A 114,047-nucleotide genomic window follows, 5' to 3' on the forward strand; every position below is an offset into this window, starting at 1 on the left:
TAGGCTTGCAAATTGAACATTCCAAAGCGAAAGGGCGAAACTTTATCGTGATAATTAAAAAACTAGTATAAAGATGGTATTTAGTGTAGGATTTGTTTCATTTGTCGCTATTCAAAAATATGAGAGATTCTCCGTCTTTTATCATATAGTTTTAATTTAATTTATTTTTTGGTAGGGTATAAATTTAATATATGATATGTCAGGGGCGGATGGTTGGTCAAGAGATGATGACTTTGGGATATGATGCTGTTGCACATATTCTTTCCCACGTGGTCCAAGTGGTACTAAAGTGGGGTTTTCTCTCCCAATCTAATCTAAAAAAATCCCACCTTCATTTCAAATTTGAAACGCAGCCCTCCCTCTCCCTCTTCTATCATCACTCATCTTCTTTTATCTTATTAGTCACAGTGTGAGTGTGTGCGTGGTGGCTGCTGATCAATTACCCACCCCCAGCGACCTCTTTACTGTTCCATTATTCAATCATTGAGTACCACCTACCTTGTTCCTTGGCCTTTCAAATTCAAATTAATCTATTGCTTTGATCTCTAATAAAATACCCGAGTAAGCCTGAACCACCACCTACACATAATAAGACCAAAACCAAGGGAGAAGCCAACAAGAAAATTCCCAAATTTGAGGGGGTAGGGCCTTCACACTCTTTCTTCGTTTTACATATGTTCCAACGAGTAACTAGATTTCGGGGAAACTTGTGAAACCCATCCTGTCTATACGAAACCAGGCCAAAGCCGAAGTTCTTGGAATTCAACATGCATTTTCTTTCTCTCTTTTTTCTTCCCTCTTTTCTCCCTCCTTTTTGCAGTGTGGATAGTGATTTTGAGAAACAAGGGGCTGACATATGTAAGTTGATTTGGAAGCATGCATGCATGGTTGATTCAGAATCTGTGTCTCCCTTTTATTATTTTTTTTTCCTTTGGCAGTGAACTTTTACATAATCTACCTTCATACGTACTGAATAAAGGTATACATCAACTTACTCGAACCATACATGTAAATTGAGAGGAAAGTGATCTAACAAATGGTTGGTTTACAAATGCTCAAGAAAATCGGTCGGCCGTCTTCCCTACTGCCGTGAATTCGATGGGTATATGCATGCATGTCTTTGCCATCGCAATTAACATAAATGGTTGGTTTTCAGAAGTTCATAAGCTTCTATATATCATAATTATTATACATTTACACTAAGAGGGAGTGTTTGACACAAATAAAATAAAATAAAAATAAAAATTCTAATTATAAACTTTCATAATTTTATTTATTTTTATTGTATTTTGTTATTGAATCATTTTCACACTAAAATTTAATTTTAAATTTCCATTTTGAAAATTATATTTCAAAATTTAGATTTTCTTCCAAGTTTGTTCATTTAAGGTGTTCAAAGAAAAAAAAAAATCTTGTAAGGAATATAGGAATGGCAACAGGGCACGTTCGGGACGTCCCCATCCCAATCCCGTCCCGTTTAACTTTTTTAAAAAAAAAAAAAATTACTTTTAAATTTTTAATTACATTAAAATAAATATATTTTATAAATAATAAAATTGTTATATTTTTTATAACTTATTTTATTAAATTTTTTATTATTATCTATATATTAAAAATAGTAAAATAAAATTTTAAATTAAATTTAATTTAATTTTAAAATTAAATTTATATATAATCGGGATGGGATGGGGTAATACCCGAACCCGCCTCGGGTTTAAAAAAAAAATCACATATCCATCCCAAACTCATTTATTAAATTTAAATCTGGTTCCATTAGGGGCGGGGCGGGGCGGGTATTTGAAAAAACCCACCCCGTTGCCATCCCTAAAGGAATATATGTATTGGCAAAGATGAAAATAAAAACTTAAAGACCGATAAATCAATATAAACCAAATAAAATTAAGTTTTTTTTTTATGATTATAAAAAATGGTTTAGTTTGAGAATTTTGAAAATCTACTTCCTTAATTCTTGTCTTCCATAACTGATAAAAACAAAACTGAATCAAACTAATATTTTAAACTTTTTATCTTTTATGATTTATAATTATTCAATGTTTCATGAGCTATTTTAATACTATTAAGTAACTATTGCCTAATTAATTTCAAATTATATTCATTATATTTTGAACTAGAAATTTTAAATATATTTCAAACTTTAAAACTAAGTTAGTTTTAATTAATTTTAAAAATAAGTTGGACTTGACATTTAGTTTAATTTGCCTCCAACAAATCATCTAAATCTAATCCAAGAGTATAATAAAAAAAATTTAATAGGGGTTAGTTGGTCATGGGCCTACCTTTAACCTAACTTAATTAACTTAATTTTATTAGGCTTGTAAATGGATGGATGGTTTACCATACCTTCGTTCTCTCATTCCGAGTGATGGGGTGAAACATACGTTTCTTAATACGATCAACCCATGATGAAATGGCCCGAAAAACTTTTCCACAACTTGCTAATTAAAGAAGGAAAAAACGTGGAAAGAACTCACCAACGTATATTAAAATTTGAAAACTAGTTTAACGGTTTTAAAATGATTGGTATGGAAGTCGTGATTAGGCTTTTAGGCAAGGAGAAAAAAAGGGGGAAAAGTTGAAATTGACGTGTAGTGTTAACGTTGTAAAAGGGAGGGTGAGGTGGCAAAGGGGAAAGTGGAAATGTAGAAGAATAAATAAAGTGGGAATGGACTTAAGGAGACATAAGTGAAGTGCTTTTACATGAAAAAGCACCGGTTACAGAGACGAAAGCATGATGAGTCTCTCCATTTTAAGGGCGTGTTGACCACAGCTCATTGATTCTTCACTTGATGGCTAGGACCCATCTCCTTTTGGGCTGCTGCTGCTGCAGCAGTCTGAGCAACAACCACCACCACCACCACCACCACCACACTTCTCGTCCCCACCGTTCTAAAAGTTTTGTTCCGATCCCTAACCTATCTTGTACTACTCTTCACATGCTGACCATACATGCCCCCTTGAATCTTTGATCATGATGTAATGAGGACAATTGGACGGGACACTTGAAAATTGATGTCTATTTTGAAAGATTCCATTCAGTCTGTTAGAGATCCAAATCCCAATTGTATGATACCATTCATACTATACTTGATTTCTTTTATATATATATATAGTTTGACTAAATACCTACAAAAATATATAAATTGATTTTTAATTTGAGACAATAAACTTAAAGGATTCTTGTATTTTAAATAAAATTATTACTATTTTCTAATTTTAAAAATTGAAACAAATAAGGCTATCCAATAGCCGAAATCCTCGTTTTAAAAAACAATTTTTAATAACATTCTTTTTTAATGAGAGTAAATAAGACACAATATGAACAAAAAAAGTAAAAAGAAAAGGAAACATAATCGTATTCTTTTCTTTTACATATTTTATATATATTTTATTTATCTAAAAAATGGAGGAGTATATCTCTAGACAACTAGATATATAGACAAATTAATCCTGTGTTAGGAATGAGATTTGACTTGGTCTATGTCAATTAAAAATAAAAAGATAAAAGGGTATTGTATTACAAAACAAAATATTATTCAGGATCTGAAATTTTTTATGAAGTTTTATTTAGAATAGTTTTTTATTTTTTAATTAATTACAAACTGAATTAAAACTATATTGTATAAATCAAAATAGGGTTTATGTTGAAAGTAATATTTTTCTTAATTTCGCATTAAATAAAATTAATCAAACATAAAAACTCTTATTGAAAAAAAAAAAGTTGTTGGCTTCTCAAAGTTGAACCAAATGAGGCCAAATTTGAAATCTAAAGAAAAATAATTAATAATTTTATTTTTACTTTTTGAAATCAAACTACATGAAAAGACGGCATGTCAACTGCGATCCACGAAAAGAATAACTGCAACAATGGCGGCCCATGAGCCCCAAACCGTACCATGAGATATGGTAAAGTTTGAATCAAAGCTTTATCCATCATAATCACAACCAGTGAAAGCTATAAATTTGGGCATCTGCTGTCCAAATTAAAGTCCTAAAAAGCATTACGAAAATATTGCTGATACATGGAGTCATGCCCGTTGGGAAAATCAAAATCACACCGAACGAAAAACCAAGGGCCCCTAGACGATCAATAATGCAGTTTCAGTTTAGGCGGAAGGAGACAACACTTAAACTAAAAGCGTGGTTTCATTAGTGGGTATTCAGTGTGTGATTAGACCATTAATTCTGAGGGATTGGACCCCCAAAACATGATGATTTGTGTCTCCACTTCCATGCCATGAATCAAAAGCAACTTTAGAATTCAATTTTGGTTGAGTGGATGAGGATTGATTGATCTGAAACTGAATATGTCTGATGCCCTTGACTCTCAGGTATGGTATTTCACTGTGTGAAATTTTACCAGAACTGGGCTTCCAAAGGGATGTCATGATGATAGGGGTGTTTGAACCTGAATGGCACAGACCTGTAAAAGACCATCACAACTGTTACATGTGTCCTACTATTAAAGGGATGGACGGTACGTTTGTACCTACCAATTTATGGTCAGTTTCTTTACCAACTGTGTTCATAAGACTCCAACCATACACCACTTCTAGGTCAATTATGTAAAGGGTAGACCACTTCTGCTGCTTATTGATTAAAAAAAAAAACAACAAACAAAACAAAACAAAAAAACATGCTTCACAATCATAAAGAAGTTTTTTTTTTCCCTTCAAATTAGAATACAAATTATTTCAAATAATATATTTAAATTTATTTTCACTTATTTAATAAAATATATATATAAATAAATAAATTACTATATTTAAAAACATAAAAAATATTTTGAATTCTTTTACAAAATTTTTGTTTTATAAAATATTAAAGAGCAACATTAAGAAATAGTAATTAAAAACTGTTTTCAAAAACACCTTTTAAATAAATTTTTAGAGTCATATTTGATTTTGAGAATTTAAAACATTTTTTAAGTTTAATAAGAATTTCTATGCTTAAAAAGGGCCAAAAAAAAAAAGGAAAATTACATGCAGCAGAGAAGATTGCAGGCTTACAGCTCAGCTGGTGAAGTCAATTCTTCGAGCGTGAACCACTTTTCCAAGGACACTGGCGGGGTGTGATGGACCTTTGGGGCTCTGAGAGCTAACGTGTTTTTCTTCTCCCTTCCCACTTTACAAGTCTACAAGCTAGCCAGGAGGGCTAGCTAAGGCCACTACTCATTACTTCCTCAGAATTTCAACTATTTTTCAGTCTCTCTCCCTCGTGCTTCTGTTTTTCCAACTGCCCAAGTCGCCAGACTCGCCACCTCCTTCAGATATTTTGTCCGTACCGAATAAATATATACGGACTAATTTTTCAGAAGCCTGATAACTGGACTCGAGGGTAAAGCCAATAAGTGAAACCATTATTGGAGGCTTGATGGCCTTTTGGTTTGGGTCATGCCCACATAATTGGGCTGGATGTAAGAGCATATAAGGCCCATAATGAGGACCCAACCTTGTTGTTTACGGGCCAACAGAAACGCACTAAGTCTACTGTAGAAATGAAGTTTTTTATTCAAATGGGCCTTACTAGTGGGCCTGTTGCAAATTAACTTACAACTAGGGCCGGTATGGCCCACCTTTCATTTTGTTGGGCTGTATTCCATAGTTTGACAAGGAAGAGAAATTTTTTGCTTATAATTATTCACCTTTTACTTAATTTGTATATTAATTAAGTATGAATCAAAGTTCAACTAATTAATCATCTAATTTATATTCCATTTTAGAATATTGGAATGAATATCTGATGAGGGAGAACCATCCCCATCCAGATGACAGACCACCATTACCAGTAGAATCAATTATAGGGACTTTGAAGAAACCTATACTCAAAATCTATTTTCTTTGCATTATTAAAGGAAGAGAGAGTCCTGATTGGAGTGGAGGAAGAGGCCTAAAATTATTAGGCTAGGTCAGACAAAATGTTGACACATGGAGGCACCCTAGTGGGACGAGTGGACACGAGGTGGATCCTTGCAGTAGACTCATATGAGAAGTTTGTTTACTTGAAGCAGAAGAGGTGGCCCAAAATGGTAACAGAAAGAAACCCCACAGATGGGGTGCCTATCCTCAAAGCACAATAGAAACAAGAGTAAAAACACAAATGTGGCTTGAGGGATAAGGATACAAGGGAGGCAGAGAGAAAAAGGGGGTGGAAGAGCTTGAGGAAGTGTTAAAAGCAATGGTGATTGGTGGGTTGGGTCCTTGTGCTACAAGGGAAAAAGGTGTGACAGAGACATTGCACCAAGAGGAAATGTGATATGCATGATTGGCCTGCAAGGGAATTGAAACCGTACCAGGAACACTGATCTAAACTTCACCCTTGTCTAAGCAAACCTACTACTTCTCTCTCTTGCCCTCCACTCTATTTCCTCCCCATTCTCTTCCTAGCATGAGCCACACCCACTTCTCCAAATGGGGTGGCTCCAATCCCTCTTCTCTCCATTGAAGAAGCTCTGGTTTCGTCTGCACTCAGCTCAGAGGAAGAGTATGTCCTCAACTGCCCCTATCTCCATTTCCAATACTTTCTCCTCACTGCACGCTCTTTACTTCAAACCATAGATATTGAATTGGAGTATATAATTCTCATCCATTTCTTTCTTCTTCCCTTTTACTTGTGTGCATGACATGATTCTAATGAATTCAATCCTCATAACATGCCAGTTTCCCATTCATGCATGCATTTCCAATCTCATTTCAAACTGCCCTCTGCAAAAGCCTGAGGAGCTTACACCTAGGTTCTTTTTTTCTAAGATTTTTAGGTTCTATTTGATACCTGTTTTCGACCACACTTTTTTGTTATTCAAAACAAAAAAACAAGAAATCGCATTTGAAAATCAAAAAATAATTTTCTATTTTCTATTCTTAAAAATAGAAAATATTGTATTTTTATATAATATCAAAACTGTTTTTCAGAATTATTTTTGAAAACAGTTATCAAATAGAGTCTTAATCTTCTTACTGTATTTCTTTTAACTCTCCGCTATGTTCATACTCAACTGCATCTTCAATTTTGCAGGTAGAGGGATATACATTCTATATGAGGACGTCAAGTCCTGCCCATATGAAGATGTGCATGTACTATGGTCGATTCTGGTGGAATCACATTCACCTTCTCCGCCATCAAAACAATGAAGGTTCTCATGCACAGAGACATCCCAGGAATGAGAGATTTCCATTCTGATCATGTACATACGATATTTAAATGTTCTACACACTATGAAATGGTTTGTCCTCCTCCTTTACTTTCTTGTGATCCAAGCTAGGTTTCAGAATTTGAGTTTCCTAATCTTTATAGAAGGTTGGATCTGGGTTCAAGCGTCTGTGTAAACTATGACTTTATTTAAAGAAAATTCGGGATGAGTAATTCCCCTTCTCTTTATTTTGGCTTCAGTTTGTTGCTTTGTCCATTTTTAGAAGTTCAGTTGCTTTGTCCATTTTTAGAAGTTCAGTTGCTTTGTCTATTTTCAGCAGTTGAGATGGCAGTTTGATTCCTACCTTTTCACATCCTTTAGGAGAGGTATTGAAACTGACCTAAGAAAATTACAGAATGGATGGGACAACCAACATGATTTTCATGTCTTTAGAGTATGTACAAATGATTATGAACTTTTAAGCAATCTTAATTATGATGATAATGACACTTTATTCTAGAAAGCAGTAAAGAAATATGAAGCACAATGTCGGTATACTATGACATGAGTATCTCATACAAGTAAAACTTAGAGAATAAATCAATGGATGAATAAATTAAACAACAAAAATAAAAGAATAAAACAAATAAAGCCTGAAGAGAAATTGGAATAACAAACCACACAACATACAAAATTAGAAGAACGCTTTCCTCTTCATTTCAATTAAAACCAGACTTTGCTCCCTGAGAAGTAAAGTCTGTTTGTAGAAACATCTACAAAAGAAAAGTGACCTAGAGGTGAAAGTTCGAATATTTCAATAAATTTACTCAATCCATATACTTAGAAGATGGATGAAGAAAAACAGAGCACGCAAAATTTTAGACTAAGGATGCCAAGTATCATTCTATTTGGCGCATATGATGATCCTATTTCATTAACCTCCAATTTTTCAAAGCTGCAAAGTCAATATCATCTGCATTATCGTCACGTGTTTAGCCACCTTCCCAATCATATTTTTGACTTTCTTGTTAGCTTATAGTGTGTCCTAAGGTATGTGAAATGTTAGTACAACTCACATTTACAAATGTTTTGATGTCACTATCATCATTCCAGATGTTTTATGATAAAATTTTGCAGAATTTTAAGACAGATTTTCCAAAGCCTAGTGAAACACAGATTTCTGAGAAATTGAAATAATAATGTTATGAATAGAAAAGTCACCTGCTATTACTCTAGAAGGTTTGGCCGCATGGCAGAGTGATTTCATGTTTCCCAGGGCACTCTGCCATGGACCAGTGGAAGGGTTGGTTTAGCAACGAGCCACAAAATTAGGATAACATGGCATAATTTAGTTTCATAAGGAGAGAAAGAAATGTAGATGGGAAAATGCAGGAAGTATTGGTATCAAGAAACTACAACAAAAATGCTGTCAAGTCCTTTAAAAAGTCATGTTACTATAAGAGAAAGTTAATGTTATCCTTAATTTAAATATTAATATTTATCTATTTATTATATATTAATTTGAATTAGAATATAATATAGAATTTGAATTAGAGTAAAAGTTTATTATTAGTATGAATTAAAATAGGAGATAAAGTTTGAATTATAGTAAAACTTAAATGTATTTGTATATTACTATCCATCATCATGAATGAGAATGGTATACCATATGAATGAGAGCTAATTTAGGGTGCAAGGCTTAGGCCCTGCACACCTCTCCCTACCCGTACCGCAGCAAATGGTAGTGACCTTCTATATCTATGTATTGTCAATGCCTCATTCCCTATAACCTCCAATGCAATATCCTGGTTTCAATGCTTCTTTCCCTACAGTCTCTAATGCAATATTTTTCTGAAATACCTCTTCATAACTAGAAGCTCCAAATTTTCTTGATTCAAACCTACCATAATTTTTTTCTCCTTTGCTTCCTATCAGTATTGGTTCCCTTAATTTAACATATACTTTTTTATTACCTTCAACTCTATCTTTCTCTTTCTCTAAAAGCTTCCTCAAGGATTTGATTGCTTTCTTGCATATCTTGGTAAAACAAACATGCTCATGTCCCTCTACTTTACTTGAGATCTGCCTTATACTCTACCTTCTTCTTTGCCTCTTATATCATCTATTGCATTAGCTTCTAAAACACTATCTAGTTTGATGCAAAATAAGACTCTTAATCCTACTTTTCCTTCAACAAACTTATTTTCTACAAGTTCCTCAAAAACTTCAAAGTTTTTGGAAATCTGGCTTAGGAAGATCCCACTACTTTTGCCTAATTTTTAAACCACCAAGTCAAACCCACTTGCTCCCTAGACCCAGGGAGACCGCCCTCCACAGAAACAGGGAAATCGTCCTCCACAAAAACAGGGAGACCACCCTCCACAAAAACAGGGAGACAATTTATTTTCTTTCTCTTAAGACCAAGATGGGAATATGTGATTGGAGCTTCATCTTGTGGGGCATACCAGATAAAGTTAATGTTATCATTAATTATTAGTATTTATCCATTTATTATATGTTAATTTGAATTAGAGTAGGACATAGAGTTTGAATTATACTAAAACTTAAATGATTTGTATATCAATATCCATCATCATCATCAATGAGAATGGTATACCATATTTTTCTCTCAAATAGATGAATAGATGTCTAACAACCAAATTAAATTAGATTTTCCCACCACATTGAATGAGGTGTTCAACACAAGATTTTATTAATAGGAGTTTCAACTACATGATTACCCTTGCCATCATAAGGTGGGGGAATAGAGATATCATGTTGTATGAGAAATATGAAGAATGATTCAGCAATACTCGAGTTCAAAAGCCCTTTGGATCTCCTTAAATGCAAAAGCTCCTGAAGACAACATTTTCAGCCAAGAAAGGTGTGAGACTATTAGATGGCGATAGCACTAGTGATGCAAAAATACATAGAATTTTACTTGCAAGTCTAATCAAGGAATTTCAATGGCATAGAATGAATAAAAGGTTTTCCAGGCCCTAATATTTGACCTTTCAAATATAATTCATCACAAAGGGTGCCAATCCCAGCTATGACATTAAATAGAGCATCCATCCATAATCAACCTCATTTGCATATAAGACCTGTTCAACAAGAACCAAACAAGTGATATGTAGGATTTTTTCTTTTTCCATTTTTTTATAGTTGGAATTCCACAAATCAGTTTCCAAGATAATTTTTTGTCCCATTAAAAAAGAACTAAGATAAAGTTAGATCGCTACCACCATACCACATAATAAAAAGGTTTCTCTTATCTTGCATGCCAGGACAAAGGAGGGGACACAGAATTAGTGCATTGCAAGGAGGAACTAAACATAGCCTAAAAATGTTCTATGTAAGAGAAAAGGGAAAGAGGGTTGGAAGAGTAAATACGGAATAGCAAAACATAGAGTTGATTCTTGAATAAATGGAAGACTCTTTTTAAGCTCCACAGATCTCATCCAACAATTTAGCTAAAAAAACACAATCTCCCCTTCCCCAAAAAAGAAAAAGAAAAAGGAAAAGGAAAGAATACAATAAAAACCAAAAGTGAAAAGATCATACAAATAATAAAAGGATCACACTAGCTTAATCATTTTGGACTAGTCTTATGGTGACAAAGACTTTTGAAGGACACTTTCCCTAATAGCCTAAAAAGAAGGAAGTGGATCCGGGTCCCCACTTGCAGTCAGATGCCTATCCATGACCACTTTAGGCTTTAAAACTCGAGTTTTGGGTCAAAATGACCAATTTATACAAAAAAAAAAATATAAGTGCATGAAACTTATGTTCAAATTGGCCTATTTGGTGCCACATAGGAGTCATGTCATAGAAATATATATATTTTTTTCATAATTTTACTTAAAGCCTCAATTGGCAATTGAGATTTCATTTTTTAACTGAAGTCGCAATTACCAATTGAAAGTTCATTTTTTAACTGAAACCTTAATTGGCAATTGAGGCTTCATTTTTGAACTAAAATCTCAATTTCCAACTAAGACTTCAATTTTTTTTCAAAAAAATTTAAAATTTAATTAAAAACTATTAAATTATAATTTATTATTGAAATTAAAAATACATACTTTAATAATAAATTGGTCATCAGTCCATCACCTCGTTAATGTCAGCATCATTATAGCCCCCTACCTTTCTATCCCCACGATTAGTACAGTCACCCATCTCTTCAAACCTACCATCAATACAACCCATTACCTCTTCAGACCCACCATCAGTACAACCCCTTATTTCTTGAGACCTACCTTCAGTTCAGCCCCTACCTCTTCAAACCCATCATCAACACAACCCCCTACCTCTTCAGACCCACTATCAACACAACCCCCTACCTTTTCAGACCCAATATCAATACAACCCCCTGCCTCTTTAGACCTAACATCAGTACAACCCCCTACCTCTTCAGACCCACCATTAATGTAGCCCTCTACCTATTCAGACCAACTATCAGTACAACCACCTACCTCTTCAGATCCACTTTTAGTGCCTACTACCCCATATGTTGATCCCCTTTCATTGCACCTAGATGTTTCCTTAGCTACTCCACTAGGATCTGAATTTAGGACATCAGTTCTACCATCACCAGAGTCATCTATATTTGTCCATATGCCTATGCAGACTGACACATCTACTCAACTAGATTTACCCCCAACCATTCCGAGGGGTAGGTGTGACCTACGTCAACCCAAATTGCTACTTCCACCACCACCTCTATTTCTAACTCCAACTCCATCACAAACAGATGTTTTTCATGTGTCACATGCAGTACCTGCTATAGTTAGAGAGGAACGACAAAAAAGGAAGAGAGTATCGATTACACATAGGTTCTCTCCTTGTGGAGGCATGTGAGATTATATATGTTTTTTTTTTCCCACTATATAAATGTTTAGTTAGTATTTTTGTGACTTTGATGAAACTACTAAAAAATACATTTTGTAGTAGACTTTTTCCAATTAATTTCATTAACTAATTTTGTCAAAAAATCTATATATGGCAACTTAAGAGTATATTATTATTTCAATAAAGATAAATTTGTCATAATACAAATAAATTAATATCTTAAAAAACAAAAAATTAAATATATTAAAGTAATAAATTATACAATTTTATATCTTATTCATATGTTATATAAATTTATTATTTTAAGATTATTAATTTATTAATAAATAAAATATTCATTTATAATATCTTCTATTTATTAATTTATATTTGTTGACGTAATACTAGATTCTTAAGTTTAAATATAAATAATTTATTATTAAAGTATATATTTTTAATTTAAATAATAAATTGTAAGTTAAGAGTTTTTAATTAAATTTTAAATTAAAAAAAAATTAACTGAAACCTCAATTGGCAATTGAGGCTTTAGTTCAAAAATGAAGCCTCAGTTGTCAATTGAGGCTTCAATTAAAAAATGAAACCTCACTTAGCAACTGCAGCTTCAATTTAAAAACTAAAGCCTCAATTGATAACTGCGACTTCATTTTTTAATTAAAGCCGCAGTTGCCAACTAAGGTTTTAACTAAAATTATGAAATATATATATATATATATATATATATATATATACATGACTTATACATGGTACCAAAGAGGTCAATTTGAATATAAGTTTCATGAAATTAGATCTTATATTTTTTTTTTTTTATAAATGGGCCATTTTGAGCCAAAACTCTTTAAAACTCGCAGGTAACTGCAAAGGTATTTCATAAGAAGGCAATGCAACCCCTAATGCTAGACACTAGACTATCTCAAGATTGATACTCCTAGAATGGCGTGGGAGTTTTAGCTTAGCAGTAAAAGTGGAAACCTACTAAGGATAGGCTACTTTCTAGAACTGACCAAGGGCACTGCCCATGACCAGTCTTCAGCCTAGTTAGGGAGGGAAGTTCCAATGTATCCCAACGACTATTGCCCAATGTGTGGATCATGCTACCATCCAGTCTGCCCTCATTGACTCACTGACTTCACAAAGGCAAGTTCCACTGACCCAAGAAACAAAAATTTCCACAAACCCTGCAGTTGGCTTTGGGCCTGCAGCCCCATAATGGCCCATCAAAAACCCATTTAAGAAATGACACTTCCTTCAATTTCATATTCTGCATTGGAAATATTCCAAGATATGTCATATAATCACATAAGGTTAAAGAATATACATAAAAGAAACCACTGTTCCACATATATTGCAAAAAGTAATGCTGAGGCATCCCACTCAAGATTTCCAAAAAATGAGATAAACAGTTATACATTAAACCTTAGGATGAAGAGTTTCAAAAGGTTTTTTGATTTCAGTACGGATGAAGAACATGGAATAACTAAGAGTGCAAAAGAGAGCCTACAAGGTAAGAAGCTCATTTATAGGATTCCCCAAATCTTTTCTCTCAAGACAATGGCAGAGGAACAAATTGAGAACAAAACCAAAGAAATAATACAAGAATGATATGAGTGAAAATATGACAAACCAATTGATACGCATTAATGTAGAAAGACCCATAAGCAATATGGTATTCTGTTAGACAAGCCATATTTGCAAGAATTGTGTTCAGGAATATAAGTCAGTCCTTCAAGAATGCACAACCTAACTATCTTTCTCAGCTTTGGCATCCTTTTAAACAGAGTTCATCTAAATAAAAGTCAATCATCTCCACTCATGGAAGCATTGCAAAATATAGTCAGAGAGCTCTGCATTCTGAATAGATATATATACTTTCTTCATGTCTTCTTAAGACTTCCCTCCTTTCAGATCTGTCAAGACAGAACCTAAGTGCTAAATACCTCCTCCTTAAGGAAAATAAGGATCCATCTATATGACCAGGACTCCTCATTGGCAAGTGATTTGACATGATGAACACCTCTCTAACATGGAACCAACTAAACTATTGCATCAACAACACACTCATATGTAAACGATATTTGAAAAAAAAAACTAGCCACTGAAATATATTTACTAGAATCCATCTAGAGATGATAAAACCTAGAAACATGATATCAATTTTGAGAACTGATTATCAGGAAGAAAAACATGGAAGATCACAGCAACATCTTGTCAATTATTGGGGTCAACATATGGAGATCAACACACATGGATTTTTTTTTTTTTTTTTAATAGGCTTAAGTAATAGTAAGAGCTCACCCTATGTGGAAATTGAAGCTATGAGACCTCCACTAAAAGGAAACTTATAAACATAAGCAAAAGCTGTTGGTTTTTAAGCACAAGAGGGCACCTACAGCATTATAAGGCCGATGAAGAGGAGGATTCCAATACTCCTGGCACCAACGTTTTGAAGTAGGCCTGGCAATCAATGTCAGCAGGAGATAGGGCACCCAGTGGAGTGACAGTTATCTGAAATGATATCATAAGTACAGTGTTAACCACAGACAACCCTTTTCAGATCAGTATCATTAAGAAAAGAAAAAACACTCACATATCCTTCCAGAAGACATTGGTAGTCTGTATCATCCTCAAGAACTGGGGCTCCCCTTACCTAGAAAAATAGAAGCAATAAATCTATACATTACAAAATTATGTACAGGAAAATGAGAAACAAATGTCGCTAGAACAGAAACAGGAAGCTAGATAAATAAAGAGACCCCACTTCTCTCTTGAATAAAAGATGCTCCCCTGATCTAGGTGATGCATCCATTTCTGTACAAACTTCTGGATTCGCGTCCATTGTCATTGTTGATAATACTCTTCTGCCTTGTGTGTTGGAAGTAACTTGCCTCCATCCCATTTTGACCCTACTTTTTCCCTGCTTAGTCAATTTATACCCCTATTTGAGGCATAAGAAACACCCCATAACAGCATTAAATCACATCCTCAAAATTAATACGCTTTTCAGAATGAATGATATTACTAGTGACAAACACTAAATACTGTTATCATAAGAAACTGATTGGAGATGGTAAGCTAATTTCAGATAGCAACAACTGTGGGCCTTTTACTCAAAACTCTCTTCATTTATGAAGAAAGAAAGAAAGAAAAGAAAACTAGGGGAAATTTTCCTCTACTAAAGAATTTTAGAAGATCAGAAACAAAATGCAAGAGATTCTTCTCCTTCAACCTCATTGATATGCTTCTGTCTTTTATAATAATGATAGCATTGTCCATGTCTCCGTAAGGGTATAGCTTACTGCAGTCTACAAATTTTCACACAAAAAATAAGATAAAACGTTAAGCCATCAATTTAATTTTGGTTTCACAGCAAGAAACCTCCACAAACAAACAGATCAAAGTATGTACTTCCTTGCAGACTGATATCATCCCAAGGAAAACTAAAAGAGATCTGGACATACTTCCACTAGAAACCAAGAATAAAAGACAAGGGTCATTAACTAATAGTTCAATTATTTTCAAATGATTATCAGAAAGAAAGTTAAAAATCAATAGCTGAAATCAAGAAAAAGGCCCTGAATAAAAAGATGATAAGTAATGGTGGAATACTATTTGGTTTAAAAGTTTGCCAAACCATTAAGAAAGGAAGTGCATAAAAGAATCACATTTTTTGACGCAACTCTTCTCAGCATGCCACCCACAAACTTATATGAACAAGATGTAGACTAGCAAGAAATAAGCGAAAGAAAACACAAGTTATTTCTATGACTAGAAACAATATTTTTGGTCCAACATCACCTCTCTAGAAAAATATAAATAGGAAGAAACCTTTTAGCAAAAGTTACTACACAACATAACAAGATTCAAGAAAAGATATTCAACTAATACAGAATTAGGAGGAGTGATGAACCACTAAAAAGAAGTTCTTCAATAATGCCATTCTATGACCAAGAAACTCCTCAAATCCAACATAGGAATGGAGAAAAGCAGTTGGGCAAGAAGGGAGAAGTGAATCCTGACTATTTTTCATGGAAACAGATGAAGAATTATACAATTTTATGCTTCAATATTAGCACTTTCAATCTTCAAAATCCTAGCAGGAGAAGAATCCAGCTATGAAAAGAAATAAATAAATGTTCACATGGAATTTAGTGACATCCAAATACACAACCTTACTTGGTATTAAGGGCTTGTCTGCTCAAGGCAGGACAACAGCTTGTTTCATCGCAAAGACAGCCCATGCCTGGTGTGGATGACACACAGTTGTAATCCCAAATACCCATAGGAGAGAAAGAGAGATGATATCAACTTAAAAGTACTGTCAGCCTAAATGACCGAAACCCTTTTATGAGGGAAACAACCTCATAATATCCAAAAACACCATAAAAGTTGAGATGAAAGCCACATCTAAGTCAATAAGCTCCCCTCAGCATAAACAACATTGAAAGATAAATGACAAATATAGTGCTAGTTAAATTTTGATTCCCAAAACAAACCAAATCTAATTAGACACCTAAAAGATTTCCTAAGAAGTTAAAAACACAGGAAATTGGAAAGTCCGAAAAGGGTTCCATTCCATTGCTTTCTTCAGCACAATAGAATGGAGAGAAAGATGGCACCTTGAAGTACTGTGTGCTTAAATGATCAAAACCATTCTATGAGGGAAAGATAAAAATCGCATAAAGTTAAGATGAAAGCCACCACTAAATTGTGATTCCCAACACAAACCAAATCTAATCAGACACCTAAAAGAGTCCCTAAGAAATCAAAAGCACAGAAATTGGAGTCCAAAAGGGATTCCAGTCCATCACTTTCTTCCTCTTTTGGCATAACATAATGGTTAAAGAGAGAGAAAGGGGGTTGGCAACTTGGAGAAAGATAATTAGGGTGTTTAAAGTGAATTTCTGCAAAGATACAACACAATAAATAGGTTGCTAGTTGAATTTTGCTGACTCTGTGTTTACACCAATGAAGAAAGTATGTTGAAGCTAATCTAATTTCCAAAAATTCTTCCCAGCAGTGATCCCCCTTTTTACTAGTTAACCAATCAAGAAACCAAGAGAAAGAATGCTGAAGACATGGCTATATCAAAAACAGGGACATACAAGCAAGCTTGAAATTCACCTTATGGTTTACAACATCTGTAGGAAGGTCTATATTCAAAAAACATCTTTCAGGATATCTTTGATTCTTGATCTCAGACAGTACTGCACTTATCATGGGCAAGCAAGCCTCCGCAGCCAGTTTGAAGTCGTGAACGTTACTCTTACCTGCAACCCTGAAAGACAACCAAATTGACATTGAAGAGCATATCAATGGCCCTCCAGTAACTTTTTTTCTTAATGAGAAACAAACAATTTATTACCATTTTTTTTATAGGTGACAAGCATTTTATTACCATAAAATATTTAAATACAAAGAAAAATCCTTCCCTCAAACACAACGACACCAACGGTTCTTCTATTGATGTAACAAGGTAAGAAAAGATAAAAATATAAGACAACAAATAATAATAACAGTATGCACAAATGAAAACACATACATTTATAAGTATATATTTATGGACTAAGTGCATAAAATTTAAGCAGAAACTCAAGCTTGATCATCATAAATAATGTATTGAGTTCAATATTAGATTAGAGTCATATCCATATACCAATTGTATGATACAGAGACAGAAGGTATGCCATTAAGGAAGGCTTCTCGAGCACCAGCTACTGTCCCAGAGTAAACACTGCAATCCCATTATGGATCAAAGATTAGTGTCACAAGCACAGATTGGGTGTTCAGTAGTTTGCGCAACATATGAAATAGAATAAACTAAGGAGACAATAGCCAGAACAATAACTAATTCGGCAACTACAGTGGCTACAACAGAATCTGAAAGATGTCTCCTTCTATTTGTTTCTTCACAGCATTTAAAGATACCAATCCATACTTTTCAGCAGAACCTTCAGGGAGTTCAAACAATATAAGTGAGAACTCTGCTGGGAACCAAGATGATAACCCAATGGATGGTATAGAATAAGATGTGTGTAGAATTCCCCATTAATCATGAGGCTTTCATTAGGTTTCCTCGACTGGGAGTTGGATCACTCCTTGTTCCAAGGGAATCACAAGGGAGAGTTCAGTTAGATTTTTTGTTTCTTTTGCTCTTTTTTGTGGAGGGGTCTTTCCATCCCCTCACCTTATCCTTCCGTTTATAATAAAATGTCCATTTATCCCCAAAAAATAAAAAATAAAAAAGGAAATAAGGAGCAGGTAATACAGTTCAGAGAATGAAGCAATAACAAGAAAACTAATCAAAGAGATGGTAACACCAGGAGAATGATACTAACATGTGATAGCCACAGTTGCTACCCATGTTTATGCCACTGATTACCTGTGACCAGACAAGAGAAACACATTAGCAACAAGAAAAAATGTACAATAACTTTATGTGCCACTGTTGCATGTAACCAGGCCCAAACTTTTGTGACACAGTTACATGCATGATCTTAAATCTCCTTAAGAAGGTTGAGATCTCTCTTTCCCACTCCTGTGGACTTTAGCATGTCCTCTTAGTCAATATCTCTTTTCAGTCTTTCTCTATGTCAAGAAGCAATTATTAAGTTTTAGATACCCAACATAGCAGGAACTCTATGTGTACTGATCTGGTTGTATTACACTTCAAACATGTAAATGTGACATATTTGAACATGGTGTGATATTTAGAAGGGTAAATTATATGGTAGTATATATGTTGGATGCTTACTAACAATTCTTTTTCACCATATACCTCATATAGTTGTAATGCATGCATTTTCATTTATAATATTTTGAATTGAAATGGTGATTTTGTCAATATTTTCAAAGCTTATTTTGATATTAAGTTCAGGATATGAAAAACTTGTCAAGGTCTATTTCTAGGCCTACAATATCGTTGATGATATTGGAATTTTAAGACTGGCATTCGAAGATGTTTTCCATGGATGATTGTTGAACAAAGAGACCTCAAAGAAAAAAAATTAAATTAACACAAACAAATTGAGTTGCAGATCTGTTGTGCCGAGCTGCCACAAAACTTACTCGCATCCAAGAAAACGTGTCAAGCACAGTTGTTTTTCTTAAACAAAGGGTAACAAAACAGAAAACACTAGTAACACAGGCAGTCAGAATAGAGAAATGAGCAAGATGGAAGCACAATAGAAAAACGTATTATTAAGGTTTTAAGTGATCCTCTCTCGCAATGTAACCATTGACATGCTGGTAACATTGTATACAAGGACAGAGCACTACCAGATCAGGAATTGAAGGAAAGAGTGTGGTTGAGATTCCCAAAGAGGCAGAATCAGCTGGAGTTCCTGGACAACATACGTAATATTAAAATCATGTAAATTCGCTAATGCAATTTGAAACCATGCATTACTAGTAAACCTAAGAAGATTAAGAATGGTCTTTTCTCTTGAGCGAATAATCCCCACAAGGGTAACACACAAATGAAAGATGATAATTCAGACTCACTTTGTGTGCCACTAGAATGAAACAGAGGTAACACACACGAGGTTGTGAAGCAGAAAGATTGGAGATAACAAATTTTGATCAGCCAAATGGTTATTTCAAGAACAAATATGCATGCCTCAGTTCCTGATTTGTACCAGAACTTTGATCTGGGAAGTGTCATTACAAGTCACCAAGAATCAATGAAGCCCATTAAGTCTCCTCATCTCCAATGGAATATCAATTTTTAAAATTTGTTAATGTGTTCTAAGGTAAGGTCTCTGCTTACCAACAATAAATGATTGTAGGTTTTATGGAACTAACTGGGCTAGCACACAACAAGGTAGAAGATCAATTTCTAGATCTTGGACTTCTGTTGGCACTAATTGGGTAACTTGTAGAAGTAAAACAGACTATTATAATTGCAATTTGAAGTTGTGGTTCAGACAATAGAAGTGTGTTTGACTTCTTCCTGTGTACTTTGGTGTGTCCCTGTGATTTTTTTTTTTTTTTTAATTTGGTTTTATTTATCAAAAAAAAAAATAGAATGGAGTTTGATTTAAATCTTTCAGTGGTGGTTTATCCAATAATAGAATGGGTCAAACAATATTCTTTTCCTAAGAATTTGAGTATACAATAAATCTTAAGCAAGGCAAGCTTGACTGAAAAATGATGCACCAAATTAAGTTTAAGTTTTAAATAAGCTCTATTATTAGTGTAAATGCTATAGACATATGTGGTCATTTCGATAGATCCAATAGTTCAAAAATAGTATCTTTTCCATTCCTTATCCTTCCTTTAATAGCTTTTCTCTGAAACTTCCCCAATTCCAACTGCTTTGTGCTAATTATCTGAGGATGATTGGGAAAAAAAAAGACCGAATCTCTTTTTTCAAGAATAGAAGAACCCCTCCAGAAAATATTGCTTTCTACAAGCATCTAGAAGAATGACGATTGGCTCCATAGTGAGATTGTTCCCACTGGATTAACTACCAAAAGTTATGCATAATATGGAAAATACACCAAATTTAGTTTCGAGATCACATAGACAAAAACAAGAGTACAAAAAAAAAAAAAATGCATTGTACATATGATTTGAGCATCAGAGGACCCCCTAACCTTGTATCTGTCTTACCATAAGCTACATTGCAGATATCAACATCAGCATTATCTTTCCATTTCTATAGCAATGCTATGTTGCAAATTGAATCCCTCCATCCAAAGGCAAATACAATGTACAGGCAACTATTTTTCATATAATAAAGTTGTCCAAAAGTCCTAACCATGTAAGAGAATCCAACTAGGATAAAGCCCAGGAAAAACGCTTGCTCAAACCAGAAAGCAGGGGAAAATGTGAATAATTTAACAAACCAGAAACTGCATAAGCTGTTGCTCCCTCAATTTCTACTCGCTTCACAGCAAGAGCATGAATCCAAGTAATACTATGACTAACAGCCGACTTCTCCCTGAAAAAAGACGCAACAAGACGCAAGAAATAGCATGAGGACTATTTGTATAAGGCAGTTCTCGCAAACGCAACTCAACATCCATAAATGACAAATTTTCCAAATCAATGTCAACACGGAACCTCTCCAAATCCAAGATTATTCTCAAATTCAACGAATTCAGATAATCAGATGGAAACGAAAATGGCAGAGAACGTACGAATCAGGCGCGCAGACAAGAACCTCATACAGATTGGTGGAAACAAGAACCTGAACCAGCGCTCGCAATCCCGGCGCGTCGATCCCGTCGTCGTTGGTCACCATGATCTTCGGTCGATTTCCGGAGCTGACGAGACAATCCATGATCGGCGATCAGAGCAGAGCTTGAGAGAGTGAGCGGCGTTTGAAGGGCTCTTAAAGGTGAGTAGTGACCAATCTTTTTGGGCCAGCGGACCACTGTCTTTCGGTTCTTTGTAGAATATTCTTCGGAAGTTGCAATGCAATCAGGTGAGAGTACGAATATTAAAATAATCACACTTTAAGAAATTCACAAGTGCTTTAGTTTTACCAATTAAAGTTATTTTTTAATTAAAATAATCTATACCATCTTATGATTAAAGTCAATATTTTTAACTTTTTCTATTTTTTTAATAATATTATTCTTAAATTTATAAAATCCCAATTATTGTAGCTTTTGTACGGAATGAAAGATTCCACCCTTCAAGCTTTACTTGAACGCAAAAGATAAAAGAAGAATATTATACTAGATTTTTCTTTGAACAATTGTTCTCAAAAATTTTATTATATCTTTGTCCCCCATCAAACAAATTAATCTTATATTAGAAGGCTTTTTGATTTAAACCAAAAAATGATTTGTCAATGAAATGAATAATGTTTATTGGTAAAATTTTAATTTAATTGACTAAATTGTAAGGAAAAATAAAAGAAAAAAATAAAAATTTTAATTTTAAAAATATTTTTAAATATTTTTTTCTTGATATTTTTCAAGAATTAAACATAACTTTTACTTTTAATTGAAGTTTTGGGTTTATATTTGGTTTTCAAAAAATTTTAAGATTAAATTTGATTCTAAAAAAATAATAAGAAATAATAAGAAATAATAAGAAAATAAAAAAGAACTCTTTTAAGGAAAATAATTTGTTATTTAAAAAAATTAAAGAAAAGAAAAAAATATTTAGAAAGATATTAATGATGTTTGGTGTCTTAGATATGTTTTTGTAGACCCCATTGTTGGCAAGAAAATGGCAGGAGAATTTTCAACTAATAGTTATTACTCACAGTGAGGGTTTTGCTTAGCTAATTGGTCAACGTCAGCATGTGGAAAAATACTATAGAGTTGCAAAGGATGACCATCAGCAGAATTAATTGAAGCCCAGGAAAAATATTTTTTTTAAGGGAGTGGGTGAGAGTGGGTGAGATGGGAAGTGAGGGAGAGGACGGATGGGCGGAAGTCGTGGGATTTGAGGGGGTTTTGGGGGGGAAACATTTTTTTTTTTTTTTTCATTAGGCGAGAGAGCGGAGGGCAGACGACGGCTAAAAAGAAAAGGAGGAACAGAGAGAGAGGGTGATCTAGGGAAAAGGAGGTTACAGAGGGGGAAGAAGAAGTAGAGAATCTGGATACAGAAGTCTCTTTGGAAGGGAAGTTTTTTTTTCAGGTGCGCGTACTAGACTACATATTTATTGTGGTTGATTTCACTAGTATTATGGTGATTGTGATATGAATGAACGATGTTTTTTTCTTCATATGCTACTTGATTGAGAGTGATTTAATTCCTCATAGCTTTCCTATTTGCGTCTGAGTCACATTCTTGGATCTCGTTTTCATCTCATTCTTCCCACCCGTTCATTGGATGCTTTGTTTTATTTTTCCTTTTTATGCTTGCTCCCTTCTCGTTTATACTCTGTTCTCGATAGTCATTTGTATCCTCAAGGGGAAAGGGTTTTTGGAGACGGGCAGCAGTTGGGAGATTTGAGGGGGAAGAAATCTGGAAAAAGAGAAAAGGAAAGAGGGGAAGATTATTTTGAGGGCGTTTTGAGGCTGGCGTTCAAGGATTTGAGGTTTTGGAAAAGAAGGGATTTTTTCAGAGGAAGAGAGTGGAGGTCCGGATTTTTAGAAAGAAAAAAACCAAAGCTGAAAGGGGAGAGGGTGATATCTGGAGAGGAGAAAAACAAAGAAAAGGGAGATAGAGACAGTCTGAGGGAGACGAAAAAAAGGCTGTGCTTGGGAGGAGCCTTTCAGGTAAGATTTTTTTTGTAAACTTCACATCTCTTTTTCTCTCTTAGGTACAGTCTTCGATCTTCATGCTCACTGTGGGGATGAGGAATTCGTTGTTTTTTTGTAGAGAGAGAAAAGAATTGGGCGGCTGGGGGATTATAAGACAGTGGGATGCTTTTTAAAAGTTTTTAATTCAAATTGTTTTTTCTAGCAAGGCATTTGGGTTCGTGCCTATTTTTTTTACTTTGAGTAAAGCTCTCAAAGCCATTTATATATATTTTTTTATTATTCCTTTCTGGCATGGAAATCATAACATGGCAGAAGACTTTTTGGTGGGCTTGAATATTTATGTCCATTTTTCTTTCTTTTGCTTTTTGGCGAACACGTTTTCACAAATTGAATTCTCAAAACAACTTTCAAAATTTCAGTTTTTTTAATCACTTCAATCTTCAAATTAATTTTTCAAAAATTCTAATATCCAAATTTAATTTCTAAAATGTCATCTTAAAATAAATCTTTCAAACAAATTCTGATTTCCAAATTCGATTCTCAATTTCTAAAATTCTAATTTTTCAACTTTCAAATTTAATTTTCAATTTCCAAAATTTTAATATTCACATTCATTTATTTAATCATTACTATTTTTTGTTATGATTATTATTATTCTATTTACTTATTTATCTTAAAATTCCATTCTTAAACATTTTTTCTCAAAATTTCAATTTTTGAACTTAATTTTTAATTCCCAAAATTCCAATTTTTGAACTTAATTTCCGATTTTCAAAATTCTAATTTCTTTCAAATTTAATATCCAAAATTCCAATTATTAAATTTAATTCTCAAGGTTCCCGTCTTCAAATAATTTTCGAGACTTCAATTTCCAAATAATCAAAAATCTAATTTTCTCTCGAACAATTTTAATTTCACTCCGATTTTTAAATAATGTTATATTTCTTTTATTTTTTATACAAGCAAGAATGATGAATCTTCATAATTCCTAAATAATGGAATTTGTGATATTAATTCATGCAAGATTAATTAGGCTTTGGTGGGGGCCTCACATATATGATCTTATGATCTATCGATTGATTTGATTGATTGACTTGGTTATCATACATGATTTATTTATCTTGCTCTCCGACATGCATGCTATTATTTCTTAATTGTGCACTAACCTCTCTCTTGATAGCGCATGGTGGCTCGTCGCCCAGGTACGCACCTACTTTCACTCTAGTAATTATCCAAGCATATTTTGATTCTCACGTGTGCATGATTTATTCTGGGTACTCATTGATCTACTCGTCCACTGCCATGATTGCTTCATTTTATTAGTAGAGACCCGTTTTTAGGGACTTAGAAGGGTGCTACGGTTTTTACCGTACCTTCCTGATAAGTAACCTGACCCCCGAACCCGATCCGATTTTTCACAGACCACCTTTTCCAAAGTAAGGAGTCACATTTAGGGTTTTTCTTTCTTATTTTGTTTACCCTTTTAAAAAATAAAACAAAAATAAGTGGCGACTCCAAGTCATTTTCTTAATCAATAAAAATCAAATCATTTTCAAATCAAAATCGAGCTCGCCCATCGAGTGGGAAACGCATGAGCCGAAATGCGGGGTCCACAGTTTTACAAGTAGTAATGCAACTAAGTTTTACCCCTTAACCATTAAGCCTTATTAGTAAAGGGGAACAATTAGAATGGCCGAAGGGAATGCTAGAGACCTAGAACCGTAGCTCCTCAATCACAACAATTGTTTATTTGTCCCTTTAAAGGGGGCATCCTTAAGAATCGAACTTACGACCAAATCTTAAAGGTCCATTTATGTTCAATCCTGATACCATCTGAGTTTTTTGTTGGGATTAAACCTTATGAACCCACCATGGTTGAGCTTAGCACTTCCGAAGGGAAGGCCAGAGGCCTAGAACCATGGTCCCTTAATCACACCAATTGTTTATTTGTCCCTTTAAAGAGGGCTTCCTCAGGAATTGAACATAGGACCAAACCCTTAAGATCTACCTAAATGTCAATCTTGGTACCATTTGGGTTAGGGACGCCCCCTTTAAATTGACAAAAAAGTAATTAGTGTGATTGAGGGGCCACGGTCCCGAGCCACTGATCTTCCCTTCGGAAGTGCTAAGCGCCAACCATGGTGGGTCCATAGGTCTCAATCCCAACATTATATGGTTGCGATACATGTGAAGTATGAAATTGCACATGATCACGGGTTATTTGCAGGCTTTGTAACTAAGTGTCAAAGTGACAATTCAGTTTGTTAGGATGGTTTCTCTAATAGTCAAATCATATGTTTGACTTAACTTAGAGGTAGTGCACCATGGGGAACCTCTTATCGAAATGTTTGGTGGTGAACTAACCTCCTTTTTGCGGTATCTTTATGCTAGACTGACCCATTTCTAAGGCTATTTCATTTTAGTAGCATAACTATGGGCACACAAATGCTTTTGCACTGAGAGCCGCCGCCGGTTCACCATGACGAATGCGGTCTGCTTACTTCATGGTGTATATTTTCCGAGACGGTATCTAACTTGTTTTTAGGCCGCAATTTAAGCGTAATGTATTTACGTGTTAGGTTGACTGACTTACAGTTAAATTGCCCGCTGAAGCATGTGCGGTGGGTCAGCCAATAGCTAAGATTAGGGGTGACAGAAAAATATCCATAAGTTGCTGCAGCTGACATTTTCAGCTCAATCTCAACCCAAAAATAATTCTCCAATCAATCCTAACTTCAAGATTCTTTATTAGCTGCGCGGCAAGCCTGGATTTAGGTTTGGATCTATGTTTGCATTGCTTGTCTTTGTCCATCATAATGGGAGATTAATTGTCACACTTTCCCCATATGAGAGGTTAGAAAACACCTAAATCCGTGACATTATGTTGAGAAATTTAGCGAAATCTCATTCGAAGATAATAGATCTAGATCTTCTTGGGCCTATACATGGTGCTGGGTTTCCTTACGGCAATTGGGCCCTATAAGTTTCATATGTTCTATGCTACCATTTGACCACTTTTTTCTTGTGTAATAACTTAAAATCAATATAATTACTTGAAATTGAAATGCGCTGAAAAGGACGCCAAATAAATAATATCTTAAAGAGCACTCGGTCAAAATGCAGGAGATGACTTTAATTGTCTATTTCATATAGTAAGAGCCTTTCATTTTCTTGTTCCTTTCGCTTTAGTCTTTTAAACATGGTCTCAAATTCAAACCTCTTCTATTGAATATATACTTGTTGAACCAGTCCATTGATTTTTCTATATAGAGAATGTATTATTTATTTATTTTATTTTATTTTTGTTACATTAGGCTGATTTTTTATAGACGGGTTTCTTATTTAGCTTATTGATAACTAATGTATTAACTTGCTCATTGATTAGCATTTTGTATATGGTAACATGGATGAAAATAGGATGAGAATGAAGATAAAAAGAAAATGTTGTATATAAAAGAGGAACTAAAATTTTAAAGAAAGTAATATTTAAAGTTACAATCCAAACTTACCCTTTATCTTCGCTTAGTAGCATTATTTGTAACGGTTCGTTCTCAACTATATAAATATTGTATGTTTTGGATTTAAAGAGGCTCTCACGACTTTAAAACGTCTTTACAAGGTTACGAGGAATTCATACTTATATAACATTAAGAACTTTCCCCCCTATCCAATGTGGAATGTCACAAACACCCCCCATGCAAACACAACGTTCTCGTTGTGTCCCACGGGATTGTAAAACCAAACAGACAAACACCTTTATGGGGCCAAACAAACCCCACACCGAAATCGGGGGTCAATTCTAATACCATTCATAACGACCTGTTCACAACTGTGTAAATATTGTTTGCTTTGGACCCAAAGGGCCCTCACGACTTTAAAACATGTTTACAAGTTTACGAGAAGTTCATACTCATCAAGAATTTTCCCTCCTATCCGATGTGAAATGTCACAAACACCTCCCATGCAGACACAACGTTTTTGTTATGTTCCACAAGATTGTGAAGTTAAACAAACAAACAGTTTTATGGGGCCAAACAAACCCCACACCGAGGTCGAGGATCTACTCTGATACCATTTGTAACGACTCACTCCCAATCGTGTAGATATTGTCTGCTTTGAACCCAAAGGGGTCCTCACGGCTTTAAAACACGTCTATAAGGTTACAAGGAATTCATACTTACATAGTATTAAAAATTTTCTCTCCTATCCAATGTGAAATGTCACACTATTCTTCCTATAGGGCCGGTTCAAATACCCATTCCTCATCGTCTTTGCTTGGTAGCACTACTCTTCCCATAGGGTCGGTTCAGATGTTCATTCCTCGATGGGCTCTCCTTTCTATGGTTAGCTAGCCCCAAAAAAAGTAAATAAGGGCAAAGTGAATAAGGGTGCTTGGCATTCTGGATGTCACAATATACTCTGAAAATAAGTCTAAGATGAGAAGGGATGGTCAAAGCCTTAGCTAGGAGGTAATTTTATGCATAGCAGCATGCATACAAAAAGAGGAAAGTGATCCATTTTGGAATATTTAAAAAGAAAGAGACCAAAAAAAAAAAAAAAAACAAAAATAGATCGGTAAGTTTGATGTTCAAATGTAATATGCTGAGCATAATCCCACCAAGATCCCCAATTCGACCTTTCGAGTCACATTTTGTCTAGGCATGCTAATGAAAAAAAAAACCTCTATCTAATGTCGAAAACAAATATTTTAGTGTATTGTTTGAAGGTTTTGTTGCGGACCGCTACTTCTTCCTGATCCGTCCCGCAGTCTCCAAAGCCTCTTGTCCTAATCCAAGAAACAAAAATATTGCATTGATAGTTTAATATTCCCCCACTGGAGACTCTCTTGGCTATGTTTTTTCCCAGTAAAATATTTATCCTGCTGTGTTGGTCTGCATTTTGAATTTTCCTAGGTTTGCTGTCAGGATTAACCTTGAGACAATGCGGGCATGACACATGTCATGTGACACCTCGATTCCGCTGCCATCTTCGTTGTATAGTTTTCCTTTCTTTCAGAGGTTATATCTTGTTTGTTTAGTATGATCTGTTCGAGCAAACATAGCAAACAAACAAAGATCATTAAATCAGATCAGTCCATCTGATTTATATACTTATTTTAAGTTGGAAGTGATTTTTTTTATTTTTTTTTTATTTTAATGCAATAGAGTTAGGCTAAGTCGTCCATTTTCCAGGTATTGAGGATCTCCCAATTTGTTCTTCCTCATCAAGCTGCAGCCACACATATCGTAGGCCAAACATATAATAAAAAAGAAATATCCATAGGATAAAGCTCTTGTGGACGAAATGTATATTGAAAAAAGCATCATCCCGCCCATAATAGTTGACACAGGAGTGTGTAAAGCTGGATTGCACCACCGCCCTCGGTTGTCCAAAAACAGAGCTTGATGCCTTTAGATTGCATGCTTTCTGTGACATATAATGATAAGTTCATTCATGTGTGTTATAATTGGAATTGGTGGGTTCAAGGCTTCAAGTCTCGTCCTCTATGATTAAAGATATCACGTCGATTAGCACGGAACACGCACTTCAACCTCAATAATTTTGATTTGATCATCAATAGCTGAAAGCCTAACATGTCTCGATGGTGTTTTCTTTTTGGTGGGTGGGTAGGTGGCGGTCGTCGTGGTGGTGCTCGTCTCTAGCCATGAATTGGCGGTCCATGCCAAGTTGTAGAAATCGGAAAAGGGACCGCAATGCCAAGCTGCAAAAATGACCACATTTTTAGTTTTAAATGTGTCCAGGATTTGCACCGGGAGGTTACGCTCGTACCTATATTCATGCATTGGAGTTGAGGATATCGTGCAAAATTCTCTGATTTGCAGCCGTGAAATTGGGCAGAATTGAATGCACCCAACAGTTAGGCTTGTCATGGGGCCTGGAAGCTTTCAGCAGGCAGATGGTAGTGGGTGTCATACGGAACAAATCAGGCAGGCAGTAGTCATGCATTGTAACCTCCCCAACCACCTATAAATGACCATGAGAGGGTGACCTATTAGGCTATTACTGAATCACTTCACACTGGATGGCCGTGGATGTTTGCTAGCGGAAGATTAGCTGTAAAGTATTTTAATTCATCCGTGCCAAGCAAAGAAAATACGGTGAAGTCAAAACCTAAAGTTGGCGTTTTCGTGAAAGCCATTTTTTTTTAGACCCGCTGGTACACAAGGACGGTCATCAAGCACATGTTTGTAACCATTCTGTGGCCCTTTCTTGATTATTTAAATTATGAAATTATTATAAATTTATATAGAATATAATTTTTGAAAATATATTTTATATTTTTAATTATTATTTAAAATATTACAATCTATTTTTATACTAAATTATCAAAAAATCGAATTAAAAACAATTTTTTATTTGGAAAAGGATTTCCAAATAAGTCCAATATTTTCATGCTCCAACACGAGGATCCGAGGAGCTTGACAAGTGATTTGCCAATTTTTTTATTTTTTTTTTATTTCTTTCTGTTTTTGCTCTACCTTGTTCCATTTTCCATCAAGAGGAGCAAAGAACACAGAACAAGGAACAAGAGCCACAAACTTTGTCTCTCTACTCTGTACAAGGTCTAAATGGGAAAGCGACCTTGGGAGCTTATGGTGAGCCTCTTTGGGAACTATTCTAGAGTATTTTAGGTTTTTTCCAACAAAAAAAAAAAAAACGCAAAAAATATTTATTGTTTTTCAACAACATATTTTACTTGTTTTTAATTGTTTTCTAAAAATTATTTGAAAAAATAATTACATAATATATAGAATGATTAAAAATAAATAATTAAATATACAAATTATTTTTAAAACAAATTTAAAAAATATTTAAAATAAATTAAAAATATTTCAAGTTCTTGTTTTATTTTATAAAACATTAAAAAATAATTTTTTAAAAATATTCTCAAATATGGTTTTCTAGAATTGTTTTCAAAAACCGTTATCAAACTAGGTTTAAAGCTTTGGGTGATTTCAAATTTTGGTCTGTTTTTATTTCCATTTTAATTTTTTATTATATATCTTCAAAATTGCATTGAAATTAATACAAATATTTCAAGTAATCAAATTATATTTAATTATATTTATATTTAATTACGAATAGAAGAAAAAATAATAATTGGGTTGTCCTATTTTTCATTTATAAAAATGAAAATAAAAATAAAATATATAGTGGGAGGTAAATAAAATATCCTCCTAAGAGAAAATATCAAAAAAAGAATTAAATTATTTATTTACGTAACATTTTCAAAGTAAAAGTTAATTTTGAAATTTGAAATCTTTCCATTTTTTATATTTTAAAATATTATTTTGAAATGTCATCTATAATATTTTATTTTTAATTGTGTTTTATTTTTATACCATTATTTTTTAAAACAATCTAAAAAACTGTGGTCCAATGGAGTAACATGTGGTCTAATGGAGTAACAGGCAAAGGGGAGAATGAGTGTAATTAAAAATTATAATATAAGGATTAAGAATTAATAAGCTAATACAAGTAAAGTTTTTAGCCTAATTAAACTACAAGACATCAAGGATTAATGGAATATCCAAAATATTTTAAAAAGTAAATAAGCAAAATATTAAAAAAAAAAAAGAAAAAAAAAAGGTAAATAAGCCTGTAAGGATTAAGGAACAATAATAATAAGACTTAGCTAATTGTTTTACCCTAAAGACTTACTCTCAAATACTTACAACTCGATTTATATCCATAAGTCTAATCTTATCATCTGAATACTACTCAGTCTTGTTGAAGAAATGTAGGTCTTTCAACAATTGATCTAATTTTCAAATCATTCTTGAGAGGTTAGGAATAATAGATCAAACTAGGTTGGGTCAAAACTTAATGGAATTAGATTAGATTTAAATATCATATTTTACTAAAAAAAAAATTAAATACTTTAGAGTTTTAAAAAGATTTGAAATTTTTTTCTATTAAAAATTATTAATTTTAAATCTTAATTTAAAATTCCTTTTTAAATTATTTTTATTAGTTAAAAAGATTTTTCTTTTTAACTTCTCAATTTAAATTATTTTCAAGTAATTAAAATATTTTAAGAACTCGTTTGATAATAATTTTAAAAAATATTTCTAACATTTTTAATACTTAAAATTTTTTATCATTAAGTATTAAAAAAAGTCAGAAATATTTTCTAGAATTACTAGTAAATGCACTTTAAGTTAACTAAAACTTTCAATTCAACCCTAACAAAAAAAAAAAGTTAACTTGTCTTTACTCAACCATTTTAAAACTTATTACCTATAATTTTCTGATTGAATAAACATTAATCTTGAATCTTTTAAATCATTAAAGTTTTTCCTAAGCTAGAAAATAATTAAAACTAAATTGTTTAGTACACTCATAGTCCTAATACAAGATCTTTAAAATAAGTAAAAATAACTAAAAATATTAAAAAATAATTTTCAAAAATGTTTTTTTAAAATACCATATTTTTAGAACAAGTTCTTAAAAAACTGACTTTTTCCTTTTTTTTTTAAAAAAAAAAAGTTATAGTACGTGTTTGGAAAATAATTTTCAAGTCTACTCAAAATTTCTTAAATTATCCATTTCATTAAAATACCTATTTAACAAATAACTTAAAAAAATCTCCATATTTAATGTGCCCAAGTCTAAAAAGGACAAAATAATCAATTTTAAATATGAGGAATACAAAATTTATATTCGTCCCTCAAGCGAAGTGGAAAAAAAAATATAAAAAAGAGGTGACACAATTAATTTGAAGGGCAATTAAAAAATTATAAATATATATATATATATACCATAAATTTAGGCATATCCAAATTTATTCAAAATCTCTACAATATTCCTGAAATATGCACCAAATATTTTGACTTAATTTTTCGGACCAACCCAGACTCATCAAATATTATTTTGGTTAATTTCATTCCTTTTTTTTGGAAGTTTTGATTAAATCCTTGTGATTTTCATATGTTTAAAATTTTATCAAATATCTCGTAAATCTTTTTTATTTTCGGAGGTGAATCAAATTAATCCACTGTTACTAATGGATTCTTGTGAGGCCACCACCTCCAAGAAAAACGCCAAAGGCAAGAAAAGGAAAAGTAGCAGAGCATTGGGATCCACAAATTTTTCTCCGAATCAGAAAAAAAAAGGATTCATGAAATTTTCGTGAATAAAAATACTCTTTCCAAAAGATAAAATCCCACGCTCCCACTTGTGCCGCTGCACATATGGTTGGTCTTTATCTTACAAGCTGGTGCATGCCTGGGAAGAGAGATAGAGATGGAAATATAGAAACTGCGCCTGTGTCGGGTGTTTGGTTTTACAGCTCGTGATGAGATAGAAAGAGGAGAGAGAGAGAGAGAGGGGGGGTGGTGTTTTGTCAGCTTTTGTCAGGTGGGGTAGGGGTTACTAAGTAACAATTGAGAAATCTATGCCTTGTTGTTTCAATGAGTAGTTGGAACTTGGAAAAGCCTTGTCCTTTTGATGGACTCTCCAAGGTCTCTCTTCCTCTCTCTTCTCCTCTTCTCCTCTACTAGACCAAATCTTCATTTTTCTATTCGTTTTGGGTGACTGATTTCTCTCTTTTGTTATGCTGCAAAAGTGAGTGAGGAAAGATATAGAGGAGGGACAATCTCAATCTTCAAAAATAAAGAGGAGTTCATAAGAGAAACTTAGGCATGAATTGCGTTACAGAGCTTGAACCAGATTATTCTGAGTTTGTTGAAGTTGATCCTACCGGTAGATATGGAAGGGTAATCTTCTTGTTTTCCTTGGCTTTGTTGCTTTGTTTTCTTCATTTTCTATTGACTGTTTTTGGGCTGCTATTTTGCAGTACAATGAAATTCTTGGCAAAGGAGCTTCCAAGACAGTGTATGAGACTTTTCTGCATAACCTTCTCAAATTTTTGAAGAATCCTCTCTTTTGGAATTCTGTGGCTTTTTTTGAATGGGTATTCTCTAGCTCTCCATTTAAAGGGTTGTCTTTTTTTCTTCCTGTAATGATTTTTGCAGATACAGAGCCTTCGATGAGTATGAAGGGATTGAAGTAGCCTGGAACCAGGTGAAGCTTAATGATTTCCTGCAGAGTCCTGAAGAGCTGGAGAGGCTGTACTGTGAAATTCATCTGCTCAAGACCTTGAAACACAACAACATCATGAAATTCTACACTTCCTGGGTTGATCCTGCAAACAGGAACATTAATTTTGTGACAGAGATGTTCACCTCCGGTACTCTTAGACAGTAAGTATCATACAAGTTCCATGATTATGAATGCCTTTTTTTTTTTTTGTTCAATTTCTCTTGATTTTCTGATCTGGGCATGTTGAGAATTTGTGTAAATTCTGTGAGCAATTTTCATTTTCATTTATTTTGTGGTAGGTATAGGCTAAAACACAGGAGAGTTAACATCAGAGCTGTGAAGCATTGGTGCAGACAGATCTTAAGGGGGCTGCTCTACCTCCACAACCATAAACCCCCTGTTATCCACAGAGATCTCAAGTGTGACAACATTTTTGTCAATGGCAACCAAGGGGAAGTCAAGATTGGTGATCTGGGGCTGGCTGCAATTCTTCGGAAATCCCATGCAGCTCACTGTGTTGGTAAGTTTGTAGTGCTTCAAATTCCTTCAACTCTTATGAAGTGGACATGATGTACTAAGTGTTTCACCACACAAACAGAATCGAATAAATCCAGAGTGAGTTCATAGATCGTTTTTTTTTCCTTCTCGACTTTTTCCCTCTCAGGAACACCAGAGTTCATGGCCCCAGAAGTGTATGAAGAGGAGTACAATGAATTAGTTGACATCTATTCTTTTGGAATGTGCATCTTGGAAATGGTTACCTTTGAATATCCATACAGTGAATGCACCCACCCCGCTCAGATCTACAAGAAAGTTATCTCCGTAGGAACCCCTCAGTTTCTCTTTCCCATATCTAACTCTGTCTCTACGATTCCCCATTTACATATGTTTCCTTTGTCATGCAGGGTAAAAAACCAGATGCCCTTTACAAAGTGAAGGATCCTGAGGTGCGGCAATTTGTCGAAAAATGCTTAGCCACGGTGACTCTTAGGCTTTCTGCCAGGGAGCTTCTGAAGGACCCTTTTCTCCAAAGTGATGACTATGGGTCTGATTTGAGGCCAATAGAGTACCAGAGGGATTTGGGTGAAGTTGGCCCTCTCCCGAGACTACCTCACTATGGCATTCATCATAGTTACAGCTCTTTGAGGAACGAGTATTCGGGCTATCCCGACTTTGAACCAGAGAATGGCTTAGACTGCCACCCAGTTGAGTTTGAAAGAAATGAAATTGATCTCTTCACTTATCAAGAGGATGAGCATTTGGAAAATGTTGATATCTCCATCGAAGGGAGAAAGAGAGATGATCATGGAATCTTTCTAAGGCTCAGAATTTCAGATAAAGAAGGTTTGAGTCCTATCCTGTTTCTTGTTCCATGTGAATTTTGCATTGTCAAATGAGCATAGCAACCAAATTTCACACTACATTCTCTGTGCAGGTCGGGTTCGGAACATTTACTTCCCTTTTGATATGGAGACTGACACGGCACTGAGTGTTGCAATGGAAATGGTTTCTGAGCTGGATATTACCGACCAAGATGTGACTAAGATAGCAGATATGATAGATGATGAGATTGCTAGCCTGGTACCGGGTTGGAAGATGGGGCTTGGCATAGAGGAGAGCCAGAATTATGGCCATGATGCAAGTTTCTGTCACCATTGTGCTTCAAACGGTTCCCCTTTAGATTACGTGTCACCAAATAACCCGGGCACCAAAAATTTGCAAGTTCTTCAATGTTCAAGACAGGGATGTGCTGCTGTGCATGGCCGCTTTGAAGAGATCACTTACCGAGTTGAAGGGTCTGAACAATGTGTTACAGAAGGTGCCCCAGTTGTTTCTAGCCAATCTGATGGAATGCAGTATGCTGATATTTGGGCTCAACGAGAGGGACCTGAATTAAGTTCAGAGGGGTCCAGGGAGATCCAATCTGATGAAGAGCATGAATCATTAGACAAATCAATCTATGGAAAGGATGAGAGAGTCATAAATATCGATAACCAAAGTGAATCCAATGCAAAGAACTCTTTTGCTCCCCTGGACGATTATGAGAATGAGATCAGGCAGGAATTGAGATGGCTGAAAGCAAAGTACCAAATGCAGCTGAGGGAGCTTAGAGATCAACAGTTAGGAGCCAAACCAAAATGGCTGAGTCTAACCCCAAATTCAGATAGCATGGAACACAGTAGAGATAACAAGGTTTCACCTTCTTCACTCTCAACCCCACTGGAGGGAGAGGACAATGATCCTCCCTTGAAATCTTTTCCCTGTGGGAAGCATTTTAACTCATTTTTTCCTGTTGATACTGAAAGGGGATGTGCCAATTTAGCATATCGAAGGCCCCATAATCGTGAGCCAGTGAGCGAATCCTGCAGCCCTGAGGACATGGTAACTGCCAAGAGTTTCTTTACAGGGACTTTGCTACCACAATCTCTTCACAGGGCAACTTCTCTTCCAGTTGATGCTGTAGACTTTTGAAGCCTGCAAGGTTCTCTACGAAGCTTTAACCAAGTTTTCACCACACCGGCAAACTTATTAACAGGCTGCCTCTCTTTATTGATTGGAGAACTGTAGGTGAGGGGAAATATTATTTGTACTGAGCAATATGAAGCCCTCCAAGCGGGATCACTTGGGTTGAAATGAGTTTCATGTAAATTACCCACTAACTTCAATGTCAACAAGGGCACCCCACAATCCAATATCATCTCCCAAAACAAGGGAGAATCTCTTTATCTTCATTGGATGCCTTTGTGGGAGAGAGGTAACCCATTAAAGAATTGCATATGCCTGTAGTTTACTACAATATGTCAGTAAAGACTGGCTAATAAAAAGTTTTTGAGAGCATTTATCAACTTGTGAGTAGTACCACTTTACACATGAGGGTTAAAGTCAGAGTCTCCTTCAATTCCCACTTTCTCCTCGTGTTTCTTAGGGCAGCTACCCAACAGTTGGGTGTGGTTTAAAAACAGTAGAGAATGGCTGAGGACGTCTCAACGGTTGGGTGCTTCAACTTAGGTTTCATGGCCCCTATACCTAAGTTTATGATAACCCCATACAAGGGAACAATTTATCAGTCAGAATCTTAATTATATCACTAACATATAGTGAAGTTGAAGAAGTTTTTGGAAGTGGATGGTGGGGATGGAAAAGGAGGGAAAAGAGATTCTCATTTGAGTGACTCAGAAGCCGTTGCAAGTTTTATCATCTGAAATTATATATAGTAATGATTAATTGTGACTTTCTTTATTAGAAACTGATGTCTGCATCATGATCCGCCTATTAAGACGTGAAAGGGTGCTGCAATCACACGTAGACAGATTCCTTTATTACTCTCTTTTAAAAGGGTCTTTACATACCAAACTTCCCATGTTAGAATTCAACACCCAAAAGCAAGAGAAAAAGGTAAGGCCAACCGTACAAACAGCACAGCATATCACTTAGTACTAGCATTGAAAATCATGTTGCCCTGTCATCCTCACTCCCCTACCCCCCTCCTTTGTACTTGTACTACTGTGACTTCTGGCGTATGAATTAAGGCAGATTTTGGACCTTGCCGAAACCAAAAGCTTCCATTATGTTTCCAAACATTACCAGAGAGAACAAACCCCAATCCATGATCATGATGAGCCATAGTAGGAAGTGAAATACATGTAGAATTTCAAGAAATTTTCCCTTTAGCTTTTACCATAATTTGTCTTGATATCCCATGTTTACCTCCTCATTAACCCCTTCTGGATGGTTGTTCTTCAACTTCAAATACTACTCCAAACACAATGAAGAAATTTCATTTGCAATAATGATTTCATTTTTCTCTTCACATGATTTTCTCATCTTCTCAATCACAATCATGATACCTTGTTCTCTGGGTAAAACCTATTTAAGGTTAATGGTATGGATACCTTCCTTCATTTTAGCTTTTTTCTTCATGATGACTTTCCCACCCTTCCAACCACAATCATAACACCCTGTCCTCTGGGTAAACCCTATTTAGAGTTAATATTACCAAATCCCTTCTGAGGAGGACCCCCCATCTTCCCCCTTTTTTTTTTCTCCTAAAATTAGAAATAGGGGAAGAAAATATCTCAGGCATAGGCAAATTGGACCAACAAAATCCTCATAATCCAATGTATTGCATTGCATCATTCAGAATCTGCTGCTCTTGGGTTAGTAACCACAACGAGGTATCATCCCAAGGCCACAGACTCTTACATTCAACTAAGACTACCATGATGCTGTTTGAAGCTCCATCAATTGAAAATGTATTGTTTTAATGCAAGTGATAGTTCTACTGAAGTCTTAATAGATTAATCCATGCCTTAAAGAACTTAAGATCTTTATTCAGTCCATGTGGTGTGCTAAACACCAATTACGTTCTGTGTTCTTTAAGGATTCCCCCTTCTACATCTCATTCTACTATTCTCTTCTAACCTGAAATTTCATTTAAAATAAGCAATTCGATTTTATACACATAAAAGGAAATCAGTTAAAGGAAACATGATCAATTTATGTGACATCAAGAACCCATGACCTGTACTGTCTCCTGATTCTATCTTTCTAAGATACTTGTTCGTTATTTTTGTAGCCTGAATATAGACAAGATTCTATGATTCCATTGAGAGAAGCTTGAAGAATTTTTCTGCAATTTCAGTGCTCCACTACCCATCCACCTGCAAAGAAGGTTTACCAATACAAAATTTGGGTTCTGTATCAAAGGAGCTTAACTTGTGGTATGGGAATAAATCAGGCTATGACAAAAGCTCAAGCAAATCAGCATAAAGCATCTCAGCCATATACATCAACTTTTGCTTCCTGAAATTGAATTACTGGTACCAGTAGAATCCCCATCCACTAATGAAGTTAAAAAGTTTATCTTATTCTTCTTTGAAAAGTTTTCTTGGTGGCCAAACAAATGAGTAAAGTAGACTACTCTTGTCTTTCTACATTGCTACTGTTATAACCTGAACTGAATGAAGTCTCTTTTGTTTCATCCAAGTTAAGAAATTTTTCTTTGTTATGAAAAGGCATGCTAAAATGCAATTCAAAATGAATGTTATGTTTATGTAAACATTCTCAATGAAACAGTCGAAAGACCGATGTATGTTTCCTTTATGTTGTCTCACCTAGGATAATTCAAGAACATTGCATGAAATCCTTAATACAGCTGGGCTTTAAACCTTCACTCAAAAGCCTTACAGAGAATACTCATTCTCCTACTGTTGAAGCAAGGCCCTGTTGAGTTGAGTTGAGTTGCATTCCACTCCAGCATCTTCACCCATTGAAGAGTTTCTTGGGGGATTGATCAAAGAATATATGCTAACCAGTATAAACCATCAGCCAAATCTGAATGGAATTTCAAAGTGGGTCTTTTCTCCTTTACTTATTGGGTAAGCTTAAAACAAAGGCAAAATCCATTGTGTCATCTACCCATGCTTGTATAATGCTGAAGTCTCAAAAGAAAGAAAAAACAATTGAAGCTCCCCTGCAGCTTCCCTCAAAAACATTGGCTTGTCATGAATCATGTTTAATGTAAACATAGTAGCCTTGTTTCCTACTATCATTGGAAAGATTTTTTATTAAACATTTGCTACAGTGTTGCCCTCCTGGACCAGAAGTCCAAATTACATTATAGCATTTCAGATCTTTATTGATATAGTCTGCAAGAAAATTCCAAACCTTCCTCTGCCTAACATTCCAGCAAAATTCTCAATAAAATAGGGGCCAAACTCTCACCTACCGCCTGATCCACCGTTACTTTCCCATTTGGCCATTCCATACCCTGGTCTTTGAGTTTAAGACCAAAATAATATATTTGTAAAAAAAAATGATAAGAATAGTGTCCATTTGAAAATATTTGTCAAAGTAGTCTTCTTTATCCACGTAAGCATCCACATGGATTTTAAGTGTAAAGAACCACCGTTGGTGACTGTGGTTTTAGAACTTACAAAAATTTCCTTAAAACCATAGTTACAAACTGTGGTTTTACAATTTCTCTTAGAACCACAGTTGCTAACTGCGGTTTTAAAAGAAGTTTCCTTAAAACCACAGTTACAAACTGTGGTTTTACAATTTCCTAACTTTATAATTATTTTTAATTCGTTCCCATTTTAATGGTGTTATAATTTTAATATTATTTTTAAAATATTTTTTTTATCAAAACAATCATAAAACCATAGTTAGTAACTGTGGTTTTACTAATGGTGTTGTAATTCAAATTAGTGATGTTATGTTATTCATATGTTTCCTTGATAATTTAAACAAATAAAACTCAAATGCATCCTAAAGTCTAAATGAAAGAAATTCTAACTAAATAAATTATTACAACCATTACCTATTTTTCTTTCATATAATTAAAAAATTATACATTTTAACCAAGACATAAGTTCAAATCATACTTAATAATAAATAACCTAAAATCATAATCACTGGCATTAATTTTCATATGAAAAGATAAAATTTTAAAATAATATAAACAATTTCTTTAGTTATTTTAAAATTTAAAAATAATATGAATAAATAATTTTCTTTAGTTCATATGTGAAAATATTTGTAAAACAAATAAATATTTTATTTACTATAAATATATAAATTTTTATGGGAATGCATGTAGACCAAATTATTTTCTCAAATTTTCAAGGAAAATATGAAAAAATAAAGATAAAATATATATATATATATATATATATATATATATTTAAAACAATCGTAACAAAAAAATTTGTGAAAAGCAAAGTTCTAAAATCCCATACTTTTTTATACATGAGTCCCCTTAAAAATATTTGTGAAAATTACAACATAATTGTAATTTTGATAAAAAAATATTTTAAAAATAATATTAAAATTACAACACCATTAAAATATATGCGGATTGAAAATAACTGTAAAACCACAGTTACTAACTGTGGTTTTATGGGTATTTTGATAAAAAAATATTTTAAAAATAATATTAAAATTACAACATCATTAAAATAGATGTGGATTGAAAATAATTGTAAAACCACAGTTACTAACTGTGGTTTTATAGTTATTTTGATAAAAATTATTTTAAAAATAATATTAAAATTACAACACCATTAGTAAAACCACAGTTACTAACTGTGGTTTTATGGTTGTTTTGATAAAAAAAATATTTTAAAAATAATATTAAAATTATAACACCATTAAAATGAGGACGGATTAAAAATAATTGTAAAACCACAGTTAGTAACTGTGGTTTTAAGGGAAATTGTAAAACCACAGTTTGTAACTATGGTTTTAAGGAAACTTCTTTTAAAACCGCAGTTAGTAACTGTGGTTCTAAGAGAAATTGTAAAACCACAGTTTATAACTGTGGTTTTAAGGAAATTTTTGTAAGTACTAAAACCACAGTCACCAACGGTGGTTCTTTACACTTAAAATCCATGTGGATGTTTACGTGGATAAAGAAGACTACTTTGACAAATATTTTCAAATGGATACTATTCTTATCATTTTTTTTTACAAATATATTATTTTGGTCTTAAACTCCTGGTCTTTCCCTATAGATCATATCATGTTAATAATGTTTGTATCAGAAAATAGTTACTATAGTACCAATAGAACTATAGAAGTCATGCTGGGCCATAAAATTCATACACAAATTTTAAGAAATATGCACTGTTCCTCTGGCAATTGTGACTGTTCTCTATGGGCAGAGCAAGGCTAGAGAGTAGGGATGCTGCCAAGGCCAGGAAGAAGAAGTCAGATAATAGAGACTGTAAGCCATCCTTGTGCCTTAATGCAATAGCTAGCTATGCTCCCCACTTTCTTCCATTTATTATTTTAGCTTTTGAAATTTAGTGCAGCATTTATCCATTCGTCCTTTTCGCTTTTGAACTTCAATGCTGCAGTTATCTTTCACCATTGAGGTGTCATTTTCTAAAATTGAGGTTAGGTTAAGTTACTTATTTAAGTGTTATAGCAATAACTTATCATTTTCTTCGAGATGGTTTTCTGTATGTTTCATTATATACTAATCTTTATACTATAAGATTAGATTTGATTTATGGATAGGATAAGCTAATATATTAGGATATATGTATTGAGCAATAATAATATATGTATTATTTTATAATATATTTTAAGTTCTTTTTAACCACAAATTTAATTTCTTAATCAAAAATTTTTATTTTGTAAAATAAGTAATATAAAAAAAATTATAATATGTAGGATATGCATATCCTATATCTTTGCTTAGGATTAAAATATTATGTAAAACAAATATATATATATAAGTGGATAATATATCGTAGTAGAATCTTATTTCATATTTGGTTGAATATAAGATATGTTTAGTTGAGTGTAAGATAAAATAAATGATAGAATGACTTACCTTATCCGATTGCTAACCAAATATAAGATAAGATCTATTATCTCTTCTCTTATCATATCTCATGTTGTACTCAATTAATGAAATGGAACCTAAGGATAGGTTTGGTTGACGGGATAAGTTATATTTCATTAATTGGGTAGACATGATAAGAGAAGGGATAGTAGATCTTATGTCATATTTGGTTAGCAATTGGATAAGGTAAGTCATTCTATCGGGACAAAAATATACATCCTAAGATATTATATTCATTGGATAAGAAATACATACTTTAAAATATCATTTTAGATATGATACCCTAGATATATTATCTAATGGACATAAAACTCTAAGTTAGTATATGTAATTAGATATGTTATGTTAAGTTTATATTTTGTTTGCAAAATAAATAAATAAAAATGAAATAGAATAGATATCATTTTGGATATGAGACCTTGGATATTATATTCAATGGACACATGAAATCCTAAATTTTTTACATGCAATTATATATATTATGTTAATTTTATATTTAGTTTGCAAAACAAATAAAAAGAAGAAGAAGAAATGGAATAGATATTATCAATATTTGTTTAAAATAAAAATTGTATTACATTTCAATATTTGCTATATGAAATTTCTCTTATATTTAATAATATTCATGATTAAAATATTTAAAAATCATAAATAAAATTTTATTATATTATTCAATATATAAAAATAATTTATGTATATGTATAGTAAATAATGAATATATTAGTATTATTTTATAATATATTTTATAAGTATTGTTTTAGTTCTTTTTTTTAACCACAAAATTAATTTTGAATCAAAATTTTTATTTTATAAAATAAGTAATATAAAAATATATATAATAATAATAAAATAAATAAATTTATGATACAAGGGACATACATATCTTATATATTAACTTAAGATTAACGTATCACATATAAAAAGGATATAAAAAAATTATCCTATTTCATGTTAGGCTGGTGATAAGAAAAAATAAGTTATCCTGTTATTTATTTTTTATCTTATGTTTAACCATGTTGATGAGATAAGTGATAAGATATATTATATCCAACAAACCACGACCTAAGAGATTTGAACCTTATTCAAGTAATATAGAGAGAATTATTTTTAAAATGTAGAAAACATTGAATTAGTATGTTCTTTATCCCATAATCAACTTAGGTGCATACAATTCTCCCTAGGTTATCTAGATCCAAGACACAACAAAAAATATGCATTTAAAAACAATTCTAGGATTTAGAACATGATAATAAAGAACTTACCTAGATTTGGATGTTCCTAGATCTAATCCTTGTGGTGAAGATTGTCGTAGAATTATTCAAAAGTTGAATATGATCTCGTAGTCCTATGATCTTTCGCCCGATTACTCAACCTCAAAGCTTGGTACTCAAATGGTGGAAGTCTAGAAGATGGAGTTTGACTCTCTTTCTGAAATACAAGGAGAATGAAGGTGGAAGAAGACTAGAACCCTAATCCATAAGATGTGTTTATAAGGTTTCTATTAGACTTAAGTGATTTGAGTCTATCTTAGACTTAAACCGCTTAATCTAGCCCCAAAAAAGGTTCCAATTGATTAATTAACCTAACATGACTTCAATTAATCAATTAGTTCATTTCTATGTAACCTTGTGCAATTACTAAAATACCTTTGTGCAATTACCAAAATATCTTTATACAATTATCAAAATACCCTTATACACACAAGTACACAAAGAACTAAGGTAACCCTCATAACTTATGTCATCAAAGTATACGAGCTCAAGCGAGAGCCATTGGGATCCATAGAATAGTACTGGCTTTTTCAATATCCTATTTTGAAATTAACTCATCATCTCACTACAATGAGTCAACTACACTCAATACCCTTTGTATATATAATGAGACACTAAGTGCTCGAGTCCATGACTTATTATTTGTTGCATATAGTCTTCCTATGAACTAGAGTCCATAATCTAACAAAGTGAAAAGACTCCTACCATCCTAATATTCTAAGCTGCTTTAGGTCGATGGGTTAAAGATGAAAAGTGATGTAGAGGGTACAAGCTTAATGATCTAGGATGGAATGCACAATTCTTCCATGAAATCTTCTATCAAGGGGCCAATGTTGATTACTGCTCTGATACCATGTGAGATTTGTAAAAACAAAGAAAAAAAAGGAAAAAAAAATTAAGGTTTCATTAACTAAAGGCTTGAGAAAAAGATTACATAAAAAGTTTTATATAGATTAACAAGAATAGCTAAAAGACTATTTTGCCCTTATTGATATAATGAAATAACTAAGCTAAAATACCATCTAATAGGTACATGCCTAATGGTCTAGGCTGCTACATATTGTGTACAGGATAGGTTGGAGATGAAGAGTGCAAGCCTATGTTGAGTTTAGGATTATTAGCCCAAGGGTTCTCTTAGTTACATTTTGATGATAACAAATCATGGTTAGTATACTAATTGTTTAAAATTAAGATAAGTTTTAGGTTTTAATTAAGAAATTCAAATTTGAATGACAAAATACTCATTAGGAAATCAAATGATGCAAACTTAAGAAAATATGAAGACCGTTCAAGTTTAGGACTTATTTGTAAGGTGAATGCGTAGGTGCATTTAGGATTTTCATACCAAGTCATGCATCTTTAAAAACTCAATTTATGCATTAAAGTTAAATTTTCATTAAAACTCGAGTTTTCTCATACGAACCTTTGACAAACTGTTTTAAAAATGACATATTAATATACTTAAAAATCTTACCTACGTGTTAGAAGTGAAAGAAATACAAAAAGATAGGTTTTCGAGCCAAAATAGATTAATCGGTTAAGGGACTGGCCAATTGGCTCAACTAATCTAGGAACTGCTTGATCGGTTTAGTCTTCCCGATTGAATAGCGATTGAGAAATGCAAAATTCTTTTATATCTTCCAATAGCTATGCATTCTCTATTGAGGGTGAGACATTTCTTAGTTAAGGGATATGTTTTCTCAATCAAGGTTGGTAAAAGTGCAACAATCACCTACAGTGCATTTAATGTTTAACAGCTAGTCAACCGATCAAACTAGAGCTCGATCGATCAAGACCACTTTTTGGAATTTTTGGTGCTCGAGGTTAGAAACTTAAAAATTGAGAGTTTCACTTCATTTATGAGCAAAAAAACACTTGCAATCAATTGTCTACCTACCTATTCTTTATTCCAAGCTCTCATTTCTTTCATTTGGTGCATTAACTCTTCAATTACATACCATTTAGTGGACCTTGTCATTCATCCTAGCCTTCTTGTGTAATTAAGCTTTCATTGAGCAAAGTTGGGAGTTTCTTTCATTGTTAGTTAAGTGAGGTTGTGTGAATAGAAAACTTCAACTTGCTAGATACTTAAAGGATTATGTAAGAGTTCATTGGAGTTGGAATCCAAATGTAAAGACTTTGGAAACTTCAAAGATAGTGGAACATTCATTCAGTTAAGAGCTTGAGGGGAGTGGACGTAAGCAAAATGTGTCAAACCATTATAAAATTTGTGTTTGCTCTCTCTAACTCAATCTCTTTACATTTGTTCTTTATTTTACTTAAAATTGTTGTGCTTGAAAAAGTTTTTCAAAAACTCAATTCATCATTCCTTTGAGATGTTTTTCTTATTTAGATTAGTCTTATTTTCTCAAGGACATATAATAATTGATTAAAGAAACGGTAAATAACAATATTTAAATTATTTTAATAGAACAACATGGTAATTGACTCTTTCTTTTAGATAAAACCATTTTAATAGATTTTAATATAACAATATAATAATTTACTTACGTGCATTTAGCGTGCAAAATCCAAATCAATGATGAAGCAATTTGTATTGGATGTTAAAATGCTAAATAGATTGGTAAAGATATCGATGAACATTACTAATGAAGGACAAAAACCTTCTAATACCATGATGCAAGAAAAGATGAAAAGTTTAAGAATTGAAGAGTTGAAAAGATGAAGAAAAAGAATGGTAAATAACCGTATTTAAATATAAGTCTTTATCACCTCAACCTCTTTACTCTAGTGGATGAGTTGTATATGGTGAGCTCGAGAAAAAGCTAGCAAATGAAATATTGCATAAGAGATTCAAATGTTTGATAAATAATTTTATTAGAAAAAAAAGATAAAGAATAATCCTAAAAACTATTTAAGGAACTAAAAACCATTATAGGATTCTGAGTATCACTTGCAAATACCAAGTGAAAATCTTGTTAACTTGAGATCAACATGAAAATTACTTTGGTTGAGAAAAAGATACAAAATGACTCAAAAAAAAAAAAATCAAAGCTTGTCTTTGTACTGATAATAAGGTAATGATGCAAAGGCGGTGTTGTATCATCCTAATGTTATAGCTTGCTTTAAGTCGATGGGTTGGAAATGAAGAGTAGTGATGTAGAAAGTACAAGCCTAATATTTTAGGCAGCTCAAAGTTATTACTATGTACATAATATAATAGGTTGGAGTTAAAGAGTGATGCAAAGGGTGCAAGTCTAATGATCTATCTTGCTATATATTGTGTACGTGATAGGTTGGAAATGAGAAGTGTAGGCTTATGATGGGTTGAAGACATATAAAAATTAATTAGAAGAATGAAAAATAATAATATTCAAATTATTTTACTGAAACAATATGGTAATTGGCTCTTTCTTTTAGATAAAATCATTTTAATGGAACGATATAATAATTCACTCACATGCATCGTGCAAAGTCCAAACCAATGATGAAGTAATTTTTGAATTGGATGTTAGAATGCTAAACGGAAGAGTAAAGATATCCATGAACATTGTCAATGAAGAGCAAAATCCTTCTAATACCATGATGCGTGAAGAGATGATCAAAAGTTAAAGAAATGAAAAGTTGAAAAGAAAAAAAATGGTAAATATGAGTATTTAAATACATACTTTTATTGTCTTAACCTCTTCAATCTAGTGGGTGAGCTATAGATGGTGAGCTCGAGAAGAATCTAGCAAATGAAATATTGCATAAGAGATTCAAATGTTCAATAAAGAAAATTTTATTGGACAAAAAAGCTAGAGAGTAATCCTAAAAACTATTGAAAGAGTTAAAAACCATTGAAAGAGTTAAAAACCATTGAAAGATTTTGAGTCTCCGTTGCAAACACAATTGTAGGTTGAAATCTAGTTAAATTGAGATCAACATGAAAATTACTTTGATTGAGAAAAAGATACAAAATGACTCAAAAAAATCAAAGCTTGTCTATGTACCGATAATGATGTAAGGATTCAGAAGTAGGTGTTCTATCATCTTAATGTTATAAGCTACTTTAGGTTGATGGGTTAGAGATGAAGAGTGATGCAAAGGGTACAAGCCTACTGTTCTTTCATGTTTATTATGTAATTTTATGTTTAAAGGAAATAAAGAATATGGTTGAAAACATGTTGGGATGATTTTTTTATTTTTTTATTTTTTTTTGGAAACTAGGTTAAAAAAAATTTGAAAATATCAATTCAATGTTTTTCAAATATTTTAAGGAAATGTAAAAACTATTTCCTAAAAATATAACAAAAAATAAAATCAAATAAAAGGCATTGTGGAAAATACAAATATTACAAAAATATAATAAATATTAATTTGAATAAAATAATATTTCATATATATTTGAAATAGAATATGAATGTTTTCTTTATTTACTAGACTATATATTATTGTTGTAAGTGATATACTTTTGTAGTAGAATAATTTATTCAATTAATTATAAGTATATTAAAATATTTTATCATACTATTTAAAATAAAAAATATAGTAAATAAATAAATATAATATATACAAAATATACAATATATTACCATATAATCTTATACTATATATATTAAAAATATTTTTTTAATATTATATATTATACCTTGTGTGGATTCTCTAACTCTTATTCATATTTCTTTTTACCATTTTGTGGACCCCGCATTTCGGCTCAATGCGTTTCCCACTCGATGGCGAGCTCGATTTTTATTTGAAAAAAAAAAATGATTTTTATTGATTATTTGAAAATGACTTGGAGTCGCCACTTATTTTTGTTTTATTTTTAAAGGGTAAACAAAATAAGAAAGAAAAACCCTAAGTGTGGCTCCTTATTTTGGAAAAGGCGGTCTGTGAAAACCGGATCGGGTTCGGGGGTCAGGTTACTTATCGGGAAGGTACGATAAAGACCGTAGCACCCCTCTAAGTCCCTAAAGTCGGGTATCTACTACTAAAATGAAGCTGACATGGCAATCAATGAGAAAATCAATGAATACTCAAATCAATCATGCACATATGAGTATCAGAATATGCATAGAGAATAACCAAAGTGGAAGTGGATGCATACCTGATCAGGAAACGGCAACGCGCTATCACAAAAGGGGGGTTAGTGCATAGTAATGAACATAAAGCACGTCACTCATATCACCAAATAGGAAGAAACACCAATAGCACGCATGTCAACATTTCATTCAAATTCATTTTTATTTTGAAGAAAATTTATTTGATGTCGGGCCCCCACCAAAGCCCATTTATTTTTGCATGAATTAATTCCATAAATTTCATTATTAGGAATTACGGAATTTAATTCATACTTATTTCAAAACATTTTAAAACAAAAGAGATTTTGAAATTGTTTGCCAGAAGGAAAGATGGCAACCAAGTTTTATTAAAAATGGGATTCTTGGGTGATCCTAAAAAATCCTAAGGATGAAAGATGAGAAAATTGGAATTACTTGAAAATCAGAATTTTGAGAAAATGCTTGCAAAATGGGACTAGGAGCAATGGTTAAAAAAAATAGAGAATGAGGAAATAAAAGGTGAGGACTCATAGTCAAAAGCTGCATGTCTAGGGTGGCCATGCAAAAAGTGGTCATGCAAAGGGGAAATATGCAAGAGTGGGCCCAGTATGGGAGAGTACTTCTGTTGCCTTTACTCCAGGTCAGTTTTCTCCCCTTTCTCAATGGCTGAACCTAGAACTGCAGCGATAAGAGCCGCTTCAAACCCCTTGCTGTCTGGCAACAAGTCTGCCCACTTGTCCCCATCTTCTTCGGATGAAAGAAATCGCCTCATAGTCTTATTTTCTGGTTCCATGGATTCCATCAAAGGCTTTCTGAACGACCCTGTTTCGTGCAATCCTACCGAATTAGCAGCATACCCTGATCTTGTCCTCTTAAGGGACTCCTGCAGGGGTTTTCCAATTGGGTCCTTGGTCAGCTTTGATGAGTAGAATGGCAATACCACATTGAGTGAGTTCACATGAACAGCTGTTGGTTTGGTGGCCTTCTATCTAGGAAAAACCTTCACGAAATGCATTTATTCCCAGCCTCAGCAACAACAGTAGGGGTATCAAAATCAGGTTTGCTTTTCTTCAGAGTCATTGAAACAACTGTACTGATCTGCTCATGCGCATATTCCAGGATGTTCGCCACGCGGAAATATCTACATCTGCATTGGTGCGACCCGATGATGATGGTGACAGCGGCAGTGGCTTTCTCCGAGGAAACCAGGTCATTCATAACGGCAACATCTATGCTGACAAACACTTCCAGCAATGCACCAGCAGGGACACTTCGGGAATCATGGTCTCCTCTATACACTTAACTGAATCTGACTGTGAATCCCTGAAACACAATCGTCACTCTTTGGCAAAATGACAGCTGCATAAGTCCTTTACACAAGCAGCTAGATATCCCCAGACCTCGCATGAAGCTTCATCAATGGTTGGTAATGCCTTCTCGGTTGCAGCATGTTCAATCACAACACAGCCCAAATCAAGGTTATCATTAGTAAGAAATGGCAGAGCTTGTTCCAGAAGTTCAGTTCCAATGTTTAAATCCTGAGGTGAATTCCATAAACTGATTCGTTATGGAGCCGCGAAGGGGGTCCTTGCATGTGACGTGAGCCAAACTTCCAACTAGACTTGCAACCATTGACTGTGCAGCGTTGTATATGCGGGACTCATCAGACTCCATAGCATAATCCTTTAAAGCAAATTCCTTTGCTCAGCACACAACACATGTATTAACATTCTACATTAGCTTCTCTGTGCCTATGTTGCCTCCTTGACCTCCCATGCAGCAGATAGCCCATTCCACCTCTCGTGCATTGTTTCAATTTCGAACAGCTTATCAATATGAACATACCGGCATCTTGAAGGCAGTCTCATCAGTTGTAACTTGGGGATTTAAGCCGCACACCCATATCAATGAAACCAATGATGACATCTTCTTGATCCTTGACAGACTACCCCGGGCTTTCCATGGTTTCTTCTGCTAGAAGCATTGGGAGATTGCATAGTGGAAATGAAGCTGTAGGGTAGAATAGAGGATAATGAGTGGGGTAGCAGGTGGGGCATGTGAAAAATAGGTTTGAAGAGTACCCGGTAGGGAAAGAATGATGGATCATGGGTATGAGCATGAAATGGGTTTAGAAAGAATTGGTGTCATGTGCGGGTATGAGAATGGGAATAGGTGTGAAGAAAGGGTTAGCCTTGGTGGGATGAGAGATAGAAGGTGATGAGAGAAGCGTGGGTATTGATTAGTTGGATGAGTGGCAGAATGTAGAGATAGAAGGGGATATAATGGGTATGAGGGGTACGGCAATATATATATATATATATGTAGGAATTGGTGATATGCATGGGTATGGAAAGGGCTATATGCATGGGATATAGGTATGAAAGTGAGAGGAAGATGTCGGCATGAAACGGGTATGGAAAGGGCTATATGCATGGGTATGTATGATAGCAATGGGTGGGGGAGTGTTGATGAACAGCAATGGTGCTGTGGTGAAGATGCCATGCTGACAAGGTTCAGTTTTCTGTCTCTCCAAATCATCAATATGTCTCTCACTTCTCACCCAGTCCCTTGATTTCAAGCTTCAAGGATGAGATTTTCGCATCATAGCTCTTCATTTTTTTACTCAGTAGCCTTTTAACTCTAGATTCAGAGTTGTCATACATTGCTCACATATTCAATCTTTGCTGCCCTCTCGTTTATTTCTTTTTCCTCATTAACCAAACTGTCAGAGAATTATACCCTCAAAGCATCTTCTCTCAACTGTTGACAAGAAAATTCAAGCCTTCAAGCTGATAATCACGAAGTTGTCCTCCATTTAACCACCCAGGCTGCTCATCAAGCTTCTTTAAATTTGCTTTACTCTTCTTACGCCGCATGCCCACCATTTTTCCTTGGATAGCAGCTGCAGCTTCACGAGCCTTGTACTCATCAATAGCATCTTGAGCAAATGCAATATATACATCCTTCTCCCATGTTGCTACAGCATATGCACCCCAACCAAGTCCAAATCCTAGAGCAGGACCACTTCTTCCAAATATCTCAATAGACTGCGCATACTACCCCTCGGGAGCAACTAGCTTCATGAAAGTAATTAGCCCAGTTTTCAATTCAATTAGTGACCATTTGAGTACCCCATCTTCAAGTACTTTCCCCTCTTCTGCAAAACTGTATCCTTGGAAAGATGGACTTTGTATCTCAGTCTTAGCCAGCTGAATCGAATCATCAAGGGAAATAACCTGTTGGACTAGTCCATGAAGGCAACAAGTAGAAGCTAAGGATATTGCAAAATCACCATAATGTCTCAAATGACACAGCTCCTTAATGAAAGAGTAACCTGCTGACTGATTAATTCCATAATCTTTGTCATTCACACCATGAGAAACCCAGAAAAGAATTATTAATTACTTCTAGTCCAAATTGGGAGACAAATTCTGGCAGCCCTAGTAGGAGCCCACCACTTTCAGGCAGACTGATGGTGTCTTCTGGGGTCACTCTATCAGCACGTGGAACCTTCTTAGTCAAGGATGCTACTGCTACTGCCAATTAAGCTTCGCTTATTGGCTGTGGCTCTAGACCTTTGGCTGAACTTCAAAATGTCACTGACAAGACTGAAACTGCCGAATCACTCAGATGTTCTTGTGATCAATTCTCCTCTTAGATGACAACCAAACTTTGAGAATATGTATCCCTTGTAAGGCTTCACGACCAGCCTTGATTTCTCTCTCTCTCACAGCCAATGTATTGAACGAGATCCAAGAACAGAGGTGGCCTCAACCATGAAAAGAAATGCATGAAAACAGAGCACAAAGGGAAACAAATAAAAAGGTCCTCAAAGGAAGATTCACATCATGAGTCATCAGTGAACCTTCCTATTAGGTGAGGAAAGACAGCATCAAATGCAAATATTGGTGGGGTTCTCGGACATTTCATAGTCACAAATAGAAACAGAACATATTAAGATTGACAATGGCAGGTATGAATTCAGGATTATATCTCAACAAGCAACAAGTGGCCTTCATTATCCACCCCAAGCAAAACAACACACATCCAAATATCAACAAGCAATGCAGAGGGATAATAAGAATCCAAACCAAACAAGAAATCAGCTGCATTCATACCTGAGAGAACCTTTTTCCGGTAAGGCTCTGTTCTGCTACAAACACCTCAAGTTCCCCTTTAAAATCAACAAAACTAATGAGACAGCAGCACCTCTTCTACTCTCCAAACACACAGCTCTGCCCCCTTGCTCTCTCGCCTCAAACTTGCCTCTCTTGCCTCCTGCAGCCCGCCTGCTCTCCCAAAATCTCCCTCTAAAATATCTCCAACCTCAGCTCAAACTCCAAGACTCCAGAATTTCTCACAGTTGTCCATGGGATCCTCCCCCTCCTCTCAAATCTCTCTCTTTCTCCTCTACTCAAACGGCAATGGAAGCTCCCTCTCTCTCATCAATGAAAAAAACCCTCAACCTCTCTGAAAATATCTCCAATGGCAGCAGCCAAGACCACCCTCCTACAACAATGGAAAACTCATGCCCTCTAGCTTACTCCCCTCTCTCTGTGGTTCCTCTCAGCTTCAGCAATCCCTTCTCCTTTCCAGCTTGCCCTTTTCACTTGCTCCAGAAAATCCCCCATCAAAATATCCTCCTTCCCCCTCTCTTCAAGATTTCTGCAGCCCCCCTCTAAAAGCAACCACCGTTTCTCCCGCCTCTCTCTCAAAAAAATGTCCCCCTGAAAAGCACCACCACCCTGCAGCCAAAAACGCTCCTATTCCTGCAGCTGGCATGCTGCTCCTCCATAACAGAAACGTACCCCCTTCTGCAGCTCCCCTCCAGGTGTCAATCCCTGATTGCTCCTCCAATTCCACTATTGTGATTCTCTAGCAGCTAGTCAAAATGTGACACATGGCTTCCCCCAGATGGTGACACCTGGCTAAAAGCAAGCTGCAGAAAATGAGCCCCAAATGGGGGTCTACAAATATGCCCCTCTTCGGTAGAGTTCACGAGTGTAAAGAATATGAACACTGAAGTAAAAGGTAAGTGTGAATAGTGAGTGGAATGAAGTGAACTCTACCGAAGAACCAAGGAGACCCCCATAGGGACACTAGTGAGATGTGAACTTACTCAGACCAAAAGACAAACACAAAGGCTCTAATCCTAAAAAAGAAAGATGGGTGTCTCAAAATGCCTCTAAAGCCACACTAAGGATCCAAGCTCCCTCTAAAACGTCTCCAAAAGTGACCCAAAGATCGATGTCAAAGGTGAGTAACGGTCGAACCACCCTGGAGTACGAACAAGAATGCGTCTAAAGGAGACTGCCCTATGTGGACTACAAGATGAATAGGCGATAAGCACAGGGTAACGAGGTGAGGAGAGTGAGAATAAGTGCAAATCCATGAAGGTGAGACATGCAATGCCAGAGAATATGAACGCTAGGAGCTGTGACTCTGCATGACAAGACTGACTCTAAACGCTAAACTAGAAAATAAGAAAATAAAGCTCTGGAAGCCAAACCAAAAAGCTAACTCTAAATGCTAAACTGAGAAAATAATAGCTCTGGAAGCCAAACCAAAAAAACTAACCCTAAACACTAAACTAGAAGGCCCATAGGTGAAGACCTACGGTGGTGACACAATAAAAATGCCCATAGATGTCAATCTATGGTGGTGAAAATCTCAAAAGCCCAAGGATGAAAATCCATGGTGGTGATAACTGAAAGCCCATAGATGAAAATCTATGGTGGTGATAGCTGAAAGCTCAAGGATGAAAATCCATGGTGGTGATAACTGAAACATAGGCTCATGGATGAAAATCCATGATGGTGAATCTGAAATGCCCATAGATGAAAATCTATGGTGGTGAATCCGAAATGCCCATAGATGAAAATCTATGGTGGTGATAATAACTGAAAAGCCCATAGATGAAAATCTATGGTGGTGAATCTGAAAGCCCAAGGATGAAAATCCATGGTGGTGAAATAACTGAAATAAATGCTCATAGATGAAAATCTATGATGGTGAAATCTGAAATGCCCATAGATGTCCGATCTATGGTGGTGATATAACTGAAATGCCCATAGATGAAAATCTATGGTGGTGATAATCTGAAAGCCCAAGGATGAAAATCCATGGTGGTGAAATGACTGAAATGCCCATAGATGAAAATCTATGGTGATGATAATTTGAAATGCCCATAGATGTCTGATCTATGGTGGTGATAACTAAAACAAAGCCCATAGATGTCCGATCTATGGTGGTGAAAAACCGAAACAAAGGGGGATGCCCTAAACAAACTGAAGGTAGGGGGATGCCCTAAACAAACTGAAAATAGGGGGATGCCCTAAACAAACTGACTCTGAATTACGAGACTGACCCCAAACACCAAACTGAAAAGATAATAGCTCTGGAAGCCAAACCAAAAAGCTAACTCTAAATGCTAAACTGAGAAAATAATAGTTCTGGAAGCCAAACCAAAAAGCTAACTCTAAACACTAAACTAGAAGAACAATGGATCTGGAATCCAAACCAAGAAAACTAACTCTAAAAGCTAAACTAGAAAGTAACAGCTCTGGAAGCCTAAACAAGACGACAGTAATGGCTCTAGAAGCCAAACAAGATGACGGTAATGGCTCTGGAAGCCTAAATAAGATGACAGTAACGACTCTGGAAGCCTAAACAAGATGACAAAAGGGGGATGCCCTAGACAAGATGACAGAAGGGGGATGCCCTAAACAAGGTGACAGAAGGGGGGTGCCCTAGACAAGATGACAGAAGGGGGATGCCCTAAACAAGATGACAGAAGGGGGATGCCCTAAACAAGATGACAAAAAGGGGGATGCCCTAGACGAGATAACAGAAGGGGGATGCCCTAAACAAGATGACAAAAGGGGGATGCCCTAGACAAGATGACAGTAGGGGGATGCCCTAAGTGAGATGACAGAAGGGGAATGCCCCAAACAAGATGATAGTAGGGGGATGCCCTAGACAAGATGACAGTAGGGGGATGCCCTAAGTGATAACTCGTAAAGATCGACAAATGGGTCCGATAACCATGAAATCAACACGAGACACGGTAAACCCAAAGAGAGGGGGTATGCCCCAGTAGAAAAGCGCTAAAGGGGGTATGCCCCAGTATGACGACTCGCAAAGATCAAGAAATAGATCAAGTAGTGAGAAAAACCGCAAAAGATCTGATGAACTCAAGGATGGGGGGTATGCCCCAGTATGATGACCCATGAAGATCAAGAAATAGATCGAGTAGTGAGAGAATCTGCAAAAGATCTGATGAACTCAAGGATGGGGGTATGCCCCAGTGTAAGATAGTAACCAACGTAAGACACGGAATCTCACCATACAAGACACTCCGGGATATGCTCAACGATGATGCAATGAAAAAACACATACAGAGCCTCAATGAACAAATGCTAAAACAAGACCAAACATCACCAAAACTATGCTGACAAAGCAAAACCAAAATAGTGGATCAAACAAATGCTAACCAAAACTCTAGGTCTGAAATGTAAGCAAATCAAGACACAACATCTCAACTATCAATATGAGTACATCATCACAAGTGCATCAACAATCTAATGGGCCCTACCATCATGGGAGATGTTGAACCTAATGTCCAAAGGCATGTGAAAACTCGACCAGAAAGCCCGAGACTGGTCTGCATCCTCCTTTGATCATAAAAGAAAATGGATAAGGTCATGTAAGACGATGAAATATGTGGGCTCAAAAGATGTAAGGCTCTGATTAGATGGGTGCAGCTATACCGGTGCCAAATGTAGGATGTATGGGTGTGTAACAAAGGTAAGTGAATATCTAAATCAAACTAGGTATGCTGATAAGACTGAGCCCAGGGTGTCAATGACTCTATGATCCATCGAAAACAACAATCATAAACAGGAGGTGGAATATCAATGTCAAAATCAGCAAGGTAGGTATGCCCCAGTGTGAATGCATCATCTCGAAATGGATAAGCTCTCAGTACAAGATAATCTCTGGAAAGTAAGCGTCTGGTATAAACTATCATCTCACAAAATCATCATCAAGACGAGTGGGCTATGCCCCAATGTAAGCATCTCTAAAACAAACATCCATGAGAAGAGTACAACCAATCATACATCATCTGATCGAAATGAATCTCTGCTCCTCAAAGTCATCATGGTAACGTGAAGAGAGTATTTGACCTCCTCTAAAGAAATATGTCCCAATGTGAACTGGTATCTCTAAGATCAACCGCCAATGAAAGGGTTATGCCCCAGTATAGGGCAAACCCTGAAATGACTAAACTCTGCCGCATGCTCTCATAAGTGCTCGTGTCCTGATCCAATCATCTCAAAAATACGCCAACAATGATGAGAAGGCTATGCTCCTATGATCACATCAAAGAAATCATCCAATCATATCCCGTACTCCAATGTGAAATGAATCTAAACACCTCCAAGGAACAGCTATACCTAAAAAAAACCATCATCGACCGAAAGGGGTATGCCCATGTGTAAAGTACACCATATGAAATGTGCCAATCATGTCTCATGCTCCAATGTGAAAAAAAGGACATCTGATATCCTCTGAGGAATGGACATGGCTCAAAAATCCGTCATCGACTGAGAATGGTATGCCTCGACATAATGGTCATCCGATAATAAAACCCTCCAAGATGGCTATGCCCCAGTGTAGGGTCATACCATAACTCCTGGTCCATCACAATCAAAACGCTCTCGAATCAATCCCAAGTATCGCTCACATAAGAGCTATCAAACACAATGTGTGATGTCATGGCCTTAGGGTGGTCTTAAGACTCAGGACGTAACGAAGGCTAGGGTGATAGGGTGATAGAAATGAAGGGAAACTAGGTCCAAATACCCAATGATCAAAACCCATGCCCTCATGTATAACATGCAACATGTATAGAAAATATCGTGAGCCATGGACCCGAGGATGCCTACTGTGAACATGGTAACAATGATGATGCAATGAAGAAAAACCGAACTGATGACGAGATGTATAATGATGGTACGAATAGAGCACCAAACCCGAAAATGAGGTCACTATAAGAACGGAATAAGAGGTGAAATAAAAATGATGAATCAGAAGTGAAAATGAGGATGATGATGAAGCATAGAATACGAGAACAAGTGATGATCCGCTCAAATCAAATATGAAAGGAGGTCACGTCAATAACGAACATAATGATGGAATGGACAATGACCCAGAGCTCCTAAGAGAAGGCCACTCATCTCGCTCTCAAAACATACAACAAAATGAATACGAAGAATGAAAGGTCTCGGGGAGCTCACATACGAACTCCCATCATCAAACATACTCAATCAAGCGACCCTCAAACGTCAATATACACATACTCAATGATAGAGAATAATACACACATGCACTTTTCTTTTTTCTTTTTTTTTTCAATTTTTTTTTTTTTTTTACATATATACAAATATACATGCTCTGAACGCAAACCAAGAAAAATCTAAAGACGAAGTAAAATGGATAAACATACTCTCAAACGCCAATGTAGCATAAACTCTCTCTGACTAAGTGACCCTCTCAAGCTAAGGATCCCTGGATCAATGTCCGTATGATAGATAGTGGAAAAGACGTGACTACCCTCCATGTAATGAACTGAGGATGATCACCACTCGGGGTGGAGAAAGCGATGCAAAGCGAGCAGCAGATAGGATAAAGAACACAATCGATGAAGTGTGATGAAATGCAATGATGCAATGATAGGAAAGGATAATGAGAAAGACGCGCCCCTCGGTCCAAGGCTCATGAAACTCCTAAACAATGCATGCATACAATGAAGGGCCCCTATCCCGGTGTAGAAGGTGAGCAAGGCTATAAGAAATAAAAGGCTATGATGCTCATGCGAGGCTCAAAGGGCTAACCGAAATGAAGGCCACCCATCCTACGACCACGGTCTCATACATCGTGCTCCTAATCCCTCAAATGATCAATACTAAAGATCGATGTCCATCTGATATAACCACATCAACCCTCTCGAATCATGCATCGAACTGTAGTCCGAATGCAAAGTAAATGGTGATCTCATCAAGCAAGACTGCCTATCACAAGCCAACCCTCATCATATAAGATCAATCTCTATACTCACGGCAAAATAAGTGACAGTCTCATCAAGCAATCGACCAATCCACATATCGTAAACCACCCAAAGATCATAAGCTAACCCTTGTCATGCGAGATCAACCCTGGGCTCAAACTCCTCACACTCTATCTAGTCGAATCAGAAAAGGGATGTGCAAAGCTGGAAAAGCCGAGGATGGAAAGGTCATGTAATGGTCTCAAGGGTGATGTTGTGCAAAGCTCATAATGGATGGATGTAGGTCAAAGCAAAATCAAGGTGCGGGAAGTGAGCAAGGTACGACTCTGATCATAAGAGGATGTGTCACAGTCTCAAACTCCCTAGGTCAAATCTCTGATCCTAGGCCAATAGGCTCAATATCTCCCATGACAGGTCAAGCCTCGAGACCACAATGTGCAAGTGAAAAGATGCCTCAAGTAAAAAATACAACACATCATATCACAAAACACAAAGATACGTCCATAAAAGAAAATGCATCCAATGGGATAATCCGATGAGTACATCATGCAAAAGAAGGATAACAAAGACAATACTCAAGAATCGAGTTATAGTCTCTAAAAGTCAAAAGCAAAACAAGACTAAACAAACAAAAACAAAAACAGTGACTGGTCCTGTCATCACATCTCTAGCCACAGAAGGAACAAAATCTGAGTGCCACCGTGCCAAGGTAAGTCAATCATGAGTCAATCGCCCAAATCAATAAGATCAGGGACTGCTGGTGAAGAGGCGTTTGCATGCGTGGCCTGAGCTGAGGTAGGAATAGGAAACATATCGGACTGAGGATGCCCAAACGTCCTAGAATCAACAATGTCCTGCATGGCATGTCGTAGAGCAGTGCAACGATCAGTGTGATGTCCTACTGACTAATGGTACATACAATATGAATCAAGTCGAAACTGTGGAGGCACAGGATCTGGAAGTGCCCTAGGAGCCAGAGGAACCAAAAATCCCATGGCCTGCAACGTCTCAAAAACCCTGCTCAGGGGTGCGCCCAAATCTGAATAGTGTCTCTGACATCGTCGACGAGGGTGAAGTCGCTCATAAGGAACTGTGATAACTGGAGGGCCCTGAAACTGGGGCGGAGGTCGTGTATGCGTAGCCATTTTGTGGACCCCGCATTTCGGCTCAATGCGTTTCCCACTCGATGGCGAGCTCGATTTTTATTTTTGAAAAAAAATTGATTTTTATTCATTGTTTGAAAAATGACTTGGAGTCGACACTTATTTTTGTTTTATTTTTAAAGGGCAAACAAAATAAGAAAGAAAAACCCTAAGTGTGACTCCTTGTTTTGGAAAAGGTGGTCTGTGAAAAACCGAATCGAGTTCGGGGGTCAGGTTACTTATCGGGAATGTACGGTAAAGACCGTAGCACCCCTCTAAGTCCCTAAAGTCGGGTCTCTACTACTAAAATGAAGTTGACATGGCAATCAATGAGAAAATCAATGAATACCAACATGATTACACACCGAGAATTAAAGCATGTATGAGAGATGGACAAAGTGAGAGAAAATGCGTACCTTAGCAGCAAACAACAACGCGCTATCATGAAAATGAGATTAGTACAAAACAATGATCACAAGATATAGCATACATGTCACTAAACTGAATACAAAATCATCAATAGCACTTGTGTCATTTCACTCAATTTTATTTTGATGAAAATTTATTTGATGTTGGGCCCCCACCAAAGCCCGATTCATTTTTTGTATGAATTAATCCCATGAATATCTATTATTTGGAATTACGGGATTTGATCCACACTTATTTCAAAACATTTTAAAATTAAGAGAAGTATATAAAAAAATGAAAAAGGCTTGCCAAAGAGGAAAATGGCAACCAAAATTTTATTAAAAATGGAACCTTGGAACCTAAAGAGGCTTTCGGGATGAAAAGCTTGGGTGATCTGAAATTATTTGAAAACCAGAATTTATCCAACTATTCACAAAGTAAAATTCAGGAAATTTATTTTCAAAATCAAATAAGAGGGAAAGATAGGAGAAAGCACGTGGCCCAAAAATGAGCCATGCATAGGTGGCCAATATAGGGAGTATGGTCTCCTGTAGCTTTTCTTCCTTGTAGCCAACCCATTTTCACAGATCATCATTCCATATTCACAACCAATTCTCATTTCTAGTAGCTTTCATCTGGCTCAAACGCAGAGAGAATTGCCTGTCACTTGGACCAGCTCACCTCACTCTTGAACTTCTCCAGTCAGCTAAGAAACACACTCATTCAGCTTACTTCACCTGACATGACCCTGATCAGGCTCTTTCCCTCGGCATCATGCATATACACACATTCATTACATCAAATGTAGAGATGGTAACACCCATTAAGCCATAGACCAGTCGTCTCTCATCAAGACTTCATGCAAATGAGAGGACAAATTTCCCATCGTCACCTCTGTCGGTTGGCTTGTAGTGATTTGACTCTTCAGCAGATTTCACGTTCACAATAATCTCAAGAAATCATTTGAGAGTTGTCGGGCAAAAGCAACAAAGCATTTCAGGCTAAGTTGCCATTCTTTCCTTGCAAACCAAGAAGAATTTATTACCATCCTGATAGCCTTGCCAAGGTAACCAGTCATGATGAAGAAAGATAAGTGCATATGCAAGAGAGTAGGAATAAGGCACTGCAACTTGAGAGTATTTTGAGGGATCAAGTTGCTCCATTGTAGTACGCATTTGGTTTGCGGGAGTGTGAGTGCAGCACCAAAGCCTAGACAAGAGGAAAACACTTGGGACGCGAACAAGCTTGATGATGCTACTGATGATGATGTCGCTGCCGCTACTGCTCTTTGGTTGAATTTGCAAAGTCCCTGGATTCCCTTCATGGAAGCGTGTGCAGCTGTGACAAACTAACCGAAGTAACGTCGAAGGAAACCCATTATGCCTATACTCGTCAACACTGATGCCGGATATCAAGATAACGTCGAGCGAAGACAGCGGGCCTCACTTGTTGTAGTCCATAGGTGATTTAAAAGTCAAATTCCATGCACAAATGGGAAGGCAACAAGACGTGTTTACCTATGATTCATACACCTCCAAGACTATATAGGCGCCATGGGCTTGCCATTCTCTTCATGTTCGTTGAATAAATCACGTGATGTACGATCCAATATGTGAGAAAATCGATGCATGCACGGGATTTAATACAGACCATGATGCCTCCTTCACATAAAGCATCAAACAGTAGCGGACGCATGCTGATAAGCTGGTCTGTCATTGCTTTTAGCTCCACAATTCATTCGGTATACATATCACTGTCCTTGAAAATTGCAGCCACACTAGATGCATCATGAATAGGAGGATTGAGATACATGTGCCTGATCACAAGTTTCAGCTGGCTCTCAACCCTACTCGCTACGTCTACTGCTTCATAGACAATGCTAAAGGCTCTGAGCTGCAAGGCTTATACCACCATCCCTTTTAAACTCATCAACTGTATGATCTGCTCCCACTGCTCAAGAGTAGGGTCAACACCAGTGGGATTATGAGCACACGTACGAAGAAGCACAATCGCTCCTGCTGGCGCTACACTAAGGTCCTCCAACAGGCCTTTGAAGTATATCCCGTGTATTTATGGGTCATAATAGCGGTAAGTCTTCACTGATGACCCCGTTATGGTAAAAATATTCGAGTGATTTCCCCATGTTGGCACTGGAATACAAATTGTACACTGGTAGTAATGTTTTGCCAGAAACTCAACTCCAATCCTCAATGAACCAATACCAGACGAACCCTGGACAGTAGCTGCTCCCTTTTCTTGGATAGCCGGACTGTCAACACCAAAAAAAATGAGTTTAGTGCTCGATCTGTTGAACTCTGCCAATCCACTTATGAGAAGACACTCTTTGACCCTGGACGAGTCACTAACCAGGAGCTGTTCTGCTCGCCTCATTACATTCAAAACGAGGGGTTTTCCTTCCTTTGTTCGATAAACGCCCGCACCCAAATTCAACTTGATAAGACTGATATCCTTGTTATAGGTAAACAGTAATCCCAAGAATGAGATTCTCAGGAGCATGAAAGATGTCGGAGAAGACAGAGCTATCTGAATGTTGAGAATTCATGGGTGTTTCTATGAAGGTGGTGAAAATGGAAATGATGTGACGACTAAGTGTTGAGATCACGTGGCAATGGGAGGATGGGTGCGGTGAAGACCTTTGAGGGTGATGAAAAATGGTGCATGGATATGATGAGTAGATGAGGAATGACATGGTGCATGGTGGTGTAGAGAGAGAATGGTGATAGTAGAAATGGGTATGAAAGCATGTAGTGTAGAGAGATAAGGCTTGGGATCAGTGGAGAGATGGCATGGTGGAGGTCGTGTCGGCGTAGCCAGTGAAATGGATGAGGAATGCTGCTGGAACACTGAATGTGGGCGAGGTCGTGGATGTGAGGCACCCAAAGTAGCAAACATCGATGGAGTCAAATGTGGCAATGAAGGCATCGCTACTCCTAGAGCTCCTCTCGATGACGATGGATGCTCTGACAAAATAAGCTCAATCCTCTCAACCCTCCGTGTCAAATCCACCATCATCTCGTAAAGAGTAATGAGAGTAATGGGTGCGATCTTGTCTGACATGGTAAACCTCAACTGAAGAAGTCTAATCTCAATGTGCTCTGGGCAAAGAACCATCATGCCATCAATATCTGCTCGGGGACCAGTCACGACACTAAAACTGTCCAAGACTCTAAGGCAAACACATGCAAGAGACAAAACAAAACAACACACGATGCTACTCAAAATAACAACACATAAAATACATGATACGAAACAATGATAACAATAAAAAGAAGATAGAAACACATGCCCAAGAAAACAACAATATCACTAAGTGAAATAAGAGTACATCATGCAAAATAATAGGACAACAAAGGTCCACTCTCGAAGCACAAGGTGCGAACTCAAAACACTGACTATAAAACAAGAGTCAAATACAAAGAAAAAGATAACAAAAACCCAAACGACCAACTAACAAAGTAGTCCCAAAATACACCAACAAAGTATGCAATATCAAAGTGTCTGGTGAATATCAGTGCCCTAGGTGTCCAAAATGTGATGGTGTAAGCCCGAAGGAGGAGGAACTGCATGTGTGGACTAAGCTGGAAAGGAATCAGTAGACATATCTGGACCAAGATCAGTATCTGTGGTCGATATGGGAAAGCTAACTGCGCCACTGTCAATAAGATCCTGTATGGTGTGACGTAGAGAAGCACAATAATCAATACGGTGGCCTGCCATCTGGTGAAATGCATAGAACTCATGAGCATGAAAACGCGGAGGCAAGGTACTCGGGAGTGGCCTAGGGGCCAATGGTACTAAAACACCAGTAGATCTGAGTCGCTCAAAAGCTCTATCCAAAGGCATCCCCAAATTAGAATAAGTCATCTGACGTCGCCGATGGGGACGAGACTGCTCATGTCGTGGGATGCCAGTCTGTGGACGCTGAAACTGAAATGAAGGTCACACCGTGACAGCATGAGGATGCGTAGAAGTGTACAGCTGAACTGGATGAGGATGACGATGCTGTAAAGGTGGGAAATCACTCCTGGGTATCTGCAATGATCTCGCATAGGGATGATAACCAGGTCGTCGATGCTGAAAGTCCGCAGAACATACGTCTCTATAGCTCTCAAATGATCCACCAACTCCCTTCCCCTCAGTATCCGGAGAAGGAATAATATCTGACCATAATCCTCTAGATATGCCATCATCTACATCAAACAAAGCCTGAACCAATGATCTGAAATCCTGGAATGGGACTCCTGTCAGATGTCGAGCGAACCTAGGATGCAAACTCCTCAAAAACATGCTCATCTGATCTCTCTCGGCAAGTCGTTCAATCATCTCTGTAGCCTTCTCCCTCCAGCGGGAGATAAAAGAAGAAACAGACTCATCTGATCCCTGTCTAAGAAGCTCAAGCTCTCTACGTGTAATGCTCGTATCACCACTGAATGAATACTGTCTCAAAAACTCCTGTGCTAAGTCCTCCCAAGTTCTCCAACAAGATGACTCTAATGAAGCGTACCATCTCTGTGTCACGCCGCTCAATGACAATGGGAACAAAGTGAGCAACTGTGCCTTATCTAGACCAAGAGCTCTCATAACTGTGCTATAAAGTCTGAGATGAATACGAGGACATCCAACACCTGTATATCTCTCTATATCAGGCATCCTGAAACCAACTGGCAAAGTGGCTACTGGCACATCGCCAAGGTCATCCCACGGAATCATCTCATCAGGATCTCTCATCTGTCCAATCCTCCGCTCGAGTCTGTCTATACGAGAACGAGGGTCCTCAATAACGGTAACTGGTGTGACCATGGGTGGAATGTCAGCAGCATGATCATGTGAAACAGTAGGCAACGTCTGTGTAGCTGGCCTCTGAACAGGTAGAACAGGTGGTGTCACTATATCAGATGGTGTGTCCTCGAGCACTACGTGCCTACCCCGCTGACTATCCATCCTCTAACTCAAACTGGCCAATGCCTCCTGAATCGAAACCACAGAAGCAATAAGCTAACCAATCGAAACTGACTATGAATCCGTCTATAGCAACTCAAAGATACGAATCAACCTCTATCCCACTCAACCCAGGGCACTGAACCAAGACTGGGACTACAAATAGACTCCTACAAAAGAATCGAACAAAACGACTCAAACACGACTCATGCAACGACACGAGATGTAACGAACAATGACCAATGCATGATACAACACAACTCAACACATGACAGGGTATGATACACAATCATATGGTGACAATCAAAATTTGGATAGACGATAGAATCTCTGGAGTCACATGAGTATTTGGTGTGAAACAACTACAAATATGACTAAAGAATTTCTATCGATGACCCAAAAAAATGATCGAGGTGTGAAGAAAGTAAATGGGATGTGAAGAACAACACTATCACGAGATCAATACTCAGTCTAGACCAAAAATATCCTTGATTCAACCTTCAACTCGAGCTCCATAAGAGGCAAAATGATAAGGTGATCAAGGTGAATCTCTCGAAAAATGTGTGAATATGAAAATATGTATTTCACCTTTCTGTAATGAAAATATGAGCATCGAGTCGAAAATCAAACCAAGGATCAAACAAATGATGAGGTACTGAGCCCGTGATAGGTGTACAGTATAAAAAGATGATCAATGAACATATCCCAAAATATCGAGTGAGTGACAACAAAGTGAAGGGGTGTGTCGAGCCAAGAAATGAGAACAAAAAACCCTAGGAAGAAAACATGCTAAACTCATCAAGTGAAAAACACAAACTAAGGTGACAAGACGAAAGGTGATCCAACCGATACTCAAACTCATACCGATCTCCGAGCACTCTCAATTGGAGACTAAAAAGAGGGAACACTGGATCCGAACTGTAACTAAAGAGGCTTTGGAAGCCCTCAGATGCACCCACGTGTAGGGAGGGAGTCCTAATCGAAGGATCTACGGCTCAACCTACAAGGTCAAGGTGGCTCTAAATGGATATGGGTGGACTTTAAAGGATCCCTAGCAGAAACGATCGTACCCTCCGGCGATACGCAACCCTCTGCACGCCTCCGAAGAGACGGGGCGCTTCCATGCAAGGTGGTCATCATCTCCACACATGCACTACCTCGACATCCCAGGGGGTTTCCTATGGTGAAACCTCTCAAACTCTCAACGCTCAATAGTCAACTAGAGTGCACAGTGATGGTGTGGGTGCATCCGAAAATCCTAGGAAGCTAAAATGGGAAAGGAAACACACTGGCCACACAAATATCCATGAAACCTAGCTCCGGGCTATACAGGTCTTCAATGATCGGACTCCTCCCGACATCAGTGTGTCGCTCTCCAGAATGCTCCCGTACATCGATATAGCCCATCGCTAGACCCTACTCCTAATCTTTGGCTCAGTCAAAGAACAAGCACATAGAAGGCCTCACACTTGCAAAAGTGAGAACCAAAATGAAGGAAATGACCGAGACCAAGAGATTTGGAGGTAAGGGGATAGAAGTGCGGCCCACATGGACAAGCGACATGCAATCAAGCAGAAGAAGGGCAGTCATGCGACATGCAATCAAGCAGAGTACAAGATATATCACTCATGCACGCATACAAGCTATGACAATCAGGATGAATAGTGATAAGAACACCATGCTCAACGACGATCAAGATGATATATAAGCCAGAGAATCGTCATGTCAAATCAAACCAACAACAAATCCATACATGCAAGGTGATCAGAATAATCACTGCAAATATCAGAATCACTATACTAAGCAAAATAAGATAGGCAATCAATACAATCAGCATGTCAATACCTCAAACGAATATGGCAATGAAGCACAAAGAAAATAGCTATCTCAGAATCCTCTATCAAGATGAATAAATCATCATAATCATCATGTCAAATATCCCAAACAAATATATCAATGAAGCATGAAGAAACTGGCTATATCATAATCCCCAACCAAAATAATCAACCAACATGATCAACATGTCAATGTCCCAAGTGAAAACTCAGGAACTCTCAATGTGCAATCAAGAGATAGGCATCCACTGATCGACCAATCAAATGTCATGTTTGCTTCATCTTAAGTTCAAGCTTGACCCTCTAAACAATCCCCAACGAAGTCGCCATTTTGTGGACCCCGTATTTCGGCTCAATGCGTTTCCCACTCGATGGCGAGCTCGATTTTTATTTGAAAAAAAAAATGATTTTTATTGATTATTTGAAAATGACTTGGAGTCGCCACTTATTTTTGTTTTATTTTTAAAGGGTAAACAAAATAAGAAAGAAAAACCCTAAGTGTGGCTCCTTATTTTGGAAAAGGCGGTCTGTGAAAACCGGATCGAGTTCGGGGGTCAAGTTACTTATCGGGAAGGTACGATAAAGACCGTAGCACCCCTCTAAGTCCCTAAAGTCGGGTCTCTACTACTAAAATGAAGCTAACATGGCAATCAATGAGAAAATCAATGAATACTCAAATCAATCATGCACATATGAGTATCAGAATATGCATAGAGAATAACCAAAGTGGAAGTGGATGCGTACCTGATCAGGAAACGGCAACGCGCTATCACAAAAGGGGGGTTAGTGCATAGTAATGAACATAAAGCACGTCACTCATATCACCAAATAGGAAGAAACACCAATAGCACGCATGTCAACATTTCATTCAAATTCATTTTTATTTTGAAGAAAATTTATTTGATGTCGGGCCCCCACCAAAGCCCATTTATTTTTGCATGAATTAATTCCATAAATTTCATTATTAGGAATTACGGAATTTAATTCATACTTATTTCAAAACATTTTAAAACAAAAGAGATTTTGAAATTGTTTGCCAGAAGGAAAGATGGCAACCAAGTTTTATTAAAAATGGGATTCTTGGGTGATCCTAAAAAATCCTAAGGATGAAAGATGAGAAAATTGGAATTACTTGAAAATCAGAATTTTGAGAAAATGCTTGCAAAATGGGACTAGGAGCAATGGTTAAAAAAAATAGAGAATGAGAAAATAAAAGGTGAGGACTCATAGTCAAAAGCTGCATGTCTAGGGTGGCCATGCAAAAAGTGGTCATGCAAAGGGGAAATATGCAAGAGTGGGCCCAGTATGGGAGAGTACTTATGTTGCCTCTACTCCAGGTCAGTTTTCTCCCCTTTCTCAATGGCTGAACCTAGAACTGCAGCGATAAGAGCCGCTTCAAACCCCTTGCTGTCTGGCAACAAGTCTGCCCACTTGTCCCCATCTTCTTCGGATGAAAGAAATTGCCTCATAGTCTTATTTTCTGGTTCCATGGATTCCATCAAAGGCTTTCTGAACGACCCTGTTTCGTGCAATCCTACCGAATTAGCAGCATACCCTGATCTTGTCCTCTTAAGGGACTCCTGCAGGGGTTTTCCAATTGGGTCCTTGGTCAGCTTTGATGAGTAGAATGGCAATACCACATTGAGTGAGTTCACATGAACAACTGTTGGTTTGGTGGCCTTCTATCTAGGAAAAACCTTCACGAAATGCATTTATTCCCAGCCTCAGCAACAACAGTAGGGGTATCAAAATCAGGTTTGCTTTTCTTCAGAGTCATTGAAACAACTGTACTGATCTGCTCATGCGCATATTCCAGGATGTTCGCCACGCGGAAATATCTACATCTGCATTGGTGCGACCCGATGATGATGGTGACAGCGGCAGTGGCTTTCTCCGAGGAAACCAAGTCATTCATAACAGCAACATCTATGCTGACAAACACTTCCAGCAATGCACCAGCAGGGACACTTCGGGAATCATGGTCTCCTCTATACACTTAACTGAATCTGACTGTGAATCCCTGAAACACAATCGTCACTCTTTGGCAAAATGACAGCTGCATAAGTCCTTTACACAAGCAGCTAGATATCCCCAGACCTCGCATGAAGCTTCATCAATGGTTGGTAATGCCTTCTCGGTTGCAGCATGTTCAATCACAACACAGCCCAAATCAAGGTTATCATTAGTAAGAAATGGCAGAGCTTGTTCCAGAAGTTCAGTTCCAATGTTTAAATCCTGAGGTGAATTCCATAAACTGATTCGTTATGGAGCCGCGAAGGGGGTCCTTGCATGTGACGTGAGCCAAACTTCCAACTAGACTTGCAACCATTGACTGTGCAGCGTTGTATATGCGGGACTCATCAGACTCCATAGCATAATCCTTTAAAGCAAATTCCTTTGCTCAGCACACAACACATGTATTAACATTCTACATTAGCTTCTCTGTGCCTATGTTGCCTCCTTGACCTCACATGCAGCAGATAGCCCATTCCACCTCTCGTGCATTGTTTCAATTTCGAACAGCTTATCAATATGAACATACCGGCATCTTGAAGGCAGTCTCATCAGTTGTAACTTGGGGATTTAAGCCGCACACCCATATCAATGAAACCAATGATGACATCTTCTTGATCCTTGACAGACTACCCCGGGCTTTCCATGGTTTCTTCTGCTAGAAGCATTGGGAGATTGCATAGTGGAAATGAAGCTGTAGGGTAGAATAGAGGATAATGAGTGGGGTAGCAGGTGGGGCATGTGAAAAATAGGTTTGAAGAGTACCCGGTAGGGAAAGAATGATGGATCGTGGGTATGAGCATGAAATGGGTTTAGAAAGAATTGGTGTCATGTGCGGGTATGAGAATGAGAATAGGTGTGAAGAAAGGGTTAGCCTTGGTGGGATGAGAGATAGAAGGTGATGAGAGAAGCGTGGGTATTGATTAGTTGGATGAATGGCAGAATGTAGAGATAGAAGGGGATATAATGGGTATGAGGGGTACGGCAATATATATATATATATATATATATATATGTAGGAATTGGTGATATGCATGGGTATGGAAAGGGCTATATGCATGGGATATAGGTATGAAAGTGAGAGGAAGATGTCGGCATGAAACGGGTATGGAAAGGGCTATATGCATGGGTATGTATGATAGCAATGGGTGGGGGAGTGTTGATGAACAACAAGGGTGCTGTGGTGAAGATGCCATGCTGACCAGGTTCAGTTTTCTGTCTCTCCAAATCATCAATATGTCTCTCACTTCTCACCCAGTCCCTTGATTTCAAGCTTCAAGGATGAGATTTTCGCATCATAGCTCTTCATTTTTTTACTCAGTAGCCTTTTAACTCTAGATTCAGAGTTGTCATACATTGCTCACATATTCAATCTTTGCTGCCCTCTCGTTTATTTCTTTTTCCTCATTAACCAAACTGTCAGAGAATTATACCCTCAAAGCATCTTCTCTCAACTGTTGACAAGAAAATTCAAGCCTTCAAGCTGATAATCACGAAGTTGTCCTCCATTTAACCACCCAGGCTGCTCATCAAGCTTCTTTAAATTTGCTTTACTCTTCTTACGCCGCATGCCCACCATTTTTCCTTGGATAGCAGCTGCAGCTTCACGAGCCTTGTACTCATCAATAGCATCTTGAGCAAATTCAATATATACATCCTTCTCCCATGTTGCTACAGCATATGCACCCCAACCAAGTCCAAATCCTAGAGCAGGACCACTTCTTCCAAATATCTCAATAGACTGCGCATACTACCCCTCGGGAGCAACTAGCTTCATGAAAGTAATTAGCCCAGTTTTCAATTCAATTAGTGACCATTTGAGTACCCCATCTTCAAGTACTTTCCCCTCTTCTGCAAAACTGTATCCTTGGAAAGATGGACTTTGTATCTCAGTCTTAGCCAGCTGAATCGAATCATCAAGGGAAATAACCTGTTGGACTAGTCCATGAAGGCAACAAATAGAAGCTAAGGATATTGCATAATCACCATAATGTCTCAAATGACACAGCTCCTTAATGAAAGAGTAACCTGCTGACTGATTAATTCCATAATCTTTGTCATTCACACCATGAGAAACCCAGAAAAGAATTATTAATTACTTCTAGTCCAAATTGGGAGACAAATTCTGGCAGCCCTAGTAGGAGCCCACCACTTTCAGGCAGGCTGATGGTGTCTTCTGGGGTCACTCTATCAGCACGTGGAACCTTCTTAGTCAAGGATGCTACTGCTACTGCCAATTAAGCTTCGCTTCTTGGCTGTGGCTCTGGACCTTTGGCTGAACTTCAAAATGTCACTGACAAGACTGAAACTGTCGAATCACTCAGATGTTCTTGTGATCAATTCTCCTCTTAGATGACAACCAAACTTTGAGAATATGTATCCCTTGTAAGGCTTCACGACCAGCCTTGATTTCTCTCTCTCTCACAGCCAATGTATTGAACGAGATCCAAGAATAGAGGTGGCTTCAACCATGAAAAGAAATGCATGAAAACAGAGCACAAAGGGAAACAAATAAAAAGGTCCTCAAAGGAAGATTCACATCATGAGTCATCAGTGAACCTTCCTATTAGGTGAGGAAAGACAGCATCAAATGCAAATATTGGTGGGGTTCTCGGACATTTCATAGTCACAAATAGAAACAGAACATATTAAGATTGACAATGGCAGGTATGAATTCAGGATTATATCTCAACAAGCAACAAGTGGCCTTCATTATCCACCCCAAGCAAAACAACACACATCCAAATATCAACAAGCAATGCAGAGGGATAATAAGAATCCAAACCAAACAAGAAATCAGCTGCATTCATACCTGAGAGAACCTTTTTCCGGTAAGGCTCTGTTCTGCTACAAACGCCTCAAGTTCCCCTTTAAAATCAACAAAACTAATGAGACAGCAGCACCTCTTCTACTCTCCAAACACACAGCTCTGCCCCCTTGCTCTCTCGCCTCAAACTTGCCTCTCTTGCCTCCTGCAGCCCGCCTGCTCTCCCAAAATCTCCCTCTAAAATATCTCCAACCTCAGCTCAAACTCCAAGACTCCAGAATTTCTCACAGTTGTCCATGGGATCCTCCCCCTCCTCTCAAATCTCTCTCTTTCTCCTCTACTCAAACGGCAATGGAAGCTCCCTCTCTCTCATCAATGAAAAAAACCCTCAACCTCTCTAAAAATATCTCCAATGGCAGCAGCCAAGACCACCCTCCTACAGCAATGGAAAACTCCTGCCCTCTAGCTTACTCCCCTCTCTCTGTGGTTCCTCTCAGCTTCAGCAATCCCCTCTCCTTTCCAGCTTGCCCTTTTCACTTGCTCCAGAAAATCCCCCGTCAAAATATCCTCCTTCCCCCTCTCTTCAAGATTTCTGCAGCCCCCCTCTAAAAGCAACCACCGTTTCTCCCGCCTCTCTCTCAAAAAAATGTCCCCCTGAAAAGCACCACCACCCTGCAGCCAAAAACGCTCCTCTTCCTGCAGCTGGCATGCTTCTCCTCCATAACAGAAACGTACCCCCTTCTGCAGCTCCCCTCCAGGTGTCAATCCCTGATTGCTCCTCCAAGTCCACTATTGTGATTCTCTAGCAGCTAGTCAAAATGTGACACATGGCTTCCCCTAGATGGTGACACCTGGCTAAAAGCAAGCTGTAGAAAATGAGCCCCAAATGGGGGTCTACACATTTTCTTATTAATAAAAATTCAAAACCGAACAAGGTTTTACAAATCTCATCTTTTAAAAGTAGTTTTCACTTTTTCTTAATTAAAATTATTTTTAAGGAAATAAAAGTATGAAATAAATACTATTTTTAGAAAATAAAAAAAGTATATATATATTACTTATAATAATTCATAATCTAATAAATAAAAATATATATTTTCTTTAAAAATTATCTTTGATTTCAAATATATATGAGATTGCTTTGTATTTATATTAATATATACTTTATATTTGTAATATTCGTAATCTTTTTTCCCATAACATTTTTTTATACAATTTTACTCCCTTCTATGTTTCCAACTTTCTAGAAAATGGTTTTCATTTTTCTTAGAAGAAAATTTTGGAAGTATTTTCAATTTTTCCATTTCTCATCTAGTATTTTTAAAAATGAAAATAGAAAAAATATAGTTGAAATTTTCAAACCAAATTCTTTTCTTTATTTTTTTTTAAAAATGGAAATGGAAAAAATTCTAAACAAATAAATTTGATTTTTTTTATTCTCGTTTATATGGAAAATAGAAAATGGGCCCATTATTTTTTTATAAAATAAATAAATATAAATTTATAATTATTATTTCATTGGCTATTATGAAAATTTGCATTTATTTTAAAATTAAACTTGACTCAAATTACAAATTTTAAATTTTAATTCAAAAAAAAAAAATCATATTCTTGCAAAGGGATTATTGTCGAGTTTTATTATTTTAGAGTCTAGCTATGTTATTAAGAAGAAATAATGTAAATTTACATATTTAAATAAAGAAAAAAATAAATTATCCACTTTCCATTTATTTTCATTCTAAAAATAAAAGTCTTTAAGTATGAATTAAAAAAATGATAATATTATATTAAAAATTAACTAACATATGCTTACATCATTTTTATTGTTATTTAAAAAAAAATATTAATTTTTTTTATTACTTCATACTTTAAAATTAATTTTGAAAAAATATGATAAGTTCGATATTTTCATTAATATTTTTTATTTTTAAAAGTACAAAATAGGAAATATATCTAAATAAGCTTTGCATGATTTTTATAAATTTGTATTAATTGTCCTTTAATTCTCTTTATAATTATGAGTAAATATAATTTTTTATTGCCTAATTGTGCATTAATTTCTAAGCAATTTATAAGATAATCAAATGAAAACTAATCTCAAGAGGAAGCTAAGTTTAATCAATTTTTACAAATCTGCTATTCATTCTTTTCTTGTCTTACAAATTATATTTGAAATTAATGCAAATTTAAAAAATGTAACTTGAAATTATATTTTTATATTAATTATTTATATATAAAGGAGGAAAAACTTACATAGTTATTTTTTAATTTTTTATTCTTGACAAATATAATAAAAAGTAATTAACCCTAGAATTGGTAAGAAGTCTGACCTAATTTGGCATAATCTTGGTACAAGGAAATTAAATTTTCCATAAATGATATTTTGTCAAATATGTTAATCCCTATATTGAGAATTAAACACTTAAATCCAAAAGTTTGAATGCGTGTAAAATTAACGTCCATCATAAGATTATAAAAGCAGTTACTTTCATTTAAGGGTGAAACTTGGACAGATTAACTTGATCTGATCAAAATTTAATCTCATGTTTGGGCAACCATTTTCAATATTTGAATTAGATTTTTTCAACACGAGTTTAACTTAAGGTAGACTTAGTTTAAGGTTTAGAAAATTCTTATATTTTAAAGAAAAAATATCAAATTATATTTTATTACATATGTTTCTTTTTTTTTTTAATAGAAAAAGAAATAAATTTATATTTATTATTTTGTTGTTATTTTGAAATTTTATCATATTTACCATTTAAATTTTCATATAAATATATTAAAAAGGTTTTTTTTTAAATATTATATATAAATCTTGAATTGTACAACTTAACAAATTCAAACTCAATCAAAGTCTAATCCCACCAACTAGAGACTACTCTCCCTAAAAAGTCTATAACTTAAACAACTTCCTCTTAAAAAAATAGATTAAGTTGGACTTAAATTTAATACTTTATCAAGTTGAGTTAGATTAGGTTAATTATTTTTTAATTTGAGTTAAGTTTGAGTTAGTCATCAATCCGACTAACCCGCTATCCCTACTTTCATTAAATTAAAATTTCTTTTATTTTTATGTATTACGTTATTGTTTAAAAAATATTTAAATAATAATTCTCTACACTATACTAAATGTCTCGTACATTAAATTTGATAAATTACGAGTGAGGAGCCGATTAAGATAGTGCTTGAAACTGTTTTTAAAAACAGTTTTTTTTTGTGAAAATTTTTAAAACATGTTTGATATATACATAGTGTTTTCAATTGTACAATTATGAAAAATAATTGATAGTAAACTACTATATTTTAAAATTATTTCAAAAAACTGAAAATAATAATAATAATAATAATAATAAAAAACAGTTTGAAACATATTTTTGTTCAAAAAAAACATTTTTGAGGAAGAGGGTCATCATTTTAGGATGTTACCACTTTATTAAATTAATGGAAACAATTCCTTTCCCCTCCACATCTTTTTGCTTTTTAAATTAATTAATGGGTTCCATTTTCTTTCCAACTCTGTTTTCTATCAAACACCATGATTCTTCAAGTCTCTAATAAAATAGAATTCTCAAGTGACTAAAACTGGAAGAGAGACCCCCTAACTCAAATCCAAAAGCGGAAACATTAATGGGTGGCCGAAAACAGCAAAGTGCTTCCGAAAAACAAAAGCAGTCGACGCAAGTTTCAAAACTGTTGCACCCAAAGAGGCTGAACCCCATATGGGGAACAATATCAAAGCCTCCTTCTCCACCCAATATCTAAACAAATCGCTCGTGAACTGTGGGCGCTGAGGGCCCTGGTTGACGTGGCGAGATCGAAACTGTTGGGGCCCGTCCAACCGAATCACGCGAAACGATTTGGAGTTGATAAACAACAGTAGTTTCGGGATCTGCCGATTTATCGCGAACGCGAAAAATAAATCCAGTAAAATAGAAATCATGTATATATATAAAAAATATTTGTATTATTACGGAGGGGAATGGCATTGGGTATTTATATAGGGCTCAAATATAATTGAGTTGTATAATTTCTCTCTCTTCCTCTGCAAAATTGGGTTTCTCTCTTCGATCTCTGATCAGCTCCCTTCGCCGGAAAATCTCGACGCCGATCGAGGGATCGCGACGATTCATCGGTGGTTACGGAATCGCGTAGCTTTCCGGGGAGGTAAGAATCTTGGAACCTTGCTGTGCCATTTTGGGATACGTTGTTTTGGGTTCTTACAAGTGCTTGGGGATTTTTGCTTAGGTTTGCTTCAGATCTGGTAGTGTTTGGCTTGGGATTTTGATTTTGGGTTTCTGCTTCGGTTTTGTTGGTTTTGGTGGCGTGTTTGAGATGAAATTGAAGGAAAGCTTTGAAATTTAGGGCTTTTTGGGGTTATTGCTGTATATGGAAGAGGGAATGAGAAGTGGTGATCGTTCGGGCGGTTTGGTGAAGAGTAGGAACGCCTCAGGATGTTTAATTATTAAAAAGAAAGGCGATGGGGTGAGTGGGGCTGGTTCTTCGGGTTCGCAGGGGTTATTAGAATCCAAGAAGGAGAAGAAGAGACCGCGATTGGTTCTTAGCGATTCGGGTTCGAGTGATGAACTGTTAGAATCTCGTCGGCCAAGGGTTCTATCTGGGAGTAGCCAAGCTGGTAATGGTGTAACTGTTTTTAAACAGGGCGTTGAAGAGAGAAATTTTGGTTGCAATGGTGTAGTCGAGAGAAAGAGAAGTAGGTTAGATGTCTTTGAGTTTGACGAGTATGACAGAATTGAGGGGAAAAAGCAGAGGAAGAAGGAACAGATGGATAATGGGGAAGTTGGAGGAAGAGGCTTTTTGGGTTCAAAGCAGGTGCTGCAAAGTAGCAGTCGAAGGGAATTTGAGACAGGTTCAAGCAGACAAGATATTGTGTATAGGAGAAAACATTCTTATTTTGGAAATACAAGTGGCTCATTAGGAGAAAGGAACAGGGGAACTGATTATTCTGAGACTAGCAGGTTTGAGATGAAAAGGGATGGAACTCGGGTACCAGTTTCGTTGTTGAGGGGTCACTCTGATGAACCCATCCGACTGCAGGGAAAAAATGGTGTTTTGAAGGTGATGCCAAAGAAGAAGAATGTGGGAGGGTCTCTCAGAAGTTATGATCCCCAGGAAGCTGAAGGCATTAGACAGGTGTCTAGGCCTGTGGATAGCATGAAGAGGAACATATTGATTCGCCCTTCATCTTATTCAGAAACAAAACTTCATGAGAAACCAGGTTCATTTGTTGGAGCAGAGAAAAAACACCCGAACTTGAGAAAATCATTACCCACTAAGAAGAGTAAAGCCAGCTACTCAGGATCAGAGGACAGTGACACATCATTGAAGGTGGGTTCAAAGAGTGTGGAAGCCCATAGCTCTGGGAAAAGGGGAAAGAGTGAAGGAGAGAGGACTCCACCGTCCGAAAAGCTCCCACCAACTAAAGGAAAGGAAGGAAAAGTTAAGCGTGGTAGTGGCACCGAGAAGCAATTATTACGTGAACGAATAAGGGGAATGCTTGTTAATGCAGGTTGGACAATCGATTATAGACCTAGAAGGAATAGAGACTACCTAGACGCTGTTTACATTAACCCCACAGGAACAGCGTACTGGTCCATCATCAAGGCTTATGATGCTCTCCAAAAGCAAATTGATGATGAGGAGAGTAAATCAAAACCTAGTGGTGACCTCTCTCCCTTTTCTCCCATAGCAGATGAGGTACTCAGCAAACTGACAAGGCAAACTCGTAAGAAGATTGAGAAAGAAATGAAAAGGAAACAAAAGGATCATGCTGGTACTAAGAATACAGATGCATATACCAAGGATGACTCAGAGGATGCAGATGACATTAAGCATGAAGAGAAACTAAGCTCATTCATAAAGCAGAATGGCAAGTCGATTAAACGAACATTAAGGCACGATCGGGGTGAAAAACTATCTTTTGCTTCCAATTCTTTGGTACATGGAAGGAAAAGTAGAAAAATTGGCAGATGTACTTTGTTGGTTCGCAATTCTGGCAAGGGACTGAATTTGGAAACTGATGGCTTTGTTCCATATACTGGGAAACGAACTCTTCTGTCTTGGCTTATTGACTCTGGAACTGTGCAGTTAAGTGAGAAAGTGCAGTATATGAATCGCAGACGCACAAAAGTAATGCTGGAGGGATGGATCACAAGAGATGGAATTCATTGTAGATGCTGTAGTAAAATCCTCACAGTTTCAAAGTTTGAAATTCATGCAGGGAGCAAACTTCGTCAGCCATTCCAGAACATAGTTTTGGACTCTGGGGTTTCCCTTTTGCAGTGCCAGGTAGATGCATGGAATAGACAAGAGGAGTCTGAACGTAGTGGTTTCCACCCTATAGATGTTGATGGTGATGATCCTAATGATGACACTTGTGGTATCTGTGGAGATGGTGGGGATTTGATCTGTTGTGATGGGTGTCCCTCAACATTCCATCAGAGCTGCTTAAATATTCAGGTAATTCATCCATATTACATATTACATGCCATATGGCTCTATTGATCATGCTAGTCACATCTATGGACAGATTTTTCTTGACAACCATTCCCCTTCTTGTTCTGTTGGCATTCTTTTTTTTTTTTTTAATTGATCTACATATATATTTTCTTTTTCTATCACCAAAGGACTTAGTTGTAGAGAGCAAAAAAAAAAAAAAAAAAAATGAAGTTAGCAAAATGAAGTTAACAGGTATAGAATTCTGAGGTGATTTTGCCAATTTCCCCTTCTATAATGTGTTATTTTTTTATTTTTTATTTTGATAGGTAAAAGTAATTGTATTAAAAAGAAAAGTATACTCGATGTATACAAGGAAACAAAAAACAAAAAGGCGTAGACACATAAAAACAACCACACCTTACGGAGCTCCTAACCAATCTACAAAATCAAGCATCGACAAGGAGCCCTCTTATGCTCTTGTGCACTCTTATTGTATATGTCCTGTGTACTCTTGTGCACCAAGAGTACACTAGTTGGCCTTTTAATACATTCTCTTATTTATAAAAAAAAATGGTTGGTCAGGTTTTGCACTGCAAAAATGTGGTTTTGTGCTTGATTTGTAAAAACATGCTACAATACTTGGCGTGTTAAATGCTGAGTAATGTTTTTTTCTTCTTAATGCAGATGCTTCCATCTGGTGACTGGCACTGCCCTAATTGCACATGCAAATTTTGCGGAATGGCTGATGGGAGTAATGCTGAAGATGATACAACCGTCAGTGAGCTAGTTACTTGCAGTCTATGTGAGAAAAAATGTATGCACTTTTTTATTCTTTATTAGAATTCATTGTATTTCCATAAATGCTTCCCCTCTTGTTTTTCTTGATGCACCAAGACAATTTTGCTGAAATTCAACCTCTTTTTTACCTTCTTAGATCACACATCGTGCATTCAAGGGGTGGATGCTGTCCTTTCCGATACCAATAATCCATCCACTTCTTTCTGTGGACAGGGGTGCCGGGAGGTATTGCATTTTGTCCAAGTTTTTCTGAATTTTTAATAGTTTGTAGAAATTGACCCGATTTTGCTAGTTAATCGAGTTTGTGATTAGTTGTAGAAATATATATATATGTTAAAGACAAAAGTATATTATAAATCAAGAGAAAAAGGCGTCCAAAGGACAGCCCAAAGCATACCGGGAGTATACGTCTACCAAAAGAAAGTTGGGGAAAAATGCTTTTGGAAGAATGTTGTTGTGGATACTTAAATTATTTTTTCTCTCTTATGTGTTGAGAACTGAACCAAAGAGAGAAAAAAAAAAGATTTTTTGACCTACCTACTTCTAAGTGGAGTTCGGTCTTATGATGGCCTGTCTGCTGGCTCTGGTACTGGGTACTGAACCACTTGCTCTGCTGCTTTCTCCGTTGGTTCTAGATCATCATCATAAAGAGAACTGGTAAAGCTACAGCTGCTCCTGCTACTAGATCGACTTGAGCAACGGATGCTGGCTCTAGGAACGGATGGAAAGCCACAATAGCTCAAATTGGTGGAGGTTCCTCAAGGCGAAAGCCAAGAAGAAGAGGGGCTACAAAAACTTATCCACTCTCATTTAGAACCCAACCAATAAAAAAAGTCTATCAATGATCATGGACCTACATCTATGAACAACTTAGCCCAAGACCAATAATCACAAACAAAATAATTTTTCAATCTTTGAACCAAAAACTCCCCATTTTCGAAAGCAAACCTGTTTCTTTCCTTCCAAACTGTCCAAAAGAGGATCAGTTTTGCTGTAATTTGTTTCTGATCTTTTGTGGTAGCTTGAGAGTCATGTTCCTGCCAAGGCTAATTAGCATCCTTTATCCTTCTTTTTTTCTATCTTCCTTTTCTCACTAATGAGTATTTTGTTATAGTGCTGCTTTTTGAACATGGTTGTTTCTTGTATACTAACATATCGGTCTGGTGGGACATCTACATGCTTGAATAGATGTAATGTTTCCAAAAATTTATTAAAAAATGAAAATTTTTCTCTCAGGTCCGATGGCAATTTTAAGATGTACTCCTTTACAAAAAAAAAAAAATACATCTTAAAAAAAAAAATACATTTTAAGATGTACTCCTTTACAGTGATCAAAAAAAAAAAAAAAAAAAAAGAAAAAAAAGAAAAAAAAAGATGTACTCCTTTACAGTAGCAATTGGGTTTTGTAGATATTAACCTCTTGGTGGGTAGTTCTTGCATTAACTGAAATCCGTTGGATAAAAGAGGAGCATGGTTGATTGGACTGGTCACAAATCCATTATCTTGTTGCAAGTTTCTACAGAAAAACTAAACATGAATGCATGAATGTCAACTTATATAACATAACTTCAAGTTTTTCCAGCAATGTTATATCATAGGCTAATAAATTTGAATTCATGATGTAGATGTTAAGTTCACGAAATTGTGAAATATGTGAAAAAAATTTCCACTATAGTTCTTTTTTCATGTTATTCTGAGTCTCAGTTGAGCAATTGTTAAGATTGTAAATCCTGTTGCTTTTTAGTGTTCTCTTTATGGTTAGGTTTTTCATCCTAGTTGCTTTGCTCTGATTTGTAAATCCTGTTTGTTTGTTGACGGACGGTATTTTTCTCCTTCTAAATTGGCAGATTTATCTTGTGTTTAAAGGCATTGAAATTAATCTAAATCATTGTTCCTTTGCAGCTCTTTGAACATTTACAGAAGTTTATTGGGGTCAAACAAGAACTGGAGGCAGGGTTTTCATGGTCTCTCATTCATCGCACAGACCCAGGCTCAGATACATCTGTCCGAGGATTTCCACAAAGGGTGGAAAGCAATTCTAAGCTTGCTATTGCACTGACTGTTATGGATGAGTGCTTTTTGTCCATTGTTGACAGGAGGAGCGAGATTAATTTAATCCATAATGTTCTCTATAATCGTGGGTAAGACCAAATTAACATATTCATTTAAAAAGTAGAAACTTATGGAAAGATGGAGCATTGCAGTTTTGAACTGCATGATATTCATGCATGGAACCTGGACTATTGGACCTGTACTGCAAATTTGTTAAGCAAGTTTGCTATAAGTGAGATGGTTATTTGAGAATGAATTTTACTTGGAATGCTGCGACCTTCTATATATTGTTCATATGCATCTGTAACCATCAATAGATAAAACACACTTAATTTTTTATGGGCTTACTGTCAATCGTATATGCATAACCACTATTCTCATTATTATGATTGCAGCTCATTATAATTCTACTTGCACATGAATGTTTTTGTGATAAAGTATGCTGTTGGCAAATCATGAGCATGCATTATAGATTTTACATTTTCAGAGTAGTTTTCAGGTATAGCTTTTTGTTACTGTCTAAAAATGCTCTGAAAATATTCTCAGGATATGCCTTTTTCCCATTTATATTGAGCTAATGACCTGCACAAAAACATCATTTACAAGTAATCTTTTTCTATAGTTTGGTAATCAACAACCAGGTCCTTTATTTGTGTATATTATTTAGTGTTAGCAAACCATGTCAACCCACAACAGCCAACTATCCACATGACAATTCTCAATGTCATGCAGGAATGTTCCTGTAATTGATCAATTCCTCCTTTTTTTATGTAGATCAAACTTTAATCGGCTGAACTACAGTGGTTTCTACACTGCAATTTTGGAGAGAGGTGATGAAATAATCTGTGCTGCATCAATCAGGTATCATGCTTCATATCTTCAGCTTATCTATCTTGCTATGGAACTCAAAATTTCTTGCAAATGGTATTTTGGGAGTTTTCATTCTTTTTTTTTTTTGATAGGTGTTTTGGGAGTTTTCATTCTTGAAGGAAATGATGCATTGACAGTTATATTTTTCCAAAGCCTTAAGAGATATTTGATAATACTGAAAATTAAGTAATGAATACTTAAGTTCTGAATTAGAAATTGAAGTTTTTAATTGCTAAATGGATCAAAGTAAGACATTTATTGGATCATCCAAGTTTTAAATGTTGAATTTAATCAAATTTTTTGATGAATAAAGAATTGAAGTTTGAAATTTATTTGTTTACATTTACCCTTGTACCCTGTATTCTTTCGGTAATATTATCCAAGTAAATACCATAAATATGAAAATAAAACATATAACCATTGAGCAGAAAAAAATGTTCTTGTCAGTCTTAAAAAACAAAAAGGAACGATAAAATTAAATGTATATTGGTAGCGTTCAAAATGTGGATAAAGAGTAAGACCAATGTTTAAATTATCCAAAAATCTTCTGTCACGTATAATGTACACAATAGTTAACATAAGAAACCATTTACAGTTGAATGAACATGAAATCATGCTTCTGAAATGGGGAAGGGCATGATTATTGGGAAAGGAAAATTGCAAAGTGCCCAACTAAGACACAAACCTCATGATTCCAAGTTTTCTGCTTTTCACAATTTACTTCATAAATATGAATCTTGTCTCTAAATATCTTGAATCAATCTCTTAGCAAAATGCAAAAGTTGCATTATTTTTTCCATTTTAGGAAATTTGCATTCTTAGTAATTATATCAAACTTTAGAAGGCTGCTAATTCAAACTTTAGGAGGGAAGGATAGATGGAAAGAAATTGTCTCTAGCTCGACAATAAAGAAAATTTTCCATAGAGAGAGAGGAGAGTGGAGGGAGGGAGAGAGGGGAAGGAAACTTTGGGTTTCTTCAATAACTGTTTTTGAAAACAGTTTACTATTCTCTAGAATAAAAAAAATAGGAAAATGTGTTTGATAACCAAAAAACAAAAAACTGTTTTTTATTCTTAAAAACAGAAAACAAGGTGTTTTTAGAGAACATCTTTTAGTTATTTTCACTTATTTTTTAAAGGTTGTTTTAAAAAATAATTATACAAATACGAAGAATAATTAAAAATAAAGTACTACATATAAAGGTTATTTTTAAAACATATTTAAAAATATAAAAAACTGGTTAAACACTTCTCAGGTTTTCAAACAGGCATTTGTTCTTCAAAACATCAAAGAATAGTTTTCAAAAATTGTTTTTTAGAATTATTTTTTAAAACATTTACTAATCAAGGCCTTTATCTCTAGCTCCATAGTCAAGGAAATTGCTTTCGACAATGGGAGGGGAGGGAAGATAAATTTTGTCTTTAATTTACAATCAAGAAAATTGTTTTTCCACAGTGAATGGGGGAGGGAGGGAGAAATTTTGTCTCTAGCTCTACAATCAAGAAAATTGTTTTCTAAAGAGGGGGAGGGAGGAAGGGAGTGATATTTCAGCTCTAGCTTTACAATCAAGAAAAAAAAAATTCACAATATGCAATACTTGTCTCCAAGATCAAAATGGTAAAGAGTACAATCAAGAAAACTGTTTTTCACAATAGACAATACTCCTCTAAGATGAAAATTGTTTTTCACAATAGACAATACTCCTCTAAGATGAAAATTGTTTTTCACAATAGACAAAATTCTTCCCTGGGATTAAAATAGTGAGGTGTACAATCAAGAGAACTGTTTTTCACAGTAAACAAAATTCTTCTCTAAGGTAAAAATACTAAAGTGAGAACCTAGAAAATATTGTCTCTAGCTGTGCAATTAAGAAAACTGTTTTTCACAATAGACAATACTCTTATCCGAGCTCAAAATAGTAAAGTGAGAGAGTAGAGTGGCCAGAAAAGGAGGGAGAGAGGGAGGGAAATTTTGTCTCTACTCCTAAAATCAAGAAAATTGTTTTTCACAATGAATGAAACTCCTCTCTGAGATCGAAATAGTAAAGCAAGAGAGTTGAAAATTTTGTCTCTAGCTGTACAACCTAGAAAACTGTTTTTCACAATAGACTCTTCTCTGTGACCAAAATAGTAAGGGAAAGCATAGAAAATTTTATTTCTGACTGTAAAATCAAGAAAACTGTTTGTCACAATGGGCAAAGCTCTTATACAATATGAAATCACTAAAGTGAGCAAGTAGAGTAGCCAGAAGAGGGATGGAGAGAGGGAAGGAGGGGATTTAGTCTCTAACTAAGAAAACTGTTTTTCACAATAGACAAAAACTATTCCTTGAGATCAAAATAGTAAGCTGAGATAATAGAAATCACATTGATGGTCATTAATTGGATCTAGAGCTATGTAGCATCGTTGCGTCTGTTCATTTTTTCTCTACTTTATAATTGTTAATAGTTGGTGCAATTACTGATATCTTCATTTTGTAGGTTGAGTGGCATAACTATTTTCTGGAGCTTTGTTGGTCCCTTGATTTTGTTCATTTTATTGAAGTTCCCTTTGGAGCTTTCCTTTTTTGGTAGTGGGAGTTTCTGTTAAATGGGACTGTGTTATTTATGGTGTGTGCATCTATGTTCTTTTTTGCAAATAAGCCTTACCATTATATGCTCTTTGCCTGTGTAGGATCCATGGAACCCAGTTAGCAGAGATGCCGTTCATTGGAACTCGCCATATATATAGGCGCCAAGGGATGTGCCGTCGGCTTTTTTGTGCTATTGAATCGGTAATATTATGATGACTATGTTGTTGCTTGGTGCTTCACATTTTGTGGTGAAATATAATAACCCATGATTACACTCATTCTTTGAGGTACCTATTATAATCTGAGTTGTTGACTTATTATGCCTAACGAGTTCAACCTATCTTCAAAGGTTCTGTTAGTTAGGCCATGGACAATCCAATTTTTTTTTTTTTTAAATTTATGTCAGAGGCATGGAGGACCAATACTATTTATATCATGTTTTGTGCAAGCCATAGTTGAATTACTATTGTTAACTGCTGGTTTCTTCGCCGCAGTCTGGGATTTTTAATTTTCCTGTAAACCCTGACTATTTCCTGCTTCAAATCCCTTTAATGGCACTGATTTATGTTCTGCTGTTCTGACTTTCAGGCTCTTTGCTCTCTCAAAGTTGAGATGCTAATTATTCCAGCTATATCCGAACTCATGCATACATGGACTGTAGGTTTTGGTTTCAATCCTCTTGAAGAATCCCATAAGCAAGAATTGAGGTCCTTGAATATGTTGGTGTTCCCGGGTACAGACATGTTACAGAAGCTGCTTCTGGAGCAAGAAACTGCTGATGGAAACATGACTGCTAGTCCAGGTTTAATTATTGCAATTCATTGTCTTTGTCTTGGAGCTAATATATGCCATCTCTTCCTAAAATTCTGTATATTTTTTGCTGCAGGTACAAAGTCAGTTGAATCCAAAGGCAACAATTGTAATACACCTGATTTGGAAAATAAATCTGATATAGATTCATCCAATGGGCATGATTTATCCATCCATAATCATTCCATTTCGCAACATTCAAATGACAGAAATGACAATGTCTGTGCTTCTGACTCTATTTCCCTGACCCCAGCTGTTCCATTGACTAATCCTTCTATCATGAGTGGTGCTTCAGATGCTCTTCATGAACCTGAAATCCAAGGCTCTGGTGAGGAGACGAGATGTTCTAATTCTGAGTCCGGGGACAAGTTGAATGAAGCTACTGAAGCCAAGTGTCCTTCTCCCTCTTATGCAAGTTGCAATGTTCTTGAGATAGAAAAACATGTATTTGATTCTCCTGGCGAGGGTGATATGCATTCTCCTTCTGAGGACAAAGTCGGTGATGCTCGTGACCCAAATGTCCAAGTCCCTGGTGAGGGGACTATATGTTCTAGTTCTCAGTCAAGGAACAAACTAGGCAAACCTGGTAGTGACTTCAACTGTCTATCTGCTTCTGAAGCAAGTCATAATGGAAAAGCCATGGTGGATTCTCCTGTTGAAAGTAACAGTCGGCCCTCTGATGAGTGTGAAGATGGTAATGGTCTAGAAGTAAATGCTGAAGCCCCTGGTGAGGGGACCATTTGTTCTAACTCTCAGCCAAGTTACAAATTACCTGTATCTACTACAGGTATGGACTTTCTCCCTGCTTCTGAAGTGAGTCATGGCATCCTTGAGGTGGAAAAGCTAGTATCAGATTCTCTAGTTGAAGGAAATGTTCTGTCTTGTGCAGAGGGTGAAGCAGGTGATGCTCATGAAGTAAATACCCAGGTCTCTGGTAATGGGATTACAGGTTCTAATTCTTGCTTCAAGGACAAAGTAGCTGAACCTCCTAGTGATGTGAAGCCCCTCTCTCCCTCTGATGAGAGTTTCAATATCGAGTTCAAAAAACCTGTATTGGCTTCTCCTGTAGAGGTCAATATTCAGTCTTCCACCAAGGGTGAAGTAGATGATGCTCATGAAGTAGGTGATTCAGTTGCTTCTGTTGAACCTGTTTCAAGTGAAATTTCTGCTCAGAAAATAACTGAGGAAGTTGATAAAAATCAAAAACCTCTTCCTGTTTCTACTTTTGATGGTACTGATGAGAGTACTATACAGTCCAACTCCAATTTTAATAATCAGAGTGCATTTGAGATGGAAGGTAAATCACATGTGGCTTTGGAAGTTGCCTCTAATGCAAATGATTATGAAGAAAACCGGCTAAAGGTATCTGCTGAAAATTCAGGAACTGATGAGTGTGAAGGGAAAGCTGGATCTATTAGTGTTTAAAATGATGCCAATGCCTCATGTTGAGGCTGTAGCAGTTCTACTGACTTGGATTTAACAATGCTGGAATGGTTTTTTTGGTAGAGGGCTCTGGTGCAGATGTGTTCCTTGACTGAGATGGCACTAAGGCACTTTCAGGATTTGGAGATAAACATCACCCCATGCAACTTGTGAGTCAAGTCTGCTGCATGCTATGATTATCATTTTTCCATCAATTTCCAAAAGATGTTCTTGATGCAAATGGGAATGGGTCAATTTTTATGTCAAAAGTAAAGTTCCTACCATATAACACCATCCTTCAAGGTTGGGCTGGTTATTTTGCAAATGCTGATTTTGTTGGTGAAAACTGTCATGCAGCTTCCAAGTGTATATATCTGGATCTGCTGAGTTTGCAAGGTCTGATTTTATCTGGATATCCTGTAATCTTCATTTGATGTTAGTAATTCTGCTCTCGACACAACAGAGGTGGATTAAGATGATTCTTGAGCAGCTCCTTCTTGCGATTATATCATTCCTATTTGTGGAGCAGTGTTGATGATACACATTGGACACAAGTTCTGTTGCCTTGGTTTTTCTTGGTTGTCTAAAATTTTTGTGGTACAATTGTATATCATTTTCTTGATCCTTCTAAAGGAGTGTAACTTCTGGGCTTCTCATAGGCCTTGTAATTTCAACTTGCTGCCTAAGTCCCCAGAACTCAGGTCCAATTGAGCATCCACCTCTGTGTCATTTAGTTTTTGTTTAAGCACCTCTAGGTTGGTCTGGCCACTCATAATTGTTTAGATGTTTTTGAGGCAGTAATAAACTCAAACATGCCATTTATGTAATGCCAAGCTATTATTCTCAGGAGATGTTGTAGGCAATTATTAGTTAAAGCTATCTTATATTTCATTACATAGATAGAGCTTAGAAGTTAAATCTACTCTTTTCTTTATTTTCCTGAAAACATTAATGTTTTATTTTTTATGCTGTTTTTAGGGCAGTGCCAAAATTCAATGAGGTTATTATGATCTCAAAATGTAATTCTGCCAAGAATTTTTGTGTATGATAGTATGATTGAAGCATCTTTTCTTATATTTTTGTTACTTGAGGGCTTTGTGGGAGAACATTGCTTCTCACTAAATATGATGCTTTGTGAAGGACAAGATATTGCATCTTGAACTAGAAGTAAGGTGCTCATTGGTTAGGGTTGTGCTGGTGTCTGGGATTATGTTGTCAAGCCTAAACCCTATTGATGCCCTACCACTCCATTACCCATATAGTTGGATACACACTTAAGATTGTTTTTGGTTCACGGCTGTTGGCGGGGTAAGGTTAGGTTGGAATTGATCCAGGTCAACTTGGAATACATGCAAGTTGGTTTGGATTTGGGTTATCAGTCATGTATATCTTTTCCCTTCTCTATTAAAAATTAGATTCTCCAGCTAGTGCTTTTCCATTTTTTATCTTGTGGGGATGTCGCACTTGATCAGGGGATTCATTTTGAGGCGGACGTGCAGCCAAGTATGTTTTAGCTTTTGATTTGCTTCTCTGGAGAATCTATATATATGATGGAGCTTATACAGTTATACTCATCTCTCTCAGAACCTTTGAACAAAGAAGTGAGAGATGAAACCACCAAGCCCATATTAAGTCTTCTGTTGAGGCCGAGACATCAGCATTTGCAGATTCAAATACCACAAGAAAAAGCCAAACACAGTTTTAGACAAGAGCTAGTTGTTGGTTGGATGCAGGGAAAGGCAATGGAGATGGAAATGTACACAGGCATCATACCATACCTTTGTGGTATGTTTAATCAATCAAGGCGTAGGTGGGGATTTCAAAGGCTTAGGATGGGAGACTTGCCTGAACCTGGTCCGATTCATCGGAAATTCCGAATTGCTGGCATGGTAGTCATCCTACTGAGGAAGTGGAGGAAGGAAAGCGAGGCTGGGCATATGGCTGAGGTGTAATGTGCTTCTCTCCAGTTTAAAATTAGTAGTAGTTGAATATGCTTATGTAAACCAATTTGGTATTGCAACAACTTTTACCTATGGTGTGGATGTGGCATGTGGAGTGAGAATTTGATTTGGCATGGCAATTGATTCTTTATTTGATATGGAGAGTGGCGTTTAGTTTTTTACATCTTATCCTTACATGTCCAGGGAATTTTCTCAAGACAGAAATTGTCCAAAACAATTTCAATTATCTCAAAAAAAAAAAAAAAAAAAAATCAGCTAAAGTGTCTATTCAAGATATTTTTTCTTTTCTCTCCTTACTTTTAATAATATATTTTTATAATAATAAAATTATTTAAAATATATGTTTTATCAAACTAATTAATTTTATGTACTAAACTCAATGTATAAAAATAATTATTAATTAATGTGGATGTATTATTTATAAATATAATATTATCAATTAATTATTTTATATATTATTTCTAAATAATAATATTTATAAAAATATAAATTATGTTGATCAGTAATGTATTGAAATAATACTATTTTATATTAAATTAGATACTAATTAAAAAATATTTTGATCTTTATCTTGAATTTAATTATTTTTACAAATAAAAACTAATTTTGTGTTATTATACATATTTTTTTTTTTTGTTTTCTTCAATTAAACTATATCATTTTTAATTTGTTACATAAAACATTTACAAACTTGAAAAAAAGTTAAAACAGTTGTGGATTTTATTTTATTCAAAATTTTAAAAATAAGCCTATTATCAGTTTTATTTTATTTCGAGTGTATTAAATTAAAATTTTAAAATGAATAATTTTTAATTTGCTTTAATTGTTAAATTAATTTTATCAGACAAAATTTAAAATTTAACTATTTTAATCATAATTTGAAAACCATTTCAAGGTAAAAAGAATAAAAAAAAATAGAAAAATAAATCATTTCTTATTTTATAACTCATTGATATAAATTAATTTTGAATAAAAAATTAGATTAAGAAAATGAATCATTATTCAATTTGATATAAAATAGTAATTACTAATTATTATGAATAAAATAATAAATAAAGTTTAGAAATTAAAATATTTAATGGAACAAAAAAGTATAAAACTAAATTAGTTTTTAATTTTAAAAATAGTTTATTAAATTAATTTAAAGATAAAATTCAAAATAAATACCAAAATTTTATTTTTAATCAATATATAATTTAATATAAAATAATATTTTATTAATATGGGACAATTATATTCATCCTAAATGTAATTTATACTTTTATAAATGTTATTATTTATAAATAATATATCCAAAATAATTATAATTATTTTTATATAATAAATTTAATATATAAAATTAATTAATTTTATAATACATATATTTTAAATAATTTTATTATTAAAAATAGGAAAACATTTTAAAAAAACAAGGAATTGTATTATTTAAGAAAATTGAAATCAATTTTTTTTAAAGGAAATTCTCTCATGGAAGATATGGATATAATCTCTTTCTATTTTTAAAAGACGATTTTAACTTATAATTTTTATATTTTAGAAATCTCTAAATAATTTTTATTTTTTTAAGAAATTGTTTTTTGATAGAGACTTTTTTTTTTATTTATTAATTTGGAGTTTACATGATCCCTTTTTATTAATTTATTTTACAAATGATCAAAAACCCTATATTTTGTAATGGCATCTTAAGGAATATTTCATATTTATTTCATTGGCACATTTTTATTTTCTTTTAATAATTTGGTGGAATAGGTGAACTCTGCTGTAGCCTCGCTGGGTAAGCTTGGATGGAGCTTTCTGCGCCCTCAGCCCTTCTGAGCTACTGTTCTTCGTCACAGGGCCTACAACCACTGAAAGTTAGGGACAGGGTTTCATACCGAACTCTCGCTGCCACACGCTTGAAAGAGACCAGTCTTCTCTCACGCTTGAAAGAGACCAATTTTCTCTCTACACCTCCTCTAATGGATCCCCTGAGGGTAGTCTCTTGCGCGTCATCGGTCGATGAGAATGGCTCTCCGATAATGTCTTCCTCCATCCGCACAGGTCAAAGCCCTAACTTTCTTTCAGTTTAGTTTGATTTCTGTTTCGGTGCTTTGAATTTAGCTGATATTGAAAATGATGTTAATGTAATTAGGTCGAATTGGAGAGGTGAAAAGGGTTACTAAAGAAACCAATGTAATGGTCTCAATGAACTTGGATGGTTCAGGCGTTGCTCAAAATGATACTGGAATCCCCTTTCTCGATCATATGTTAGATGTCAGTACTTTTAATTTAACTTATGTTTCTGTTAGGGAATTTGATTTGGTGACATTGGTGTTCTTGTTTTTATTATTTATTTATTTTTTTCTATAGCAACTTGCCACGCATGGGCTGTTTGACGTTTGTGTGAAAGCGACCGGTGACACACACATTGATGATCATCATACAAATGAAGATGTTGCACTTGCGCTCGGAACGGTAATCCATCATAGTTTTTTGGTTAATCGGTTCATATTTCTATGCCTATGAGAAATTGTATTAGCTTGGTGTATTTTACATACAATCCAAAAAATGTGTTCATCTTAACTTTATATTGATCATTTTATTGATGTGTCTTTGTTATTACATGTTTATTTGTATGTGCTCATGCTGTGCGGTACAATCAACTTATTAATTCTCCCGGGACACCCTTTCCGCTAAATGATTTATTAACATGAATGATTTGCTTTGACTCTTGCAGAGTTTGCTGCGTGCAATTGGTTCAAAGGAAGGCATTTATCGGTTTGGTGACTTTTCAGCTCCTTTAGATGAAGCACTAATTCACGTTTCGCTGGTATGTTTTATATATAGGGCAGAAATTTTTGCAATTAAATTTGGCGTTTATGCTTATATCAATATTGGAAAGAAAACCTATAAATAAAAAAGAATATCGAAAAGAAAACTATTTCATGGCTATAATTCAAAGACGGGTTGACTGGAGTAACCCAGAAGTGGGCCAGATCCTTCAAATTGTCTTTTAGAGAGTTATAATTAGAGGTGAAGTCTTGGCGTATATAAATTGAATATGAAATGGGTTCAAAAGATAACTTCAAAACTTAGTTTTATGATGAGGACTTGCTTTATCATATGTAGTGGACTTTTCAGATTAAAGGGAGAGCCCTAAGTATTTAGTGGTGAGCCTTCTGAGGTTTGAGCTTGTAGTGTTATGTTGTTTTTGGAAGTGTGGTTGTGGTGTATCACATATTTTATTTACTTCTTTTAAAGGTTTAATGTATGTTCTACCGTTTTACCTATTTATGTTTCCTCCTTGGTTCAGGATTTATCTGGACGTCCACATTTAAGCTATGATTTACATATCCCCACTGAGAGAGTTGGAACATATGACACTCAGGTAGTTTATTTCCCTCCCTTCTACTTCCATATCAACTAGCTTAACATTGTCAGTTGTTACTTCCTCACTAGAGGGTTTGATGGAACATGTCTTGCATGGCTTTTGATTAAAAATACTTGTTTAGAAAATATTTGTTTTTACTGGCCTATAATTCATTGAATGTACCCATTGTTGTGCTGTTTATCATCATTGGTCCATTTACTTTAGTTTTAGGCTATGTTTGGGTCTCGGAAAATTGTGAGGGTAATAAAATAGAAAGAAAAAATAGAAGAAAAAAGAAAATGGAGGAAAATAAAAACTAGATTTAAAGTCAATAAATTATTTTTATCTCTTACTTCAAATTTATTTCACTTATTTAAATTTTCTACTTATAGATTAATAATGTGAAAATGTATAATTCTCTAATAAATTTTAATTATATTTGATTTTCTTTCGTATTTTCCATAATAAAACCAACCATGAGAAAATCATTTTCCTCAAATATTTTTTTTCTTTCCCTAGCATTTTCCAGGAACCAAACATAGTGTTTAGGGATTCTGGCATGCTTATGAGCTAACATGTTTTCACTGGCATTCTTATCTAGTGAATGCCAAACCCCTGTATTTGCATATTATTACTAGAAATGGATGTAGCATCTACCCTGATGTTCTTTTTAGGATATTCTAAACAGCTAGCTATGGATAATTTAACTTGACGGTGAGAATAAATAAATAAATGGTGTAGCATTGTATTTTGGGCTTCATTGCCCAGCACAGCTGTATATTCCTTCCTATGTGCAAGGAAAAGAAAAAGGAGCAAAAATAAGTGCAACTAGAGATAATAGTAGAGTGGTATTGCTCAATTAGAAGGCTCTTTGGTTAACCAGTTGTTGGTTAGACATCCATTGCTTGATCTATGCCTATTTGGTATTCTGGATTTTTCTCATAATTTTCATGTATGAATTGTTCAATGCACCCTCATCCTTTACTTGTGGTCTTCCAATTGGGCACTGAGTTGCTAGGTTGTGTCCTTCGTCCCTTTGGAAGTCCTTTTCCATTCAAGCAATGCAGTACCACCCAGATTTTTGTTTTAGTTGCATTCTGTTCAAAATGATTAGTCATCCTGGGGTACTTGATTTTCATTTGCCATGGATATGTTTTGAGTTGGGCATGTTTCTTCTTGTGCATTGTAGATCTCAGGAATGATCGCTTGGATAATGAAGTCCAATGTGGAGAACTGATACAGTGGAGCATTTGTAAATTGTGATGCTCACAGATCATAATAAGAAAGTGATTAGGATGTATTAGGCGTTGATTCATTAATCCATCATGTCGAGCAACTATACACTTAGCTTGATTTAAAAACCTTCTTGTTGTTTGTACTGAAGCAGTGTTTGGTGTTTGTTTGATACCACATGATTGAATGACATGGGTGATGGTACCTGGTTTATTTTAGGCACCATCCATATCTGTTATGACATCAGAAACTCCTTTTATTTTTGCCAGTTAATATCTAGTTGTGACCTTGAATTGTTAAAATCAAGTATGTGCATTCATACAATCATTGGTCTTTATATCTAATGTCTTAAATTAGTGTCTCTAAGTCATACACATAGCAATTATGCCTTGATTTGTCACATTTAAAAGTGGGTACAGTTTATTCAGTAGACCACAATTCATTTATAACTTAACAGTAGGGTCCCAAATGAAGGTTTGCGCATTGATACCAGCCTTTTTCCTTTCTCTTGTAAGTATTCTAAGGATATTTTTAATAATGTTCCCTAACATCTCTCCCTTGCTTGGAGAAACTTGACTCAGGTGAGTAAAATAGATATACCTCTCATAAGGGTCAAAATTGAGACCCCAAAATTCATTAAAGCAATCTAAGTGCAGTCAGAAAGGCTAAATGGCATAATCAACTATTCATAGAAACAATCCTTCGTCTTGAAAACCATTTTCCATTCATACCCGAGCCTTATCTTATCCTAACTCAGTGATAACCACTATTCAAATAAGCGTTTGAAAGATTGTGAAATGTGTCATTAATGTCTAATATATGATCAAGTTGATGTATTGTAAATATGTAGTTGATATTAACCTAGTTTATAGCATGCCATCAACATACATGTGTCACGTGCCAACTATCATCCTTTTTAGGTGTGGGCAAAGTTGGTATGATACATGGGCTAAGAGTAGGTGGTGTTTGTTTTTTTGGCTTTTTACTAAAAGCAATTTGTTTTCAGAATTTAGGTTGTTTGTTTTTCTACTTTTTCATAACTTATTATAAACTTTTTACTAAATAGAAAAAGTCAAAATATGTAGCTTTTTCTAAATAGAAAAAATAACATATTGATTTTTCTTTACTTTTTAGTACTTAATAGAAATAAAATATTACAAAAACAAACAACTTAATATTTAACACTATTAAGCATTAAGGTTCTATTTAGATATAAGTAAAAAAACAAACACCACCTAAGACTTACCTGAATAAACCCTTTAAAAAGCAACTCCTCAACTTGCCTTTTTTACTCTCTGCATTCTCTAAGGGATTTAGAAGGTATGCTGGTTGGTTAGATAACTGAGAATCCTACAGCAATTCAATGGCATGGCTAGCACTAAAAATTAGAATCTTCTAAGATTCAAATCCTTCAATTTTAAGGTGATCTTGCCCTTCACATCCTTCTTGTACCTAAAGCTGCATGTTTGTTGAGTTAAGGTTATAGGGGCATCATCTACATATATATAATTTTTTAAAATTTGAAATTTGCTGCATCTAACTCTCCATGATAGGGCCCATATGATCAAACTTTGCTTGTATGTTCACATTTAGGACATCTAAAAAAAATCATACCTAATCTTAGGTATTGGATTCTCATTTGTTTATCCTTTTAATTTATCTAATGAAACTCATTGATTTTTATCATATTTAGTTGGTGGAGCACTTTTTCCAGTCTTTGGTGAATACTTCAGGCATGACACTTCACATTCGACAGGTATAATGAGAGTTTCCTAACATTTATTGTAGCAAATAGTAACTCCTCCAAATATTCTTGTTAATTTAGAAAGAAAACACATCTCCATTCAATGGTCTTCATACTCCTTGAACTTTTTTTCGGATCAATTATATGTACTTTTACTGACTTTTATTACAGTCTGAATTGTGAAAATTATTCTAGGAAATATTGAGCATGCTTTCAGCCATTTTTAGACCTTTTTTTAATACTTCTTAATGATTTCCTTAGGTAGCAACTTAAACGGATTTACTGAAATATTTCCGTAGTCTTTCTACACAAGTTTGACAGAAAATTTCAATGTGGTTGAATGTAGCTTGCTGGAAAAAATTCTCATCATATTATTGAGGCAACTTTCAAGGCTTTCGCTAAAGCTCTTCGACAAGCTGTGGAATATGACCCACGCCGTCATGGCACTGTGCCAAGGTTTGGAATTTTCTTGTTTTAAATTGACATAACATCTCCTTTGAACACCTATTAATCCCTAGCAAAGGGTTTCTATACAAATCCTGATACTTTTGAGTCTACAAAATCACTGGACTGGTTTCATTATTGAATACTTTGAAATGTATGACTACTTGGTGTTAAACATACCACCTGCTTCAGAATCAATTATTTGGTTCCTCATTTCCATTTTTCACCTTTGGACTTGCATATAAAATATGCATTTTTAATTGTTAGAAACCACCTCATATTTCCTTTATGACCCAGTTATTTTATCTTCCAATTCTATGCTATCCACATTTCGAGCTATTGAATTTGAGGCAATATGTGTATACCAACAGTCTTCTGAAATATAACAGCAAGTTCACTAGAAAAATGACTTAGTGCTCCCAGTCATTTGTTAATATTTGTATTGGTAGGTATTCTTTTAGCATATTTACTACCCACTCGGTAGAACTATTTGGAGAAGATGATTGTGCTGTCTGTTCAGTACAGTAATCTCTTCTCACATTTATTTGAAATAACTATAAATGTCATCAATTTATAATTATGTATGGCATATAATACTCCACCTGAAATTGTGAAGCATATGTGTGCAGCTCAAAAGGGGTTCTTACGCGTTCTTGATTTGTGGAGATCATGCTCATGGAGGATCATGCTACAAGCATCCAGATTCGTCTTGATGTTTTCTCATAGTTTTGGACCCATAAAGAAATTTATCAGATTCGGTGCAAACTTCAAGAGGCAGACAGTTGCTTAACATTTTAGTAATTGAAGTAGTGATAGTGCAATATTAAACAATAAATTCCTCTTAAATGTATTTAGATTTTTTGGTGTTCCTGTAGGAGAAACTTGTCGGTGTGAATGTATAAAACCTAGGTTGCTTGTAAAATGGCTTTACTCTTTTGTATCAGCAGTTAATTTTATGGTTTTTGATTAACTATTGCTGATCATTGGGTGCAGTAATTTGGATTTGCCTGAGTTGACAGGCTGTGGGTGAAATTGAGTTGAGTGGAATTTGAGCTCATGAACTAAAACTTTGTGTTTACTTTGGCTGTAGGAGTCTCTTTGCACTGGGAATTCTTCATACTCTCATTGATTATGATTCATTTGCTGATATTAAACTGCCTTGCACAATGATTTTGAATACATATATAAAGATATGTGGACCTCATTGATACAAACAGTTCCATTAAAACAAAGCAGTGGAAATTTTTTATTTGATACAGAGTAGATACATCGAAGTATAGCAGGCTAGATTTGCCATCCTTGACTGTTGTTCTGGACTTAATGCAACTATGCATCTCATGGCAAGAAACTCAGGCTACAAAAATTCTTCAGCTGTGTTTAAATCATCCAATATTTCAGACTTGACCTCTTCTGGGAGTGCAGCAGATGGGCCTGCCTTTGAGTAGAAGCTGGCTAAAGACCTGATTGCTTTCTCTAGCATAGCATACGATTCCTGCAAGTGGGATCACTAGATCAAGGATATGAAGCAAGCAACTATAAATTATTAAAATTTCAACAGTCTAACAGTTCATACTTACCATAAAATAAAATTAAAAAAAAAAATCTAATTATCTTTTTATTAACATATTTTAAGTAGGAGCAGTAGATTTTCTACACAAGTGCCTTTCGAATTTCCTCTGTAAAGACCTTTCAACTATAGTAAGTTAGCAATATTTCAGAAAGTTTACCAATCGATACTAGACAAAACATGGGTTCAATATAATACCTAAAAATGGAAAGGTTGACTACTTCATCAGAAGTAACGCAAGCCTGACATGAAAGCGTGATTATGGTTCTAAATGGTTACTTCAGTAGAAAAGTTTAAGGGGTGAGTTAAATATGTTCCTACTTTTCTACCAAACTGAATAATGTTAGCCTCCACATGTGATATGGATCGTTAGGGTTGCATCTAGTGAAGAAATGCTATTCCTGCTCATGGACTGCAGAAAGTCCATGTGTTCAATATAGATTAGAAGGTTTCAAACGATACCTAGACTCCAAAAGACATGCATTGTTACCTCATTTCCTAATCTTTCAGCAAAGTGTTCTGTTCTTGTATGATAAGCAGTTGATGATAACTGGAGAGAGCCTTTATACTAAATCAAAAATAAAAAGGAAAAAGAAATGAACATATAATGAAAAAAAAAAAAAAAAAACTGTAGGGCACAAGGACTGCTAATTTATATCAAACAAGATGGAAATCTCAGTATAGCCTTTAAACAAGTTTGTAGTTCAAAATATCAGTATCAACTTGATTTTGTAACAGGGCAGGTACCCTGAAACAGAAAATTACCAACCTTGTGAATTTTTTGCAGCAATTAGATTAAAAATAGGTCCAAATCGGCTTTATCTTTTTAGAGCATGCCACAATAATACTGGACCCTGAACTGCAACATTGCAAGATGCCTATAATACCAGAACAGTTATCCTTCCTTATGAAGAATAAACTTACATGGAGAACCGTAACTACAGGAATCCACCTTAAAAACCAAAAATGTTTTTGTAAGATGCATACCTCACTGACTACTGTCTGCTTCCCTCTCCAACTGCTCAAATACTCTCGGATTGACTCCTTTGCTGCGTCTGCAGTTCGTCTAAATTTAGCAATATCCTTAGGGTCTTCCTTTAATGACTCTCGTAGTGTCTTCACAACCTCCCTTGCTGAATTCAAGTAAGCCTTTGGCAACACTTTTCCTGATTTTATTTTCTCATTAGGATCAAACAATGATTTAATGGCCCCAACAACACCTTTTTCATCATCTTCTTGGCCATTTGACTCATCTTCAGCCCATACTGGCAATGGCAAAAAGCCACCATTGAAAGTTAGAATGGCCACCAGTGAAGCACCACTACCTACTAAAACATGGCGCCGACTGGATGGAGATTCTTGTGAAGGTAGCACAATGTGACACCTGGATTTCAGTTTATCTGTTATGTCGCAGAAAAACGGTCAAGAAAGACAGGAGGAGCAACTCAGAACAACTGCATCAAGGATGGTAGCAAATGAAGACATTTTTACTATTTAATTACTACAAAAAGAAAATAAATAACGGGATGCATGGAAAATAATGCATGAATTAGGATATCAGATAGGCAGAGTTGCCAAAATATGATGCAAGTGGTCTGATGTTTATGCTTAGAACTGTCCTTCAGCAGGCAAACAAGAATAGCAGGCATTTGTAAACCAAGATGGATTATCCGTTACGAGGAACAATGGTGAGAATTAAACTCTAGACTGACAATGTTACAAAATTATTTATTCAATTTTCACTGCAGGTATTGTTGGGAGAAATAACCAATCACTCTATCGATTATGTATATCATCAGAAACTCAGAATATACATTGGTAAAAATGAATTCCAATTTTTGATAAAACAATGGAGAGAACTCCACCCCACACTACAGACATTATTAATGCAGGAAAATACATACTTACATTCATGAATATATGAGTTTTTCTCAATTGGTTTAGGAATCATTGGGGAGCATATCTTCATTGCAAGAAAGACAGCCATCCTTAACCTTAATCCGAGTCAAGTAGCTATATCCAGTGCATCCTACACAAAAACAGCCAGCCAATAAGCACAAATCTTTGTTTCAACTACAGAGTTAACATTTTGTTCACATATTCTCTAAGAGATACAAATAACTTCCAAAGGCGAGAAATTAAAGCCCTAATTTCTTGCAAAATACATGTAAGTTCACCATCCTTCCCAGATTTAACTTTCAAATGATCCACAGCATCCCAAAGTGAGAGTTGTAACTTTACCCATCATTCTTTTCCCTTGAGTTTCATTACTTACCTTTCATTCAAATAAGATTAATTTGACACCATACCAACCCCAAAACCCCACAAAAAACTTCTGAAAACCCAGGAGCCCTTTAATTAGAAACAAAAAAAAAAAAAGGACACATATGAGCAGAATCAATAAGACGAATAAACACAATGTTGGTGAAGAGATTCCAAATTCTTCGTAAGCATAAGGGCATGCAAAACACATAAATAAGAAGAAGAATTAAGCACAAAAATTGGTGTACAGAGTTTGATACCTCACATACTCCTCTTGCCCTTACTTTCTCTGCCTCAGCTTCTGGGCTTTTGATTCGTTTTATCCAAAAAGGCCGCGTGAGGGGCTTCTCTTAAAAGAAGGGTAAATGAGTCATTTCGTCTATCAAATCGCAAGAACCATCCAACGGCTCTTTTCGCCTTCAGAGAACGGGTCCCACGGAAAATACGGTAGTCCCGCGCAACACTCGATAACCTCACTCTAGGGTTTTGGGTTTCCCCTTCCTCATCCTTTAAAACCACGGCTGCATACTTCCGTAGCCCTTTCTCTCACCTTTGAGCCCTAATCCTAACCCTAGCCATGGTGAGTGGGCTTGTTTTCATTTCTGTTAAATCAATTCTTGTGTCGAATATGGTTGTTTGTTGTTATGTTAATGAATTGGATTTTGCAGTCTCTTGTTGCAAACGAGGAATTTCAGCACATTCTTCGTGTGCTCAACACCAACGTCGATGGGAAGCAGAAGATCATGTTTGCCCTCACTTCCATCAAGGGTATTGGTCGCCGTTTCGCCAATATCGTCTGCAAGAAAGCCGATGTCGACATGAACAAAAGGTCATTTTTTTTCATCTCTCCACGTTTTAAACTTCATATGGAACTCGGATCTAGGATTTAGCTGAATCAGATATTCATACATACGATATGAACATATTAGCAGTCTGTATTCTTAAATTTGAGCTGTGGAATCATGGTTTTTTATGGGCTAATTTAATTTAACTTTGGGATAATTGGTTGTTATCTCTTTCCAAATGAAATAGCGCACAATCTCAGGATAAAGGGATTGTATATCGACTCTTTTGAAACTCTGGATGGGTGGTATTGTTAAGATAAAAATGAACATTGTTCGATTATCTTTTTTTGAAACATCGGAAATCTGTTGATGGGAATCGGGAATTCCTGTAAATTCAACTGCTAATTAGTCCTAAAATTTTATTTTTTGAACTCAAAATGAACATGAGCTGCATTTGCTCTCTTTGCATGTTTGAAACATTGGAACTCTATGGTGCGTGCTAGAATCTTTTTCTCAGTTCAGAGACTTGCAAAACCCAAATTTCTATATTGTTTTATGTCATCATCGGAATTGAATTAACTTACATGCTAGTTTGGTAGTAGATGGATTTTGGTCTCTACTTTCTATTCTTATTCTTTGTTATATTTGAATTTTTGGCATTACTAAAATTTTCTAAATGGTTTACTTTAGAGCTGGTGAACTATCTGCTGCTGAGCTCGAGAACCTGATGGTGATTGTGGCGAATCCTCGTCAGTTTAAGATCCCTGACTGGTTTCTGAACAGGAAGAAAGATTACAAAGATGGTAGATATTCTCAGGTTGTTTCTAATGCATTGGACATGAAGCTCAGGGATGATCTTGAGCGTTTGAAGAAGATCAGGTAATCCATCCTTTTTTCATCTATTACTTTTATCACTCTTTGAAGAACATGGTGCAATTTTTTTTTCATAAATTCCTAAAGTCATCAAATTTGCATTTTGGATCGAATTGAACTATCTTTGTGGCTAAATCTCTAAATTTGATTCATAGTGGTTATTTCCCTGGGAGAATTTAGGTGTTAGATTTGAAGTTTCATCAATGGTGTTGTTTTTCTCATAAATGCTTGGAAACATTTGACTGAACACAGCTTCTTGCTTACATTTTGATGCTCTTTGCTCCATCCTTCTGTGAGAAGACTGAAAATTTAGAATAACTTTTTTATGTTTAACATTTGCAAATATTGTTTTATGTTTTCTAAAACTTTGTCCCTCTATTTAGTTGTTGCTCATAAGGCAGACCAGATAACCCCCACAATTCAATGCCTTAGATGTTTGATATGTCAATCTTGTTGAGTTTGCTTTTCTGTTTTGGCTAACAATTTTCTTTATCTATCAATAATAAGATGATGATTATATATGAGCTTGGCTACTAAGGCAGCAACAATTCTTTTATTCATTTTTCTCAATTTCTCTTTTGCCCCTCTATTTAAAGTGTTAATTGGAATTCACTTGAGCCCTTAAAAGGGTTTTAACCATACCAGGACTTAATAAAAAAAAACCTATGTAATTTATACCGAAAGCCTAAAAAGCATAAAACTCATTAAAATTCATCGAATATTGGAGCTTAAGCCTCTTATAATTAGATATCAAGGGCCCACAAAGGCCATAAACCCATTAAAACCATTTTGATATCTACGGCTTAAGCTGCAACAACCTTGAGGCCATAGTCTTAAGGCTATGAGCCTCGACAAGGTGAGGCTTAAGCCTCAATTACCATAAATGAGGTTATAGGCTCTAGGCTAATTCTTAGAGCCTAGCCTCTAGACTAATTTGTAGAGCCCCACCTTGAGGTAAGCCTTAAGGCATAAGCCTCGATAGCCTTTTAAAACACAAGTCAAGGCTTAATAAATTTCATCACTATTGATTTTGAGTTTACAATGTTAAAAGAACTATAGCAACACACCGCTCTGAATTGTTTTTAAAAATTTATTTTTTGTTAACTGCTCGTGAGCATTGCCTACTTATTTTCACTGCATATGTATCCATCTGTTTATAAGAGGTGATAGGGGCAGTTAACACTGATATCATTTTCAATGGACAGGAACCACCGTGGTCTTCGACACTACTGGGGTCTACGTGTACGCGGACAACACACCAAGACAACTGGCCGCAGAGGGAAAACTGTTGGTGTCTCAAAAAAGCGTTAAATCTCCCTTTCCTGGATTTCCTGTTCCTCCTGCGAATTTTGTTTGCTTTCCAATTTTTCTCAAGTCCATCATGTCTCTAGTATGGTTGTTCAGGTGAATGCATATGGTATTCCCGTTTCACTTATCTTTCATCAGTGTTCTCCTCGATTGCTTGATAGTTATTCAAGAGAGGGTTTTGATATGGTATCCGGTTACATTATTCGCTACTGTTAGTGATAAAAGAGGTCTCTGGATTTGAATGTTCATTCATTCACATGTTGATTTTGGATTATTCATTCTTGCAAGCACCTTCACTCACAATTCATATAACGGATTGTCTCTACTTAGTTGGTTCTTGTTGGTGTAACCTCACGCAGGGTGGCTTCCATAGAAATTGTAGATGGGTCAAAACGCATCCCACTCGGAAGGTTTGCCTTACAGAATGCTTACATGAATGTAAAAATTCTGCGACTTATATTAAAAACATAATGGTTTTTATTTTTAAGAATATATGATAAATCCTACATAGCAGTTCTTATATTTTATATATAATTTATAATTATTTTTTGTTTTTAAAGATAAATAATAAAAAATGTATTCGAACAAAGCACTTTTTACTTTATTTTGTTTTTGAATTTTTTTATTATAATCTTTTTTCAAGTCAACTCTTCAATAGATAAATAAAATATTATTTTGTTTTTGTTAATATGGACAATAGATTGTTTTAAGGTGTTTTTAAAATCTTTTGTCATAATAAAATTCTTATCTTCATATTTGTAGAGTAAGGATTTTTTTAATTCTTTAAAATAATAAAAATTTAAAATGTATGTCATTTCTGTGAACTATGAATATTAAAAACATTTTCTTTATGTTATGTAAGAAATAATTTAGAGATGATCCAAATGTTTTATTAAGTGTCTTTGGATATATTTCTTATTGTTTTTAGATGAATAGAATTTATAAAACAAGGTATGGATGCATAAGTTTAAGAGCCATGATTCTAAATATTCGTGCAAACACAACACAATAATATTATTTGAAGATAACGTCGCATACATTAGAGATGAAAGAAGATCATATTAAAATAAATAGAATCAAACATAGTTCACCATTAATACCACCAGGCAAAAATTGACAGTATCTTCTATTATGTATGCTCTATGAAACCCTACTTCTTCCATGATATGTTCTTTTATACACAAATTTCATAAAAGTGGTAGAATTGATATTCAACAAATATATTCAAATGATTACCTAATAAACATATTTGTAAAGACGTTATCATTTTAACATTCAAAAAATTAATACATAATATTATAATGCATCAACTCAAGACTTTTTCTTATTGAACTTTTGAGGAAAGCATACTCTTGTGTCAGTATGAGGGGTGGTATATTTATAAAAGAAACATATGCAAGGGATGTAAGCACATTGGATTTTTCTTTATTCATGTTTTCTCTTATTAGGTTTTTCTCATAAAGTTTTTTTGTACTCCTAATTTATTGAAACATTAATAAGAATATTGTATTTTTTTTTCTTTCGCTAAGTTTTTCTCATAAACTCTTTACTAGCAAGGTTTGTTGCAAGTTTTCTTGTGTAACAATCTATATAAGTTAGAATTTTGATTGTTAACTAAACTAGACACATAATTGCAAGCATAAAATAAGGAAAAGTAAGAGATTTTTAACATGATTCGGCAATTAATGTGATTTTTACATCTATAAAGTGCAACAACGCTCAAGAATTCATTAATCAAACAAACAAGAATGGGTATAATGGTGAAGCTCTTACTCTCTTCTCAATTGTGGTTACATTCTATTTTTTTTTCTCTATATAAAAAAATAAAAGCCTAAATTATAAGAGGGTTAGAATATAATAGGGCCAAATTCATCATTCAATAAATAAATAAATAATTCCAAAAGGCGTTACCCCCTTAAACCCCTATGAGTTTGTTGGGTAATTCGATCCCCACAAGCTCAATCATAAGCTTGACCCTCGACATCCCTTACGAAGCACAACAAGATCAATTTTGGTTTCATAATTCAACAATCTTCCACTTGAACACTAAAACACAAGTAAGCATTCTCTTTCAATTATTAATAAGTATAGTACGCTCAAACAACCTGTACTCACCATTGGCCCGCCAAAACTACGCACAACTCCAGTTTCTTTATTATCATTGTTTTGGTCAACATGTCAGTTGAATTCTTCCTATCTTGTATCCTCACAAGTGTTAACACTCCATCTTCAAGCAAAACTTAATGAAGTAATAACAAAATACTATATGTTTAGTCTTGAAATGAAATGTTGAATTTTTAGCCAAATGTTTTCCATTTTGGCTATTACTATACAAAACTTTCATTACCCATTTGACTCCTAACTTTGCCAACAAACTCACCAACCAAATAATCTTTTTGCTAGCTTAATAATTGTAAACTTTCTAAGTTTTGATTAAGAGAGATGACTTGTTCTTAAATTTTGATTGCATAATTTTGAATCAGTTCAAATTTTCTTTGTGTAACAACCACATACTCTATTTCAATTGTAGGTTAAACAACAATCTTCTACGATTGAGAAATCTAACTAATAGCAATAATACCCAAAGTGAACATGTACCTTACAATGCTTCTTCTACGGTCTATCTCACCGACAAAACCAGCATTCACATATCCTTGCAATTTCAACTCACCACTTCTGAAGCATTAACACTTTTTCTATAATACAAGTAACTAAGTATTCATTTCAATACTTCCCAATATTGCTTACCTAGATTTGACATGAATCTAATCGTAATGAGACACCATAGCATACATCAAACTTCTAATGGCTAAGGCACCTTAGCCATGAAGTCTTTTTCCTCGTCTATTTGTGGGCAATGCTCCTTAGACAAGTTGAAGAGATTTGTTAAAGATGTTCTAACTACCTTAACATCACTCATGTTGAACATTTACAATATCTTATGAACACACTTAACCCAAGATAACAACACAGTGTATGTTTGTTTGTCTTTACTAATCCTCATCCTAAGTATATACTTTATTGCAAAGTCCTTCGCCTCAAACTCATTGGACAACTGTTTCTTCAATTTGTTGATTTCATCTAAATTTACACTAACTACTAACATATCATCAACATGAAGTAGCAAAATAATGTAATTAGAATCACTCAACCTTCCTGAGATAACAAAATAGTTTGCATTGCACCTAAGATATCCATTATTTTGCATGAAATCATTGAACCTTTTATACCACTATCTCGGGATTTGTTTTAACTCATATAGGCTTTTTGTCAATCTACACCAGATTTTATTTACTTTTCACTACAAAACCCTCTAGCTACTGCATATATATTTCCTTTTCCAAATCACAATGGAGGAAGTTGTCTTCACATCTAATTGCTAAAAAAAGTAAACTCTCTGTTGCTACAATACTAAAAATAAAATGAATAATAGTAAGTTTTACAATTGAAGATAAGATGTTTGTGTAGTCAATCCCTTATTTCTATTGAAACCCATTGACTATCAATCTAACCTTATATCTATTAGAGCCATCATACTCTTGTTTAACTTGATACGCCCACTTATTATGACAAGCTTTCTTATGTACTCATACCTTAGCTAGCTTTCAAGTTTTGTTAGAAATAAGAGACTTTATTTCATATTTCATTGCAAACTCCTACTTACTAGTATTTTCCACCTGACAAGCCCCATCATAATATTAGGTTCACCACCATCAATTAATAGCAAATCATCCAAATACTTCATATTTGATACATATTAAGCCAGATGATGTCCCACTAAGTAGTATGACAAATAAGACAAGCCATAATCATTATATTGAGGAAAACATTGCATAAGGTGTTTTCAACTTGTACTAGATTAGTGGTTGGGTTGCATCTCTATCCTTATGCAAGACTTTCTCATTTAATATGACATCTTTGTTTTGAACCACTTTCTTATTCTAGTCATCCCAAAACTTATAAGCAAACTAATCAACACCATAACTAATGAAAAGTATATTTTAGCAATTTAACATCAAGTTTGTTTTTTCCATGATCACTAATATGTGCATATAAGACACAACCAAATACCTTCAAATGAGAAAGCTTTACCTTTCTTATAGTCCGTACTTCTTCTCGTATTTTGTGCTTTAATAGTGTTGATGGTCTTGGATTGATCAAGTTGTTCTATTGATTGCTCTTGCCCATAACTACTTTGGCAACCTTGTCCTATATATACATGTTTCTAGCTCTCTTAGTCAGTGTCTTGTTCATTCAGTCTACTATAACATTTTGTTAGGTTGTTCCTAGCAAAGTCTTCTCCCATTTATTTTCATTTTCATAACATATATTCTTGAACTTAGAGCCTCATACTTCCCACCATTATTAGACTATAAATTCTCGACTGTCATACTCATTTCATTATCCACTATTGCTTTCTATCTCTTGAATACATCAAACATCTTTGATTTGTGCCTCAAAAAATATACTCAAACTTTCCTTGAATGGCCATCAATGAAGGTCACAAAATAAGATCTTCTACCAATTGATGAAATTGAAGTGAGTCCCTAAACATCTATGTGAACTAACTTAAGTCTTGCTTCTTTTAGAGTTCTTATAACCTTCTTAAAGCTAACTCTTCTTTGTTTCCCAGATATATAGCTTTTACGCATATCAACGTGAATTAACTTTAAACACGATACCTTCTCATTCAAGTGCTTAATTTCTAACCCCTTAGTACTCATGTGGTTGGGCCTCAAATGCCACAGATTCAAATCTTCTGTGCTCCCAACAATTGTAATAAACTTACATCTATTTGTTGTCATGTAAAGAGTACCACTTTTCTTGTCACAAGCAACAATCATCGCTTCTCATGAGATTTTCCATATGCTACCTGCAAAAGTTGTTAGATAGTTATCTTTCACCAACAACCCAATAGAAATAAGATTATTCCATAAGTTTAAAACACGCCTCACGTTATATAGATTCTATACAAACCCATTCAATTTGATATGCACTTCACTTTGCTAATAAGATCGCGCATATCGTAATGACCTAGATACATTTTTACCAAATTACCTAAGACATTCTCAAATAATTTTTTACTTGAGGTTGCATGAAGCGATGCCCTTGAATCCAACACCCACAATTTTGCCTGGCTCTCTAAAGAGAAAATAAAAGCATTATCTAATTATTTCAACACAACATTTGCAGTAGTTTTGTTGCCACTATCATTATCCTTTCTTGTCAACCTTGAATTCATTATGATAATATCTTGTTTTTGCAGCTTTTGTTGTTGTTGGAACTATGTGGTATGGTTCAACAACTACCCCAATCGAATTACCACAATGCCAACATTCAATATCTTTCTTACTCTTCCATTGTTGGGAATTTCTTGATTTTAACCTATTTTCCTAACAAGAGATAAAAAATTTTATGACAGATTATTCTCCATCTGTATCTTCTAAAAAGAAAAATTCGTGCCATCAAATTTCTTGATTTTGTATGAATCTTTCTTTGATTTTGTTACTTTTGCTTAAATGATGATTAGTCGAACATGTCAAGCCTATGATTTGTGAACCTAGGTGCTTTGATACTAGTTGTTAACCAAACCACACTGATCGCTCAGATTTTTTGTCGTTTGTTGGATCAAAACAAAATTTATAACCTAATTCACTCTTCTATAGCAATTTGTACCCGATCAAAAATTGGCTTTAGTACAAACTACTGTAGCATAGTGGTTTTTAGGTATCGTCCACAAGGATGGATTATTCTTGGTGATTAAGGCTTGAATGAGATGATAAGAAGTGATTGTGAAAAAGTGAAATCAACTTGAAATTGCATGATAAAATTCCAAATTAACAATGTATTCAAATTGAATTGAAAATGAAGTTTAAAAGAGAAGAAAATTTATAAGAGGTGAGATTCTCGGAGTTAGGATTTTCTAGAGAGCAATTTCCATGGTGAATGGGTGTTAAGATCTAATTTTCATCAAGTTAGATTGAAAACCTAAATTTTCATCTAAACCGATTTTTGATTTAACTTTAGATCTAGATCTAATTTCTCTTCAAATTAGGTAATCTAATCTAAGAGATCAATTTGAATCATATATTCAATTCATCTTAAATTATCTTCCAATGATTCACACAATGCAACTATTCAATCTCATCAAATCTAGCATTAAGAATTTGATGAATCTACCTAGTTTGCATTGTAGTAATCATCCAAGACAATTTGAAGAGAAAAATCCCCAAATTTCAATTAATCAATCAATTGGATCAAATTACCTTAGCAATTCAAGCTCAATTCTCTAATTCACCATAGATCTTGCCTCTAGATCCTCCCTCCTCCAAGAAAAACGAGATTTAGCCACTCATGCTTGGAGATTTAATCTCACAAGACATGTTTGGCTACCGAGAAAATAAAAGAAACTGAAAGAAAGTGGAGAATTGTATATAGAGAGAAGAAGTATGAAAAGTTATTACAATTAGAAAATGAATCAAAAGTCCTTAAATGAGAAAATCCCGTTTCTATTTATAGGCCAAGGTAAAAAGGACACTTGGCAACATTTTAGAGGTCTTCCGGATGCTTCTTCATCAAGGAATCTGGAGAGAATGCCCTTTCGCACGAGCCCCAAGTGATCCCGCATGATGGTGCGAAGTGAAGAATCAATCAGCTGGAATTTCGTTCTTCTGGAGCGTTTCGCATGACTGTGCGAAAATTTCGCATGGTCATGCGAAATCACTTCTTCACAATTTCCTCATATGCTGCAGCCATACTCTCTCTGTTTCATTTCGCATGATTGTGCGAAAATTTCGCATGGTCATGCGAAATCGAAAATCATGCTATTCCGGTTCTTCTTTGCAAATTCTCTCATTTGTTCATGTTTAATCCATCTCCACCACCTTCAATTAAGCTCCAAAGCTTGGTCCAAGTGCATTTCCTCTTCCTCTTCATCCACATTATGTATCCTCCTCCATTCCATTTTCCATTTGTCACTCCATGCTTCAAAAATCACCTTAAAATATCTCCAAAACTCAACAAAGAACCATTAGAATCTCTTGCAAGGGTAGCAATGTATTACTTGGGCATATTAGGCATAATTACTACTCAAAAGGTGTGAAACTCATGAAAGTTAGTATCTAAAATATGTGGTTTTTGAGTAGTAATCATTCCCCCCAACCAACACATTGCTAGTCCCTTAGCAATGGTATAACAAAAAGAAAGAGAAAATTACTCAAAAAGAAAATCCTACACTCATTTGGAAAATGTGTTTGAAAATCCCATAGCACAAATGCTCATAAATGAAACACACCTCACCATCCATAGGTGTCACCAAAATCTCAAGCTCATTTACTATCTCTAATAGAAAAGACATCATGCAAATCAAAGTGTCAAAGATATATCCATTTTCAACTCCCCAAAATGATATTTCCAAACAAGTCTTGAGTGAAATTAAACTAGCCCCCTAATATATTATTCAAAACTATTCCTCCCCCTAACCATGCCTAATTTATCTTAAGCAACAAAAACCACTCTTTCATAGGTCAAGAACGCACCTTTTTTTTTTTTTTTTTTTTTTTTTTTTTTTTTTTTTTTTTTTTTTTTATGAAAGATCTAATTGTAGGAATGCAATGCTAAAGGTATCTCCAAGTATACGGTCCATGTAGCGGGGATTCATCGATGACTCCCAACCATAAGGCATAGGGCACCAAGTTTATAGGACTAATTCAGCCACTAACTCCTCAGACTTCACCCCGGACTCCACAATTTAGGATCCAATACCTTAGCACCTACAATCGAGCTCATACTCCACCTATTCACCCATGTAGCGAGCATTGAGGTCGGTGGCTCCCAACCATAATGGCTTAGGGCACCAGGTTTTAAAGACCTTTGGGCCATATACCCCTCGGACCTTGCTCAGGTTTCAAGGAAAGCATAACTCAACCTTTTTTTTTTTTTTTTTTTGATGAATTGGGCACATTGGCCTCTTCTTAAGGTGTCTTAACTCAATTTAAAAGTGATTCAACTTGCTAAGACAATTGGGTCCAAGTCTTAGGGTTAGATTAGTCTTTCATCTTATATCAGGGGTCTAGAGTGCACAGTGTGTGTCAAGACTCAATTAGAAAAAAAAACTTGGGAAGATGAAAACTTCAAAGTCAAATCAAACTCAATCAACATAACAAGTTTTCTAAGATCAAGCAAATGAGCTGATATTCCAAATCAACTTCTTTCAAGCTAGGTATGCTTATTTATCAATCATAAGTGCTATGTTCTTCTCAAAAAAAAATTACCAATTAAAAAAAAAAACTAGTTAATACACAAGCAAACAAAAAGAAAAAAAAATCTAACAACCAATTCTAAATCAACAAAAAACCAAAAGTCCTTCCTTTCCTATCCTCCCCCCAACCAAACTAAACATTGTCCTCAATGTTTACCAAAAAAAATGTAAAGCAAGGAAGGGAAAAGTACCTGCAAAGCATTGTTTTCCAGCTTCTATAACTGTGACAAAACAATATAGAAGTATAAGTGTGCTAGGAAAGGAGAAAAATAAAAAAATTGAACACTAAAAAAAATGAAGTCAAGGAGAAAAGTGAGGGCACTCCCTATCCTCAAGCATAAGATGGATGGGAGGGGATGATCTCTGAAGGTGTCAAAATGGTGGTGGGCACTGTAGACTCCCTTGTTGTAGAATTTGTCTCTTGTGTAGGTGGGATGGACAGAGGATGAGCATCATGAACACTAGCTGGCTTCTCAGAAGAAGAATTCCATTGCTGGACAGCCATGGTAAGTTCATCAACTCTTTGGACAAGTTGCCGCTGAGTGAGCTGGATGTTTGCTTGATTTTCTTGAATCATATCCAAGCGAGCTAAAAGTTGATTGAATGCTTCAGTTGATATATGGACATAGCCATCAGAAGTTGATGGGCCTATGTTTGGGGTAGAGGAAAGGCTAGCCAAAATATGTGCAGCTGTATCCGGATTTTGGGGAGTAGAAGTAGCTCCTCGTGTGGTGGCAGCTGGTGGTCTTGGGGGTGTATCTTCTCCATCACCAAAATCTTCAAGGATCAAATTCGGAGGAGGTACATAATGATGTTCATTATCAGTAGTCAATGAGGCGCTTGTGAGAGTGGACTCGGTTTTGGTCACACTACCTTGCCATCTGGAAACAGTATAGACTTCCCTACAATGATGTTTCTTTTCTTTATCAGGTTCAGTAGGGAAGCCATAGTACTCCAATATGGTGCCCAACATGCGCGGGAAGAATAGTGGATATTTCTTGGCTCTTTGCAATTGCTTTAGATGTACCTTATCTTCAAAGTAGAACAGGGCAGCCATGAATAAATCAGCAGGTGTCCACCATTGTCCACTGATAATTCTGAATAATGCCTCTAGGATTTGTTCCCGCCTTTGCATTGCATGTTGGCAAGGATAGACATTGGAGCGTAGGACATGATCTAAGAACCAAAATTTTGAGTCTATTTCTCTCCTCAGCACTGCATGTGTGTTGATGGATTTTCCGGATGGATGGAATGCATGAGGCAAAGGGAGAAGGAGTTTTAATAGCCCAACACCAGTGTGCATGATCATGCAAAAACAAAGGAGTCTTCATGCAAAAACAGGGGAGTCTTCATGCCAAAAACAGGGGAGTCTTCATGCCAAAACAGGGGAGTTCTCATAGCTTTGGAAATGTGCAAAACGAGTCTCTGTCCCAGTTCGCATTATCATGCGAAATTCTCGCATGACTGTGCGAAAATGATAAGGGAAGTGTAAAATTTTTTAACCCTCTGGACTATTTCGCATAACTATGCGAACATTTCGCATGACTATGCGAAATCCAGCTTAAGCACTGAGGTAAAATTAACCCTCTGGACCACTTCGCACACTTATGCGAAAATTTCGCATGGTTGTGCCAAAATTTTCTTTAAAAGGAAAAAGACAAAATTGCCCCCAATATAATCCCTGTTTTATTTTGCACGGTTAACTGAAAGTGAGCCTCATGCGAAAACTCTTAGTCTTCGTTAGTCATGCGAAACTGAGGAGGAATACCATCGGTCTTTTTTCCATTTCACCCACTCTCTCTCACACATATCTTCCTTGCCCTAAACCACGTTGAAACATCAGGAATCTGAATACTTTCAGTTCTTGATTTTCGGAGATTTACTCGAACACTCCCGCGATTTCAAGCATTTTAGATGGGAAATCAAAAACGAAAATCATCAGACATTGAGAAAGAATTTGTGGTGATGAATGACGAAAATGGCAAAGACACTGACCCCGAATCACCTCCGGGATTTTCCCTCTCTGAACCTCCCATTTCTGGACATCGAAACCAGAGGAATGTCGCAAGATCTTCAATAGATAAAGGAAAATCAAAGATGGTTGCTACTCCTGGAAAATTACCGGTGAAGAGAACACGAAGCGTCAGAGCTCGAACTCTTTCAAATTTTCCGGCATCCCCTGCTACTCCTTCAGAGCAACATGTTGTAGTTCAATCCACCGTTGCTAAAGCCCCTGCTCCTACTCCGGTTACAAAATCTGCATCTCCACCAAGCCGACCACCTCAGTTTCAATTCACGAAAGCACCAAAGAAGAAATTAGCTACTGGTGCAAGGGAGGACTGCTCAGGTAGAAAATTTCATGAAGAATGGTACTATGATTTCAAGGCTTTTGCTGCATCATCTATTACTAAATTCTCCACGGAGCTTTGTTGTCGATATTTTTTGGAGCCATTCATGGTGCCTAGACCATTCTTCTATCCTCGCATAATTCGGGAATTTTATCGCACCATGACTAGCAGAGGAGTCTACCCACCTTCAGTGATTTATTTCGAAATTGATGGGAAACAAGGTATGCTAAATTCTGAAATGGTAGCAAGAGCTTTGGATATTCCTTTCACACCTCCAAATCCAGCTGAGTTTCAACCTATTACTCGAATTGAGGCTGCTGAGATGGTGCGGATTGTCTCTCAAAATCAATCCATCTCCACCACCTTCAATTAAGCTCCAAAGCTTGGTCCAAGTGCATTTCCTCTTCCTCTTCATCCACATTATGTATCCTCCTCCATTCCATTTTCCATTTGTCACTCCATGCTTCAAAAATCACCTTAAAATATCTCCAAAACTCAACAAAGAACCATTAGAATCTCTTGCAAGGGTAGCAATGTATTACTTGGGCATATTAGGCATAATTACTACTTAAAAGGTGTGAAACTCATGAAAGTTAGTATCTAAAATATGTGGTTTTTGAGTAGTAATCACACACACACATGCACACATGAGTAGAAAATAAAGAAAAACAAAAGACTTTTAACATGGTTTGATGATCAATGTAATGCTTAAATCCACGAAGTGCACCAATACTCAAGATCAACAAACCTTTTGGAATATGATTCTAGCCATTGCATCACCATATGCTTCTACCTACACTACTATTGCTAAAAAGTTTCACATGTATTCCTTAAAGTTTCTATTTCATTCATTCTCATATTAAAGAGTGAATCCATGTCACAATGGTAGCATTAGGGGTACATGTGTTGAGAAACAAATATAATGTAACGTTTCAAAAAAAAGATTGATATAGACCCACTTGGTAGATTGTGAAACCAAACTAAGGCAGATCCTAAAACCTTGTGGGAAAGAGCTTACATCAATGGGTCATGTTCATGCACTAACATTATCAATTGGCAATAAAGCATGAGGTTGTCCATCAAGTCCCTCAAGCAATCATAAGCTTAACATTTTGAAAACACAAACTTGATGGATACTTTTGCATCTAAGATTCAAGCAGAGTATATGGTGATTGACAATCCATGGACTATCCTTTTAGCTAGTTGGTGTGAAGTATTTCTTCTCATGGAATCCATTATTACTTTCAACTGATCGAGTTGCATTTCTAAGATGTCTCGCTCATTGAGGTGATGCATTATCCCATTTTGGATTGAATTATCTTATTTATAAAGACAAGAGTCTCCACATTGTGATTGAGACACTAAAGAAGGCTTCATCATGGTTATTAGGGTTGTAGATGATCGTTGCCAAATTGGGACCTCATTTTGTTACATAAGGCCTGCAATTGTTGATTAAACTTGTGTTGTCGTGGTTCTAGTTGTGCATGAAAATCCCTTAAAACACTATTTCTTTCTTTGGTTCAATGCTTCTGTCCTCTATCGAATCCCTTAGTGCAACATAGGTTATTGTTTGGCTTTCAAGCGAATGCTAAAGTATAAGAAACTATAATACTAGATTGTAAGAACGTAGTCAAGCTATTTTTTTGTCATTTTGATCTTTTTATTTTCTCTACAATTTATCAAGACCACAATACAAACAATTATCAAAAGGTGAAGTTTGTTATTGGATCCTTGTTATATTAGACACGTGTCATCCTTATCAAGTAAGGACAATCCAATATTCTGATTTGATCGTGATGTGAGGACTCATATGAGGAAAGAGTCGGGTTAGTAGTTGGTTTTTTCGTTATTCTTAAATGATTTTCTTTTGTAAATGTTAGTAAAG

The 114,047-nt window shown here is 35.6% G+C and overlaps 6 protein-coding genes, 1 long non-coding RNA gene and 1 pseudogene across 15 annotated transcripts; 5 read left to right on the forward strand and 3 right to left on the reverse strand.

Annotated features, from left to right (window-relative positions):
• The first annotated feature begins 5,991 nt into the window (after window positions 1-5,991).
• On the forward strand, window positions 5,992-7,395 carry LOC109122678 (uncharacterized). Its single transcript, XR_002030139.2, has 2 exons — window positions 5,992-6,501; window positions 7,033-7,395. It is a non-coding gene; the product is annotated as an uncharacterized LOC109122678 (long non-coding RNA).
• Window positions 7,396-9,699: 2,304 nt separating this feature from the next.
• Window positions 9,700-21,427, reverse strand: LOC100242666 (uncharacterized). 2 transcript variants are annotated; one of them, XM_002282257.5, is made up of 10 exons: window positions 21,136-21,427; window positions 20,842-20,936; window positions 19,271-19,335; window positions 18,331-18,374; window positions 17,649-17,726; window positions 17,117-17,270; window positions 14,754-14,930; window positions 14,583-14,642; window positions 14,386-14,500; window positions 9,700-10,003 (listed from the first exon to the last, which is right to left on the reverse strand). In XM_002282257.5, exons 1-9 carry the CDS (start codon window positions 21,276-21,278, stop codon window positions 14,390-14,392), a joined length of 927 nt encoding a protein of 308 aa, XP_002282293.1. In that variant the 5' UTR covers window positions 21,279-21,427; the 3' UTR covers window positions 9,700-10,003; window positions 14,386-14,389. The 2 variants fall into 2 exon arrangements, with proteins under 2 accessions (XP_002282293.1, XP_019075720.1); XM_019220175.2 differs by lacking the exon at window positions 14,754-14,930.
• Window positions 21,428-32,391: 10,964 nt separating this feature from the next.
• On the forward strand, window positions 32,392-36,071 carry LOC100240750 (probable serine/threonine-protein kinase WNK9). 2 transcript variants are annotated; one of them, XM_059736856.1, is made up of 8 exons: window positions 32,392-32,645; window positions 32,750-32,900; window positions 32,981-33,018; window positions 33,159-33,386; window positions 33,525-33,745; window positions 33,890-34,047; window positions 34,131-34,569; window positions 34,661-36,071. In XM_059736856.1, exons 2-8 carry the CDS (start codon window positions 32,826-32,828, stop codon window positions 35,695-35,697), a joined length of 2,196 nt encoding a protein of 731 aa, XP_059592839.1. In that variant the 5' UTR covers window positions 32,392-32,645; window positions 32,750-32,825; the 3' UTR covers window positions 35,698-36,071. The 2 variants fall into 2 exon arrangements, with proteins under 2 accessions (XP_059592839.1, XP_010649893.1); XM_010651591.3 differs by having other exon boundaries at window positions 32,392-32,900.
• A 23,391-nt stretch (window positions 36,072-59,462) lies between these two features.
• Window positions 59,463-62,283, reverse strand: LOC104879250 (aspartate aminotransferase, cytoplasmic-like; annotated as a pseudogene).
• Window positions 62,284-74,739: 12,456 nt separating this feature from the next.
• LOC100247619 (uncharacterized) lies at window positions 74,740-86,874 on the forward strand. 4 transcript variants are annotated; one of them, XM_010651594.3, is made up of 9 exons: window positions 74,740-75,212; window positions 75,294-77,525; window positions 78,189-78,318; window positions 78,439-78,527; window positions 80,205-80,443; window positions 81,129-81,215; window positions 83,898-83,997; window positions 84,385-84,598; window positions 84,683-86,874. In XM_010651594.3, exons 2-9 carry the CDS (start codon window positions 75,435-75,437, stop codon window positions 86,029-86,031), a joined length of 4,299 nt encoding a protein of 1,432 aa, XP_010649896.1. In that variant the 5' UTR covers window positions 74,740-75,212; window positions 75,294-75,434; the 3' UTR covers window positions 86,032-86,874. The 4 variants fall into 4 exon arrangements, with proteins under 4 accessions (XP_010649896.1, XP_010649898.1, XP_010649897.1 ...); XM_010651596.3 differs by having other exon boundaries at window positions 74,788-77,525; window positions 84,683-85,393; window positions 85,496-86,874; XM_010651595.3 differs by having other exon boundaries at window positions 74,791-75,212; window positions 75,305-77,525.
• Window positions 86,875-89,639: 2,765 nt separating this feature from the next.
• LOC100264953 (imidazoleglycerol-phosphate dehydratase 1, chloroplastic) lies at window positions 89,640-95,837 on the forward strand. 2 transcript variants are annotated; one of them, XM_002282325.5, is made up of 8 exons: window positions 89,640-90,029; window positions 90,121-90,242; window positions 90,339-90,443; window positions 90,706-90,798; window positions 91,282-91,356; window positions 94,265-94,327; window positions 94,662-94,771; window positions 95,389-95,837. In XM_002282325.5, the coding sequence occupies exons 1-8, from the start codon at window positions 89,774-89,776 to the stop codon at window positions 95,414-95,416; spliced, it is 852 nt and encodes a 283-aa protein (XP_002282361.1). In that variant the 5' UTR covers window positions 89,640-89,773; the 3' UTR covers window positions 95,417-95,837. The 2 variants fall into 2 exon arrangements, with proteins under 2 accessions (XP_002282361.1, XP_059592840.1); XM_059736857.1 differs by lacking the exons at window positions 94,265-94,327; window positions 94,662-94,771; window positions 95,389-95,837 and adding an exon at window positions 92,528-92,814 and having other exon boundaries at window positions 89,707-90,029.
• Window positions 95,838-95,918: 81 nt separating this feature from the next.
• Window positions 95,919-98,930, reverse strand: LOC100259756 (photosystem II D1 precursor processing protein PSB27-H2, chloroplastic). Of its 3 annotated transcripts, none has more exons than XM_003631943.4 (5): window positions 98,849-98,930; window positions 98,235-98,355; window positions 97,314-97,726; window positions 96,817-96,894; window positions 95,919-96,251 (listed from the first exon to the last, which is right to left on the reverse strand). In XM_003631943.4, the coding sequence occupies exons 2-5, from the start codon at window positions 98,311-98,313 to the stop codon at window positions 96,114-96,116; spliced, it is 708 nt and encodes a 235-aa protein (XP_003631991.1). In that variant the 5' UTR covers window positions 98,314-98,355; window positions 98,849-98,930; the 3' UTR covers window positions 95,919-96,113. The 3 variants fall into 3 exon arrangements, with proteins under 3 accessions (XP_003631991.1, XP_010649899.1, XP_002282406.1); XM_010651597.3 differs by having other exon boundaries at window positions 97,314-97,710; window positions 98,849-98,904; XM_002282370.5 differs by lacking the exon at window positions 96,817-96,894.
• A 109-nt stretch (window positions 98,931-99,039) lies between these two features.
• On the forward strand, window positions 99,040-101,802 carry LOC100254425 (small ribosomal subunit protein uS13z/uS13y/uS13x). The gene is made up of 4 exons (XM_002282376.5): window positions 99,040-99,168; window positions 99,257-99,417; window positions 100,064-100,252; window positions 101,452-101,802. Exons 1-4 carry the CDS (start codon window positions 99,166-99,168, stop codon window positions 101,555-101,557), a joined length of 459 nt encoding a protein of 152 aa, XP_002282412.1. The 5' UTR covers window positions 99,040-99,165; the 3' UTR covers window positions 101,558-101,802.
• Window positions 101,803-114,047: the final 12,245 nt, after the last annotated feature.

The sequence above is a fragment of the Vitis vinifera genome, chromosome 5 (genome assembly GCF_030704535.1).
Source record: "Vitis vinifera cultivar Pinot Noir 40024 chromosome 5, ASM3070453v1".
Classification (NCBI taxonomy): Eukaryota; Viridiplantae; Streptophyta; class Magnoliopsida; order Vitales; family Vitaceae; genus Vitis; species Vitis vinifera.

Coding starts and splice junctions, on each gene's coding strand:
- LOC100247619 (XM_010651594.3), top strand. CDS start 75,435: ATGGAAGAGGGAATGAGAAGTGGTGATCGTTCGGGCGGTTTGGTGAAG. Junction 81,216..83,897: donor ATCTGTGCTGCATCAATCAG/GTATCATGCTTC, acceptor TTGCCTGTGTAG/GATCCATGGAACCCAGTTAG. Junction 83,998..84,384: donor TTTTTTGTGCTATTGAATCG/GTAATATTATGA, acceptor TCTGACTTTCAG/GCTCTTTGCTCTCTCAAAGT.
- LOC100259756 (XM_003631943.4), bottom strand. CDS start 98,313: ATGGCTGTCTTTCTTGCAATGAAGATATGCTCCCCAATGATTCCTAAA. Junction 96,895..97,313: donor AGCAGACAGTAGTCAGTGAG/GTATGCATCTTA, acceptor TTTTTGATTTAG/TATAAAGGCTCTCTCCAGTT. Junction 96,252..96,816: donor CTGAAAGATTAGGAAATGAG/GTAACAATGCAT, acceptor TCCCACTTGCAG/GAATCGTATGCTATGCTAGA.
- LOC100264953 (XM_002282325.5), top strand. CDS start 89,774: ATGGAGCTTTCTGCGCCCTCAGCCCTTCTGAGCTACTGTTCTTCGTCA. Junction 90,444..90,705: donor TTGCACTTGCGCTCGGAACG/GTAATCCATCAT, acceptor TGACTCTTGCAG/AGTTTGCTGCGTGCAATTGG. Junction 91,357..94,264: donor TTGGAACATATGACACTCAG/GTAGTTTATTTC, acceptor TATCATATTTAG/TTGGTGGAGCACTTTTTCCA.
- LOC100242666 (XM_002282257.5), bottom strand. CDS start 21,278: ATGGATTGTCTCGTCAGCTCCGGAAATCGACCGAAGATCATGGTGACC. Junction 19,336..20,841: donor AACAGCTTATGCAGTTTCTG/GTTTGTTAAATT, acceptor TATGTTGTCCAG/GAACTCCAGCTGATTCTGCC. Junction 17,727..18,330: donor AGCAACTGTGGCTATCACAT/GTTAGTATCATT, acceptor ATGGGATTGCAG/TGTTTACTCTGGGACAGTAG.
- LOC100254425 (XM_002282376.5), top strand. Junction 99,418..100,063: donor GATGTCGACATGAACAAAAG/GTCATTTTTTTT, acceptor GGTTTACTTTAG/AGCTGGTGAACTATCTGCTG. Junction 100,253..101,451: donor GAGCGTTTGAAGAAGATCAG/GTAATCCATCCT, acceptor TTCAATGGACAG/GAACCACCGTGGTCTTCGAC.
- LOC100240750 (XM_010651591.3), top strand. CDS start 32,826: ATGAATTGCGTTACAGAGCTTGAACCAGATTATTCTGAGTTTGTTGAA. Junction 32,901..32,980: donor CTACCGGTAGATATGGAAGG/GTAATCTTCTTG, acceptor GCTATTTTGCAG/TACAATGAAATTCTTGGCAA. Junction 34,570..34,660: donor CAGAATTTCAGATAAAGAAG/GTTTGAGTCCTA, acceptor TTCTCTGTGCAG/GTCGGGTTCGGAACATTTAC.